We start from the raw sequence: 115109 nt of genomic DNA, 5'->3' as shown, positions 1-115109 counted from the left end.
GCCAGGAGTCCCACTGAAGCAACCATTCCATATATTTGACTGCAACACTGTTGCTGCTTCTTATTTGGGAGAAAAGTTGCCATCATATTCTATTCGATTCAACTTTCCTACCTATTAATTCTTTTTCATATATATACACACCCACATCAAGAGGCCTCCTGATTGAGTTGCTTCCACTTTTAATGAGGTAGCTGAAGCTGCAGGTTTTCAATCCTCAAATTTTAATGTTCTGCTGGGCTTCAGGGTGCAGCACACCTGAGTCCAATTACTCTCTTCCTCGGCTTCCCTTTCTTCTGGTATAAGCAATGATCAATATTATTCAACATTATCAGTCCTCTGAGTTTATGTGAATTCATTTGAATAGGGAAAGTAAAGGCTGGATCAGAATAGATGCCAATATTGGCATTCATCTTGATTAATGGGTAAGTCGTAAACTTTCCAAGGACTAAAGTGGGTGAAGAATTTCTTGAGCTGAAAAACTTTGCTGTGAACAATGTCATATATTACTTTCATTTTGATAATGTTTCCAAAGCAATCGAAAGTAGTAGTTTAGCATTGTTTTGCGTTCAGGTCAAATTCCCTTAGAAAATGTACAGTTAAAAGTAGTGATGATCACCAAAAGTGTGAAGCCGCAATGCCCCATATGGCCATATTATCTCATTATTAGGTTTGATTAGTTTAGTTAATGTTAATTGACTCTGCTTCATAAAAGGGAAAGGTTACTTGCGCTAGCTTGGCATTTATACTTGGAGTATTATATCAGTAAGTTCTTTATCAAAATATGGTTCTTCTATGTTCATATATGATTAGCTAAAGACAATCATTTAGGTGTAAAACGAAATTTTACAACTAATGACTCATCACTAATACATGCATGAATATAATAATTAATAATAAATATTTGATCAAATAGAACATTTTAATTGGACGCATATGAAACAATTACAAATGAAGTAACCTGGTGGTCTACATTTTCTCGTTTCTCTATATGCATGGTTTGCTTGGGTAGATGATGTTAGCACTTAGGAGTACATACTCTTACTAGTTCATGTCTCATAATGACCATTGATCTGTGCCATGTGTATGCAATCAGTAATCAGTGCTCTCTAGCTTTAGCCTATATAGCTGGTTTTATACTGTATTTGTAACTAAGACAATTACTCTAATACAAGATTCTATTTCCCTGTTTCATTTCTCTTTGTTTTCTCTGTTTCCTTTCAGATGAACGTAATTGTCTGAGAGAGAGAGAGAGAGAGAGAGAGTTTAATAATTACCATATGTGCATGTGCATGCATGACAAACTCTAGAGATATCTGATCTCATTTCTAAGTCATGGTTAAGATGAATATTTTAGATTACATTATGCACATGTATGTGAAGATACGTGAATGCAGAACACTTGATCCCTCACATTGTATATAATCCCGAATGTAAATACAATAATTAAGAGCCTGAAGTCCCAATTGTTCAGTAGGTGCAAAAGAGTAAAACATGGTACCCGAAGCGATTCGAAAAGGTTGTGTGGCTCTACAAAGAGAGACCATGCAGCCATGCATGAGACACCTAAAGACAGCAAGAGGAACGCAAGAGCATATCATATCTACTCATCTACGGTTTCAAATATATATAACTTAGAGCACTGAGATGATATAGTTGATGACTATACATATATGTACATTTGATTTCATTACGATGGTCACAAGCTGAGCCGTTAATACAGGCAACTATGCATTTCCATGTAAAAAAATCTAGAGCAGGAAACCCGTTTTCGTGCTTAAATCCTTGGCAGATGTCTTCAAGATGATGAAGTCTAAAACATTCATGCGTACCATTCATGTTTTTTGTTGCTATATATTCAAAGATGAATGTCATGACTCATCACACACTTTTTTTTTGAGTCAATTGACTCATCAAACTCATGGATAAGGTACTGGAACAAAAGCCTCCATTTCTTCCTCTCTTCCTTCCTTTTCCGTACAAGAAGCTAATTAACAGCTTCGTTTAATAGTAATCAATTTGGGTAAGGCATCTCTCCACCTAATACATAGTGTAAAATAAAGACCAACACTTTGGTGTCATTCAAGTATTCAACCATAGCATCTATGAATGAATAAAGATATATATATATATATATGGGAGAGAGGAAGAAATGGAGGCTTTTATTCCATGCCAGTTTTGGTTATTTCTGATCAAGAAAATCTAGCAGGAGGGTTTTCTGTCTGGCTAAGATGAATTCGTCTCCGGTATAATATCTAGCTAACCATATCCAATGGTTAGGACCATATAACATAAATCATTTTTGTCATTACTAAAACAGAATTCTGAAATTTAGGATTATGCACTAGTCAATATTATAGTTAAACTCCACTTAAGATTAGGTCAATACTCCATAGTCAATATGACTTTAATCATCCTGTAGCGTGTAGCTAGCTAGCTAGGAAGATAATTGAATAAGTGATTTTAGAAATGTTTCCCACCATGCATGTTTGTCTTTTGGATAGCGTAGGCATAGTAAGAAATTCCTTAATCATTTTTTGATGAAATATGAAGCCTATATCCCTAATGTTGCCGGGAAATGATATCTAGTTTCGTTGTGAAGATAATTTTGTTCTAGAGTTGTGCTCTCAAGTTGAAGACGCCGGTATCATTGTGTCTAGAGAGCTTACCTATATATACATCAAGATTTTCTCAAACTTAAAATGTAAAATGGAATAAGCGCTTTAGTGATAGAAGCTTCGTCTCCAACATGATGTACATTTTGGCCTCAAATTAGCCGAACAAAATTGCTACGTCTAATTAACAAAAAGCTAATGTCGACAGACACCAAAATTGATCCCATATCACAACTGTGAAAGAAAGAAAAGATTTGATCCACTAAACCCTCACCATCAAAGCTTGGTTTTGTTTCATCACAAAGATAAGACAATCACAATCCAAACTATACTTTGTGATTATTGCCACTACAAAAATGGAGGAAGCCAAAAATCAATGTTGCACATAAGCTTATAGAAAGAAGGAGACCAAGAAAAGGCTTTTAAAGCACTTGTAATCTTCTATATTTGGAATATTGAAAAGCTCTACCTCACCCCCAAATCTTGGTCTCTTTGCTAGCACCGATTTGTCCTTCCCCATTCTTTTTTTTTTTCGATCACAATTGCAAGCAAAGCAAGGATTCGTGAACAGCAAACGCAATCCGCATTTTTTTCTATTGCATATATATATATATATAACGGCAGTCAAATTGGGAATAAGACCATAGAACAAGATGAAAAATTCTAATATACATCAATGTATGTTATACATCTCACATCCGACGGTTGATATTATTTTATGAGTGGGGTCAAAAATAATAAGCATAAATGCCGATTTACACCCCAAACTTGGCTGAAATTGTCAATTTGCACCTTGACCTTGCATTTGAGTCAATTTACCTCCTAAACTTGGTAAAAATTGCCGATTTACACCCCGAACTTGTATTTGAGTCAATTTACCTCCTAAACTTGGTAAAAATTGCCGATTTGCACCACATTCGTTAAATTTAACTGTTTTTATCCAATTTTGCGTCACATGTCATGCACATGAGGGGTAATGTTGTTATTTTCTATTTATATTTTTCTTAAAAACAAATAAAAATATTATTTAAAATGAGGATTATTTTGTTAATCAAATTATTTATTTACATCTTTTTTTCTACCTACTTAACCCTACTTTGAATTATATATTCAATATACCCACCATTCAAATATAGTGTGTTGTGTATAAATATATTTTTATATGTACACATTGTTGGAGGATGAACAAAACGAGAATAATAACGACGTAATAGAACAGAACGTAACCGTTTATTGATTGATAATGAGGCCAATATATGGGCATTACATAACCACAATTCCGTAGGATTCGGAGTCCTAATCTATTACAGAGATGTGAATCTATCTCTATCAGGAAACCTAATAAGGCTAAGACACACAATGGTAGAATAGTAATTCTCTCGGAACACACATTTATTTTTAATTTTCAATGTATTTATTTATTTATATTTTTCTAATATCTTTTAACATACCATATCACATAAAATAATAAATATATAAATCAATAACATGTTTCGAAAAAACAAACATTGTAGTAAGTGTTCCTCTTAAGTAATTTTATTAATTTATTTCATTATTCAATATGAATAAATATATAATGACAATATTACCCCTTAAATGCATTACATGTGACGCAAAATTGGATAAAAGCAGTTAATTTAACGGATGTGGTGCAAATCGGCAATTTTTACCAAGTTTAGGAGGTAAATTGACTCAAATGCAAGTTCGAGGTGTAAATTGACAATTTCAACTAAGTTTGGGGTGCAAATCGGCATTTATGCCAAAATAATAATATTCGTTGTCAACCGTCAGATGCAGGATATATAACTTACATTGATCTATACTAAATTAATACGAAAATTAACAGAGTAGTGATCTAACTCTTAACTACACGTCTACACCCATTTACTATGAGGGGGTTTCTGTTTTGCCAATTCTAGATTTCGACCACGAATAACAAAACGGTGGCGTATTGAGCTCTAGTAAGTGCCGACTTGCAGATTTTAGTGCACTGTCGCAAATCTGAAATCTCAGTCCTGACTGTGGGAAGCAGAAGTGAATGAATAAAAAGTTAAAAACAGAGAAGTTGATGAGCTCATTAACTATACTGGAACCCTTTTTTCGTAAACAAATTCCGATTTCTACCAAGAAATAATATCACTGAGATTTGATCAGTAAAAATTCTAGCTCTAAATTTAATCGCACAGACGAAGAACATGTATCTAGCAAAAAAAAAAAAAACTGAAATCAAATGATCATCATGATGTGTGCTCTGCCAAAACTAATCCAAAATGAGTTGGGGGGAGTATTTACGGTTCGTACTTTAACTACTAGTAAAAACTCATACCTCCGATAACCACCGGAAGTACTCGGAGAACTCGACGCCGACTTGGCCGGACTCCGATATCCAGTCTCCCGGGACGGGAGTCTCGCTCCGACGGCTACTACCGGTGAAGAATCTCCCCGAGCTTCGTAAAGAAGAGCTGGAAAGTCTGTCCACGAATTCCTTGAGCCAGCTCCGGCCGTTTGCCACGTCAGCGGCTAGACTCGCCTCCGAAGGCAGCGGCGGCGGGAGGTTGCCGACGACGACGAGGACCTCTTCTTTGCGGTCCGACGAGCCGTTTCTGGCATTCGTTAGCTGGACCTCCGAGTCGTCGTCGACGAGGTAGTCGAACGATCCGATTGAGTAGGAGCGGCGCGAGCTCGAGTTCGTCATCGTCGTTTGGCGGCGGCTGACGTTGCCGATTTCGAGGCGGAAGCTGTCGCCGCCGGCGCGGGCAGAGGAGCCTGCATTCTCGACGAGTGTCATGAGCTCCGAGTCCGACGCCGAAATCGGCGACCGGCAGAGCGGGCAGGTCTGCTGCGAGTGGAGCCACGTGTCGATGCACGATACGTGGAACGCGTGGCAGCACAAGGGGAGCAACCGGAGCTGATCGTCGTGCTCGAACTTAGAGAGGCAGACGGCGCAGTCGGCGGAGACGACGGCCGCGGACGACTCGCGGCGGCGCTTGATGGCGGAGAAGGTGAAGACCGGGAGCGCGGCGACGGGATCGGCGGATTCGGCCGGAGAGACTCGCCGGCTGGAGAAGCGGTTGGCGGAAGCGACGTCTTCGCCAGAGGAGGAGGGAGTGACGTGGCGGAGGAAGCGGTTGTTGATGCAGCGGAGGATGCGGCAGAGGGAGAACGAAGCCACGACGGTGACGATGACGATAAGGAGGATGATGAGAATGCTCGGGCTTAGAGTCTTGAAGCTTAGTGAGCGGTGAGGTGTGGAGGAGGTTGGTAACGGCGGTGACGGGGGCGGCGGTGGATATCCGGACATGGCTGACGTCATAGAGAGAAGTGTGAGAGAGAGAGAGAGAGAGAGAGGGGGGGGGGGAGGGGGAGGGCGACGTTATAAATGTGTGTTTGGTTTCGTATTTAATGGCATCGGAAAGAAAACGAAGGGAAAAAGAAGAGGGAAATGTGGGGGGAGCGACACGTGAGAAGAAGAGGAGGTTCGCACGTGGGAACGAAGCACGTGACTCGCGCGTGGGGTTCCTCTGGTGAGCTGCGGTGGTGGAGTGGTGGTGGTGGTACCGAGAACGGACAGTCACTGATGGAGTTGGTGTGAGGCTGTGGGCTTAGTATAGTAATTTCGGGGGATACTTGTGGTGGTACAGAAACCGGTGGTGAACTGGTGGTGTAAATGCGAAGGAGTAAATGCAGTAGCCAGGAAATTTGTTTAAAATGTTTAAATTTACACGTATAGCTACTTATTTTACAAATTAAATGAGCTAACTATGTAAGTTTAAGTTGATTGCTAATAATTTTTTAAATAATAACAAATTTAGGGGGGGGGGGGAATACTATAAGTATGTATGAGGTAAACCAAATCAAGGAGAGAAAAAGCTTTACTCTTATTCTCTATTAAAAAATACATTGATTTACTTCAATTTTATAAATTAATTAAAAGTAATTAGATATGTTATCACATTAGAAGGGACAAAGTAAAACAAATGGCTTAATTGCACTAAGATAAAAACAAAAATCCAAGACATAACATAATTGTGAAGATAGTGAGGAGGGTCTGGTCTCTATTTAGCTACGCCAATGAGTAAATGCTTGCCCCTGTGGAGAGGTCGGGTGTGAATCACGGGCATGCCCTTACAGACATGGAAACCCATATCTCCGCTCGCAACTAGAACTCTTCCATTCGTGTTGTAACTGGTGTTGTGTTGCTCACTTGCTCTCAAGTCTCGAAAACGGAAATTGAGTTTGGGAGTTATTGGATTAACCGTACGTGACACATGACAAACAATGACTAGTCTAACGGCTCTTAATTACGTGAACGATTAAAATACGGTTTCATTTGTGAATTTGTTAATTTCTTGGACACTAGATCATCTCAAAGCACTAATGAATGAGATATAGATACTTACGTCTGGTGGCATGAATGATTTGACAATTTTAGTAAAAAAAAAAAGTGAAATTAGTTACACTATTTGGTTACTTGAAACGGAACAAGTTTGGACCAGGACTGATATATAGATTATATTTCCTTTTGTATGCAAATACTTGCAAACGCAGAATTGAATGAGAACAATTATTACCAGGATGTTTCACATACTTCATTTTCTGAACATTAATGAAGCCCTTGCCAAGAAGATACGAACCCTGTGAGAGTGAGGCCGTGGATTAAGTATCAAGTATCAACAACACGACGCCGTTTCCTACTCCTCCCAACTCCACATGAACAGGTCAATGAGATTCAGATCAGTTTTTCAGGTAAACTGACTTAACTAAAGCAACGGATCTCTAGTGGAGCAAGCATCTGATTAATTCTTAGTTGTTTAATGTATTGACCAAATTAAATTAGCATTTGACAATCATATTTTTTGGGCACTTGATCGAAGATTGATAATATCAAAAATAAACATATGATCGATCAAATTGTTGTGCAGAAAACATGATCTGCAAAATGGGAATGATGCAAATATTAGTGTGTACTATATGCTATTATAGTATTGGCATAACCTTAGCATTACCCTTTTGATTAATGCTGCTATATCTTATATCTACGTTATGTAAGTATACCACTATCTGTTTAGGTCATTTTATTATTGTCACACTTGGGTTTTACTCCGTCTTTCTGGCATGGTATTACTTCTTCCACACTCTTGGCATGCAGGTTTTTTAAGACGTGGAAGTATATATAAATATAACCTCTTCCCAAGGGAATGGTATTATTGTTTTGAATGAAGGTTGTTGGTTTTGTTGGGTGGATAAAGGAAGGTGGTTTGTTTTGTTAGCATCGGCAGAACATTAATTGTCTATGTATTGGATTTGTATTGTGTATATTTTGTATAGTTGGTGTGATGTTTGGATTTGGTATGGTAGTGTGATCATCTCACTTTCTCTTGTACTTGTACTAGCCAATGGTGTTAAATATCATTCATCAAGGATATATAGGCAGTCGATTTTCTAATGCAAATAGTCATCGTGCTAAGCTCCCCTTTGAGTTATTGGTAATAATCTTGGGCACTAGAGCACGAATCATATTTCATTATTTCATTTCATATGGGGGGAAGTAATTGACTCATATGATTAAATAGAAAAACTGATACGACGTCTTGTATATTTGTATGAGAAAAAATAAATATAGTTACTTTGACATGCATATAAGACGTTTGATATTGGTTCAATTTACCGAACTATCGAATTGTTTGGGGACTATTCAGACCAATATTGTTACTTTAATGACTTATTTTGACAGTTTTAAGCTAAATCCATGTGACCATGTCATCATGCATTAACACATTATAGAATTTTTCAGGAGGTTTGGATGGGTTTGTGGCATGTTTTCATGTTATTGTGTTATTGTATTCTTCGTGGCATAAATTTGTATGCTCGCGTATGTTAAAAATATAGAGTGATTTTGTGTTTTTTTGGTGTTCAACAAAGAGCGAGCCAAAGACTTTAATTACGAACTACATATAGATAGCGGATTCAACAAAGACTACTTTTTATCAATTGATTTCCACAAGAAACCAACAGCTAGATCTTGTTTATGTTGATCCATCTATTAGAAGCATATTTGGAGTGATCGATTTCGATAACACTAACTTTTTTCCAATTTGTTATCAAACCAGCCTTGGCATATCTTGCATGAAGAGTTTCCCTCAACTTTTTATTATCATATAGTAAAAATAATTTTACCAGAAAAATCAATCACTCGATCCATATTGTATGAGTGTATTATCATAACAGAGCGAATAGCTTATCTTAATTAATTTCTTGGGGAATAAGTCACTTGGAAAAAGCAATTTTAATTAGTAGAAAACTAATTGGAGAAAAGCTAGTGTTATCGAAGTCGATCACTCCAAATATGCTTTTAATAGATAGATCAACATAAACAAGATCTAGCTCTTAGTTTCTTGTGGAAATCAGTTGATAAAAAGTAGTAGAAAACAAAGTAGATGCACACCCCCATGACTTGCCTAATGTGAACTCCATGGGGATAATATAGTTTTTGTTTTTCTTCCTCTTCTTCAAACTGGTCTATTAACCCAGAACTTGCAGAGAAATTTACACAACTTAATTATGTAAGCCACATATGTAATCCGTGAGATAACATTATATGCAGTTGCGTGTAATTCTCATCCTGATCTAGTGATCATGGTTACTTATGCATTAGACTAATCAAGAATCGACGACCTTGTAAATTATATAAGCAGTGTCAACTAAGCTCCTTACTGGGTTTTTGAAGGAGATGAATACGACACCAAATACGGCTGCTTCATTGTTGACCTTGACCTATACGTACGACTTAAACACAACCCCACACGACATGAGAATAGAGTCAGAAGATTTCCTGACAAAACAAAAATGGATAAATAATGAGAACTAGCTAGGAACTTGGGAAAGGGTCGACTAATAAGAACACCTATGAGCGTGGACAATTCTAGCTTCAAAACTATTGTCCCTTAAGAGACCAAAACTTGGGCTGTTCATGTTTTATACATTTTCATGAAGATTTTCTCTTCTCTTCTTCCATCTACAATTTATGGTTTGCTTCTACGTAATTATGTCTTATGTTGAAATATGATCGAAGAACAATTAATGAAATTGGTGTTCTAAATTATACGTCACTCGACTTTCTTTAGCAGTTGTCAAACACTTCTATCACTATTTTTACTTACTAGTTTAGACCACGTACTTTATGTTTTTCTAATCATCTAACTATAGGCTACCAACTACGTGTATAGTCATCTGATATATGTTTTTTTTAGGGGAATAAATTTTACTTTATTGATCAAATATCATTACGCTAAGGGATTATGATCTCCTCCACAGTCGGAGGGATTACATTAGAAAAATCTAAACTGGATTTTGAAACCAAAGCTAATCTAACAAGAGAATGTGCCACATAATTAGCCGACCGCCTAATATGAGACAAACACGCTCCATGAGTTAAACGCATACTCCAACGAAGATCCTCAATAAGAAAACCAAACTTTGAATGATCTAATGTACCTTTCTGTACTGCATCCACTAGAAACTGACAGTCAGATTCAATAATCAGAGGGGTGAAGGCATAACGTCGAACAATCTTCAACCCCTCCATCACAAGAAGGAGCTCAACATGCAGAGGAGACTGAGCTCGGTCCCTATAAAACGCGAAAACGCCCAAACAATGTTCAGTATGGTCACAGATTGCACCTCCCAATCCAGAAGTACCATCAGAAAGATGAAAAGCAACATCAACATTCACCTTGAGCATACCAATCCGAGGTGGTTGCCAAGGAGGACAAACCTTAGCCCTTGGATTTCTTGAAGCAGTGTGCAACTGCCTAAATTCATTCCACCAACCAATAATTTAGGGCATTAATACAGAGTCAGGCTTGGCATCATCATCCCATGTCTTTAAATTTCTGTTACTCCATATAGCCCATAAGCTCATCAATAAAAGGGGAAAACTCTGTGAGTTAGTAGCCTGACATCGCACTAACCAATCATAAACCTGAGCCTCATGTCTGGAGCCACAGTATGAGCCTCCTGGAGGCAGGAAACAACAGTCATCTGATATATGTTATCGAATTTGATAATGTTAAATTCACATTAGCCAGCCATTTTTTTTTCATACAGTTGAATGATTAAATGGTTTGAAAGTTGAATGTTATCCGACAAGGATGGTTCATAAGACTATACTGCTACTACAGAAAGGGAGGAATACAAAGGGAAGGTTGGAGAAAGAGTTGCTAGGTCCTTATTGATAGATCGATGCAATTCAAGTGTTTGACAATTAAGGGGACATGAAAAACACCATGAAAGTAACGTTTAGGAACTTAATCAAGGAAATAAGATTTCAGTAGTCGACTTAGTTTGCTTGCCAAGTACATAAACCTCCTTTCAATATCATGAAATATTGCAGTGCGTGGTGTTCACATGGTTACTAATTCGACTAAGATAATAACGTTCAATCACAGCAAGCGTCAAACAGTTGATAGTATAGGTATAAAATGTAGGATAAAGTATTTTTGAAGTAGAAAGAGAAACTACCCCGATCCATATATGTACTCTTCATTACTTTATCTGAAGTATTCTAAACGCAACGAGCATTGTGCATGGGTCGATCTTGTGTTCCTACTTCCTACTTCCTGCTTCATTCTAATTAGGTCAGTACTAAGTTAGTTAGTAACCTAGAAATCCATTATTCGAGCTCAAGGTAATTAATTTGATCATAAATAGTTTGGTTGTTATTTACCGAAAACCAATAATATCTGCATTATCTTGTATTCTTGTTCTTAACTGGTCCGGTAGGCGCGCGTTTAAGATGCTTCAATTCATGGCTTGCATTGCTTCATACTTTCCTAGCCCCAGCTGGAGTTCATGAACGAGGTCGATCATCATCATAAACCAAACCTTAATTATTTGCCTACATGTCTGCAAAGTTTAAGTTCCCCAGCTAGCTAGCTAACATCGTTGCATGCATTCATAGTTGCATTTACAGGTCAATGACACGATCAAAAGATTAGATGACATGAACTACCATCTTAGCCATATAGCTTAATCCAAATTCTCTGTAGTTATATAGTTGACAAGAATAAATGTATCTAGATGCCAAACAAACAACCATTTTAGCTATATAGCTAGATCCAAATTCTTTATTCGAATCTCTTAATTATACAGCTCATTTTTGATGAAATTAAACAACTTTATTCAAATCCGATTTGTTTGGTGTATAAGGGATGGTGTATCTAACCAAATATATAATGCTAAGTCTCACTGTCACTTAGTCTTCGATCTTCTTCTTCGTCTTCCCCATATTTTACAAACCAGAAAGAAAATGGTCTAGCTAGGTCGTTGTCCTTTTTGGGTCCTTGGCATCCTGAATTCTTGACCTCTCTCCTTCTGGCTTGTATCAGTCATCATTTGCTACCATATACGTTTAGTAATAATATTTCGACAAACATGCATTGATCTGTTACATTAGAAAATTTTATCAGCCAATTCTTCATAACATATATAATTGCCTCTACAATAACCACGAAAAATCATGCAGATTGATACTTCTACATACTGTATATGACTTTCAGGCCTTGGAGATATTGTGAATATAAGGATCGATAAGGCAACTAGGAAAAAGTTATGAATATTTATCTGTAAGAACTTTGACCTATGATTGTTGAGTTGAAGCTTGAAGGGCAAGTGTCTCAAGGAACTATATATGCAACCGCTACTACAAATATAGCATTTCATGACAGAAAATTTATGACGTTTGGATAACAACGTCATCATATGTTGTTTCCATGATGTTTAAAAGTGTAAACGTTATGGATCTAAATTTCTGCTTAACTCTATGACGTTAACTAAATGTCATTATAAGCAAGGGCAGTTGGACTAGAAAAAAATTACGATTATTTATGAAATATACGTAGAAATTTGGGGTGGGCTAATATTTAAAATTTAAATTTTTACACTAAAATTTAGTTAGAAAGACAAGTTTTTTAGTAATTAAGGTGGGCTACAGCCACCGTAGCCCATGTGTAACTACATCATTGATTATAAGCAATAACTTTTAATGACATTTTATGATTGTCATTAAAAATATGACGTTGTTTAAACGTCATAAAAAGTTTGTCCATGACGTTTTTAAGCTGTCATGAATAAAATTTTCATGACATTTATCAACCATCATGTATATTATTTGTTATGACGTTTTTCAAGTGTCACAAACTCTGAAACAAGTCCGACAAATATAAACAGTCATAAAAATATTTGACGAAAACTTAAACATCGCGCCCAAATTTTATTCCTTGAAAAGCTAGGGTTGTACTCAATTTCCCTTTTCCCTCCATGTCGCACTCTCTTCTCTCACTCTTCCTCAAAGAACAAAATCTCCCCGATATTTCCGATATATCCTCCGATATCTCCCTTTAAAAAAAACGATATATTTTAGGGGTAAATATCTTATTTTTTCCCGTATCTGCGATATTTCTCCAATAACATAAAATATCTGCGATATTTCTCTGATATTTACGATATATCCGATATATCTTCGATATTTTAGAGAAATATTTGAAAATTTTCACTTAGAAAAATTTATCTCAATTTGAGGATGTCTCGGGCTCTCCTTGACCTGGAGTTTTTGATTAATTAATCACCTCAAGCCTCGAGTGATATAAAAAATAAGACTAGAAGAGTAGTCCTTCAATCGGCTTATTTTATTTTTTCGTAAAAGATATCGAGATGAGCAGTGAAAGTTCAAGTCTTAACTCTTAAAAGTCAAGCCATATCAGTGACCAGTGCTCTCCTTGACCGTGAGGGAATCCAAAATAAAGGGTCACAACGTAGTCTCACACTCTCATAAAGGTCATAAGAGAATATCAAGAATTTTAGTAACAAGTGTTCTCCTCGAGGAATATAGAAAGAGTAGTAATCTTTATCTCCTTGATGCACTATTGGGAAAAGTAAAAAAACATGAGTCACATTGTAGTCTTTGTCTCCTAGAAGTTCCCTCATACCTTCATAGATTGTTAGCAACCCGTGAACCCATCATGGAAGGATGATAATACTGAAATTTGACATGCGTATTTTAGCACAAATGGCTTCCTCTTCTGTTTGTGAAAGAAAGTGGAGTACTTTTTCTCTTATTCATACAAAGCAAAGGAACCGTCTTGCATATCAGAAGTTGGAAAAACTCGTATACTATTACTATAACATGAAGTTACGACTACGTGATAAACGATCAAAAGATAATGTGATCAATGAAAACAACGATATTGATCTACTTCATGTTGCTAGTGAACCACTTCATGATTGGATTATGCATGCACACCTTGATAATGAAAATGGCTACCCTCCTCCACATGTCGTAGAAAATGCAACTGATTTTAGAATTGATGTAAACAAGGTATTATCTGATAAAGTTAGAGACTCGAGAGATGATTCTGATAATGCTAGTGTGTGGGGCGGTGTAGCAACTCCGGATAGTTCAGATAATGATGATGATGGTGGTGGTGGTGGTGGTGGTATTGGTGATGGTAGTGGTGGAAGTCGACAAGGTGGTGGAGATACAAGGTTTGAATATGAACAATTTTATGTAGGTGGAGAATTTGAGAAGTTTACTTGTGAAAGTAATTTTGATTATGCTACCCAAGATGAGAATCATGGATCTAGAGCAGGCGGTCCTGGTGCGCAACAGAAAAATAGGTGCATGAGGAGGATAAGAGGAGTAATTGATGATCAAAATATTCCATCTGATGTTAGTTCAGTTGCCTTAAGTTTTGATTATATCAGTTTAGGCACATAACACAGTGGGATGTCAAACGAATCACATGAAGTCAACTATCAACCTGGTCATCCTATTTACAATTATGGTCAGTTCGGAGACGTTTATGATCAATTATCGAGTTTGGTTCATCTTTATTATCTCATTCTCGGAGAAACTGTTAGTAGCTTAAAAAAGATATATGACTATCATGTTAACCATTATAATTCGTACTATATGGCTCGTATGTCTTAGGCAAAGTATTGTAGTTTTGTTGACCAACGTGCATCTTTTCAAGTACCTAGAGCTTCTTTTGGGTACTAGATAAAATTAATAATTATATTTTGTTTGTATGTAATTCAATAAGAAATAAATAATTTTGGAAGATGAACGATATTTTTTTTCCAATATCCGATATCTCCCTTTTTCAAAAAAACGATATATCCCCCGATACCGATATTTTGAACCTTGCTCTTCCTCCTTACTCAGATCTCATGACTTGCTCAAACAAACCCTAATTTCTCCTTCAATTAAACCCCTATCCAGCTAAGTTGCTACCCAAAAGCCAAATCGTACCTCTCTCTCAGTCTCTTTCCCTAACCCTTCTCTCCGTCGTTGTTACTAAATCGAACAAGAATCCCCAAACCAAGCTCATCGTCAACGTCTCACTACTACAAATCTCCCCAATAGCAACCTCCTTATTACCCACCATTTGTACAAAGGCATCAATGACAAATTTCCCTCTCAGATCGCCGAACCCGATCCCGCACATTCGCGAATGAAGCTACAGTCGTCGGTCACTAGGCCACCGTTGTTCATCACATATCTGTATTCACAAGGGTAGAGCCAGGATTTCAGAATAGGTTGGGCTAGAAAAAAATTTACGATTATTTATGAACTATATATAGAAATTTAAGGTGGGCTAATATTTAAAATTTAAATTTTAACACTAAAATTTAACTAGAAAGACAAGTTTTTTAGTAATTTGAGGTGGGTTGTAGCCCGTGTGTAGCTACGTCCTTGCGTATTCGGTTGTTCTCAAATGGTCTAGTGGCTCAGAGCTGCTGAAGGTTCACATCTTTTCCATCGTATTTTCATTTTTTTTTCTTTTGATGTAATGGTACTACATTATGAAATAAATTTGATAATTTCAATGACATTATGTCTCCATTGTAATTGTAAATAAGAAGATAATTAATTTCTGAATTTATATATTTAATAGGAAAAGAATGGATGACATTTAGAAAATGTGATGAAAATATTTCAATGACGTTTAAGAAATGTCATGGATTAGTTTCTATAGCAGTTCAAAAACGTCATGGAAATCTTTTCAATAGCAGTTCGAAAACGTCATAGTAAACCCCTTTAATGACATTTTGTAACTGTCATTAAAAGGTCTTTTATAACGTTTATCCATTGTCATCGAAGAGTACCTCCTAAGATGGCACCCGTATGGATATCAAACCGGATGGCGTTTGAAAGTTTTTCAAACGTCATTGACAGATTTGATGTAGTAGTGAACGACTCCCCTGTGAAAAAAAAGCCATGTAGTTCATACCAATATGTTTCATTACTAACAATCTCAGTTCGAAGCAGGAACTAGCTTCACAGTAACGAACGAAAGACGATACTTTGATCTACATATTTAGGGAGTGGGACTCTCGTGGTGAGCAGCTTGCCACACCTGGCCAATATCTAATCTTAAAAAGAAAATACTAACCAATTTGATCGTCGGATGTTCTCTAATTTTACCATAAGTCGGTTCAAGAGTATGTATATATATAATTTGGGACGCAAACTTTATGGCTGATGTTCTTGTTGATACGAAACACCCGACGATGATATATAGACACAAAATATGAGAAAATTCTGAAAATACAAGATAGAACAATAACGAGTAATAACAACAGAATATGTAGAAGAATTTTACTTTTCTATTGAATAAACGATATTACAATGATTACATTCTAATCACTAATAATGTTATTCTCAAAAGTAAAAATACTTCTTACTTGATAGTCACAATCAAGTATGAAACAACCTCACTAAGATCGTTGCTTCAAGTGTTGATACAACCTCACTAAGATCGTTGTAGTCACACGGATGATCAACCTCACTAAGAGCTTTGACGTTGCCACTAAGGTCTTCAATGGAGTCACTAAGATCTCCTAGCACTAAGCTCTTCTTTTTGTGAATTTTCTTCTCTTTGGTTTCACCTTTTTTCTCCTCTTTTTTTTCTTGTTCGTGTATCTCCTAGAGGCATGAAAACCTACTGCATGTATACATCCTATATATACCAGCCGGCCATGATCCTCTAAACCCTAGCACAAATAGGTATTAAGCCCAAATTCCTTCCTAATACAACTTTAGATAGAAAAGGAAAAATCCATATAAATATGGAATACACCTTTTAAAATAAATCCCTTTTCTATAATAATTTCTATATACCCAAATATATATCAATCTACCCATAATCAAATCGGTGGAGACTTCTTTGGTAGGAAAAACAAACTATAATCTTTTCCTAGTCCAATTAGGAAACAACATCAATTCTCCTTTTGCATATCAAATCTTCATGACTTGTCCTCCACACCTTTGGATCTTCATCAACTATGGAGGCCAATATATGTACCTTCAAACTCTCTTCCATCAACGTGCTTTAAACTCTGACAATTCTGGGAATGGTTGTGTTAGGTGTTTCAAGTTGTGATTATAGTGCTTGTAGGTACCTTCTACAAGAAGTTGTGCACTGGGAGAAGAAACCCCAAGCACTAAAGAAATGCAATAGCAGTCCTACTTGGCGTCTGGATATATATCCCGCCCAAACCCAAAATAACTTGAACATTGCCATTGTCTTTGTTGATTGATATGGACAGAATAGGTTTTGCTACCTTAAAATACAAACATGTATTGGTACAAAATCAGAGGCCGCGTGACTCTTGTCTAACTCTGTGAAGTGCTCAGAATTAGAGAGGATGGTTTTCTCAGGGTTTATGATTTCCTACTTACTCATTGAGAAGAAGAAGAAGAAAACATAAGAACGACTTGAATGTGTGATAATCTAGTGACATTGGAACATTTAATGAAGTTTTTATTATGTAGCACTTGTTCTCTCAGATCATCAAAAGCTGATACGAGATTTCACATTCTTGATTCAAAGGCTGGAATCATGTTTTTCGCAGCAATTCCATTTGCCTGCTTCATAGCTTTTTTATCTTTCAGTTCATTCTGTTCAGCTGTATCACAGCTTCTTAATTAGTCGCTGAAGCTTGAGCTCAGTAGATGTGCTTAGTCGATTCAGTTAATGATCAATAGTGACACTCGCCTTGACTCAGCAGCATGTCTGAAATGATGCTTTTTGAAAATGTTCTATCTTATTTCCATCTCATTTTTCAGTCGCACACTTGAGCTGGAAGTGTAATCAAGAAAGGTGTCTTCCGCTGCAGGGATTGTGATGCTGCCCATGGGATGATCGCATCCATATTCTTCTTCGCTTCACGCAACAAATCTATAAATGAATGTTGGTTAAAGCATGATATAGGAGTAACAGAATCGCGGCTTCTGGCTCTCCAACAGTCTGCAAAATACCCTTTTTTGGTGAAATTATGAACCGGACTTCGACAACAGGCAGCCGCATGAGTCTGAGAGTTGTTCTTGTGGACGCTAAAGAGTCGGGAGGTTGGTATTGGGCAATCTCTCTGTTAATTCCTGTCACACCAAAGCTGCTTGTATGATTACATACATATCATTGCAAACTCGAGCAACTACTTGCTCAGCGCCACTCTTTTTCATCTGAATTCTGCACAGTTGTTTGCCTCTAGGCAAAAAGAAGGGTATAAACAGTGCCGAAAATAGAACAACATGAGTGATAAAAGAATGCTCTCTTTTTTCTTTTTCTGGAAAGATAGCAATACGTTATTGTAAACTATGGAGGACTCCTAGTTCCAAATCATATATCCAATATACAGACAAATTGGCTTCTGCATGAAGAAATGAAGAAAATTGTTAAATTTCACTGTAGTCCACATTCAACAACCAGAAGCGAAGTAACTTGTCATCCCAAACTTGACCTCGTGACCTCATATGCCAAGAAACATGCCGCATTGGCTGGTATACTTCTCGACATAGCAGGTCCAAAACCCTTATAGAGGCCTTTTGTTCCTTCTGAGGCCAGGATCTTTCTAAACGCATCCATGGAACCAGTAAACTTTGGATTTTTGTAATCATCTACCTGAAGGACACTCTTGACAACATCAGTAGGGTACACGGCACCCCAGAAGGCTGCTCCAGCCAAACCTCCAGCCGCCATTAAAGAGCCTCTCCCCAGCCCAGAAGTATCCTGACCGCCAGCAATCAACTGCTTGATTGTTTCATACACACCAAACATTGCAGCATTTCCAGGTATTTCACGTGCCATTGTGGGAACCAAGCCCTTGAAGAGACCCCTTGCACCACCTTCTGATTTAAGTACTTGCTTTGCCACATCCATTGGCCCTCCATACTTCACTGCAACAGCTACAGCACCAGCACCAGTCTCCCCCATTGCACTCTGTGCTTGCAATCTGTTCTACAATAGAAACCCAAACAGTTGATGTATTAGAAGCTTTTCATTCCCTTACTGAAATGAATAATGTATATGGATTTTTAAAATAGGAATGCTGTGAAGAAGAAGGGAGGATATGTTTATGTATTGGAGATCCAAAAGAAGGAAAGGAACGATTAAAGTAGAATGGTAGATAGCTTAAAATTTCCAAGGAACAAAACTACAATGTGTTAGTAGTGGAAATGTGGAATATATTGCAAAGGGAATTAGGTATTATTAGGAGGGTTTTAGTTAAGGCTCTTGATCGGATCATGATATTTTCATTTTTCATAAGTAAAGAACCATTTCACTGACCTGCACTTGATCAACTCAGTGGGGCATGCCAGGAATGATACAGCTACTCCAGCCCCACCCCCTGCAATGACCTGTTGGCCGATTGTAAGGGGCACACCAGGTTGAGATCTCAATAGAGCCTCCATTTGTCCTCTTACTGTGAATAGGACAGCATTGAAGACAGCAACAGTGGCAAGAGGAGCTCCCATGCCTTTGTAGAGACCTCTTGGGCCTTCGGCTGCTAATGTCTGCTTGACAGCATCAATAGCACCTGTGAACTTAGGAGGTTGTCCAGGAACTGGAGCAGGCTGGCTTTGGAGTTTAACCTTGATGGTATCAAATGGATGCCCGACTACTAATTGTGCTACCCCACCAATGGTCCCAGAGGCTAGATCTTTTGCCACATCCCCCATCTGCAGATCAAATTAAATATTTAATACAGTGCTGCTGGGAAACTGAATTCAATATAAATGGAACTTAGATAAAATATCATCAGAGTTTGGTGTTACTGAACATCTCTAGATGGACTGGTAAAGACAGCATGTTGTAAAGATAATCTTATGCAAATGAATAGTGTGAGTGTGCAAGACAAATATATGTTAGAGAACTAGGAAGAGGTTGGTTCTTCTTATTAAGTTTTCTAACTAAAGCAACTCCTGGAAGGTAAATTTACTCTCAGAACGTGAAATTAAAAAAAAATTAACTATACAAGCATCACTTGCTTCTCAATTCAGGTTCTCAATCAAAACCCAGAAACACACATGTTTATGAATGTAAAGTGAGATTACTGACATTCAGATATGTGAACAAAGGGATTCCTCAATCAAAATGAGAGAGGCCTGGAGGTGATTTATCAAACAATGATGCCAAAATGCTACTTTGATTAGGTATTATACTGGTGGTTATGTGATGATAGGTTAACAATTCTTCCCGCAATGTTGCTTTCTCTTGAAATTCTTTCATGGTCTTCAACTAAAGATTGATCAGAAGAAAATACTTGTACAAACTGCTACATTCATATTACTGAAAATCAACCTAATCCAATTCCAATGGATGATTTGCTAAATCGTAAATCAAATAATGAACTTTGATCAATTTCATTGATGGATCAAAAACTCAAAAAAAGCTTGGAGAGAATGACTAGCTAAGTAACTGCATGTGTCTTAGCAAAAAACAAACTCTAGTATGAACCTTGAAAACCAATTTTTTGCACTGAAGTAGAGGGAAGAGATCAATGTTGAAAACCACTCATTCATGCCCCCAATTTATCAGGTTGGGTGAAACAAAAACTATAACCCTAACTAATGGGGGATGATCAGATAATAATCAAAATCATAATAACATCAGTAGCTCTAGACCACAAAATTCTTTATTCATGGGACTTAAGATGAAGTCTAAATTTTTTTTTTCTTGGAAGCTCTTCTATCCTCAGTAGGAGTTGACCAACAAATGCGGCTCGTCAAATGCTTAGAAGTTAGAACCTACATCTCTAGCATATTATTTCATTAACATTCCAAAATTCACCCAACAATCATTGAAAAAATTTACCTCCGAAATTGAAAATTTTAAGTAAGAAAACAATTAAAAGATTCATCACATTGGTAATACTGAGATCCTAAATCAGTAAATCCAATATCAAAATCAGAATTCTATGCTCGATATGCAGCAACAACTCCTGAATCAAAACCTGATAAACCCACAAAGAAATTAAACTTGCAGTTCTGGTTTGGACTAAGAAAATCTAATATGAAGTAATATGAAGACACTGCCCAGATACATGATATCACGATTTACTGAAGCTCAGTTGAAACCATCAGCTAGTCACCTTGCAACTGTGATCAATGCAAGTATGCAAGTGTGAGAGGCAGCCGCACTCTATAGCTACTTGCTTCCCGAATTGCTCTCAGATTCCCCCAAACTCAACCCATCTCATTTCTTTTTTCTATAAAGGAAATCAATGGAACAATATCCAACTTAAATGCAGAAACAAAAGGCCTTAACTTATGTTGGGTTGATAAAGATGCAAGTGATGCAACCACAGATAAACCACGAACCCAGGAAACGAAGCAATACAACAAACTAAGGAACAAAGCAAGAATCTTACTGGAAAAATATGTGATGACACCCGAAAAGCAGAGCTCTTTGGAAGCAATCCAAGAGTCCAAGATTGGTCCAATCTGCAAGAAACCCAATAAGCATTAGACACATCAACTAAGAATTCACGACATCAAAACCCAGAAGTTCAAGAACAAGCCAAACAATAAGGTGGGTAAGATTACCCAAACACACATAGAAAATCAATCAAAACAAAACAGGAATGAAAGGATATTAGGGAAGATGGAAATGAATCTTTTTTGGAGATTCAGAACCACATGGGGATTGGATTGGTGATAAAAACAGAGAGACACCCACCAACTGTGTTGAGGAGTGAAGAGGAAGAGAGGTGTGGCTGACAGAGAGAGTTGGGGGATTCTGATGAGGAAGGGAAGAGGGGAGTGTGGTTGGCGACAATGATATGAAGAAAAGCCAATCACAGCCACTCTTAGGTTCCAATTGAGTTGGGAACACTTCAGAGCGTACATTTTTAAACTAGGGGGAGTTGTGTCTGTCTGTATGTGCTTCAACTATGAGGGAGAGAGACGCCGACATGGAGATAATTGCATTTTCATCCTTTTGCTTTGTTACTATCTCACATTTGGATCACCATATTCTCTGCTTTGCATGTGTACCAATTTTCGGAAGCGCTCTCAAACGTGGTCAAGTTGGTAAGAGTCTTGGTGTGTAACACTGTAACCCGGGTTCTACCCCATCTCAAACGGATGAAAAAAAAAACACAACGCCCCGTAATCTTTGTAAATTGTTACGGAATAATTAGAATGCAAAAATACGCAATTAATCTTAGTAAAAATGATACGCATTGGATAGCATTCTGCTGCCTTACAATACAAACAACACGCATTGTTACATCATTAAGGGCCTCTTTGCTTTTGTCTGAGTATAATGGTCCGTATAGTGGTTAAGATAAGTGTGAAATGTTTTTTTTTTGGTGGGGGGGGGGGGGTTAGGATATCCGATTAATTGAGAAGAAATCATATAAAGACTAAATTTAGTGAAACTCTTGTCACATTGGGATATTGGTACCAGTACAGTTAGCAATGCGTACTTGATTTACCACATTATCTAAAGCTGATACTTGCAAAATCGCAGAACAAATTGACTGAAGCTAGCTAGTCATTTCGAACTTTTTAGCCTATCTAAGTAAATGACAAGAAGAAAATCTGAGAATAATAAGAAGGATAACAGCAGAAACATACTGTGGATCAAAAAAGCTTTGTACCCTTTTCTTGGGTAAACTTGTAACCAGTATTTAAGAACTGTCTAGTGAAACACTTCCAAATTATCATAATAAGTCGAAATACAACTTTTGCAATAGATGAACACAAAGAAAACCTATGATGACAACATTGTTGAAAATCACAGAATCAGCTTTAATCTTTTGTCCTGCACTGCAAGGGATGCTGCTTCCACTATAGCAACCTTTCTTCTGCTGAATCCCCATACCCCGATTTTCTAGAACAAATGTAGAGTTTGTCTTCCCACTACTGAAGAGCACAGTCCAAAAGAATGGCCCTTTGTGAACCCCAATCATCCCAACTCCCACCTCATTGTGAGACTTATTCCAAAGAACTGACAAAGCCTTGTTGTTTCCAACAAGAACATTTATAAAAGCTAGTGATGATTCTAGATACTTGGAGTGACATCCCACAATGTGTCCAGTTATGGTGACGAAAGTGGGTAGCTCAACGCCGCAATTTGGGGCAAACACTTCGGTGAAATCGTCTTCAGATGGTGTACAGTTGATAGTGCCATTTCTACTGCAGTTTCCCTTGCATGATTTAGCAAATTGCAGAGCCATACACCCAAGTCCAGGACTGTCATTTAGTTTGGAAAGTTTGTGAGAAGTTCGATTGTTGTTGATTATCTCAACAAGATCATTTGCAGGGTTTCCTGAGGGACAAACCACCAACATGTCACAATAGCATCCAATGTAACTATATATTAGATAACATAGTGTCACAGTGAATATAATTATACAAACATGTACTTTATTTAGAAAATAAATGTTGGTAGTTGCCAAGTTAATCTCAACCACATTAACTTCTAATAGTGAAGAATATGATCTCACCAAGCACCAAGCAGGGATAAGTACAAAGGTAACACTCAGATATTGAGTTGAATGCCCCTAATTAATCCTACTATCACCAAGCAATCTGAGAAGTTAATAAACCAAAGGGCCAAGGAAAAGTGTAAATCGTAATGCTGTAACTCCTATTGTAGAGAACCAAATCTCTACAAGACATTTAATCAATGTGGAAAACTAAATTTCTTTGGAGGAGATCGAATTTACAGGGGAAAAAGTGGAAAATGAATTAAAATCATAAAGACACTCTTTCTGTGCAAATGTTTGGAGGTGCAGAAAACACAAGCTCGTAAAATTCAAATGTGGCTCCCATGTACAGGAGATAAATGGGAGCAGAGGAGCCTACTTTTCACAATATCTGATGTCACACATTCTTTGAAAGCATTCAATATAGGCATGGGACTTGCCAATTTAATCTCAAAGCATCGACTTTCCATAGTGCTGAATATGTGATTATATTCCCATCAAGCACCAAGAAGGACATTTACACTCGTAATAATCGAATATTGATCGAGTTGGATGCCACTGTTTTCCTACTATCACCAAGCAATTTTAAGAAGTTACAACAATAATTCTAAAGTTCCTTCATCCTACTGTAGATAACCAAACTTGGCATCTCTAAAAGTCTAAAGGACCAGTTATTCAATGCAGGAAACTAAGTTTCTTGGAGGAGTTTAGATTAAATGGATTAGTATGTAGGCAAATAGTGGAAAGTGATTTGAAACAATATTCTTTCTGTGAAAATGTTTGAAGGTGCAGAAAAGGCAAATGTAGCTCCCATATACAGGAGAAAAATGGGAGGAGACGAACCTAATTTCCACAATGTCTGATGTCATTCATGCTTTGAACGCATTCAATATAGGCATGGGACTTTCCTGATTTTATTTCACACTTCAAAGCATTCAGTGGCAGGCATGAGACTCCTAATTTCTCTATAACCATATATTTGCAATTTAGCACCTTAGGCTTTCCGCATTGGCAAATTCATAAATCAAACTTCACTATATATAAGTTATCTCTTATAATTCTTACTACGGAACTTAACTTTCTCTAACTAGTTTTTGTTACTGGTCTTGAGAAGCTAATACTACCAAGTAAAAAAGCATTATTAATACAAATCTTCCACAGCCTTTTAGAATCACCAAAAAAAGAAACATCACCAAATCTACTGAGTATATGGCTTTATGCACTATCCTTATACCAGAACAAAAGCTCACAAAAAAAAAACAAACAAACAAATACAGGCAGAGACATAATATATAAAGCCGCAACTAAGGGTGAAAATGCAGATGCATTTCAACAGGAAAAATCTTAATCAACAAAAAACTCAAAAAGCTTGGAACTTCGGGGCAATAGCACGGAATCTGCAGCAAGTTGGAATAGCTCTAGAAAACCATAAGTAAGGAAAGAGTATAAACTCAATAGTTACAGTAGTTACCATGGTGCTTGGAGGAAACAAGAGCTGCTAGCAGTAGGCAGCTGCTAAACACCAACCACCCAGAGCAGCAAAGCGGCTTCACCATTATTCAGTTGTGAGAAGAGAAAAGGGTTTTGCTTTACAAGGACAGAAAATGAAGAAAAAGAGATGGAGAAAGAAAGGAAAGCTGGTTATAAGAAAAGGGTACTGATTATTTATATGATGAATACCAATGGAGATGGGAATGAGATGGAAAAATGGGAGTAAAAGAAGAGACCTTGCATAGAAATGTAGGGAGGTAAAGTGGGAAAGGAGAGCAAGAGAGTGATGAAGTGTTGCAGAGTTTTATAAAGGACAAAAAAGATGGGTGGTGGTGGACCAATTAGCCGTTCTGTGTTTTGTGCTTGGATTTCTTTTTCTTAAGAAATGGAAATCGAAGACAACTTTCGCTGATTTTATTGGCAAATTTACTCTCTCTAGTCTATACTCACCATTAGTATTTATTTTATACCCACCATTAGTATTTATTTTATTTTAGTATATTATTATTTTTAATATTTTACGGTTAAAGATAATAAACTGTTGAAAATATTACTAACCTATAATCTCGAGTTCTTGATTATTAAATCTCAATTACATATCTATTTTTTTTAGCTGTTAGTCTGCTAATTATGGATTTCTACAAGAGATTGGATGACCCAAGGCATGACCGCCGATAGTAACTAGTAAGGAACAAGGGACAAACATAGAATGGGAAGTAACTATGTATGAGAGATTTTTCAATGAGAACCATCTTGTTGAGAATTAGTTGAAGATTTTCTCATTAATTATTAATTAGATATATTTTTCAATTATATTTTTTCATCTCAATCATTTAGATTTTAAGTCTATATAAATATATTACTTATACAAATTTTCAGCTAATTTAGTAATCGTTAAGGTATCAAAGTAGATCAAATTAGTGAACATACCAACATTTTCAAACATGAGTATATCTTAACGATTTTCAATTTAGACAAAAAAATACAGAAATGATCTACTTATATATATATACAAATTAAACGGTCAAGATATGAATCTAAAATTGAAAAATTGATGAATCAAAATGGTCCTCAACAAAATGGTCCTCATTGGAAAGAGCCTCGTACCAACTCAACAACCATAGCTGGTTACTAACCTAAGAATGCTTGATGGAACCCCATAAGCCTTAGCCATCATGTTTATCGATTTACTACTAAAGTGTGTGCAATAATTATTGAGACTACGTGGAATCAGGAGACTAGCTTATCGATGTACTTACTTATGTTAATATCAAACTATCAGTCATAGATTCCAAATATATGAAACAACTCAAGTACTCGATTGATCGTAAAATGTCATCTTCTAAACTTGCATAGAATCATTTGGTCTAGTGACATAAAAATAGCTAAGTATTAGATTAAATTTGTGCAAGATGCTCGGGTTTGGGCTACTCTTTCCGGACCAAACATATAGACCCGAACCATTTCATTTGGTAATCACAAAAACACAAAGCAACAAGAGAAAACGTTGGTGAGCCGAACCCTCTAGAACACAACTAGTCCCTCTTCCTTATCTCTCTCTCTCACAAGGGTTTAAGAATATCACTTGTTCTTCCCAGCATCACATTCAATCTCCGCAGCTCTCTCTTGAACCTCAATGGCCTCCACTTTCCTCACACTCTCAAACCCTTTGGTCTGCAGACCCAACAGTTCTTCCCTATCCAACCAGAACCTACTCCCAAGTATGCCCAAGTTTACTTCTTTTCTCAATCCCATTTTCTCTGTTCCTTTTATAATATTGAAAATTTCTTATCTTTTGTTTTGGTTCATGGCATCTGTACAGGTCTAAGAAGAAACTCACTCAGAGTCAACGCAATTGCCAAGCAATGGGAACCCACTAAGGTTTATGTCTTTTTCCTCAATTTTATTTGGAGTTATTTATCTGGGTATTGATTTTTAGGCTCACTGGTGATATATTGTGAATCACAGGTGGTTCCTCAAGCTGATAGGGTGCTCATTCGTCTCGAGCAACTCCCTGAGGTAAACCTTTACTGGGTTTTGGTTTTACTAATTGTGTTCAGAACGTTTTTAAATTGATGGTTTAATCTGGTGTTATGAGCTTTTGGGTGCCAAATGTGCTAGCAATTAGTATATTTAACTAGAGTTACCTGCCAACTTAGCCATAGGAATGTGAATTTGAGCTCTTTATTGAATTGTTGAAAGAACAAGTTGTCCCTCTTTGCAAACCCAAACCAATATGATTTGTTTCATATGTTCACTGTGGTGTCATATCAGTATTCTGCAATGTGATGGTGTGTTGTACTTAGGGATAAACTTTTGTTGCATTAATCCAAATTTGACCTCGCTCTATCAAGTTCTAGATCCTTATTACAGTTTCCTAGATTTAATTAATTAAACAGGTTTCTTTTTTGTCGAGATCATTGAAAAATTCGGGTCCATTTTGTTCTTTGTTTTGTACATGTCATGTTGGAATCTTAGGAGCATCTAATTCATATATAGCAATGATAAAACGACGGGGAAATTATATTCTCTCTCCTAGTGACTGTAGTTTGAGACAGATGTATATTCTGGTCTTTAGTATTTATATTCCTGTGAACTGTTGGTTTCTCACAATGTAAATTTTCTCTACCCAATGGAAAAGAGAGAACGGGCAAACCCAGTATTGTAGCAATGCATTTACGTATTGTCTGATCAATTGCTTGTCTGAGATGCATATTATACGAGGAACCATGGTACCTTAAGAGGTTTGAAAATTAATTAATCAAATTATTTGCTTTACATAGTGCGTTGTAATGATTCATTTGTTACTATTCTTTGTTATTTAATGAATCAGTTGGGTTTTTTTGGTTGATACATACATATACTCGGATGACACTGAAATCTTATTCCACAGAAATCAGCTGGAGGAGTTTTGCTGCCTAAATCTGCCGTGAAGTTTGAGCGGTATCTTATGGGAGAAGTATGTCAACCATTTCTATCTTGCTATTATACTTTTTTTGTTAGACTAACACGTTTATATCAGGAAAATTAACAATACTGATTGTTTTTGTCTCAGATCCTTTCTATCGGTGCTGATGTTGGAGAAGTGCAGGCTGGAAAAAAGGTAAGTAACTGCCAAAATGGTAGCGACTATGTTCTGGCATGAATTAATGATGATTCATGATAAATGTCGGTGCTTAGATTTTAAGTTTTTGTAGGAAAAAAGTTTCCAGTTGCGTAGTTTTAGTTCCAAGTACTTTTCAAATGCTTATTGTCACCTAAAGGGGTAAACCTTTTGCAGGTTCTTTTCTCGGACATCAATGCTTATGAGGTAAGTTAAACTAATTCACGCTGAAGTATTGCCTGCTATTTATTCCACTATATAAATCAATACTATGCATCTGCTGTTAACTGGATCATAAGTTTTAATTGGTTGGTTGGCTGGTTTTTTTTAAGGGGAATAGGAGTCACTTTTGATAATAACAATATGCAAAAATGGAGTTGATTGTTATAAGAAAAATTCTTAGCCACAGAATGCCAAGGATAGAAAGAAAATCCCTACTTCATGTGTAACTAGATTACAATAAACCACACTAGAATTTATTAGCACAAACCGGAATTGTATCTTAAACTTATATTGTAATGATGCTATGGCTTTAGACAAAATCTGCATGAAAAGATAGCACGCTTAGCTAGTGAAAAAAGTAAAGAAGTCTAGGTGTTGTTCTCTTACTTGGAGGATACCCATATCAGACAGCCCCAAGTAGACACCCACAATGGTCCAAAGTGTAATAGATAAACTGGGATTACTCACTGCGTTCGGTTTGCATGTTGGTTGTCTTCTAAGTCTTGTATGTTTATGATGTCAATTAATTTTCTTGAATGAAACCTATTATTGAAGATTTTAGACTTCAAATTCATACCCACCTTTTTGGCAGCAATATATTCTATGATTCAGGCATTATGAATTTTCTAGGAGAATTAAAGTCTTTGTGAAGACATAGAACCTGATTGCTCACTTAATAAAAGCCATGGTACATGTGGTAGAGTATTTCATTATGCAAATGGAATAGGAAGAGCCAACAATGTATGGAGAACAATGTCTAAAAGAACATACACCGGTGTATCATGACATTTTCCTCATCTGTTGAATGATCTCGAATTGCCACTCCCTTTTGTGTTTACTCCGCTGAAAAGAATTAAGAAGCATATAGAATCTGTGTTAATTCAAGTTTGTGCAGAGGCATTTGGTATATACTCATAATGAATTTTGGTATCTCAGGTGGATCTAGGAACACAGGGTAGACATTGCTTCTGCAAAGAGAGTGATCTGTTAGCTGTGGTTGAATAAGATGTCAGCACTCAGACAGTAGAATCTCTTGGATTATTTTCAAAAATCTAATCGTCGAGATTTTTTCCTTGTATGTCCCCAACTCCTCCGTTGATCGCATGTATTTTGTAATACCAGTCGTCATTGTACTTTGGAAAGCCGTGTTACCTCTTAGTACACGGTTTATGGAAATTTGGTACAAGCCTACAAGGGTCATTGTGGAGAGAAGGGGAAGACATAATGAATTATATTTTTTATCAGAGATTATTTTTCTTCTATAGAGAATAATAACCATGATCACCTTAGCATCTGCCTAACTCAGCTCATCTCGTCAACACTGCTACACCCCATCCAAATTTTGTTAAAACGACCACAAAAGTGATATCACTTGTCAGTAACTCAGTAAATACTTGTCCTATCAGCGAAAGAATGAGCTCCATGAAAAATTATATTACGAATCTCAGATTGTGTGAGATCCGTTATATCCACATTCTTGTTATTTGTTGCATACTACGAGAATAAGATTTTTCAGAGCAACCTCAACCTTCACCCATTGAACCTCAGTAAAAGACGGCCAGAAGCGTCCCGGTTCAGTTTTTGTGCCATTCAATCCTATTAACATCTCGGCGTGCTCATCGTTCACATCAAATGCACGAAGGATCAGAACGATCCGGTTGAAAGCAGTATAGGATATAATTCTTGATTCATTTCTCTTCAATCAATCATCATATATGCTAAAGCTGAAAAGATTAACCTCATGTGGCTGTTTAGTAATGAATTTCTCAATCTTAAGGAAAGCCTGGAACGGAAGCTTGAGCTCACTTCCTTTCATGACTATCTTAGGGAAACCCTTCGGTAGATGATCAAACATTCCCGTACGCACGTTCACAAAGATTCTCTTTGGATGTTCCCCATCTGGAACTGAACGCAATAGCGCAGCAACCTCTTGTGTTGTGTTAGCAGCATGGATGTTGCTTTTCAAGAACAGCTGCCCGATGTTCGGGTTGAAAGCGAAAATGGCACGATTAGAAGAACTTCCATGTCTAGGATACACATTGGCTGCGGCCTCGTAAACAAACCAAGTCCTTATTGGACAGAAGAAAATCTGATCAGCATAGTTCTTGGATGACAAGGTCGACGGTTTCGTAGGTTGGCGAGGTTCCGAAGAGCACAACTCCAACAGTCCTTTGTTTAAGTTCTCACCCAAGATCCCTCTCTGAACTTTTAACACGGAAACTCTCCACTGCAAACCAAAGAGACTGAAACCTGGGTTTGACTGCTTCATAGCTTTCCAAATAGAATTCCTTGGTCGCAAAGCTGGTTTCGACTTCATAGTTGTTGATCCATTACACGCTTAATTAATTGGAATTAATAGCACAATGTTTATATATAGAGAAAGAAAAAGTGAGACACGTCTCCTAGTGCGACGCTGAGAACCATTTTAAATTAGGAAATCTGGTCCTTTTGGTATTCGCATTTCAAGAGGATCTTGACGATCGATCATCGTATATTAATTAATTACAAAATTAATTTGGACGGGGCTCGTTTAAATGACAAATTATTCGATAAGGATCAGACGGTGGGTAGGGAAGATATATAGAGGTACGTAGTATTCCATGCATGCGGTTTCATCTTTTTCATTCTCTGCATGGACCCAAGTCGACCTAACCAACTCCGACGCAGTTGCAATCGGCCGTCGGCATTTTATCGATCAGATGGACATTGAGAACAATTAGTAACTTTGTCAAATTACTTTTGACGCCCTTCAGCCCTTGCTGAAGTTATTCGTACATTTCTAATTATGTACGGACGTATCTCATGCATGCTATCTGTCTGATGATAACTTCCTTCGATTTTTTTTTTGTTGATCGTGCTTCCTTGAGTTCCTTCCGTTTAAGTTCGGAATTATCTCACGCAATATTCCTTCAGTAATTAGAAATCACATTTTCCTCTTCATGGTGCATCTGGTTTTAATTTTCATGGAACATTTTTCTTTCTGTTTTTTAAATGAAAAAAAAATCTTATTTATATCTAGAATAAAACGTTATTATACGTACGAAGCTTCACCCATTAGAGTTATAGCAGCTAGCATAGAAAACCCTGAATTCATTTATCAATATAACGTGCCCGGCCGTGACAGTAATGTCTAGGATCAATCAAGCTAGCTATAGCTAGCTTAATTATGTCACTCTCACTAATAGACATGGGTGGATCCATGTGTGGGTGCAGCTGCCTAGGCTGAGTTTAAAAGTCTGGGTATATTACATGAAGTTTTTCTAGAGAAAAGCTTATGAAGAAGGGTAGAATTTGGCAAAGCTGAAGGTTGAAGACAACTACACAGCGGCGCCACTTTGAATTTTTTTTCTCTGTCCTTTTTTAAAAAACGACATCTCACTTAAAAAACCGACACTATAATTACAAAAAAGAAAAAAAAAGCTTCTCCTTTTCTCCAACGAATGATGTCGAGTCATTCTTCAAATTTCCAAAAATTTGTGCGTTGCAAGCCTCAGCTTCTTCTCTGTTTCTCAAACCTAAGACCCAAATTTCAAAACACAATACATCTTCCTCAATTTTTCTTCTCTCTTGTAAAGGCAAAAGCCCTTAAGCCCCTTAATTATTCAAGTAAGTATTGAATCAATACACTTTATTTGAATCAAATCTATTAATATCATCATTCTTTCATTTTTTTCATTTTTTTATTTGTTGATTCATTGTTTAATGAACCAAGAGTTATTTGAATGTTTGATTATCAGGTTACTTGTTGCCTCAATGCCTCATTGATCGAATGATTTATGAGTTTGATTAATTTGATTGAATTGGTTGAATTGAGACTTATAGTTTAGATTACTTTGAATTAATTTGATTACTTGGAATGAATTTGATTACTTTGAATGAATTTGATTGAATTAATTTGATTAATACGATCAATAACAACTATTTGATTACTGATCTTTTAATTTGATTTATTATATAAGGACTTTACCCTTTATAGAATCAGATTGATACTGGCCTATTGTGATTTTGAAATTCAATTGTTGATTACAGTGAAATCGGTGATGGAGAGATACTTTCATAAAGTTCCAAGAACAGAGGAACCTTCAAATCCTTCATCATCTATGAAGAAGAGGAAGACCAATGTTGATGGTGAAAGTTCAAAGAAAACTGAACTAGAAGAAATTTTGGAAACTCTTCATTCAGACCGTGCACGTCGAAAGCGCATTTTGGATTATGATCCAAATATTCGTGATCAAGTTAGGCGACATTATTTTCTCAAGGGTCCTTGTCAACCTTGAAACCGTAAGTTTCCCCAAAGAGAGATATATGGAACTAAGATATATGGAACTAAACGGAAGTTTAACGCTTTTTGGTTTGATGATCATCTTGACTGGTTAGAGTATAGCATAGAGAAAGATGCTTTGTTTTGCCTCAGTTGTTATCTTTTTAAACCAGAATATGGTGATCAAGGAGTCGGTGATACATTTACTACCAAAGGTTACAACAATTGGAAGAAAAAGCAGGGACTTAAAGAGCATGTTGGAACTGTTGGTAGTGTTCATAACCAAGCTATACTGAATTGTCATGCTCTTATGAATCATAAACATCATTTGGAGTCAGTTATTAGTCGTCAAGTTAAAGCGTCTAAGAAGAACTATTACACTCTTTTGAATTCTTCAATTGATTGTGTTCGTTTCTTGTTGCGGTAAGCTCTTGCTTTTCGTGGTCATGATGAATATGAATATGAATCTTCAAGGAACAAAGGAAACTTTCTTGAGCTTCTAGAATTTTTTTTTGAACATAATGATAGTGTGAAGGCTGTCGTCTTTGATAATACTCCTGGAAATCTACAATTGAAATCACGTGATATACAAAAAGATATTATAAATGCAGCTGCTGTGGAAACTCTTAATGCAATCATGTTTGATATGGGTAATGCACCATTTTCTATTTTGGTTGATAAAGCTCAGGATAGTTCAGTAAAAGAGCATATGGAGGTTGTTCTTCGATATGTAGATAACAAAGGTGAACTAATTGAGAGATTTGTTGGCATCGAACATGTTAAAAGTACTGATGCATGGTCCTTGAAACTTGTAATAGATGAGCTATTTTCTAGAAATGGGTTGAGCATATCCAATCTGCGAGGACAGGGCTATGATGAGGCTAGTAATATGCAAGGTGATGGTCTTAAGGCAAGTATCTTGAAAGAAAATGATTGTGCCTTTTATGTTCATTGTTTTGCACATCAACTTCAACTTGCTCTTGTTGCTCTAGCTAAAAATCATGTCGTAGTTGCCTCATTTTTTTAGTGACAAGAGTGGTTAACATTGTTGGAGAATCATGTAAACGCCGTGATTTTCTTCTGGAGCAGTAACAAAACTCATAGATGCTCTTCAAAATAATGAGCTTTCAAGTGGAAGAGGATTGAATCAAGAAACTACTCTTAAACGTCCAGGTGATACACGTTGGGGATCACATTACAGTAACTTACTGAGCATTATCTCTATGTTTTCTTCTATTGTTAAGCTGATTGCAATGATTAGTGAAGATGAGACAAATGCTGATCAAAGAGGGGAATGGAATTTGTTGGTAACACAAATGCAATCATTTGACTTTATATTTTGTTTGTTTTTAATGAGACAAGTGTTGGGTGTGACAAATGATTTATCACAAGTATTATAGAGAAATGATCGAGATATTGTCAATGCTATGGATTTATTGAAGGCAAGCAATCAACAACTACAAAGAATGAGGGAGGAAGAATGTGAATGGGATAATTTCTTTCACAAGGTCTATTCTTTTTGTGACAAGCATGGTATCAAGATTCCAAATATGAATGATCTTTTTGTTGCTCATGGGAAATCACATCGTAAGGCTGAAAAGTTAACGGCTCTTCATCATTATCGAGTGGATGTCTTTTATTCTGTGATTGATAGACAACTTTCAGACTTAAATGATCGCTTTAATGAGGTGAATTCTGAGCTTTTGATTTGTGTTTCAAGTTTAAGTCCAGACGATTCATTTGTTGCTTTTGACAAGCAAAAGTTAATTCGTCTTGGTAAATTTTATCCAAGAGATTTTTCTGAAAGAGATGTAATATCACTTGAAGACAATGTTGATATTTATGTTAATGATATGTGATCCAACAATGATTTTTCTGAACTAAAAGGGATCAGTAGTCTTGGAAAAAAATTGGTGGAGACAAGAAAACACATAACACATGCATCAGTGTACAAGCTTCTAATTTTGGTTTTAGTTCTACCAGTTGCGACTGCTTCAGTGGAAAGAGTATTCTCAGCTATGAACTTTGTCAAGAATCCACTTCGTAATAGAATGGGAGATCAATTATTGAATGATAGTTTGCTTGTTTATATTGAGAAACATGTATTCAATAGTGTTAGTAATGATGCTATAATGCAGCGTTTTCAAAACATGAAATCACGTCGTGGACAATTACCTTCTCGTCGTTGATTGAATGGCTGTAATGATTTTCTTTTTAACCGAAGTAAATTACATTTTTCCAAATGACATGCAATTCTTGCTTTAGCTGAGAAAATTTCCTGGATCCACCGTTGCTAATAGTCATTTGATCAATACCTAGTAGTCAACTATTTATTATACACTTATACAGAAATGGAGTGGAGCATGCAGCTCAACAATTAACAGATTAACAATCATGATCATAAGTCTATATATATAGAGGTCAATCATTGTTCCCAGAAACCCTTCTTCTTCTTTTTTCTCGGTGAGAAATGTTTTCGAAACTAATTACTCCAAACTATCCTTCAAATTTGCGTCAATGTTCGTTAATCATTTAAGAAAGACTTTTGACGGAGCTAGGTTAATTGATTATTGCGCGATCGATGAACGTACGCTCCTCGATCATTGTGTTTTGTGATTGTTTATGCACCCTTACTTTTAGTTACATTCCCAGAAATTTTCGAAAATGTAGGTCATCCATTAATGAACGTACTGTTTACCGGCCCAATTGCGCGTAAAATCTAACAAAGAAAGACTTCTGGTACCTATCAAATCTATCATGCATGTTCTGTAGTATATAACTACACATATGAGACGACAATTATAGTAGTGCCAACAGATTCTTGTACTACTAGTCTACTGCTTATAATTTCATTATGTATGCACTTGGTGGCAAACCATTTTTTTACATTTTCCTTGATCCTTATAATAAGGAATTAACATGCACTCACTAGCCATTGCTTTGCTAGCTCTGCTGGCATGTATCAATTTAGTTTCTCACATTTTCCGGCCAGCTTCCTCATCTAGTTTTGAACGGTAGCTGGAGGAGGATAGGTAAGTGAAAGGGCATGTTTGTTCACAGAGGAAAAACTATATAAGGGTAGAGTCAGTGATATAAGCTACAATCTGGATCGGAAATCTAGCCAGCAGAGGTAGTTGACGCTTCTAGTCTAGTTAATTAATTGAATCCCAAAACCTTGTGTAAGTGGTGTTGAGGCTCAGGCGCTTGTAGAAGCTTGTTACAAAAAACAGACAATGCCTGCTGGAGGAGGAGGAGGAGGAGGTGGTGGTGGTGGTGGTGGTGGGGGTGGGGGTGGAGGTGGAGGCGGAGGCGGTGGTGGGGGTGGTGGAGGAGGCGGAGGCAGTGGGGGTGGAGGAGGAGAACCTGGAGGTGGAACTGGAGGACCAAAAGGCGGAGATGGGGGACCTGGAACTCCTGGAAGTGGAGGTGGCCATGGAGGACTACATGGTGGGGTGGCTGGCGATGCTGGTGATTGGTCACCTGGACTTGGACCAAATGATGGCTTATGTGATATTATGCGTGTTTGGTACGTAATTTCGAATTCACAACTTTTTTGTTGTTGGTTGCTTCTTATATAAATCTATTAACCCATATTTTGGTGAACCACACCCACCTTATGGCATAACCGGCTACATCAATTAAATCTGAATTTCTGATTTTTATATTTTAAATTGCTCAATTACAAAATTCTATTAGTTTTAACTTAAATTTATCTTCATTAGATTTCCTCTCTTCTCTTCTTCTCATCCTCCCTTCGTTCTCTCAAGTTTCAAGCATAAATATCACGATCTCTTCAATCAAACAACATCTTTCCAAGCTCCTCTTTAAAGAACTCCTTCTCCCCCGTCTTCTTTTTGAATTACCTCATCAGTTCCTATAAATCAATTTCACTCCCCCTAACCCTAATTCCAAATATGAGTTTCGAGTGTGAAATCACAAGAAAAGAAGTTTCTAATTAGATTAAGGTAGAATTTCTGTCAACGATTCTTGAAAGGAAAACGAAATAAGAGGAGACAATGTTTTGATCAATCAAGAAGGGGGTTAATGCCCGTAGCTAGAAATTTGTATAAATCAAATTCACTCTCTCCTAAACCCTAGTTTCATACCAAGAGGAGAAAAACTGACCCTCACTTGTATCAACTATGCTTGCGAGCAAAATAGGATTGAGAAGGTGTTGATCAATTAACTAAAGAGAAGTTGAGAGCTGGAGAGAAGAAAACCGTTCACGAAGACATTTCCTCAAAGATCATCACCAAAAGCTTTTAAAAAAATGGTTTTAGAAGATAAATCAAGAAAAAAAAGAAGTTTAATAATTTTATTAAGTATATATAAAAGAAATCAGAAATTAAGATTTTTTGACATGACTATGCCACATCATTCGCCACAAAAAGTGGGCTCTAGGTGTTTGACTAAAATATGAGTCACCTAGCATTACTCAAATCTATTTTCTGTATAATTTTTCTCGTTTGATTTCTCAAGATATGTAGCAGTACGTATAGCACGTACATTCGCAATCGATCAGTACGTAGAATATTGGTACTTAGTGATTAGGGTACGTTAGGGTTTGATCGGCTACGAATCCTGCAATCCTTCCATGCCTTCATCGCTACAGTAACTGTAGACTGTAATCGCTGGCTTCAACTTCGGCTTAGGGTAAACATATTATGTATCGTCAACATTGTCACCAGAGGGCTTGTCAATTTCTAACAAAGTTCTTCATGGCAAACAAAGTAAAAAATGACAGTCAACCTCTCCGTGTTAGCTCAGTCCTACAATAACCATATATAATATATAAGACGAAATCTAATTTACGTCCGTCGGAACCCTAAAATTAAGCTGAATTAATGTACCACGGCTGCCTCCCAAAGAACATTAGCTAGCAGGACGTACTGAAGGAGTCAAGGGACTGCCATTTTTCCTTAAATTATTGCTTTCCCTCGAGTTATATCGATGAAAATATGTTTAATGCTAATTTTAGAAGGAAAAGAAAATGATATATATTGTATTCTACTAATTACAAAATCTGTCCAAAGCAAATTCCTGACGTACTTATCTTGTTTTTGGAAATCGAATTATTTTGCAGGGCAAAGTTCTTGTGTTGCTGCCGGTTTCTAGACTGCTTTGGTGGTTCACCAGGACCCGACAGCCCACGCGGACGGACCGCCACCCAAATAAACACTTCAAATTGATCAATATCAGGGTCATCTTCCTCTTCTGTTGATGGTTATTTTCTATGTATCAATGTTTTTCTTTTTATTCAACTACGTATCAATGTTAAATAAATCATAATAAATTAAAACTATTACGAGATGTTGAAAGTTGCATCACTCTGCTGCCGGTTAGAGTTTGTAATAGTCTTATGTTTGTATGTTCTCTGATTGATTGAAAAGATAATGCTTAGATCAAGCATATTTGTCCTAGTTTAGATACGTAGCTTTATATTCTATTACCTTATCGAGGAGAAGGGTTTTTCTTTTCCAGCTAGCTTTCTAGCTTGGATTAGAATAAAATGTGATTTGGATGTGGTTTGTAATTTGGATTGTATAATGAGAAGGGTAACTCATTTGCAGCTTTACATATTAGTTCTCTCTTTTCATAACTTCATATGAACAAGTTCTCCCGCGATCGAGACTTCCAGTTGAACTGTCGCAAACAAAAATACATGATGGCGGGTAATCTCCACGACGATATGCTCATCAGATTAATTAACAAATTTGAATTGCGTCAAAGTGGAAACTTCGAGGACTGATACACCTGCTTCAAGTATCAGTTTGATACACCAGAGGTGATATCTGAATCAGAGACTTGGGTCAACTTCAACTGTAGAGACAAAGTAGGGGAGAACATTGACAACATGCTTGTAAATCTTAGGCTCATGCATGTCGATCGACGATGATCTTGACGACGAAACCATTGATTTTTTGAAACAGTAACGTTTGCAGTTTTTGACGGTGCCGTCTGTTCTTCTCCAACTGGCTATTGATGTTGATGTGAATGTCTAAGGTGTCACAATCCCGAAATTTGGAATGATAAAAATTCGAATTTCAAGCCATGAAAACTCTAAAATAATCTCAAATATATTGAAATCATCTTATAGTAACAATGTATCGAAACTGAGTTCACAGTACAACTCAGTCGACTTGAATAATACATAACTAGTTTATACCTCAAGTATTATAACAAATGGAAATGTAAAATTCACTCAATCCTCACCACAAACAGAAGAAAGAAATCTTCAGCAATTTTCATAGTAAGCCCTCCAGATCTGCTAATTCCCACTTGCAGAACTATCCTCTATCCCATCGAATTGGTGCACCGGGATTGTAAACACAAACCCAGTAAGCTTTTCAGCCCGTATAAGTAAACCAACATTATAACATACATTGCATATAAAGGAAATATAACATATAACATGTAAGAAAAGTGTACTCATAAGACACTAGACAACTCATCCGGTTGCCCAATATTATTTAAAGATATGTGTACTCATGAGATATTGGGCAACCCATATGTTACCCAATATCATTTAGAAACATGGGTACTCATGAGACCCATGTACCCATATGTTACCCCTCATGCAGTACACCGGAAAACACTAGGCAACCTATCTGTTACCCAATATCAATCTAAAACATGGGTACTCATGAGACCCAGACAACCCATCTGTTACCCCTCATGCAGTAGACCGGCAGACATACTAAACTCTAACTGATCGTAACCGACACCCGGCCAAGGCTTGGTTTCGATTTAATGCCAACAACGTCCGAAGACCAGAAAACGTTTTAACAAGACTCAATGTTAAAACCACGTACAATATAACAATCCACACATGTTATTGTACTACAACCAAGTGACTCTTGCACAACAATATATATATATATAGTCACTCCAATAATCCATTATACCGAAAGGTACGTTATCTCCCTTCCGGTCTCATCTGCCATAGTTAATTAAGAACATTACAATCTCATAATTTAAATAGAAATCGTAACATTATATCGTATTTACCATTTTCGTACACATAGACAACCCACTATATTATATAAATGTCACAGTTCACTCTTTTTAATATTCAAACACATAAGTCACCGCCAATGATAGACTTGTCATAATGAGATTTACTCACCTTATTTCCTGCGTGCAACTTCCATGACACCGAGAGCGATTCCCTCACTCGTTTTGTCGGTCACCTAATAGCATAATAAAGTGCTTAGAAAATGATATGTAAAATCGCAGGTGACGATTCATTACAGCTGAACACTGTTAATAAAACACTGTTCATAACCAAACAGGCGCGCGTGACCTCACACGCAGCCCCCAAAACCCCGTCATTTCTCTTCCTACACCATCCTAGGTTGATAGCCTAGCCCCTACCGCCCTCACCTACTCCCACACGCCGCCACAGACGACGGCACATGCACCACCACCACCTCTGTCCAACTTCCTCCAATTAACAAACTCCCAATATTAAAAACGTAGATCACAAGGAGAGAAACACGCTCGTACATGCGTCACAACCCAGATCGCTGGAAAATGGTCGAAAGGTCTCCGTAAAGCTTCGACAGCTCCAAGATTGTCTCCGTCGTTAAAATCTCAGTTTTTGAGCTCCGAATTAGTGATAAACCAAGCTAGGAGGTCGAAATCAAGGAGCTATGGTTTGGGACTCACCGACGATGAAGTTTGAACTGGTGACGGAAGTTGCAGAAATTTCAGCACGCCGGTGTGGCCCCTCAGCGGCGATGGGGGGCGTGCCACCTCTGCGGGTTGGAGCAGCTGGTCGTGCGGTCCTTGCGAGTCCGGCGGTGAAGGTCACGGTGGTCGGAGGTGGGAGATCGGCGAAGGTGGAATCGACGGAGGAGGTCGGGGTCAGGGGAGAGGAGAGAGAGAAACTTGGGAGAAATTTCTGATTTTTAGTTTTGGAAAGTTTCCTAAAAATGTCCTTTTATAGCCTTTTAAAATCAGAAACCAAACTTCCGTTGATAATAACTTTCACATACGACATCCGATTAAGGTGTGCCGTATGTCCTCGAACTCGTATCGACGAGCTCTACAACTTCCGTGAATGAAGTTTTCAGAGATGAGCGACAAAATAAAAGTCAACTCTCGAGCCACAGAAAAAAGTAACGTTTTTCAATTTAAATTTCCGAAATCAGTTTCGTTTCGCCTGACATCGACGAGAATGCGAAAAATGCGATTTTACTCAAATTACCAAGCTTAATAATTTACAAAAATTATACGAATTTAAATCCGAAAATTCGGGGTATTACATAGGGCATCATTGCTATTGCAGATAGCTAGTAGTTTTGATGATCCTTATGCTATCCTCTCTGTTGAAACAGTATTAAAATCCTGGGGTGAGTACGTTTAGAGCAACTAAATGCAGTACGTACTCAGATTCCTCCATTATGTGCTGTTTATTTGGAGGGTTTAAATCCTTCTTCTTCTTCTTTTTTTCACAAGATTCCATTACTCATTTGCCCTGCTTACATTATTTTCATGAACGTTGTATAATCGGCCAAGTGGGTGAAATACCAAACACAAGTGTCCGATGTGCCGACACCAACTGATACCAACTACAAATGATCGATGAAAGTGAGGATCAGTTCGATTTGTAGTGTGCGGGGTGTGTGCGGGGGGAGGGTGCATGTTTTTGTTTGCATGGTGCTCGTTGGATGCTAGCATCTTGAAATCATATTGTTGACAAGATTTTACTTCTCTTACCTCATTCACATGCCATGACGGCCACATGATTTCAGGTTGTATAACATGCAACGAAACATCATAGAATATCGCGTATGTTACTCTATTAGCTAAATTTGATCTGTGATAAAACAATAATAAACTTTCTTTTCATTTTATTTGCTGTTTTTGTATGTATTTCCCATACTATTAAAATTGACCCAACACTCTTATTTCAGATTAATCAACGGTATCCAAAAACCTTGCTAGACCCAAACACGTGCTAATTTATCGGAAACCCAGAAAGCCAACAGGACATGGAAGAGAATTCCGTACGTAGCTAGCTTATAAGTAGTGTTTGAACACATGACATAGGAGCAATGTTCTAAAAATCCCCGCCTAGGACCGCTTAGGCGGCTCCTAGGCGCCCGAAGATCTTTGGCCGTCTCGATTTTGGGCCGATTAATCCCCGATTAATCCTCTGGGCGCTGGTTTTTAGCTGTCCGCCCGATTAACGCCTAGCGTTTTTTAGAACCTTGCATAGGAGTTCCACAAGTATTCCCCTGGCTGGACCTAGCGATTACACAGAACCACATTCCGTGGTTAATTTCACATCAGTCGATGAGTTACTTGAGTATAAGAGTTTCTGATCCACTTTGGAATCAATCATCTATCTCCAGTTCTGATATATAGAATTGCCCCTTCTATATAAAATTTGTGTCATTGAACAATTAGGGAGAACTTTTAAACATATGCAATTAGACTTTCAGTGCTTACCACTTGCAGTTTCTGTTCAATTACTGAAAGCCTATTTTACGTACATGACAGCGATTGTTCTTTCACCTTCATTTAATACTACTACTCCTTTCACCTTCATTTTTAAGCCAACATTCATGACTTATCTGCATCAAGAGTACTCTATTTCCCAGTCAAGTCTACTAAGATATGTTTTTCCAATTGTTTTATTAGGTAATTGCCAGGCAAAAAAGATTTAGGACTAGAAAGGATATTGAATTATTGATGTAACTCATGTAAGAAAAGTCCTAGTTATTACGATTAATGTATGAAGTGAATTGATGATCTATTCTTAGGTCAACATTAATCCATTGCTGCGAGATTATAAGTTGGTTCTTCCCAATTGACAAATTAAGTACGAACTTCGAAATTCCAAGATGGTAGACAAAACCACCCAAGTGATCTTCAGCGCACTGTGTGAAGTCATCGGAATCACTAGTGCACTGCTGTTACTGTATTTTTGTTGTTTAAGGAGGAGAACAAAGAAGCCAAGTAGTTCAAGTGATTCGGAAATATTTCTGAGGATTTCTTACCAATCACTTGTACAAGCTACCGATGGATTCTCCTCTGCTAACTTAATTGGTGAGGGCAGCTTTGGATCTGTGTTCAAAGATGTAGTAGTATTAGATGAAGGTGAAAGAACAATCGCTGTCAAAGTATTAAACCTTGTCCGTCATGGCGCTTCCAAAAGTTTCCTAGCTGAATGTGAGGCCTTGAGAAACATTAGACACCGTAATCTTCTGAAGATACTCTCTGCATGTTCAGGTTTTGACGCTTACGTGATGATTTCAAGGCCTTAATTTATAAGTTCATGATTAATGGGAGCTTAGATAAATGGTTGCATCCAAATCGGACTGTTGCTGACACGATGGACGGACCGAGGAGCTTGATTTTCTTTCAGATATTGAACATTGCTATTGATGTCTCTATGGTGATTGATTACCTCCATCACCATTGTGAGACCCCCATAGTTCACTGTTGTAATAACCCGATTTTTCGGGACGAGTTAATCGACTATTTCTAAAAGTTATAAGTTTTCGAAAATATTAAATCGTGTTCGTTCCATTTTGTAACGTCGGGAATCGAAAACGAAAACGTTATCGGAACGCTTAATTTGAAAAACGTTACAATTCCGTAACGTTTATATCGACTTTTATTCTGTCGATCGTTTGCGAAAACTTCATTCACGAAAGTTGTAGAACTCGTCAATACGAGTTCGTGGATATGTGACGCGTTCTAATCGGACGATGTATGTAGAAGTTATTAACGTCGGAAGCTTGTTTCCGATTTTTGGAAACGAGTATAAATAGATAATTAATGAAACTAGGGTTTCCATTTCAGGAAACCACACCCGCGCCTCCCCTTTCCCCCTTCTCTCTCTGCACTCACTCTCTCTCCCCGATCCCTTCCCCTCTCCTTCACTCCGCCGGCGATCTCCCTCCACCTGCCACCGTGCTTGACACCGCCGGTGGCAAAGAGACCGCACGGCCAAGATACGTCGACCGGTGGTAGCAGCGACCCACCCTAGGCGGGGAATAAGCAGCGACGATGTCATATAACTTCGGCCCCGCCGACCTCGATGTCGCCGGCACCATGCGAGCTAGGAGGCATTCTGGCGAGCTTCACCCTCACCCCTCGACATGAATTCACAGGAGGAGATGTTCGATTTGGGCTGCAGCGGCATCAACCACTTCCCCTCGAATCCGAGACTCCACGACGACTTCATTGAGCTCCTCCGGCGAATCCGACGATTCAAACATAGATTGAGGTGAGGGATTACATATTTGGATTGTTGTGATGCTTGTTGTGAAATTTTGGATGAATTGGAGTTAAGGTTTAGGAGATCGGAGGAGGAATGGCGAAGGGAGGTTACCGCCGCCTTAGGCGGCGTGTATGGGCACGTGAAGGGTGTAGGGGGCGGCCTGAGGCCGTGGGGAGGTGGAGGAGGAAGAGAGGAGAAGTTTTGGGGTGGCGGTGGCGTGATACGCGCCGTGGTTAACCTCGGCGCGTGGGCCCCACGCGCGGCCGGCCGGAGGTGGCGCGTGTGCCACACGCGCCGCCACGTGCGGCGGGGGGAACAGTTTTGACAGAAGGGTATTTTGGTAATTTACTGTATACGGTAAATGTAAATGTAATTTTTATTTACTACGGTAAATGTAATTAAATTTTACCTTCGGTAAATGTAAATATAAATTACTTTCAGTAAATGTAAAAAGTAATTTTGTAAAAGGGTAATTTAGTAAATTTTATTTACTGAATTTGTATTTACATTTAAATCGTACGAATACGTACAGAAATACGTATTAATATTTATACGTACAGAAATACGTATTAATATTTATATGTACAGAAATACGTATTAATATTTATACGTACAGAAATACGTATTAATATTTATACGTACAGAAATACGTATTAATATTTATACGTACAGAAATACGTATATAATATTTATACGTACAAAAAATATGTATATAATATTTATACGTACAGAAATACGTATATAATATTTATACGTACAGAAATACGTATTAATTGCTTAAATGTACAGTATCCGGGAATAGTAACAGTGAACAGTGACACCGAACAGTAATTTCGTAAAACCGAAAATTGCTGAACAGTAACCGATTATTACTGTTTCGGCATTTAAAGGTTTACGAAACTATTCTAAATTCTTTTCTTGTCTTTTCAAGGTGATCATTAAATCGAGGAAAGGAATTATCATCGGGAATTGTGAATTACGCTCGAGTCGATAAGGTGAGTAAAATCTCACTTATTTATGAATCTACCCTTGCGGTGATTCAAGATTTTGCAAGAGTTTTTAATATTGAATTACGACACGTATACAATATAGTGGATTACATATATATCGTATAAATGGTAATAAGTACATATATATATAATTTGCTATATTATATACTGTTATGAATTCATTAGAATTGGTCATTTCGAATGACGAGAATTAAATATTGAGCATGTGATTTGATTTTTGTACAATATGAGGTGTGATTATTGTACGTGGTTTTAACATCAGTTTGTTAAAATGTTTTGTCTTCGGACGAGTTTTGTCTTCGGACGAGATTTTGTCTTCGGACGTGTTTATGAAATATGACATGTATATGATATAATGGATTATATATATATTGTATAAATGGTAAATATGTACATATATATATAGTTTGCTATATAATATACTGTTATGATTTTATCGTGATTTATGTCATTTCGATGACGAGATTTAAATATCGAGCATGTGATTTTGATTTGTACAATATGATGTGAGATTATTGTACGTGATTTTAACATTGAGTTTGTTAAAATGTTGATTTGTCTTCGGACATGATTTTTGGTACAATATGATGTGAGATTATTGTACGTGATTTTAACATTGAGATTGTTAAAATGTTGATTTGTCTTCGGACATGATTTTTGGTACAATATGATGTGAGATTATTGTACGTGATTTTAACATTGAGATTGTTAAAATGTTGATTTGTCTTCGGACATGATTTTTGGTACAATATGATGTGAGATTATTGTACGTGATTTTAACATTGAGATTGTTAAAATGTTGATTTGTCTTCGGACATGATTTTTGGTACAATATGATGTGAGATTATTGTACGTGATTTTAACATTGAGATTGTTAAAATGTTGATTTGTCTTCGGACGTGATTTGGTACAATATGATGTGAGATTATTGTACGTGTTTGGCAAGTCGGAACCTAGCCTTTGGCCGGGCGAAAGTTACGATACAGTTAGAGCTCTAGTCTGTCTGCCTTAGTACTGCATGCGAGGTAACGGGTGGTTATCTGCTCATGGGTACTCGGTGTATTTTGGATGTTGGGTAGCGGGTGGCTATCCAATGTCAACGGTGTATTACGAGAGGGGTAACAGATGTGTACCAGCGTTCTTGGTACCCGTATTATAAATGCATTGGGTAACCAGAAGGGTTACTTAATTTCCTCATGAACATTTTATTTCATATTTCTTTGGGTCAACCAGATGGGCTGACGAGTGACTCATGAGGGCATTTATATTTGTTGTTTTGTGATCTTTCGTATATTTTGATATGCGAATTATATTTTGATTTTACTCATACAAGCTGTAAAGCTTACCGGGTTTGTGTTTACAATCCCGGTGCACCAATTCGATGGTGTAGTGGATGACTCCGCAGGTGTAGATTAGCGGGAATTGACGGACCGCCCAGAGGACTTGAAGTGATTACCTCCAGCTTGTGTGAGGATTTTGTGTGACTATTTTGTGAGAGATTGTGAGGATTATTACATTCCAACTTACGTAATGTAAATTATAAATTTGGGTTGTAATAATTGGTTTTCTGAGTTGTATTGATAACTCAGTGATGATCCGCTGTGCACTTAAATGATTTCGATTTTATTGAGATTATTTTGTGTTTAACGACTTTAGAATTTTGAGTTTTTAAGCTCGAAATTTTGGGGTCGTTAAAACTGTGACCTCAAGCCAAGCAATGTTCTGCTCGATGATGACATGGTAGGACATGTTGGTGATTTTGGGCTGGTAAGATTCCTTCCCAGGACTTCTGGGAATCAATCGAGCTCCATCGGAGTTAAAGGAACTGTTGGTTAACCTGGAGGAGTAGACTAGCTACTTCCAGGGGGATCCATGTGTGGGCGAGCCTAGGCAGCTGGTTTAAGAGGCTGGGCATATTACATGAAGTTTTTCTGACAAGAAAAGCTGATAAAGAAGGGCAGAATTTGGCAAAGCTAAAGGTAGAAGACTACCGCACAGCGCCACTTTTGAATTTTTTTCTATGTCATTCTCTAGAAAAAGAGATCTCACTATAAAATCCGACACTATAATTACAAAAAAAAAATCTCATTTTCTCAAACAAATGATGTCGAGTCATTCTCCAAATTTCCAAAAGTTTGGGCGTTGCAAGCCTCAGCTTCTTCTCTGTTTCTCAAAACTAAGACCCCAATTCCAAAACACAATACATCTTCCTCAATTGTTCTTCTCTCCTGCAAAGGCAAAAACCCTTAAGCCCTTTAATTATTCAAGTATTGAATCAATACACTTTATTTGAATCAAATCTATTAATATCGTCATTCTTTCATTCTTTCATTTTTTCTGATTTGTTCATTCATTGTTTAATGAACCAAGAGTTATTTGAATGTTTGATTATCAGGTTACTTGTTGCCTCAGTGCCTCATTGATCGAATGATTTATGAGTTTGATTAATTTGATTGAATTGGTTGAATTGAGACTTATAGTTTAGATTACTTTGAATGAATTTGATTGAATTAATTTGATTAATACGATCAATAACAACTATTTGATTACTGATCTTTTAATTTGATTTATTATATAATGACTTTACCCTTTATAGAATCAGATTGATACTGGCCTATTGTGATTTTGAAATTCAATTGTTGATTACAATGAAATCCGTGATGGAGAGATACTTTCATAAAGTTCCAAGAACAGAATAACCTTCAAATCCTTCATCATCTATGAAGAAGAGGAAGACCAATGTTTATGGTGAAAGTTCAAAGAGAACTGAACTAGAAGAAATTTTGGAAAATCTTCCTTCAGACCCTGCACGTCGAAAGCGCATCTTGGATTATAATCCAAATATTCGTGATCAAGTTAGACGACATTATTTGCTCAAGGGTCCTTGTCAACCTCAAAACTATAAGTTTCTCCAAAGAGAGATATATGGAACTAAACGGAAGTTTAACGCTTCTTGGTTTAATGATCATCTTGATTGGTTAGAGTATAACATAGAGAAATATGCTTTGTTTTTGCCTCAGTTGTTATCTTTTTAAACCAGAATATGGTGATCAAGTAGGCGATGATACATTTACTACCAAAGGTTACAACAATTGAAAGAAAAAACAGGGACTTAAAGAGTATGTTGGAACTGTTGGTAGTGTTCATAACCAAGCTATCTGAATTGCCACGCTCTTATGAATCAGAAACATCATTTGAAATCAGTTATTAGTCGTCAAATTGAAGTCTCTAAGCAGAACTATTACACTCTTTTGAATGCTTCAATTGATTGTGTTCGTTTCTTATTGCGGTAAGCTCTTGCTTTTCGTGGTGATGATGAATCTGAATCTTCAAGCAACAAAGGAAACTTTCTTGAGCTTCTAGAATTTATTGTTGAGCATAATGATAGTGTGAAGGGTGTCATCTTTGATAATGCTCCTGAAAATCTACAATTGAAATCACGTGATATACAAAAAGATATTATAAATGTAGTTGTTGTGGAAACTCTTAATGCAATCATGTTTGACATGGGTAATGCACTATTTTCTATTTTGGTTGATGAAGCTCAGGATAGTTCAGTAAAAGATCAGATGGGAGTTGTTCTTCGATATGTAGATAACAAATGTGAACTAATTGAGAGATTTGTTGGCATCAAACTTGTTAAAAGTACTGATGCATGGTCCTTGAAACTTGCAATAGATGAGCTATTTTCTAGAAATGGGTTGAGCATATCCAATCTGCGAGGACATGGCTATGATGGAGCTAGTAATATGTAAGGTGATGGTCTTAAGGCACTTATCTTGAAAGAAAATGATTGTGCCTTTTATGTTCATTGTTTTGCACATCAGCTTCAACTTGCTCTTGTTGCTCTAGCTAAAAATCATGTCGTAGTTGCCTCATTTCTTTTCTTAGTGACAAGAGTAGTTAACCTTGTTGGAGAATCATGTAAGCGCCGTGATTGAAATGATTAGTGAAGATGAGACAAATGCTGATCAAAGAGGGGAATGCAATCTGTTGGTAACACAAATGCAATCATTTGACTTCATATTTTATTTGTTTTTAATGAGACAAGTGTTGAGTGTGACAAATGATTTATCACAATTATTACAGAGAAATGATCAAAATATTGTCAATACTATAGATTTAGTGAAGGCAAGCAAGCAACAACTACAGAGAATGAGGGAGGAAGAATGTGAATGGGATAATTTCCTTCACAAGGTCTATTCTTTTTCTGACACGCATGGTTTTAAGATTCCGGATATGAATGATCTCTTTGTTGCTCATGGTAAATCACATCGTAGGGCTGACAAGGTTAACGACCGTTCATCATTATCGAGTGGATGTTTTTTATTCTGTGATTGATAGACAACTTTCAAAATTGAATGATCGATTTATGAGCTAAATTGTGAGCTTTTGATTTGTGTTTCAAGTTTAAGTCCAGATGATTCATTTGTTGCTTTTAACAAGCAAAAGTTAATTTGTCTTGCTAAATTTTATCGAAGAGATTTTTCTGAAAGAGATGTGTTATCACTTGAAGACAAGCTTGATATTTTTGTTAATGATATGCGATCCAGCAATGATTTGTCTGAACTGAAAGGGATCAGTCGTCTTGGAAAAAAATTGTGGAGACAAGAAAACACATAACACATGCATCCGTGTACAAGCTTCTAACTTTGGTTTTAGTTCTACCAGTTGCGACTGCTTCAGTGGAAAGAGTATTCTCAGCTATGAACATTGTCAAGAATCCACTTCATAATAGAATGAGAGATCAATGGTTGAATGATAGTTTGCTTGTTTATATTGAAAAAGATGTATTCAATAGTGTTAGTAATGATGCTATAATGCAGCGTTTTCAAAATATGAAATCACATCGTGGACAATTATCTTCTGGTTGTTAATTAAATGGTTGTATTGTTTTTTTTTTAAACTGAAGTATATTACATTTTCAAGTGACATACAATTCTTGCGTTGTTGGGAAGATTTCCTAGATCCGCCACTGGAGGTGATGTATCAGTTACGGCATACTTCTGCTGGAGATGTTCACAGGAAGAAGACCAAGAGATAACAAGTTCCATGGAACCTCAAACCTTCATAACTTTGTTAAGGAAGCTCTGCCAAAGCACATAATAGACATTCTCGATCCTGTTCTATTTACAGAAACCATTGAAGCCGAGATTAGCGCAAACAGCCATACCAGCGGGCATAACACAAGGATTTTGGCCAAAGTAGAAGAAAGCTTGACTCTAATATTAGAAGTTGGTGTTACTTGTTCTGCAGAATTACCTAGAGAACGCTTGGACATTAGCGTTGTTGTAACTAAGATGTGTCGAATCCGAAACAAGCAAACTTCAAGCAAATAAAACTTGCAATTAGCTGCAGACTGTACTGCCAACCTAAGCAAATGAGCTAATGTGAGTAGGGTATATCTCAATGGCCATCCCCTTTATCTCTGATTTTCTTCTACTCTTTGAGTTACAGTAATATTAGTTTCTCAATTTTACTTGTTTATTTCTTTGTATCGCGGATGACATCACGCTCTTATTGTTAAAAAATTTAAATGAAGTTTCCATCAGGTTTTCGTTCCTCAAGTCAAGTTCATCTTATGATTACTAAAGTTGATGTCATACTATAAATCAGCTTTAGTTAGGCAGCAACAAGTATTAAGCAGTGGTGCATGAGCAACAGAACTTGAAGAGACTCCAAATCATCTGTAATGAAAGTTGGATAAACGTACAGGGAGTAAGGACAGTGATTTATTGATTTTACTTTCCCAATTCCACACAAGGGCTACAATAAGGTTCATATTTTTAAATTTTTGAATTCAGAGTCACTGACTAAGCGTGTTCACTGTTACTATTTACGTATTTACTATTTATATATTACTATACAAATACGCATCCAATACGTATCTTTGTACGAGTACATACTGTTTGCGTATTTTTGTACGTATAAATACTATTTAATTGTACGTATTGTCTCATAAATAATAATTACCGAATTACCCTTCTAAAATTACTTTTTACTTTTACTAACGTAATTTACATTTACATTTACCGTAAGTAAATAAAATTTACATTTACCGTACGTAAATATAAATTACAAAATTACCCATTTTCGGAAACACTGTTCACGCCGCCGCACGTGGCGGCGCGTGGCGCTCACGCGCCGACACCCACCACGGCGCGTATCACACCACCGCCGTGTCCAATCCCTTCCTCTCCTCCTCCTCTACCTTCCTACGGTTCCAAATCGCCCCTAGGCTACCTCCACACGGCCACACGCGCCACCTAAAGCGGCGGCATCCCCAAATCTCATCCTCCTCAAATTTTCTCCCAAAACAACTCCGATCCAACAATCAAACACACCAATCGATATATCTTGCAAACCCTTACCTCGTGCTGGTGCAGCGATGCCATGAAGACCACCGGAGAGACTCGCGAGTACGGCGGAGTTGGATCGAGTTGGGCGAGCAACAAACGTCTGTCTGAGCTTCGATCGCTCTGCATGGGGGGTGCTAGGGTGGCGCACGATGACGACAAGCAGGTCACTGAACCCTAGCGTCGCGTGGAACGACGGAGCTCCCCTCCAAGCCTCGGGTTGTCTCGAGGAAGCTAACGGCGGCGAGGCGCAATGCGGCGAGCTCGAGGGTAGTTGCGAACGTCCATGCGAAGCTCCTTGGACCGGCGGTGAGAGACACGAAGGCCGGAGTTCGCCGGATTGAATCGGAGAAATTTCTGAAGGGAGAGGATGAGGTTTCAGGGAGAGAGAAACGAAAATGGAAGAGGGGAGGCGCGGGTGAAGGGTTTCTAGAAATGGAAACCCTAATCCCTAAAATTTACTATTTATACTTGTTTCCAGAATCGGAAATGAACTTCCGACGTTAATAACTTTTACCTCCGACGTCCGATTCGAACATGTCACATACTCACGAACTCGTATCGACGAGCTCTACAACTTTCGTGAAGAAAGTTTTCATAACCGAGCGACGGAATAAAAGTTGATATATTCGTTCGGAAACGTAACGTTTTTCTAATTAAACGTTCCGAGAACGTTTCCGTTTTTTGTTTGTTTCATAACATAGCGAACAATCAAATTCGTTTAAATTGGATTTCACAACTTTATAGAATTCAAATAAAACCAAATATTGTTTTGAAAATTAGGGTTATTAGTGTTATATGTGGTCGTCGCCACCAAAGGGTCACCGAGTTGGATCTGCAGTCTATGAAACTCTCAGGCTCTATATCGCCGCATATTAGCAATTTGAGCTTTCTGAGAGCCATTCATCTAAAACAACAGCTTTAGACATGGAATCCCTCCAGAGGTGGGGCGTCTGCACAGATTGCAAGACTTTCACTCAGTGGTGGAATACCCTCCAACTTATCAGCTTGCTCTCATCTTCTCAGGATAGGTCTTAGCTCAAATTTCCTAAACGGGCAAATTCCCTAGCAGCTTGGCGGTTTGTCAGAGGTAAGAATAGTTTCGCTGTCTACCAACAACCTTACAGGAAGTATCCCACACTCATTCAGCAATCTAACATATCTTACTGTACTTCAAGAATCTAGGAATAATTTGAGTGGGAGTATTCCAGATATCTTTAACAAAATGTCCAGTTTACAGTATCTTGATTTTGATGGAAACACCTTGTCTGGGAATCTCCCTCCCTCAGTTCTCAATGCCTCTTCTATCTTGCATATTGCTTTGGCAGCCAACAATATCCGAGGAACTTTGCCCTCAAACCTCGGCGTTGCCTTCCAAAACCTGGAAGCTCTTTTTATTGATGATAACCAACTCGATAGATCTATTCCTGTTTCAATATGTAATGCCTCAAACCTAGTTCATCTTGGATTGGGAGGAAACAAACTACAAGGACAATTACTTCTCTAGTGAACCTGCATAAGCTAGAGCGATTCAGTGTTGCTTTCAACCGTCTTGGGAGCAAAGGGAGAATCGGTCAAGACTTGAGCTTTCTCTGCGACTTGACTAATGCTACAAGTTTATACATCCTGCAACTTCAAGTAAACAGCTTTGGGGAGATATTACCTCAATGCACAACTAACTTGTCATCTTCTCTTAATTACTTCTATGTACCAGTTAATAAGATACATGGAAGTGTCCCATATGGGTTTGGCAATCTGGCTAAGCTGGAGAGTCTATGGTTGTCTGAGAATCAATTTTCAGGTATTATCCCATCTGATGTAGGAAAGCTTCCAAACTTGTATGAGTTATACATGAAAATGAGTTTGTACTCTGGGAACATTCCAGCCTCTATTGGAAATTTGAGTCGATTAACTGAACTTTATTTAGAAGAAAACAGACTTGAAGGTAGTATCGCTCCCGGTTTAGCTGACTGTCAGAATCTGATGATCATATCGCTTGCAATTAACAATGTAATAACCCGATTCTTCGGAATCAAATTATATGAATTTTTAGAAATTAATAAACTTGGTAAAATTAATAAACCGCATTTTTTCGCTTCACGAAGTTGTCAAATCAAAAACGGAACCGTCTTCGGAAATCTAAATTTGAAAAACGTTATGTTTCCGCAACGCGGAAGTCGACTTTTACTTCGTCGCTCGTTTCTGAAAACTTCCTTCACAAAAATTGTAGAGCTCTTCGATACAATTTCGTGGACACATCACACGTTCTAATCGGACGTCGTACGTGAAAGTTAGTAGCGACTGAAGTTAGTTTCCGATTTTGAAATATAAAGGAATTATTTGGAACTAGGGTTTCCAATTTCGGAAACCCTCATTCTCTATCCTCTCCCCCGCAGCTCTCCCTCTCTCTCTCTCTCCTCAACCCTCTCTCTCTCTAAAAAAAATCGTCGCCGGCGATCTCGCCAACCGGACGTCAGTGGCTCTCACTGTCGGACTCAAAAGCTCTGCAAGCTCGACCGCAGGAAACCCTGAGCAAGACGCGACCTCCCTCGCCGCCATGAAGCTCGCGCGACAACCCGAGGCCCCAGCGTTTTCCTCCGCCGTCCAATCTCCGTCTCCGGCAACGTAAGCACTCGGAGATCATCCCTCTTCGCCACTCCTCACCCTCCGACGCCTTCTGCGATCGAATTGGAACACGAATCAAGCCGCATCACATCCTCCTCGAAAAACCAACCCCGCCAGTATATCGAGCTCCTCCGGCGACTCCTGGCTGTCCTAGGGCTTCACATAGGTATGGAAATACATTTAATTGATTGATATGAGTGATTGTGTGAAGTTTTGGAAGATTGGTGGAGGAATTATGGCGAATCGGAGGAGGAGGAGGAGGAAGAGAGAGTACCGCCGCCTTAGGCGGCGCGTGAGGGGGCATGAAGGGGGCATGAGACGGCTTAAGGCCGTGGGAAGGATGGAGGAGGGACAATGACTGGTTTTGGGCGGCGGTGGGCGAGCTACACGCCGGTTTTGGAATCCCACACGGCTGCCAGAGGTGGCGTGTGAACCCTACACGCCGCCACGTGTGACGGCGCATGAACAGTAAATTCTGAACAATAATTTTTTGTAAAAAGGTGATTTTTATACGGTAAATGTAAAAAGTAGTTTTGTACAGTAATTGTAAAAGTAATTTACGTACAATAATTATAAAAGTAATTTTCTGAAAAGTAATACAAAAATAGTACGTATATGAAAAGTGATACGTAAACAGTACGTATATGAACATTAATACGTAAATAGTATTTACGTGAACAGTAATTTTGTAAAAACCGAAATTTGCTGAACAGTAAAACATTATTACTGTTTCAGCATTTGTGGTTTTACGTAACGTTTCTAATCAAATCTTATCTAATCTAGGTGATCGACGAAACAAGTAAGGATTTGTTTTCGGAATTGTGGAAAATTACGCTAAAAAAATAAGGGGAGTAAATCTCACTATGATGAGTCTACTCTTGGTGGTGATTCATAGTTACGTTTTATTTCAAAAGATCCAACTATGATATGTATATGGTATAGTGGGTTGTATATGTGTATAAATGATAAAATCGATACATATATATGAGTTGCTATATCATATACTATCACATTTCTATTTCCAACTGAGTTTATTTATCGCACTGATATTTATTTTGTTTAAGCATGAATAACTTGTCTTTTTGTACAATAACATGTGAGGAATGTATTGTACGTGGTTTTAACTTGAGTTATGTTAAAACGTTTTTCTGTCTTCATATGTGTTGGCATGTCGGAACCTAGTCTTGGTCGGGCGACGGTTACGATTTAGTTAGAGCTCTAGTCTATCTGCCGGTATACTGGCATGAGGGGTAACAGATGGGTTACCGGATTATGAGTACCCATATTTTTGGATATTTGGTAACATATGGTTAACCAATGTCCGGCGGCGTACTGTATGAGGGCTAACAGATGAGTACATGGGTCTCATGAGTACCCGTATTATAAATGTATTTGGGTAAACAGATGGGTTGCCCGATTTCTCATGGGCACTTATATTTTCAAATATTATTGGACAACCAGATGGGCCGTCCAATGACTCATGAGTAAATTTATAATTAAATATTTTCAGTATTTTACTTTTGTATTTATATGCGAGTTATATTGTTGTTTTACTCATACGAGCTGCAAAACTTACCGAAATGGTTTACTATCCCGGTGCACTTATTCGATGGTGTAGGGGATATGTCTGCAGGTGTGGATTAGCAGAAGACGAACTACTCTGATGACTTCGTATTGTCTTTATTTTATTTTGTGGTGAGAATTGAGAGGATTTTACATTTCCATTCGATATAATGCTTAAATTATAATTGGTTTTGTAATAATCAATTCGACTGAGATGTTTTATGAACTCAGTAATAATACGCTGTGACGATAAAATGATTTCGATTTATTGAGATTGTTTTAGAGTTTTCATGATTTCGATTTTGAGTTTAACGCTTGAAATTTCGGGGTCGTGACATACAATCTAAGTGGTATCATATCTGCAGAAGTCTTTGGTTTATCATCTTCATATCTGGTTTTGGATTTATCTCAAAATCAATTAACTGGTTCTGTGCCAAAGGAAGTCGGCAATTTAATAAATCTGGAGTACTTGATGTTTCTGAAAACATGTTATTTGGTGAAATTCCGGGTACCCTTGGTAGCTGTGTAAAGCTTGAATATCTTAACATGCAAGGGAACTTCCTCCGGGGGCCAATTCCGTCCTCTTTGGCTTCTCTAAGAGGCATTCAAGAATTGTATCTCTCTCGAAACAACCTAGCTAACAGGTACAATTCCAGAGTTTCTGGAGCATTTTGCATTTCTGCAGCTTTGAACCTATCTTATAACAATTTGGAGGGAATGACACCAAGTGAAGGTGTGTTTAAGAATGCCACTGGTACATCTTTAAAAGGAAACATGAAACTGTGCGGCAGCATACCTGACTTTCAGTTGCCACCATGCAAAATCCAACATCCCAAACGGTAATCACTGAGCAACACCTCCAAATTGATACTATCTCTAGTTTGTGGGATTCTTCGAATCTGATGCAGAAAAACTAACCTATTGGAATTCACCGACAGTAGTCTTGAATCCACAAGATTAGAGTTTTTCGAATCGATGAGAAGCTCTGGAATCCAACAGGATAATTGAGAAAACTCAAAGGTTTATTGATATAAAAGTTATCCAAATACAAAGAAAAATGATGCTTATATATGCATCAATAACCCAAAGTCATAATATAACATTGAAACTTAAAGAATCTAAATTAAAAAGGAAACAAATAAACCTAAATAAAAAGAGTTCTAAAATGAAAATATAACTAGCATAAAATACTAAATCCCAAATCGGAACAGTAAAACGTCATTATTTTGCTTCAATTTGACGGGCCTCACTAAACTAAAGTGAGTCTTATAGATCTCGTCGTTCCCATTCCAGAAATGTATTACGCGTCTCAAATGGAAATTCTGCTCAAACCTAATTCACAAATTAAAATCTGTAATATCGTACGAGCAACCTGAAAAGTCCAAAATATCATTTTCTTAAATATTCCAACAGCTAGTTATCTTAGAACGCACGAATTACCTATCTTCAAATCATTTTTCTTGATTGTTCGCCACTTCCTTGTCTTTATATTTTTTCTGATTTAATTTACCTCATTCTTGTACTGCATCAGTCTCTTCCACTTCAAAAGAACTCGACCTCGAGTTCCTTTTAAATAAATAACAAGAACATGTAGATAACAATCTCCATAATAAATTACACAACTGAACATGTGGTTTATAGGCACGATCATCAGCAAACTCTGATGGCACCACCATGAAGCCAACTCCAAAGACAAGTTTGTCAAACACATCTTGAACAGATTCTTCTTGGATCCTAAAATTACAATGTTGAATAACCTCTTTTGAATTTTAAACTGAGGTTGTAAATTTTCTTCAACAGTAATAACCATGTCAACAAATGCAATTTCCTCTCTTACCTCTTCATTGATAAATTATGATGGAGCGTCTTTCATTAAAAATTCATGGACAAAATCTTAGGAGGCTTCCTCCAGTGCAATATATTCCCTTTTTCCTCAAGAAAATTATTATTCACAGTAGGCAAAGTAAACTTCTCAAGCTTTATCTTCTTCTCTTCCACCTTAGAAGGGTACTTCTTAATTGAAAATTCTCTTGGCATAAACTTTTCTCTAAGAAGACCTTTCATTTTTCTCCAAGTTCTAACATGATTTTTACCTTTCATCTTTCTAGCCTTTTGTAATCCATCCCACCAATCAGCGGTAGTGCCCTTGAGATAGGAAACAACCGTCTTGACCTTCTTATGATCTGGAACCATTCTGATCTCAAAGAATGTTTCAACCTCATCCAGCCAATTCAGAAAACTCTCCTCATGCATGTGACCAGAAAATTGGCGAAAACTTGTCATGCTTCTAAAATTTTGACTCGAAGTATTATTTCGCCCATTTGATCCTCCTTCCATGTCTATGCTACGGTTGTTATTATGTTCTTCCAACAACTTGTGAATTTTTTTGAGAAGATTAGATAAAACAACCATTTATGTAGAAAAATATGAAGCAGCAACATCTGACTATGGTAACCAAAGTTTTACCATGTTGTTCATCACCCATAGATAATCAAAGTAGATAAAAGGGACATGTTAGACATGCTCTGATACCACTTGATGCAACAGAACTAACCCGTTGGAATTCACCAACGGCATCCTTGAATCTATAAGACTAGAGTTTCTCGAATCCACGAGAAGCTCTGGAATCCACCAGGATAGTTGAGAAAACTCAGTGGTTTATTGATATAAAAGTTGTCCAATACAAAGAAAAATGATGCTTACATATGCATCAATAACCCAAAGTCATAATCTAACATTGAAACCTAAAGAATCCAAATTAAAAAGGAAACAAATAAACCTAAATAAAAAGAGTTCTAAAAGGAAAATATAACTAGCCTAAAATACTAAATCCTGAATCGAAACAGTAAAACTCATCATTTGACTTAAATTTGACGGAACTCACTAAAGTGAGTCTTGTAGATTTCGCCGTTCTCATTCCAGAAAGGTATTATGTGTTTCAAACGGAAATTCTGGTCAAAATCTGCTCAAATCTGATTCACAAATTAAAATCTGTAATTTCGTACGAGCAACCCGAAATGTCCAAAAGATCATCTTCTTAAATATTCCAGCAGCTAGTTGCCTTATAACGCGCGAATTACCTATGTTCAAATCATTCTTGATTATCCTGATTTAATTTATCTCATCTTTGTCTTGTATCAGAATGCACTAGCGTTGTTTGTACCTATGTTGTGTACGGAGGGAGAGAACGAAGCAAAGTACTTCAAAAGAGTCAGAAATTTTTCTCAATGTTTCGTACCAAGTACTTCTCAAAGCTACCAATGGATTCTCTTCTGAAATCTTGATTAGTGCGGGTGGTTTTGGGTCTGTGTATAGAGGAATCCTCCAAGATGGGAGGACAGTTGCTATCAAAGTTCTCAACCTTGTTCATCACGGAGCTTCCAAAAGTTTTGCAGCAGAGTGTGAGGCCTTGAAAAACATTAGACACCGTGATCTTTTGAAGATACTGTCTGCATGTTCAGGTTTTGACTATCAAGGTGATGAATACAAGGCCTTAGGCTATGAGTTCATGGCTAACGGGAGCTTAGATGAATGGTTGCATCCACTGCAGAAAATTGGTGTGACGATTGAGAGACCAACGAGTTTAATGTTTTCTCAACGGTTGAACATTGCTATTGACGTTTCTATGGCGTTGGATTATCTCTATAATCATTGTGAATCACCAATAGTTCACTGTGACCTCAAGCCGAGCAATGTTCTTCTCCACGGTGATATGGTTGGGCATGTTGGTGATTTTGGTTTAGTAAGATCCCTTCCCAGAACTTCAGGGAATCAATCCAGCTCTGTCGGAGTTAAAGGAACAATTGGCTATGCTCCTCCAGGTGAATACTTTCATTTTTCATGAATTATTCAATCTTGATTTATGGTTTAAAGATAGTAGTGGTAATCAGAAACTGGTGTGTTTTGATTTGTAAAATGCAGAGTACGGTATGGGCAATGAAGTTTGGACACAAGGAGATGTGTACAGTTTTGGCATCCTGCTGATAGAAATGTTCACAGGGAAAAGACCGACAGATGACATGTTCCAGAGAACTTTGAACCTTCATTACTTTGTCAGGAAAGCTCTGCCTAAGCAAGTGAGAGAGATTGTTGATCCTGTTCTAGTTCCACAGGACATTGAAGCAGAGACTAGTGCTTGGGTCACAATTGAAGACAGCTTGATTTCAATTTTAGAAGTTGGTGTTGCTTGTTCTGCAGAATTGCCTGGAGAACGGTTGACCATAAATGATGCTATGGCTGGGATGTATCAGATACGAAACAAGCTTCATGTAAACAAGATAAGAATAGCTTCATATTGTGCAGCTAAGCTAAGCCAAAGGCAGATTGCAATGGCTGCAGATTTTCATGATGACTTTCATTTGGAACTACTGGTGCTGCATTCTGATTGCATGCCTTTAACTCTGTGTTAAGTGTGTTTATGGCTAGATTAAGACCTACAGTTGTTTTTGTGCTTCTTGTTTCTCTTCTTTTCCATTTGCTTCAATTTTGTTTATAAAACAGTTGTACTCACTTGGTGTCAGCTCACTGTGTTTGTTTTTAATCCTCTGGTTTTCCTAATGTAGTTGACAAAGGCATGTGTTACAAATTTACAAGACATCAATGTTTTCCTCGGATTCAGAAGTACGTACTACGTAGTAGGTTTGCATGTAAAAATGTAAAATCAGAACCCAGAGTTTCAGAAGGGTAGAGATATTTGGTCTATGAAGCTGTTAATGAACTCAGATAACCCAACTCTCGTTCATTGCTACACACGAGTGGGCAGATTTCTCTAAGATCGATGTAGTGAACATACATATATTCTTTTCTAATTCTTATATAACTTGTGTTGTTTTTTTATATTTTTATCCCCAACATTTAACAGCTTAACCAAGATTATCTGATTAGGATTGACAAAGGATCTTGGGGGAACTATTTTCACTGTTCGTTCTAATTTTGTGTTTTTTGCCCGGAAAATAGAAAATGCAAAGGAAGAGGAATGATAAATGAGAAATGAGGGAATGTTTGAAGATCAAATCATGAGGCATCAAACTAATTTATCTATATAGAACCCAATAACAGTGCAGCTACAACTTATGCAGATGGCATTGCTTGAATCCATGACAGATGCTACAGCGGTAATTACCTCTAATTAATGAGTACGTGCACCTATATCTCTAGACAGAAAATAGAAGGGACTAAAACACGAGAAGCTCATTTCACTTTCTACTGTCTAAATTCCTCTTAGAATAGGCTTCAAAATCCAAAGATACATACCGAGACAAAAATGAGGAGTTAAAACTCAAACACCCGCAACTCAATCATTCCTTCTTTTCTTTTCGGGGAATACCAAGCAACCACCTTGCCTGACTGTAAAAGCCTCAAGGAGTAGCTCAAGCTGTAAATGAAATCCTCAACATGTGGACCACGTTTCTCAGGCAAAGAGGCCAGTGAAACCCTTGAATCCACTCGAAAGACAATTGGCCCCACAACCTACAATATTATAGTATCATTAGAATTGGCTAATTTCTTCAATAACCAGCTCTAAAAGAAGAACCTTACATTATCAGTCACATATTGTTGTATATTGAGAACGGATAACAAAGATAATTGTAATTACATAATTATGATTACCATCACCATGTCCTAAGACAGAAACTAGAGCCTTCAGGTATAATTGTAATTACATATAGTATCAAGTATCAACTATACACTCTTTTACTAGTAACATGTATCAAGTCCATTATCTCAATGTCCATCACATGTATTCTTTTATTTTGTTCTCTTAGTCTGACTCATGCACTGCAATAAACAATTTGAGTATAGAAGTCTCTTCTATATAGGTACAAGGCAATAAATTATATGCAAACATACCTGTTGTTGAAAGATTAGATTGATCCTAGGGGAGGATATGGGATCTATAGCAGTAATGGAATTCTTGAAGCAATTGACAACCCTTTTAGCAAGAGCCGAGGTTGAACCAATATCCAAGCGGGCATCAATCCTGGTCAAATCCCCATAGAGCTCTCGAAATTTCCCATGCTGAAAGCTATAGCAAACTGAACCAAAGAAATCAGCAGTGACAGGACTCCTCTTCTTAATAGTTGTGGAAGTGTTCCCATCTCCCCTGAGTTCAACAGCCACTGGGTTGTGCCCATCCTGAAACCAGGCTGCAATGTTGCCACCTAATATGTATAGCCACCATGGAAAGGAAGAAACAAGTGAGAAATAGCATAACGACCTTCAGACAAAACGAAGATAAATAGATACAATACACTAATTTAAACAAAAAATCAAAATCAAAACACACAAGTTCTGCTAGGACTTGTTTATTGAAAGTCTAATCTATGCTTCAATTGCTGTTTCTCATGCGCCAATGCATTTTTTCTGGTCATCAACAATAACCTCGTTAAATACACAGTTTCTTGTTTTAGAGTGATTGATACATCTTGCAATTACCAGACATAATAGATATGATCATTGCACCGCGCAATTACGCTTACAATTCTCAACTAAATTATGAGGCTGATGTCTTCAAGAAATAAAAACCTCGGTATGCTAGAAATAGCTTCCCACATATAATACAACTGCTAATTTTTTATGTAATTATGGTTCAACACCAAATATGCACTGAACCCCATCGATAAATATTTTATATGCACAAAATATTAGCTTTGAAACAGATACTTTTTCTATTTCATCCTGGAAACATAACAATGAATGATTTATACATAAATTAAGCAAGTTGTAAAAAAGTAAATTACCAAAAATTCCAGATACTGCGGCATGAGGTTCCTTGAGTCGCACATCATATGATGGACGCCAAAACCAATTTTTGCCTTTCTTTACCATGAGATCCTTCTGTGTCTCCTTCTGTCTCCAAAGGTCTCTCCTCTTCTCATAAGAAAAGGCAGCCTTTGCACACAATCCAGGCATCAGAGAAGTAGGTGCCTCATCATCTGTAGCATTAACTGCCTGGGGATGGCCACTATTTTTATGTAGGCCAACCCGGTACCGCAATCCAGATTCAGAAACAAGTGATGACAGATCTAAGGAAATTGACTCCGGTACATCCCAATATTGTCCTTTATGGTCAATGAACAGCTCAGGCCATGCAGCCTCAAGAGTGATGTCATGATAAGGAAGCTGCAAGAATTTTAGAAGTTCAGAAAGATCAATCAGTAAAACATGCCCGATAATATAACAGCAAGATAAATGAAAACGATGAAGGTCCCATCCCATACATGATATTGGTCACATGTAGCCAATATGCTCAGTGAAGTACACATGTTCAACGTTATTGACTCGCATAGTCTACTTAAAAGCCAGACGTGTAAACAGATAAAACAAAGAACTTCTGGCAAAATTTTAATATATGAGTGAAACATAACTATAATTAAAATTTTGTGAACACTTCATAAAATCAGGAAAATAATCACCACCCACCAAATCAATTCAAAAGTCCATCTCCAAGTAATAGATTATGGGAGCCAAAGATTATTCACATTGAACTTTAATTCACATAAGTAGCAAACTAGCTTCCAGAGTGAAACAAGTTAGAAGGTGAATAGTTGAAGTACAACCTGGTATCAGCAAACCACAAAGATTACATTAAACCTTACACACTCAATACCAAACCAACATTCTACCTAAATTGACTCTAAAATAAATGAAACAGAAGATAGAGAAATCGAGATGCTCCAAAAACAATTTAACGATAACTAAAATTGTGATTTCAAATCCTTGCCTTGTGGAAAAGCATCACTTTGCTCCGGCGTCCTTTTCTCTCACCATCCCCTTCTGTGCTCAACTTTAGGGATGATGCGGGAGTCAAGAGAAATTGTGTGCACAATCCAACCGAATAAAGGGATTTTTCCAAGAAATGCCTTGCTGCATCTTTGAATGTAGGGACCTCGAACTCATCATTAGTGAAAAATTCAGCTTTGATAGAAGATATCAGTTTTTTTGGGCGGATCTGTCCAATTAAGCCAAGCCACCTAAGTTTATGTAGATCATGGAATCAGAAGGATCATGGATTAAGAAGCAAAGCTACACATAGTTGATAGAGTGAAAAGATGATCTGGCATGACCAATAATAACCCAGAGTGCAATATCATTTAGCAAGAGGAGTGCTTAAAGAATTGGGACAGCACCTCCATCTTTTGATACATTAGATCAATAATTTTAAAAGTCCAGTAATATATATACAACAGACATATGACGAATGATGATAATGAGCAACATGTAGGATGGGTTGGATGAATTAGTCTAAATTGCAAAAGTTACTTTATTTAGCAATTCAAACACCATAGTTGTGCCCCTGTGAGAGGAAAAAAACTAAGATTTTATAAATCATTTAGATAGGAAGTTGTTTAAATTTCAAAATATATTATTTGTTTACTTAAAAAAAAAAGGTTCATACAAAACATAATTCTTGTAAGTCAACAAAATGCTTCTAATAAACATTTAACTGTAACACTATAAGATTGTATGATTCGTATCCAAACCCAGTTCTGTTAAGAGACGATAAAATAAATTTATCATTGGATCACATACATGCTTATCTCTAATGCATAAGGCATACAATGAGTAAGTGTTTGAGACATGGTAGGTTATAGCCCCATGTTTGCTCAAAAGTCAAAGAAACACATGTTCTGTTGCAGGTATTGAGAACCACCTTATAACAATGAAAACCAACAGAAGAAAAGTTAATCTATAAGTAGATAAAATTTAAGTACATTTTGTAATTCTCCCATTACCACAATCAAATGGTACTCAATTTTGTATCTTGAGGGTCATCACTATGAACATAGGCCTAAAGTAATGGCAAACCATCCTATAATTTGTTTCAAATCTAAAATAATCCATAAGCTACTTAGGCATCCATTACGTTAACCGATGCCAACTTCACAAAAGCCAAATCCACCAACTGGTAGATAATATAAGCTTCATGCTTCTAGAAACCAACCATGGCACAAACCAAGCTCAGAAACAGAGACATAGTAAGACCCTTCACCAGTTGGCCACACAAAAACACAAACTTGCAAATCAAAAGCCATCAAGACAAAGTCTTTACCCTTTTCTAACCTGATTTCCAAATACCCTTTTCTCCATAATTTCCCAATTCCAATAAACTCACACATACACAAACAAAACCGAAGACACAACAAAAACCCAACAAGCAAAAGACAGGGTTTAAGAGATGGGTGGTTAACCAATTAGAAGTGGATGGTCTGAGCAAGAGAGACTGAAGTGAAAAAGAGCCCAAGTCCTTGTGGGAAGCAGGAGAGTAAGAAGGAATGATGCCAAGAGGGAACCCATTTCCCAAAAGAGAGAGTTGCTGAATTCTGAGGGCTCGGCTTGCTCTGGCGCCGTCGAGAGGAAAAGGGTCGCCGGGAATGACCTTGGCGGAGCCTTCAAGGGTGTGAGTTGAAGAAACGTTGAGGTCCCAGAAGGCCGAGTCCATTGCCGACCTCAGGCTCGCCATTGTTAATGTGGGGAGTGAAGGAGTGAGGGGAGAGTGAGTATTTGTTTTGGGTATGCCTCTGATGGTTTTTATTTGTCTCTTCTTTTGGGTCCTTATCTCAATGTCCTCAAAATTTTTGCATATTGAGAACCCTTTGGGTTTTATTCGAGGAAATTTCTACTATTTTGTTACTCTCTTATTGGGAAAAGGATATTCTATTCAAACTCTCTTACTCGGAAAAAAGAGATTACATTCTACTATTTTGTTAACACTTCAAATGTTTTCGAATTTGGTCCCGTTCAAAGGGCAGATTCTTTTACACAATATTTTACGCGGTTTTTTTAACCACTAGATTCAGCTATCTTTAATGGTCTTGATTAATTCATCAGACAAATAATGTGGAATTAAAATAATTTTAACAAAATAGCTCTCAATAAAATTAGTACCAAAACAAAAACGTAAGGAGGAGCTTCGATCAAAATCTCCACTCAATTGAAAGTGAAACCACACCAGTGCACGGCCTTCATAGGAGAAATTATTTTTAATTAAGGTAGCCAGTGAAAAGGTTTTCTTCATCTTCTATATCTATTTGTGCTAGTGATTTAGAACAGTTCTGATTTTTCCCAAATTGTAATTTTGGGCCATCAAATATAAACCCCTACATCAAAAATTCATACCAACACCCCATTTTCAATTAATCTAATTAAATCACGTTGCTAACTTGGTGGTTTTGCCGAACTCACTCGTTTCTTTCTCAAGAACAGTATGTCATCGTTTCTTCCCCGTCTATTTCAGTATTTCTAAACTTATTCACAATTGTAAATGATAAAATTAATTAATTTTTTTGAGAAGCGAAATTAAATCCATTTCATTTGCCACCTCATGTGAGTAGTTAATCAAGACCATTAGAGCTAGCTAAATCTAATGGCTAAAAAACAGTGTAAAAACTTGTTTAAAATGATGTGTCCCTTGAACTGAACCCTCTGGAATTTCGGAGATATGAATAAAAATTCCTTGCTAGACATATTTTCCAATTAGATAAAAACGCATAAAGTCATATGTCAAATGGACCAAAATTACATAGGATGTAGTAAGTATCCATTGAGATTATATCTTAGGACATCTGCAGCAAACTCTCTATTATAACTTTTAAGTTATTTTAGAGAGTATGTTTAGCTTTTTACGAAAATTAGTGGTTGCATCAGACTACATATTATAACTTTGTTTAAACTTTAAGCTATCTCACTTGATAAATTTGTCTAGCGAGATAGCTCAAAATTAAAAAATTTGAATTTAAAATATTACTTGTAGGGAATTAAATATAATTTATAAATAAATTTAAAATATATCTTACGCGCGTAATGAATACTGTGAATTCAAATAGAATTATAATAGAGAGAACTGATGTAGACGTATTTCTAAATTGACTAACCAAAATAATTTTTTAATTATTTTAATTTTAATTTATTTAAAATAAGACTAGCATTACTAAAGATACTCTTAGCACCGTATCATTTAGCTTTAGCTAACCGTAAGCCAAGTCAAGTTTTCCCCATCATTATATGTCAAATCGGTTAAAATACGTCATTATTCACTACAAATATATAATTAATACAAAAACTCTATCTCTTCTCTCTAGTTGTTTGTTCGGATCAGAATGACGAAATTGAAAGGCACACCTTCCCGACTTGCAGGCTCGTCGAGGGTTGCACTCGAGGTGGTACGGAAGGTGGACCTTTTGGATTGACATTGCTACTTTGTTGGGTGTCTACTCAACCCTAAAACTTAATTTTCCTGGTTTTAAACTAGGCTTATCCAATTGGCCGTAATGGGTTGGGTTGTAACCATTTCACATGGGTCCCATCAGGAATTAGTCCATTGCCGGAGGAATTACTTTCGGTTGTGGGGATACTCTGATATTCCGGTTGTGGACTGCTTCTGCTCGTGATCGTAAGAGCCACATGAGACTAGGGGCCCATGGTTTCTCGCCGTGAAATCAAAAAAAAAAATATATATATATATATATCTATCCAGTTTGATCATACTACGGATCGAAGCTGAAGGACCTTGAGACGACTATAATATTAAGTTTGCGGTCAATGAATAAGATGGGGAGAGCCCTGCATGTGGAGGAGGTAGCCCTCAGTTAGAGACATGGGTAGTGATTCATGGTTTGTCAGTGAAGCTTCACAACAAGGTTGATGGGGATCGATGAATCTCTAAGGTTTATTGATGTAGGACGAGATTTTAGACAATCTCGACAAATAATCTCTAAAATAAAGAAGCGTTATCACGTTAAAAATAATGGTTTGAATATTGGGATTGGTATTCAAATTGGCTTCTTAATGATGCAATCAATCATAAATTACTATTTTGGATATATCGAGATACTCGAGTAAAAGTTAGATTTTATATCGTGAATCAAATTAGAGCAGATTTAGGATTTATGTTTTAATTAGGATTTTAGGTTTCTTTTAGAAATAGATTTTCTAATCTTAGCATATAAGGTATCTAATATAATAGGTTTTATTCAATACCTATATACGACACATCATTGATTGAAATTGGATGAGATGGATTCAAATGATTAGTTTAATCATGTATTAAGAGAAGTTTTTCTTGTTTCTTACAAGTGTACCCGTAGTTACTAATTTATGTAATTTGTTACTAGTGGATTATAGTATTTTCATTAGGTTTTTTACGTTTGTCTAAACCATGTTTCTACTATGTACACTTCCCGTATCATTTAGTATGTAGAGCAAGTTTCACCCATTTCTTAGCAGACCAATGATCCAAGGGAGAAGTTCACCACTGCCAACCTCCACGACGTAGATTGTATAGTACCTATCTAAATTCCATTGAAGAGGATCATGCCAATGGATTTGCCCTAGGACAACCTCATCAATACAAAAAAAGAAAAAATATATATATATACATGCATCATATATATATACACAAATTTATATTCATAAAATGCATACCAAAAATCAAGTTATCTACTATCGATAACTCACTTTTGTATGAGAAATCATTGGAGTAATTTTTTATAAAGGAAAATCATTATACTTACCTAAGAACCTTTGACGATTAAGTTCATATGATTTTAAAACAAAATATATTTTCTCCAATAATTTCTCATTACCAAAAGACAATGAAATAGAATTCATGAAATGATTTACTCACCCTTTAAAGGTCACAAATATCACATATTCCCCCATTCCACTACCATGAACAAGATCATTACACAATATAACATTCATGTATATATGTATAATATTACCATTAAATACACATATATAAATGACTATATTATATCTATAACCTCCCACCTACTCCAACAATAATCACATGCATTACCTAACGTCCATAATCACAAAGGTTTTTCAAATTATTTTCCCTTTAAAATAACGATTTACTTCATACGAATCGTAGACAAACAAGCTCATGTATTTTAAAATAGAGCGCAGTTCTAGGAACCAATTGTATAAGTTGAAGTCATATGGACTACGTTTAAAACCATACATGAACATCCATCAAATATGATTTTACTCACCTTCTTGCTCTCGCAATGCCTTCAATATCACCCAAAACAAGCACTATGCTTCCGATCAATCACCTAAGTGACAATTTGAAACTTAGCAACTAACCAACACAATACTTAAGCCTACAACTCCACTCTTAGATCTAACCCAAAGATTGCCAAAGCGGTAACCTTCCTCATTGACTTACCAAGGTCCCCAGAGAACCATCACCTTAGCAGCACTACACCAATGTCCAACTCAAACCTCCACGATTCAAACCGATAATGGCTAAATTTCCGACAACAACTAACATACTCAAGAATTAACATAACACATGTAAATTATATATGTACATGCTCGTATCGACGAGCACATCACTATGGAGTAAAACATTACCCCAAACAAGACCGGATGTGCGCCACGCGCTGCCCTATGCGGGCCCCACGTGCCGACACTCCAAACTTACCCAAAATCTCTCGACTCCTACATCAAACTTGTAGATCATGAGGAGTTAAGCAACTTTCATACCTGGACCGAAGTCTAACTTGTCCGGAAAGTGGCTAGAAAATGACTGACAAGCCACTGCCACCCAATTCTTCAATGTCATTCTTGCGGCCTAAAATCCTCTTTAATGTCGTCGGAAACCCGTTTAGAGCAAGGAGGGAGGTCGAAAGGTAGGAGCTTCAAGCTCCGGTATTGCCGAAAAGGCCTACAATGATGGTCCCCAAGTCTTGCGGGCTTCGCAGCTTCGAGTATGGAAATTAACAAATCATTATGTTTCATTCCTACTAATGATCGAGCTGCATTCAAGATGTGTGGCATCCCAACCCAAACGTAATCAGAGAAATTATCCTAATTTCCATAGAGTATAGCTGCTTTATTAAGTTTAGAATTTACCATCACAAATTCAATTTGGGGGATCGACGAACTCATTTGAATAGAAGCTGACTCAACTAAAAACAAAAGCAATTGCCTCATGACTCAACCCATGAACACGTGTGACATCCTGATCGGCATGGGCTCGCCGGATTGAGATGAAAAAGTTAGTGGTGGCTCGAGGCGGTGGTACTGTTCGGTGGAGAGAGACCCCTTATGTTGGGTGACCCCCTTAAAAATGATCATCCCCCAGTTTATACAATCACATCAACGGACCAGTTTTAATATTATCTCAAATAAACAATCATGATTAAACAGGTTTTAGTTTCTATTTCTTTTATCATTTTGTAGATGATCATACGACTAGTTTATTCAAAAGTCAATCTCGATCTCATCATGATACAAACTTTATCATTAAACTTGTTAAAAAATTTCCTTTTGCAACGTAGATCTTAATATTAACAGAACCACCGGGTTCAAATATATTATCAGACAAACCTTACTCGACTCATACATAACCATTTTAATTATGAGTTCTCTAATTAATATGTATATAAATATAAAAATATACATGATATTACAAACTCACCCCTTTAGAATTTTCTTCCTCGAAATTTAAAATAAGTTAACACCCATAATCATTTATACGGATTACAAAAAAAAATAATCTTACCATCAATTGAGTACATGGTCATGTCAAACGTATAACTTCAACTTACAATAATGTAAAACTTTTGCATATCAAATTTTAATCTATTCATGTAAACCAGAGACCATATCTAATTAGTCATTTATTAAGAATCTTTCCTTTCATCTCCATCATCTGTTAGATCCAAAATCACTCTCGAATAGATTTCAAGAGCCCCAGGGCCGGTCCGTCGTTTTGTGTGGCCTTGTGCGGCTTACGTATTGAGGTATTTCTGCCATAATATATAGAAAAAATAAACAAACAAACGATAAACTAAATCTTCCAATAAAAGGGGTATTCTCATATCCTCTGTTTACAAAGTTCATCTATTAAACTCTCATAATATATTAAACTCTGTTTACAAAAGGACTGTATTAGAAATCGAGAGAGTCTTAGATGCAAAGTCATCTATTAAATTCTCATAATCAAGTTTTTCTAATGAGATGAGACTATATCAGAAGTCGAGAGGGTTATTTTTCCAGTAGATATGAGATATTTTTGAGTGCTGAAATCGCGGAAATAATAAAAACTTGATTAATGAGATGAGACTTTATTAGAAGTCGAGAGGGTTTTTTTTTTGTAGATATGAGATTTTTTTAGTGTTGAAATCGCATAAATAAGGGATGAAAGACAAAAAAAGTTCAAGGGTTTATAAGATGATTCGAATTCTAGTGACATGGTTTGGACAATGCACGATTTAGCCAACTGAACTATCAATTGACTTAGTAATAATTAATAAATCACTCTTTTTTATTATAAATAAGCTTAAATAATTTTTTTTCAGGCCTCAACAGTTTGAGGCCCTGTGCTGTTCCACAATTACAACACCCCACGGGCCGCCCCTGAAGAGCCCACACATGCGCGGTAATACCCAACAGTCAGCCGTAATCCCCCACATCAAGCGGTAATACCGGGCACTCTGGCCGTAATCATAATCCCTCGCATAAAGCGGTAATAGGGTAATCGTGCCACCTGCATCATTCTCTTATATATGGTTCCATATAAGGTTCATTACACAACAATTATATACATATAATCTCTTCAAGATGGCACATTGATGTCAGTTGTGTATACAAGTGCTATGACAATCACAATGAAATTTCAAATCTTAAAGTGAAGACTGCTCTTAACAAGTATGGCTACAAATTTGAATACACAACCTTGTTGACAATGGCATTTTAATTTTCAAAGTTATACAAAAGATGACCAAGCTCTCACACAAACTAGCTTAATTAAGCTATGTATACTTGATCACTAATTTTCTTGAGATTATATTATTAATCCAAAGTCTCACTTGTCTGTTTTAATCATAATTAAGAATAAATTAATCATGTATAACTTATGCAAACATATGCTAATTGGCATCTCTTCTGCAGGGCAAAATAAAGCAGACAAACCATAACCAAAAGATATAATAGCTAATTACCAGCATGAATCAATATATCTTACAAGTTATATGGTTGCACTTCCTTTATTCATTGTTCTTCCCACCTGTAAGAGAACCAGTCACTTCAGATCCAAAGAACCAAAGCTTCTTTTCTTTCATCTACGTCAATAAGTAAAAATGGTTAGCAAAGATTAGGAGCACAACAGCACAATAATAACTAGAAGGTGCCTGCTAGAAGTGCCCTTACCAATTGCAACTTTTCTACCCAGTACCGATTCTATTCGACTTTCTCAGTGTGAGTGATAACAGAGTCAGGATAGAATAGGATAGATCTACTTTATTGCCCAAATTGAAGTACTTAGAACACAATCAAAATAATCAAAATGGCTCACTGAGCCTATAATCATGTTGTAGTTGCTTAACATGTATAGAGGTATATCTGCCTTGTAATTAGCATTAAAGAAAACATATATAGAAGCATTGTACGTCAAACCATATAGATACAATTAAGTTCATACATCTCATACATGTATGCCACGAAATCAAACATCTCTAGTATTAAAACAAATAAATTACAAAAGAAATTCTCACAAATTACTATCAATATATTTTCAGCATGTTATGGTCATAACCAGCTCAGAATTTATGTAATAGTTCAGTATCTGAGACTTCCCAGCAGTTCCAAGCATACAAGCATACATTCTTCCCTCACATATCCCAAATGAATGAGTGTGATATCGAGCAAAAGATAGAAGTCATAGAACATACAACACCAAGCAATGAAATTGCCTTGGGACACCCACTTAATAGAACTAATTAAGATTTTAGGGTACTACCCAAAATAACCAAAATCTCAAAATCAAGGTCATAGTTGAATAGGACCGTGCTCATGATCGGAGCATAACAAAATCAGTAAAGAACATTAACAATCAGAAGTAATCACAAGATAGAACTATGTTCAGGCAGAAATTGCACAACAAGGGTGCTTAAATGATCTCCGATGATTAATATTTCAATTATTATCATGACATGAACTAAATGATCATATCATATCATGACAAAAGTAGCATAGAAAACTAATTTCAATTTTTTTTATAAGTGGGATGGCTTTAAAGTCTGTACGAACAATGTACAAACAAGATAACTTTGCGCTCCTTTAAGTGGAGAATACTGCGAAATTCAATTATAGATACCATACTACAACAGACTCTAGTTGAAGAGGATGAAAAAGAGTCAATATACAACTCTTACATAATTGGTAAGAACTAAGCACATTTTTATACCAACATATAAAGATAATGCACTGTTGCCAAACTCGTCTAAGTCTTTTACCAAGCAGTTAATAAAAGCCTTCTCAATAATCATTAGAAACGGAAGAACAAGCACAAGAAAACAAGGCCCTGATATCTACTGTGTCTGCCACTTTAAGCAAAATAGTTCAACAAATACTTGCAAGTGGGCGTTGTCTGTAATGTACCGCGGTGCCGGCTACACAGTTCTTTTGTCCCATTAGGTGCCAAGCTACGATTAGCGCAGGCTGCTGAGGTCCAATTTCTGTATCTCCACATGGGCGCCAGTTCGGCAAAAAGTCACGACTGTCATTTTTCTAGCGCGGCTCGACGAAGCCGACCGAGGGACTCACAGCCCCGAAAGTCGGATTGACAGATCTAGATCATTGACCGGGGGAACAGGGCCGCATCTCCCCTCATCGTCGAAGAGGAGCCACCACCACCGTCGAAGATTTTTCGATGCTTACATTGATAAGCTCTGTTGACCCTCCGATCATCAAAGACGTCAATTTGTGAATCGTTTTACCATGTCTTCATAAGCATTCGGCGGTCTCATTCATATTGCGGTATTCAGGTAATGAGCAACTGTTGTCAATTATTTGGCACTTAATGTAGATCTGTTCAGAAATTGTTTTGTTTAAGAACAATGGTTTCAGACACAGAGTGATTTCGATGAGGTGCAGGGGATGGCGGGGAATAACGAATCGATGGCAGTCTTTTTACTGTTAAATTGGATATTATTCTATAGATTGTTTTAAATTGATTGGGGGCTTGTAGTATAGATTGTTAGATGGTTTATCAAGAATTGGAATGAATTTGGTTATAATGCAGTCTTTTTAATATCAATTTTAAATTCGTGTTCTTGTCGAGATTGCTGATCGAATTCGTGGATGGAGGAGTTCAGAGGAGGCGGAGGATTTGATGGGGTTTGGAAAATCAAGTAGTTGCAATGACCATGGCTTTGTTGCCGGACCAGGGCGGCGATTTTGGCAAGAAGCGACACCATGGCGTCCTTGATCATCCTCTCTCTCCTCGCCATCGCCTCCGCCAAGGTCTTCTTTGAAGAGAAATGTATGTATTCTCTTTTGTTAGTTTCATGTTCATTTTTTCTTTACAAAATTAGCAAAATCACTAATTGACTGCTACTACCCTTTTTTCTGTTCTTGCAAATGCATATACCTCTGTTGTGATCGGATCCAAACCTTGTGACCAACTAATTCTTTATCAGGAAAAAAAAAGAGTAAGTTTTTTTATTTTCGTATAGCTCAAGTTGTGAATTCTATGCATCGGTACTGTAGGGGATACTAGGCTGCTTGATCGGTGAAAGTTATGTGTGGTTTACTTGGGTTTTTTTATATAGACTTTCTGGAGCTTGTGAATATGGTTTTTCATGTGTCATACATTTTCTCACACTTTGATTTGGATGTTGGAACGGTTCAATGCTTGAGGACTATTTGTAGTGATGCTAGTTTACTTAAATGGAACTGGAGCTTCAGAAAGTCAGCAAATGCATAATGTCAATTGTTTAGTGTTCTTCCCTTTGATGCTTGAGAACATAGTCAAAGCTATTAAGACTGGTCTTTGATTTAAACTAGTTTTCTAGGCAGATGGCCGAGCTGATTGGAGATGCAGGTAATACAGTATGATTTACCTGTCATTAGTGATCTTTAAGAATGTTTTACAATTGTATACTTGAAAACTTTACATTCTCAATGTATGTTGACCTAAACAACTAAGCAAGACACTTTTTTCTTTTGTTATTCTGCAGGGAGCTTCAAGACTGTCATTATATGTTTGTGGACCTTATGGGCATGGAAAACAATTGCGAGAATGAGCTAACATATCTATCAAGTTGTCCTCTACAATATTGAATCATCAAATTGCTATACTCATGCTCGTAAAACAACTCTATAGGTAACAATACTTTAATCTGATGCTGCATATGTCGACTCCCTTATCATGGGGCACTGTTTAACCAAATTCTAGCATGTTTATTGGTTGCCTTCAGATCATGGACCATTCTAAAAGGACAAAACTATCATTGGTAGATTTCTTCTCCTCACCTGTAAACATCTATATAGGTATCGGTCTTTGCTTTGTTAAATATGCCACATATATGAGTGTTAAAGGTTTTGTTTGGCTTTGTTTGATTGTTGCACACGGTCTTGTTTAATCCCATTAACTTTGAATAACCAACTTCCGTAAGTTATATGTATTGATTGTTGGTGCGACTTAGTAGAAGCATGTGCACCAGGGGTCAGGGCAGTAAAAGTTTGGTTTGAATTCCATCATTCATAGTTTAACTTGGTTCGGTTTTTTCTTTGCTTCATAAAGCTGGCCACATATGCATCTGTGGTGAATCCAAAGCTTTCCATGGTGTTGTTGACTGTCCAGTTCTTACCTTGTTTTTCTTCCAACTTTAACAACTTGATTTGAACACAAAGGAGTTGGACATAGATATATCTTTAGAACGAGATAACAATAAGGAGCTTGACAAATTCTCCAAATTGATTGTTAGGTAAAAATATGTGATATCCTAACCGGGGGAGCATTGGTTCAGACTCAGAGATATATACAGACACTCAACCTCGTCAACATAAAAGATCAGAGTTCTCATTCTTATTGGCAGCAGATGATCATATCCTTCAGCTTGGTTCAACTGCCCTGTAACACAATGACTAAAATCTTAAAGCAGTAGCTAGTATCCTATCCCAGATTCCTAGTCATTCACTTTTGCTGTAAGCTTTTGTTCTTGCTCTTGTATATTGAACACTCGTATCAATCACTAAGTTTCACAAGCTTTTGTTCTTCTAATACTATGCTGTGAACTCTTCCCTTGTGTCACTTTTGAATGCTTCTTCTAAAACTATGAATTCAATTACTACTTATTAATGTGATTCAATGTCAATTTCTATACAAATGATTAAGGTAAAAAAATGTAGCATCACTATTAATTATGCATATAGTAAAAAAATACAGAATTTCGGGCTTATTTGACTGTCTGTTTGTTAAGTCAACTTCAAATCTCGTTCATTTTGTCCATTTCTTTTACTCATGAAAATCTACCACTAACGAACACAAAAGCTACTACCAACATCTTATAAAGCTAATGCGAAGGAGTATCAAAGCTACTACCACTCAAGCACAAAACTACTACTATGGAATTATAAAACCACTACCGTCGAATTATAAAGTTACTACCAACGAACACAAAAGCTACTACTTCCAGCGTGTTATAAAGCTATTGCGAAGGAGTATCAAAGCTACTACCACTCAGTCACAAAGCTATTACCATGGAGTTATAAAGTTACTACTGTCGAATTTTAAAGCTACTACAAGCGAACACAAAAGCTACTACTACTACTACTACACTTGATTTACACGTGTAACATCATGAAGCGACTATATGCCAGAAATGCTTCGTGCTCAATCGACACCATAAGATGTGATCCTTATTATTATGCATATGGTATAAAAATTATTGAATTTCGGACTTGTTTGACTGTCGGTTTGTCCGGTCAATCTAAAACGCTAATAATATGTCCTATGGGTAGACCTATCACCGGGGGCTGATGGCCGAATGGGACTTATATGTTCGCAACCACGTAATATTATCAGATGAGAGTGTGCGGTCAAATCTAAAAAAAGAATTTCGTAAGGCTATGGTTAAAGGATTTCCGTTTAGTAAAAACGCGTGTTTTTGTGTTGTCTAATGAAATTAACGGTCAAATGAGGTCTAAAATGAACAAATATTTGTCACGGTACACTAATAAATATACTAATCACATCGGCCGGTGTCGATCGAGCATATTTATTACTTAAGTTGTTGATCACCGAAGTGGCTACTAATATAGTATATCTTTTTTATTACACTTGATTCACACTTGTAACATAATGAAGCGATTATATGATAGAAATGCCTCGTGCTCAATCGACACCACACGATGTGATCATGACGTATAATTATGCATATGGTAAAAAAATTATCGAATTTTGGGCTTGTTTGACCATCAGTTTGTCCGGTCAACCTAAAACATTAATAATATGCCCTATGGGTAGACCAATCACCGGGGGCAATGGCCGAATGAGGTTTATATGTTCGCAATCATGTAATATTACCGAACGAGGGTGTGCGGTCGAATAAAAAAAACAATTTCAGAAGGCTCCGGTCAAAATGGTTTCCATTTAGTAAAAACGCGTGTTTTTGTGTTGTCTAATGAAATTAATGGTCAAATGAGGTCTAAAATGAACAAAAATTTGTCACGGTACACTAATAAATATACTAATCACATCGGCCGGTTTCGATCGACCATATTTATTACTTAAGTTGTTGATCACTGAAGTGGCTACTAATATAGTATATCTTTTTTATTACACTTGATTCACACTTGTAACATAATGAAGTGATTATATGATGGAAATGCTTCGTGCTCAATCGACACCACACGATGTGATCCTTACATATAATTATGCATATAGTAAAAACATTATCGAATTTCGGGCTTATTTGACTGTCAGTTTGTCCGGTCAACCTAAAACATTAATAATATGCCATATGGATAGACCTATCACCGAGGGCCGATGGCCAATGGGACTTATATGTTCGCAATCACGTAATATTGTCGGACGAGGGTGTGCGGTCAAATCTAAAAAAAGAATTTCGTAAGGCTCTGATTAAAAGATTGTCGTTTAGTAAAAACACGTGTTTTTGTGTTGTCTAATGAAATTAACGGTCAAATGAGGTCTAAAATCAACGAAATTTTGACACGGTATACTAATAAATATACTAATTACATCGGCCGGTGTTGATCGACCATATTTATTGTTTAAGTTGTTGTTCACCGAAGTGGTTACTAATATAGTATAACTTTTTAATTACACTTGATTCACACTTGTAGCATTATGAAGCGATTATATGATGGATACGCCTCGTACTCAATCGACATTACACAATGTGATCCTTACATATAATTATGCATATGGTAAAAAAATTATCGAATTTCGGGCTTGTTTGACCGTCGGTTTGTCCGGTCAACTTCAAACGCTAATATTATACCCTATGGGTAGACCTATCACCGTGGGTCGATGGCCGAATGAGGTTTATATTTTCACAACCATGTAATATTACCGAACGAGTGTGTGCGGTCCAATCCAAAATAAGAATTTTGGAAGGCTCTAGTCAAATAGTTTCCGGTTAGTAAAAACGCGTGTTTTTGTGTTGACTAGAGAAATTAACGGTCAAACGAGGTCTAAAATTGACAAAATTTTGGCAGCGTACCCTAATAAATATGCTTATCACATCGGCCGGTGTCGATCGACCATATTCATTAATTAAGTTGTGGATCACCGAAGTGGCCACTAATTAATATAGTAAAACTTTTATACTACACATGTAACATCATGAAGTGACTATATGATGGACACGCCTCGTTTGTAATCGACACCACACGATGTGATCCTTACATATAATTATGCATATTGTAAAAAAATTATTGAATTTCGGACTTGTTTGACCGTCGGTTTGTTCGGTCAATCTAAAACGCTAATAATATGCCCTATGGGTAGACTTATCACTGGAGACCGATGGCCGAATGAGTTTTGTATGTTCGCAACCAAGTAATATTATCTAATGAGAGTGTGCGTTCGAATCTATAAAAAGAATTTCGTAAGGCTCCGGTTAAAGGATTTCAGTTTAATAAAAACGCGCGTTTTTGTGTTGTCTAATGAAATTAACGGTCAAATGATGTCTAAAATCAACAGAATATTGACAGAACACACTAATAAATATGTTAATCACATCGGCCGGTGTCGATCAACTATATTTATTACTTAAGTTGTTGATCACCAAAGTGGCTACTAATATAGTATACCTTTTTTATTACACTTAGATCCACACTTGTAACATTATGAAGCGATTATATGATGGAAATGCCTCGTGCTCAATCGACACCACACGATGTGATCCTTACATATAATTATGCATATGGTAAAAAAATTATCGAATTTCGGGCTTGTTTGACCATCGGTTTGTCCGGTCAATCTGAAACGCTAATAATATGCTCTATGGGTAGACCTATCACCGGAGGCCGATGGCCGAATGGGGTTTATATGTTCAACCAGGTAGTATTACCGAACGAGGGTGTGTGGTCGAATCCCAAAAAATAATTTCGGAAGACTCCAGTCAAATGGTTTCCGTTTAGTAAAAACGCGTGTTTTTGTGTTGACTCGAAAAATTAGCGGTCAAACGAGGTCTAAAATGGACGAAATTTTGGCTGCGTACCCTAATAAATATGCTTATCATATCGGCCGGTGTCGATCGACGATATTCATTACTTAAGTTGTGGATCACCGAAGTGGCCACTAATTAATATAGTATAACTTTTATACTACACTTGTAACATCATGAATCGACTATATGATGGAAACGTTTCGTGCTCAATCGACACCACGTTATGTGATCTTTACATATAATTATGCATATGGTAAAAAAATTATTGAATTTCAGATTTAATAAATACGCCAGACGCATCGTATGGTGCCGGTCGACAATATCTAATCTTTGGGATCGCGAGGCCCAAGGTGTGACATAATGTTTAGTAACCTAGACAACTTGCTTAGTAGGAAAATTGGGGGACCTTGAAATACTTTTTAATTACGGGATATAGGTCGACGATCGGGGCCAGCCGATATCTTCCTTGATATTACGTGGGCGTCGTGTAAAAATTTGGTCACAATCGGGTCTCCTTCGGCCGTTGGACTCTTTGCTCAACGCTAAACCACCCTAAACCCCCCTAAGGATATAAACATGATATAACTGTTGAGCGATGCATGAGACGGTCCAACGGCATCCAAATCCTATAAAATTTTGTCAGGTGTATTTAATAAATACGCTGGATGCATCGTATGGTGCCGATCGACCGTATCCGACCGTCGGGATCGCTAGGCCTAAGGTGTGATATAATGTTTATTAACCTTTGATTCCAACTTTGATTCCCATTTTCGTTTATGTTTCATCTTTTTTAGATTATTCTATACATAAGTGACTAAAGTGAGTACTTCACGGTCTTCACCTTGATAATATTTCCTTTTATTTGTTAGGATAATTACTCTCAATGAAAGATCTAGACATGTTAATTACTCTTGCTCATGATCCCATTCACATTCAAACATCAGTCACGTACATATCAAATGTCACATGTTGCACACGATAATCAGAAGCTACTAAGCTCACAAAATTGGAGGTTAGATACCTGAATTTCATACAGAATGGTCACATGAACTGTCAATAACACGAGTGTTAACAAAACTTCCTCTAAGAAACCCGTCTTTTGGAATAGACCATATAATTTGAAGCTTTATTGCAAACCATAGCTTCCTGAGTGCTTCATCAAAATCAGAAAATTCATACTTCCATTGAAGTTTGGCATCCAATGAGTCAGAGAATTTTGCCAGTGTATTCGTACTTCATAGTAACATAATTAGCACGACTATCTGATCCAACCATCTCTCATGCTCATATGAAACGCTAGCTGAGAGTGAACCACGCATAATCACCATCAGCAATTTGAGTAAACCAATAAGACCATGCTACGAAGATGATGTTGCATTAGATACGACTCATATGACCAAGATATACTGATTGTAAGAAAAAAAAGGCATTTACTATTTAAATCATTAAATCGTTTCTATTGCAGGAGATGAATACAAGATTTTGCTGAAAAGGAAGAGACAAGTATGAGAATTTTCAAAGTGCAAGTATTCAATATCATCTACCTACATACTTGAAGTCATTCATCCATGCTGGAATCAGTAGACCACTCCACCTTCCACCTTGGGAGCCCTAACAGATAAACATAGCAGAACTTTATTAAAAAAAAAGTATATACTAAGTACTGACACAAATGCATGTATCTCAATCAAATGAATTATTTCAGTAATATGGATCAGGAACATAGGTTAATTGGGAAAGGTATTCCCCTCCCTCCACATAAGAATATAATAAAAATAGTCACAGGAACATGGCAACAGATGCCACCCGATATCGATCACATCAGATACAAAATAAAGAGAGTGGTAGCAAACCTGCAAAAGGTGTTCATTCCACTAAAAGAAAACACATACCAAAGACCATATGATGGTTGAATGTTCCTCTTGCAAAGTAGAACCATGTTATGAAACAAGGAGACGGAAGCTTACCACACTGACTAATATCAATGTAACAAGACTTATAACAACACTACGTAAGGGAAGGCCACACATGCATTGAATTTCAGTTACAGCATAGGATTGTAAGAATGCCAAGTTGAAAACCAGAGTGTCTTTTAAAGAAAATGTTCTAAAGTTAATCAGTTTAAGTGAATGAATGTAGTTCAACTTAGTTTTCCAGATATCATAATCAACAAAAACTTATAGTGGCATACATTCCAAAAGAATATGTCGGAACTCAAATTTGAATGCATATGATGAAATTTACTATAAATCTCAAGCGACAAGAAAACACACATGCAAATGGAACATATATAAAAGTTGCTGCAAAACTACTATACATATCCTACCGGCTAACTTATATATGATAGTTCTGATACCAAATAGATACATTAACTCATAATAATGTAGATCCTAATAAATAGACTCTGCAATTATTCTACATTTACATGCAGTCTCAAGGACATTTCTATAGCAAAGCAAATTCTAGTTGGCATACCATTTTTGGATTTTCATAAGCAATCCTCTCACAAACTGTACAAATAGCTCTTATTTTCTCCTCGCCTTCAGGTTCCTCATGCTTTGTTGCACCACCACACCACACCAATGACAGAATTTAATTTTACGAGTATTGCCCTTCACAGTCACAAAAACCGAATTTGTGAAGAATAGAAGCAGCTAATAAATCAAATAATCCCTGATGTGTGTTACTGCCTATGAGTATGTTAGGTGTTTCTAGAGTGTTGTAAACTTTTACAACCAACGAATTGCTTGCTACAGTTCAATTTAAAGTTTCGTGATGGTGTATTAGTGGCCAAATCAGCCACATCCTCCCCCTTTACCTGTCAACATTGGAAAATAAACAAAGCCTCAATCAATTCATTGAAGACCACCCTACACCTTCAGTTATCATATATATCACTCTCAGAGATATGAATTCGTAGACTCTAAAAAGCCCGGAAATCTCCAATTGATGTAAATAAAAATAGGTTCATAACCAAACTTGCTAGCATATAGAGAAGACTTACTGAACCACTTGATGATGATGATGATGGCCATAAACCCCGAAATCAGAATTGAACTAAAATCTAGAGGCTTTGAGATTCAATTAAACTCGTGGCAGTGATGGTCCTGCATAAATCTGTTGTTTCTCTACACAACCATCAGATTAGACAATATCTACCAACCTAGAGGAGAATCAATATATCCAACAGATCCAACAGAAACACCTACGTTGTGCCGATCTACAAGCCTGACTCGAAGCACAGAGAAAGACAACGGCAGGTTATGGCGCCACACCAGATAACAGAGTGGGAACATTTGTACATGATTATGGCTTGGCCTTTTGGGATTGCCATGCTACTCAGACAAATGTCACAATTGTTCTGCACCAAGACAGGTTAGATAAGTTGAATCAATATTTGTACATGAGGATCATACATATTCATAGTTTCCTCTCCAGAATCACACCAAAGGAAAATGCTTTATCAACCAAAGATTCGCTAAATTCAACTAGAAAAAAGAAAAAGGATAAGCTTATGTGCATTAGTACACTACAAAACAATCATAGCAGGTCAAACAAAAAATTCTAAAACACATCAGAAACATATATTGAGCAACATGGCAAGGCATTGTCAAGCAAGGAACTCCACTGATTCGATTAGAGAAAAGGGATTCTATAGAGTAGATGAAAGTGTACCACTACAACAGGTCACAACTTTGAATCAAAATCACAAAATTCATAGTGAATACATTGTAGATACATTTTAGTAAATTGTATACTTATGTACTTTGTAGTAAATTGTATACTTATCATGGTAAAAAGGGCAATCAAATTGTGGATACATTGTAGTAAATAGTATACTTATGTACTTTTAAGTTTTAACTATAAGATTATGCACACACCCAGACTACAGAAATTAAGAATTACACTTGAGTTTCACCATATATGTCAAATTATCAAAAATGGCGTCTTTCTCAATTGAAAGGGGATAAACATATTTATATAGAAGAAGTCCTAGTTACATGATTCATAATTTATTTCCCATAAGAAATTAAGATATGAAACCTAACACCCCCATAAACCCTTAGTCTATAAACTTGACAATTTTCTTGATCGATTATATATATCAATATATGCACAACAATATTAAGATCGAAGAACACAACTTACTTACTTGATCAGATGCAGACTGAGAAGACATGGTGTTTAGAGTGATCAAACAAGTCTTTACGCACCGGAGACCCGACGGCTGTACCCACGATAACCCTCAAACCCTTCCCTCCTTTTCCTCCCACAACCGCCAATGTCATCCTTATGACCTTGTTTGCTTGATTCAACTACCCCATACCCCATACCTCGTCGTCTCCGTCTCTGGACAATTTGCCTCCGATTCGGGTCCACGTGGAAGGCGGTGGTCGTAGCAATCACGGAGGGAATAGAGTGCAGGATCAGAAGGTTGGGATTGAAGAGTAGTTTGCTTAGATGACTATGGGGCTGGTTGGGCAGCAGAAGCAAGACATCTGCTTCCCCTTAATTCCCCTCTTTTGCTATTTTCACAGGTTTTCGCTATTTCAAATTTTGGGCTGTGAATCTTCCCCTACACACCTTCACACACATTTACCCTCGATGTAATAGACCTCAATCGGCTTGATCGAGCCGCGCCGGAAAATTCATAGCCAAAATACTTTTGCCGAACCACATGAAGAACCAAATGTCGACCTCATCCGTCAGCGCCAATCGCAGCTTGCCACATAATGAGACAAAAGAGCTGTTTAGCTGGCGCCGCGGTGCATTCCAGACGTTCCCAGACCATTAAATTATGAATTCAGAAAGTAATCCCCCCCTTTTTTTTTTCTTTTGAGCTCAAATAGAATTTACAAAATCTCTCTAGTAATAACATGATTTGCACAAGTACTTCAGAAATTTACACAGACTTTAATTTAATACACAGAGCAAGGAGATTTAACAACATATTCAATTTTGAACAATGTCACTTAGGCATATAAATTAAGCCCAGGGTTGATGAACATACCCAAACTTAGCCCAAAAAAATTGGGCCGTGGGCTAATTCGGCCCAAATTGATGGACGGACTTAATTCGGCCCATTTTGGAATGGGTAGGATATTGGTAACATTTTTCAAGCTTTGGGCCGACTCAAAGCCCTGTTAATATAATATATTATAGGGCTGACCCGTAGCCCGGTCCATTCTCACCCCATGTTAATAATAAATTGTTTTTCTCTTTTAGATTTAAAATATTAAATATTAAGAATTAATTGTCTGTTTGTTCAATTGGCAAATATGTTATTCTTATAAAAAGAGGTTTATGGGCTCAACTCTTATCTCTATCAAATTTTGTTCAAATGAACATTAAAATATTTTATTATTCCAAAATCACGAACCAAATGTAGGCCGGGCCATGGACGGACTTTTTAAGTCCAAACTTTATCCGTCCAAAAGGCGGACTCGGTTTCACATATTGTGATAGGGCTCACCCTGCCCTGCCCATTTTACACCTAAGGCAGAAAAATTCATGGGCCGGGTAGTATGTGGGTCTTCATATCTTAGGGTCGTGTCAGCCCAGCCCTGCACAGCCCATTTTAAAGGCCTAATGTCACTAGAGGAAGCATAATGTGCTAAACATAAAACCCTTAGCATCGGTTAAGTTTCACAGTTTCATTGATCATCAATAGGTTCAAACTTGAATCGCTGACCGGAGTAGCTTAAGCAACAGATTTGTACAGTATACTCATGATCTAGTAGCAGGAAAAAAATTAATTAAGTCTAAATGATATATAAGCACAAAATTAAAATCTCTATACCAGACAATGATGAGATACCCATACACTAACACAAGCTATGGAAAAATAATAATACCATGCAGCAAAGAAGGCTAGACAATTTGTCAATTACTGTACCACTACACACAACATCAAATCTCAACAATAAAGTTATACATAATCAGGTGGAAAATCCCATAAGGAAATCATTTACTTAATGAAAATACCAGAGTTAGTGATCAACCTGGAGTAAAAGAACCTTAAGTTGCTTTGGACCTCTGTTTAATTATAAATTATTTCAAAAGATAGTTCATATATACTGCATATTAGTTGATATTGATAAAAATGGATTGTTAAACAGCGACAAGCGTGGCTCATGAATCAACTGTACCGATAATGTCTCAATTTAACCACCTCATAAGTGTTGGGTTTTAATCAAAAAAAGTCTATGTACAATTGTGTATTATTCACTCACTTAATTATAAGCTTTATTTTATTTGTCACTTCTTAGATGTGAGATCTCTCATCTCCAACACGTCTCGTCACATGCAACTTAATTTTTAGGTCTACACGTGACAAATTAACATCTCACACACTGTGACGAAATAATCCAAAGTCAAGTAATCAACGACACTTGGTGACAAGTCAATCAGAAATCATTCGATGACATGATAATGAAACCCAATTCGGACTCATAACAAAGTGACACCCGACTCGGACCCATAACAGATTAGAGACGCGACTGGAGAGAGACTCGCTCTGATACCATGTGAATACCAAGAAAATAATTAAAATGACACCCAAATCTGTGTATACCAAGAAAATAATCAAAATACTCACCTCACTTAGTCCACAGTAATACTGTATATATAGAGACGAACTCAAAGAGAGTCAGATCTATTTCTAAGCCATGAAACAAGGATCGAATAAATCATAGACAACTGACATATTTATATAAGACAAGATATAAAAACATTCTATATCAGAGATGGTTCTAACATAATAAGCTTTGTAGAGCCATGATTATCTCACTAATTGAAAATCAAATGTTTGCAGAAGTCAAACCTTACCAAACATGAGTTCCTAACCAGACTAGGAAAACAATGTGGAGTGACAAATATCATCAGGGATAATTCCTCATTCTTATTCAAGGTAATAGAACCAACCCAAAGTTAAATAGAAGTGAAACCCCAAAAACCCAGAAAATGCATAACACAAGTTAAATCCCCAGATTACTCATCAATATAAATTAATCGTTCAAACCTTTCTGTTAAAGAGTTGGTAATTGTGCATTGATGACTCATTAAATGGTTGACCAACATAAATCAGCAACCATATAGACAAATCAATTCATAGATTATACCAACGCCAAAATACACAACAAAACTTGATGCGAACCTGATTTTCCAAATCTCATACCCCATAAATCATATCCACAAAGCTCTGATACCATTTGTGGCATCCCAACCCATACGTAATCAGAGAAATTATCCTAATTTCCATATAAATAGCTGCTTTATTAAGTTTAGAATTTACCATCACAAATTCGATTTGGGGGATCGACGAACTCATTTGAATAGAAGTTGACTCAACTAAAAACAAGATCAATTGCCTCATGACTCAACCCATCAACACATGTGTGACATCCTGATCGGCATGGGCTCACCGGACTGAGATGAAAAAAGTGAGCGGTGGCTCAAGGCGCTGGTACTGTTCAGTGGAGAGAGACCCCTCCTGTTGGGTGACACCCTTAAACCGATAGTCATGATTAAAACAACATGCCAGTTCTAATCTTATCTCAAACCGATAGTCATGATTAAACCGGTTTTAGTTTCTACTTTATTTTATTATTTTGTAGATAATCATACGACGTTTTTATGTGAAAGTCAATCTCGATCTCATTATGATACGAACTTTATCATTAAACTCGTTAAAAATTTTCCTTTTGCGACGTAGATCGTAATATTAACATAACCACCAGGTTCAAATATATTACCAGACAAGCCTTACTTAACTCAATACATAACCATTTTAATTATGAGTTCTCTTATTAATTTGTATACAAATATTAAAATATACAGGATATTACAAGATGAACTCAAGGTCGAGTTGTTTTCAAGTGGAGGAGATTGATGTAGGACGAGATTTCAGGTACTCTCGACAAAGAATCTCTAAAAGAAAGAAGCGTCGTCACATTAAGAAGAATGATTTGAATATTGAAAATTGGTATTCAAATAGGCTTCTTAATGATGCAATCAATCATAAATTACTATTTTGGATATACCGAGATACTCGGGCAAAAGTCAGATTTTGTCTCGTGAATCAAATTAGAGCAGATTCGAGATTTATGTTTTAATTATGATTTTAAGTTTCCTTTAGAATATATTTTATAATCTTAGCATATAATGTATTATTTCCTATTTCTAATACAATAGGTTTATTTCAATACCTATATAAGGCACATCATACATTTTAATTTGATGGAGATGGATTCAAGTTATTAGTTAAACCATCATGTATTTCTCTTGTTTCTTCCGGGTGTACCCATAGTTGCTAATTTATTCTATTTTGTTATTAGTGAATTCTAGTATTTTGCATTAGGTTTTTGATGTTTGTCTAAATCTTGTTTCTACCGTGTACGCTTCTTGCATAATTTATAATGGTTATGAGTACACAAACATTGTGTCAGAAGAAACAGGAATGAGAAATCAAATTAGCTTTTTGAATGTGTTTTTTTTATCTTTCCGAATCATATCCGGGAGCTTCTATTCATACTTCTCAAACATCACTTAGACTTCTCTTTTTTTAAAGTTAGTGTTGACTTTGTCAACATATGAGAAATTACCAATACAGATATATATATATATAAGAATAAACAAAAATAAATAAAAATTTCAATACAATATATCTAATTTCTCAGTTTTTTTTCTTAGGATAATAATTTCAAATGAATGATTGAAGGTTCTGATTTAACTGTGGAGTCTGAGAGCGTGATGAAGGATGCCACCAAGAGTCCAAGACATTTTCATTGGAGGGCAATCTTTGTCAGTGTAGGTTGCGACGTCGACTGTCTTAGAGAAGTTGCTCCCAGCGACAACATTTCTAGAGCTGACTCCTGTAATTGCAGGGTCGGCGGTTTTACAAGTTAATAACATGACGGCGGTGCTGGCTTCAATCTTTTTGTAGTTGGAGATTGAAGTTTCGGCACCATTTGGAATTCCTTAGACAGTCTTCTTACTCCAATTAAGAAGGCGAGTCACTTTTAGGCCATTGTCGACATGGTCAGATGCAGGCTTTATTCTTGAGAGGATAAATAGTTGTCTCAGGCTGGTATGGTACAAAATTGAATTGTTAGTGATTTGTAGTCAACTAATTCATAGTTTTCAAGTCTATGCTTGGCCGCGGCCTCTTTTGTCGAAAGTGCAAAGTTGGACCTGTAATTCGGCTCTGCTCTTGTTGTTTGGGATACTAGTTTCAACCATTGGATCAAGGTGGTTTGGGTTTGAAAAACTGGATTCATGGAGCACTTAGATCGCTTCCCTAAAAAGAAATACACCTAATTTCGTTTGTAGTGACTAAAATCCTATTGCCTAACAAAACCTTTTTTTTAGGGTAATGAATACTTAATTCATTGGCACAACTGAAATTCATTGGAACAACGCCATGACGGCCATAAGGACCAAACAAATTAGGTGACAAAACCAAGTCTAATGTACGCTAAAACTTATTGCCTAACAAACAGTTGAACACCGTTATTAGATAAGGGTTTTGGATCGAAAGCCTTCACAATCATTTTTCTCCACATTTGTATGAATTCATGTAGGATTTGGGGAGGGAAGAGGCCAGCCAGAATGACATTTCCAACCACACATACCACGAATCTAACACCTATGTGCACCATATTGATAAAAGAATGAAAATAAAATGAATGCGACTGAAAATGAGAGAAAGATTTCACTAACTGATAGTTTCAAGTAATATGCGCAACAATGCTGTATCAAGCTAGCTATCATTGTTTAATCTAAACTCCAAACTGACCTAAGGGAAGGAGTTGTGTATATATATCCAGAGTGAAGTTTCACTCTGGAATTACAGAGTGAAGTTCCAATTTTGTGACACTTTTCAGTCTAGTTCTTTTCACCATAAGCGATTCAATATTTAGGTATGCTATTCAAGATCATCTCTACAAAATTTCATCTAATTCGGACATTGTTAAGGTATTGGAATTAGATTAAATCAATGAATGAATTAAAATTATTCAACGTGAACCATTCGTATAAATCTCAATTTTGAAAGCTCAAACCATTGTCAAATTAGATGAAACTTTATAAAGATGATCTTAAATAACATATCTAAATATTGAATCGCTTATAGTGAAAAAATTTAACCGAAAAGTGTGTTAAAATTGAAACTTCACTCTGTAATTCCAGAGTGAAGCTTCACTCTGGATAGAGACTATATATATCCTTAAAGCATGTAAAATCAATTAACTTATTAATCTAAATTCTCATATTATAGAGTCCCCATAATAGTTCTCGTCACCAGCCAGCAAACTAGGTCAAACCTTTATAATCAGTTTTCATGTCATTCTTTCTCTCGTTCTGTTTAGATAGTATTTCAGTATTACACTCCAAGTCTCCACACCTCCCCCATAATCTCACATTTATGGTACGATAAGCATATCCAAACTACGTACCTATAAATACGCCAAACCCCAAAACTTCTTATCATCCCCACAATATGACGACCTCCATATTCACTTTCACTTTATTCCTCCCTCTCTTCCTTCTCTTCTCATCAACCTTCACTCCCATAACCGCCAACAACCTCATCTCTGAAACCTGCAAAAAAGCTGCTCAGAACGACCCCAACCTGAGCTACAAGTTCTGCCTGACTTCTCTCCAAGCCGCCCCAAACAGCTCTGGCGCCGATCTCCGGCAACTCGGCCTCATCTCCATGAAGCTAGTCCAGCACAACGTGACTGACACGAGGCGGTTCATCAAGAGCCTTCTCAAGAACAAGAAGCTGGACAAGTTTGTAAGAGCATGTTTGGATGATTGTTTGCAGCTTTACACAGACGCCAGACCCACCATCAAGCAAGCCATCAAGGATTACAAGATGAAGCACAACGAGGACGCCAATATCCTGGTCAGTTCGATCGTCGATGCCTCCACGACTTGCGGAGATGGATTCGAGGAGAGACAGTTGGTTTCGCCATTAACGAAGAGGAACAACGATACGTTTCAGCTGTGTATCATATCACTCTCGATTATCAATATGGTTAGTTCGACGTTATATTAAAGAAAGAGGCTATGCATGGCTGTCTGTGTTTTATGAATTTGTAATCTTATTATTGGGTTATTGTGGTCCATTGGCTGCTTTTGTTTGTAAGGTTGTTTCTGAAATCAGCTAGCTGTAACTGCTGTGACATAAACAAAAACCTAGTTAATCATGTATAGAACGATTCTAATTGGTGAGGGCTGATATTAGCTTCTAGTTAATCCTATATAATATTAAGTTCTCTTATCATAAGAAGTACTGATAATTACAAGTCTGGATTCAATAACGTTGTGCTTGAAATTTGTTCATCATATTATTGATGTGTTGGTTTCAGTCTCGATATGCTAGGGTTATGGAAAGCTATGCAATTTCGGATTAATAGGTAGCTAGGATTCTAGACATGCGCAATTCTTGAAAGAAGTCTCTCAAATGATGAGGTAAAAACCTGGCAACGCTGTATTATGTAATAGCATATTGCTTCCTGGATGAAAATCTGGCTGTTGATCCAAGCAGAACTCTACACGTGTCATGTGTGCATTGATTGCTATATGTGATGTGGTGTATTAGTATCTGAAGGATATGATAACTTTCGGATGACAACATCTATTAAGCACAACTGGCTCCAAACCGCTGTTTATCTTTAATTCTTTATGGGTTAGGAACCCATTCTATAGATACTTTTTTTTTGGTACATTTGAAACCAGTATGAGCTTTATATATATATATATATATATATATATATATATATATAATTTTGGGGAGGTGGAAGTCACACAAATCTGTGTTTTGGAGTTACTTCAAGAAAGAGTTACTCTGGTTGATATCTTAGACTTTAATGCTAAAACAACATTATAGCATTTCATAACATTAAGCTAAGCTACATGATGATTGATGAGGTACTGTCAATTCAAAATGTTAAAGATGTACAGATTTCTGAAACTTTGAAGAAAATGTAAAGATTTTGAAATGCGACTTTGCCAAAGTAATATAAATGGATGAGAAGGCTCCATCAAGAAATAGTACCAGTGCTGATTCAAATTTCTCTTTTCAGGGTATGAATCTCATAGACAAGGGCTAGTGCATTCAAAAAGAGACCTCTTTTCCAGGTATGAATCTCATAAACAAGGCCTAGTGCATTCAAAAAGACAAAGGGTTGTATCTTCTACCAGTGGCAGAGACAGAAATGAAATTTTAGTTTAGTGATGCACAAATTTTTGTAAACAAATAATAATGAAGATGGTTGTGAAAAAACTTGAAGTAATTTGTTTATAAAATGTGTTTTTTTATGATGAAACAATTTAAAAAAGTTACGAACTTGATTATGTAAGATCTTCAATAAAATAAAAGACATATACTGGTATTCATCAATATTGAAACCAAAAAAATCAAATAAAGATACTTGATTAAAGAAACATGAAATGAAATGAAAAAAAACACTGCTGCTGTAAGGATTCGAACCAGTGCACTAATAGCCTAGAAGAATAGATAAAGGAACCAGCTGTAGAAGAACTAATTAGATAATCTACTGGTGCACGGGAGGTAGTAGGCACCAACGTGCCTCCGCCTTTGTCTTCTACATTTGCATCAAGATAGAAAACTGCACGCGATGTCCAAAATTAATGGATGTCAAGAGTGACTTTCAAACTGTGAAGAGCTTCCAAAGAAAACAAGAGGCTTCTTGTAAGTTGTAATGTGTGCTATTAAAAAGCTACAAAAACTTGGAAAGTTTGGCAAGTGCTTTCTGAAAAGCATTTCCACATCAGTATCCCAAAATCTCTACGCTCTCAAACATTTTCATGTGGTTCTAACAAATAAATGGCTTTCACATAAGCTCTCAGGAACAGAAATCACTAGAAAATCAAAACAAGTTGTCTTCATAATTTCATATTGTGACCAGCCAAGCCATAAGACTATTTGGATGCATGCACATGAGCACATTTAACTCCAAGACGCATCAACTACGAGAAACCAAGTGAAACCATATAATGAAACAGCGCACTTAAAACATGAACAGGAACACAACCAGTCCTGAAAACTCTTTGGATAGAGCATGTCACTGTTTACAATCGAAACATTGGAAAGACGTTTAACAGCAGTTCCAGGAAGATACATGCATATTATTTCCAGCCCACAGGATGAGCAAATTCCTACAAATGTCACACGACTGATAACAAAAATACGTTGCAACAGCTCATTTCATGAGACAGGCCTGCTGCTAAATATAGTTACCCAGCCATTGGATGGTTATAGATGTATTCAATGGCTAGATTTATAGAATCAATCTTATCCGCTTCCTTGTCAGGAATCTCAAGCTTGAACTCTTCTTCTAGAGCCATTACAATCTCCACATTGTCCAAGCTATCTAACCCCAAATCTTTCTGGAAATGTACATTAGGAGTCACCTGTAGATAATTGCAGAATAATCAGTAATCCTAGAAGTGACAACCAAAACAAGGCAATTCATTGATTAGAAGAAAAAGACATTCAGAAAGGGTGAAAGATGTTTATACTAATAATATAAGGAGATGCAACCAGAGAGAAAAGAGGAACACTTGCAATGGGTAAAATAGCATTATGCCATTGCATCTATGAGGCTGCTGTCAAACAGTGTAAATATCTACATAGATCTGTGAGTACTGTTAATTTGATTCTTAGCTGGTACTATTTATTTAGAACTTTAAAATTGATAGCCGAGTAATGCACATGCAGACCAATCATTCCTAATCCACCTCTGTCTATGAAACCCGATATCTTCGGATCTAAGTGGTTGAGGACCAAAATTGTGGTACGGTCTCTGTACAAAAAGACTAACGTCAAAGTTTCATTTCAAGAGACCAACAATTTCAGTTTCATTATAAAGTTACCATTGATGTAACATTACTTTAACATGGCTGATATAAGTTTCATTATCAATAGAAAATTTGCCTCACGAATTGACCTATGACATGCCAAGGAATCAATCTATACCTCGTACCAGTGCATTTTCTTGTAAATAATAACATTATCCCAGTTTACTCTAGAACTTTACTCAGATTTTAAACTGTACAAAGATTCATCATCAGTACAAGCCCAACAAAAGAACAATACAAAATCTACAATCAGAACAAAGATGATGAAGAATGTACATTATATGCCTGTCTATTATTTATATACCTTGTGCCTATTCTTATTCCAAAAAGACAGATGATGTAGAATGGACGTTACATTCCAATTGATACAAAAATCTAGGAATCCTTTCATCTAATATCAACCCTCATGGCCAAAACAAGCGCTGGGTGGCCAGGACAGAATATTGGCACTAACTCCTCTTCACCTTTCCCTATTAAGTAGGTATTCCAAACACAAATTCTAAGCTCGTATCATTAAATATCAAAGCAAGCAAGCAAACAAACAAACAGCGCGCCGAGTGTGAAATCAGGTATAAAGTTTATCGTTCAGTCAACAAATCCGGCGAAGAATCTATAAATAAGTTGTTAGTAAGGAATGCACTCCCACTCAAACCCAGAGCTGGTCATCCTCCCCAAGCCTGAACGAGCTCTTCTACTTATCTTAGAACCAGTATGCACACAGAAGCACACCCTCTACTCATCTCACATCACTTCAATAATTCATTCGTAGCAAACATCTTTAAAAAATCGATCCAAATTACCACCAAAACAATGGCAAACACAATGCAGCACATTTCGGCACGATTAAAGGTCACACTTAGAACAACACTTAAATAATCTTGCTACACAAAACAGATTTCTAACATTATAAAAACATACTTACAGACTCAATCAAGTCCTAAACACGGGTCAATTAGATCCGAAACCCCCCAATTCGGACCCTAAATCGAAAATTGAAACAATTCAATTCAATCGAAATCGGAAAAAGGGGGCGATTACCGTAGAGGGATCGACTTTGGGGAAGCACTTGACGACGGAGAGGACCCTCTCGGTGACCTCGTTTTTGGTGAGATGATCGTCGTGCGAGGACATCCACCGGAGTGAAGGTGGGCCCCACTTGGCGCCGCCGGTTAGGGCTTGAACCGGAACTCGCACGTGACGCAGAACCACTGCTCTCAGCGCCATGTCTCTCTCACTGACTCACTCGCACTCCTTTGGCTTTCTGCTGAGCTCTCTGTCTCTCTCTCTGAAGGTCTTTGGTGAAAAAATGGGGGCTGCTGAAGCTTCTGAACAAAAGCTTTTATGTCACGTGTTTCGCACATGCTTTAATTAATTAAAAGTTTTACACTTTTACCTTTTATATATATATATATACACTATTATAACTCTAACTCTAACTCACTTGATAATATATATATATATATATATACACTATTATAACTCTAACTCACTTTATCAAGTCAAAAGTCAAAAAACTTCATATACCATATATTATTCTAAAATAAAATTAGATTAGAATTATTAAAAAAGGTTATCGGCAAAAAACTTTTCTCTTAGATAATTTCCCCCATATAAGTGCCCACTTCTATGAACACACACGTAGTGGGTCTCGTAAGTTATAACTCAAAACTTGACAAATTGAAATCATATTCGAAACTTTGATTATCATGTCTCTCAATTTTGACATGGTTTTGTTGTTCTAACATCTTACGCGTATTGTCGTAAAAAAAAAAATAGAAGATCAATATTGTAATATTGGTGTTGGGATCACATGAATATGCTTTAGTCTTATGTGTTCTAAACCTACTATTATCCTACGTGTGTCTTCGTTGGAAAAATTTGGAAACGGGTATACGTTGATCATGGAAAATAATTGAGCTCATCTCTACATATCAAAGCAATTTGACATACGCAAGTAACGCAACCACAAATCAGGAAATACCATATTGATCCTTCATTTATTAAAATTCTAAAACTATGATATTTAATAGATAATGTTTAGAACAAGAAAAATAAAAAGTAATTTAGTGTGGGAGGAATTTTCAAATAGTGGGCTCTAACCGCAACTCCACTATTTTTTTCAAAATGATAACTTCATTATCTTCTTTTTCATCTTTTCTTAAAATTTTAAAAGCAAATTAGGGGGATTGTATTAATTTAGTGCTTAATGGTAGATAGAAGAATGATTGAATTTCATTTTACAAATGGTAATTAGGCATAAGAATGCTGGACTCACCCTCTAAATTGAATTTGAAGGATCAATAAGAAAATAAAAATTTTGAAGAAGCAATATTGAATATATAACTAAGCCAGTTGCTATGAACGCTGTTGTGCAGACTCCTACTAATAGCTCTGGACCTGTTTATGCATGCATGGGATTAGTCTTCTTTTTGGAGGAATTGAAGGACTAATATCTGTTGCATTCTTCAATTCCTATATATGACATTATATACACTGCTTGTTGTGATTAATTATTTCCTGGATCGATTGCATGTATTGTACGTTCCTTTATTTGTTTACATATTGATCGATTTAAAGACAACATTACTGAAATAGCATATACCAAACTCCATTTGTATCCAACAAACTCAAAAACCATGTGTATTAAAAAAACAAATAAATGGATTGGCTAATTAAGATATATATATATATATATATATATATATTACTTATCCAGAGTAAAGTTTCACTATGAAATACAGAGTGAAGTTCCAATTTTGGTACACTCTTCGGTCAAATTTTTTCACCATAAACGATTTATTATTTAGGTATGTTATTTAAGATCATCTCTATAAAGTTTCATCCAATTTGACAATGGTTTGAGCTTTCAAAAAATTGAGATCTACACGAACGGTTCACGTTGTACAGTTTTAAATCATTCATTGATTTAATCTAATTTCAATACTTTAACGATGTCCGAATTAGATGAAATTTTGTAGAGATGATCTTGAATATCATACCTAAATATTGAATCGCTTATGGTGAAAAAATTTGACCGAAATGTGTCAAAATTAGAACTTCACTCTATAATTTCAGAGTGAAGCTTTACTCTTTGTATAGAGACTGCATATATATATATATATGAACTTAAGATATTTCAGTACATAGACTCCCTAACCATAAAAGCATGTGAACGAGAGAAAACGTACTCGCTCTCAGTCCAAGAGTATTGCATCCCTTGCTGCATTACCTCTACTCAAAACCTTGGTCTGAAAATTCCCTGTTTTGATCTCCTCTGCTTTGACAATATTCTTTTTCACGTGCCGTGGATCCTTTGGCTTTAACCATGGCCGATAGTTAAGCTATCTGATTTCAATTACCTCGCAGCTTATGTCCTTTTTGGCATTAACGGATTTCGCTGCCTTGGTTTCTTCATCTTTGGTCGGAAAGAAGTTGTAGAACAAAGTTTTCCTCATGGCTATGAGATCTTGAGGGTTGTAGCTAGCTAGGGCTAATATATCTTTTCAATAGTGCGAATTGCGGTTGATATACTGTATATCTCTTTGCTTGGTAGTGATTGACTTGACTCTGAGTATAAATATATTAAGTGTTGTTTCCAAATTTGATTTGGTCTAATGAAGTTAGGAGTAATTATAAGCTCGATTTCTATTGTTCCGAAAACCATAAGGAACAATCTCTCTTTTCCAGATCTATCTCGGGATCGATTCTATACTACATTCCTAGTATACAGAACCACCAAGGAGTCTGATCGAATCACCGGAGCGGATTGGCAATTCAGATCGATAAAGAAAGTGCCATTTCTTCATATTATAAGCAAGTGGTGCCAACGATCCTAATATTTCAGCCGTCAACACCTTCCGACTTGCTGCAGCAGCTTGGAGTTCTGATGAAGAAAGCAAGCTAGGCAACATACGGTACAGGTCATCCCTGCACGATATAACACACGAGGGAAATCTTACAATACGTTCGATTTCGGTGCCAATATATGTTTGGATAGTGCAGGTCTAAGCCAGCAGCACCAAGTGCCGGGTGGAGCATCCAACAGCTTGTACCTGAAAATGGAAGGATGGGGACTAGTGTGATCAGCATCTGCCCTGAGTTGAGGAACTTCATTTTGACTGAAAATTGTGAAGACAGATCTTGCCAAAAGAACACCAACTTTATCATGAGACATGCTCCACAAAGACCCGGCTTTCAAATTCTTCACCTTGAACCGCTTCAGCTCTACCTTGTTCTCATCTGAAACTCAACTGAAAGTAGACCATCCAAGGTGGCAGTGATGTGTGTCATAGTACGTTCAAGACGTGAAAGGTGTGCCATCTAGTCATACAGATCTGCATTTACTGAAATAAAACTCTCCATCTTGTTGGCTAGCTCATCGATCTCCTTCCAAACGTGTCTTCACCATTGTTGATCAAATCACTAACAGAATGCTCGAAACCCTTACAACCAATAATCGATCAGAACAATAATTCTTCCCAAGCCTGTCCACATGCATACTTTGTTATAGGGATCATATTCTCGGACAATTCACCGCGTATAAAACCTTTGATGATATTTCCATCATTTGACACAAGCATATATGTTTATCCCCCACGAACCTTTGGATATCTCTTATGATCCTAGAAAAAAAACTCTTTTAGGACTCTATGAATCAGCTTAGAAATGACACTTGTAACTTCAAATGCAAGAATCCCAACCACTGCTTCCTCCTTTCTCGATCGTTACAGAATTTGAACACACTTACATAGTTACATACCGCAATTTCCCCACCATCTCTTACACACCCCACCAGAAAGTCAGAAACTAATGATAAAGAGATGCGTAAGCCAAATCAATCAAGCTGATCAATTTCTGTATAAAACAACGCAATTATAGATAGTATCAGTAAAATAAGCAACGAGAATTAACCTAATTACTTTTTCTCCTAGGGTTTTAAGGCTGGTGCATCATAGAATTCCGAAACCCTAACAATCTTTGAATTAGTCAAATCCTTAAACCAAAGTTTCAGAGGCTTTTTATGGTTTGTTTTCTAGATCGATTATTCGTTTGTTTATTTGTATTTACCAGGTGAAAGATGTGGGTAATTATAAGGGATCTGGCTCCCAGATCTAGAAATAGCTAATAAAAGAAAGACTTGAAAAAAAGAAATGTGATTGTGATTTCAATACTCTCCCCACACTAGGGTTACAGTACTTAGTATTTATATCCCATGTTGAGCTATGAGATCTAAATACGTGGAGCTCTTATCCAGAGCTGCTCCACCCTAATCTGAGACATGCCTCACGTGACTAGCACGCAGCTACTTACATAATACGCAGCCTAATAGAGCTAGGATAATTTAACTGAAGAACCATTACAGTACTGGCCCCTACACAACAAACTTGACCTCAAGTTTGATAGAATTAAAACTTGAAATCTGGAAACCTGGCGACAATATCAGTAGCCAATTCCCAAGTAGCATCCTCTGGTGTAGTACCTTCCCACTGAACTAGCCACTCAGCTGCAACAACTCCTTTCTTTTTCACCAACCTCACTTCTAGCACAACAGCAGGCTTCCAATCTTTGTTGCCTGGATCGACAAGTGGAGGCAACTTGGCCTGGGTTATAGCAGCATCCCCAACTTTCTTCTTAAGCAAAGAGACATGAAAGACATTGTGAATTTTGGCACTGGGAGGAAGCTTCAACCTGTAAGCCACAGTACCAATTTTCTCAGTGATCTCAAATGGACCATAGTACTTAGCTGCCAACTTGTGAAACTTCCTTTGATGAACTGATTGCTGCTTGTATGGCTGTAGCTTCAAATACACAAAATCCCCAACAACAAAGACTCTCTCAGTGTGCCTTTTATCATAGAACCCCTTTTGTCTAGCTTGAGCCTTTTGCAAATTCTTCTTGAGTAATGCCAACAATTCATCTCTACTCCTAAGCTGTTTATCCACTTCTCCCACAGCAGTAGAACCCGGTAGGTATGCTTGAATCATAGGAGGAGGGTACCCATATAAAGCTTCAAATGGAGTCATGTTAATCGAAGCATGATGGCTGGTGTTATACCACCATTCAGCCCAAGGCAGTGCCTCTACCCAGCTGTGAGGTTTATCTCCAATTGCACACCTCAGATACTGCTCTAGTGTTTTGTTGAGATTCTCTGTTTGTCCATCAGACTGTGGATGGTAGGCTGATGACTTACTAAGTTCAGTGCCTTGCAGTTTAAAGAATGATTTCCAAAAGAGGCTTAGAAAGATGGGATCTCTATCAGAAATGATGTTATCTGGCACTCCATGAAGCTTAGAAACTTCCTTCACAAAAATCTTGGCCAAAGAAGGAGCTGTATATGGATGAGCTAGAGGGATGAAGTGAGCATACTTTGTTAGTTTGTCAACAATGACCCAAATCACAGTTTTACCATCAGATGTTGGCAAAGCTTCGATAAAATCCATTGAGATGGTACTCCAAGCTTTGTCAGGTATAGCAACTGGCTGTAACAACCCTGGTGGCAATACAGTCTCATGGTGATGTTGTTGGCAGGTGTGGCATTGAGCAATGAACCGCTTAATATCCTTCAACATGCCCGGCCAAGCAAAACTTCTCTGAATTCTCTTATATGTTCTGGATCTGCCAGCATGGCCGCCAACTAACCCTTCATGCAATTCGTCCATGATCTTCTGCCTCCATTCATTACTTTGTGGCACAAAGACTCTTCTTCTGTACAAGAGCTGCTCACTGACCAGTGTGTAGTGCTTCATGGCTTCACCTTTTTTCAATGAACTCATGATGTTTACTGCTTCTGCATCTTGTAAACATGCCTGCTGCAATTCGTGTACAAAATCATGCACTGGTTTGGAGATTCCCATGAGAGAAGCCAAAGCTGGAACTCTAGAGAGAGCATCGGGAACTACATTGTTCTTGCCAGCTTTATACTTGATTGTGTAGTCATATCCCATGAGCTTTAACAACCACTTTTGTTGTGCTGGAGTGGTGATTTTCTGGTTGAGGAAGTACTCAATAGTCTTGTGATCTGTCATGATGGTGAAATGGTGACCTAATAGGTATGGTCTCCAAAACTGCACAGCTGACACCACTGCCAACATCTCTTTGTCATATACAGACAAAGCTAGGTATCTTTGAGCCAAGGCTTTAATCATAAAGGCAATGGGGTGGCCATCTTGAGATAAAACTTCTCCTATACCCACATCTGAGGCATCACACTCTACTACAAAGTCTCTAGTAAAGTCGGGTATAGCTAGCACATGAGTAGTAATCAATGCATGTTTAAGCTCTTGAAAGGCTTGAATAGCTCTCTCTGACCATTGAAAACCTTCCTTTTTTAACATGTCTGTCAAGGGCTTGGCAATTATCCCAAAACCTCTCACATACTTTCTATAATATCCTGCTAAACCTAGGAAACCTCTGAGATGCTTCAATGTCTTCGGTTGTGGCCACTGTTTGATGCATTCAATTTTAGTTGGATCCACTGCTACACCTGCTGCACTGATCACATGGCCAAGGTACTCAACTTGGTCAACTGCAAAGCTGCATTTACTAGCTTTTACCTTTAAGGAATGTTGTTGCAACCTAGCTAACACCTGCTCCAAGTGATTGAAGTGTTGCTCCATAGAAGGACTGTATATTAGTATATCATCAAAGAACACTAAAACAGTTTTTCTGAAAAAATCTCTGAGGACATCATTCATTACAGACTGAAAAGAGGAAGGAGCATTTGTTAGTCCAAAAGGCATTACTAAGAACTCATAGTGCCCTGAATGCGTTCTAAATGCAGTTTTGGCAATGTCTTCTTCAGCCATTCTTATCTGGTGATACCCTGACCTTAGATCCAACTTAGTGAATACCACAGCTCCATGAACTTCATCAATTAACTCATCTACAACAGGGATAGGGTACTTGTCTTTAACAGTGGCAGCATTTAGGGCTCTATAGTCAACACATAGTCTCCAAGTTCCATCCTTTTTCTTGACTAGCAATACTGGAGATGAAAAAGGGCTGACACTAGGCCTTATAACTCCATTATCAAGCAAATCTTGCACAATCTTTTCAATTTCAGCCTTTTGGAAGTGAGGGTATCTATAGGGTCTGACATTGATGGGAGAAGTGTTTGGGAGTAGTTCAATGTGGTGGTCTTGAGGTCTCTCTGGTGGTAAGTGTTTGGGTGTATCAAAAACTTCAGCAAATTTGTTCATGATCTGTTGAATTTTTGGGTGTTGTTTGGTTATATCATCAGTTGTAGCTGTTGTGGAGGGTTGTAATTGGACCAACATGGCCTCCCTTTCCCTTCTCAACAGTCTAATCATAGATTTACAGCTTACCACTGCAGCCTGAGTTTCAGTCTGTCCCTGTAAATAATATCTCACACCATACTCAGCAAACTTCATGGTCATATGCTCAAAATTCCAAATAATGTCACCTAACCTTCTCAACCAAGCAGCTCCTAAGACCACTTCACAACCAGTTACAGGTAGAACATAATAATATGCTGAAAAAGTGTAGTGTTGCATTGTCATTTCCACTTGTGCCATAGTACTAGTAACCATAATTTGACCACTGGCAACCCTGACTCTCACTGGTTTGATACTTGTCATTGCTACCTTGAGATTTTTGATCACTGCAGGATGAATGAAGTTGTTCGAAGCTCCAGAGTCTATTAGGACATGAACTTGTTTGTTCCCACATTGTCCTTTTAATTGCATGGTCTGACTGCTACCATCCCCCATACAATTAAGAACTTCATCTTGATCATCGCTATCAATTGTTACAGCTTCATCTTGAGGCCCTGGTATCTCCATTTCATCCGGAATAATCTCAATGGTCATGAGAACTTGTCCTCTCCTACAATTGTGCCCTGGCCTGAATATTTCATCACAAAAGAAACACTGATTCCTAGCCCTTCTCTCTTGAAATTCAGCTTGAGTGAGTCTTCTAACCACTCCTCCATTAGCAGCAGCCTGTTGCACAGGTTGTCTAGCTTGTGCTGGTGTTGGTATGGTTTGAACTCGAGGGGCAATAGCAGGTGCTACATTCTGTCGAGCTAGAGGTGGTCTATTATTAAACCCCAATCTCAACTGATTCCTTCGACTGTTCTCACTTTCCTCAAACAACTTAGCTAACTCACATGCATCATACAAGGTTTTTGGTTTTTGTGCTTTCACTCCAGTACGGATTGACTCCTTTAACCCTGCAATAAAGAGAGATAATAACAATGATGGTGTGAAACCTGTGGCCCTTCTAGAAAGCCTAGTGAATTGGTCCATGAACTGATCAACTGTGCCAGTTTGGTTCATCCTTGCCAAGGCTGATTGGTAATCAGTTGTAGTGTGTTCACTGAACTCCCTCATGAGAAGGTCATTTAAACCAGCCCATGAACTAGGAAATTTATGTCTGAACATGAACCACCTATCATTTGCCTTCTCAGTCAAGTGCATGATAGCTATTGCAAGCTTTTTCTCCTCAGGTACTTGATAAAACTCAAAGTACTGTTCTGCCTTGTTCAGCCACTCTGTTGGATCCCCTCCACTGAATACTTGAAATTCAAGCTTCATTTGTTTCATTGTAGGTAAACTAGGATCCCACTGGTTGCTTGCAGCCGTATGAGAAGTACTTGGAAATTGATTGCCTGGCTAAAAAGTACTGCCTGGTTGTATGTATGTAGTAGGCGGTGTGTATGTTGGTATATGTAGTTGTGGGTGTGGGTGTGGGTAAAATAGAGGGTTAGTTTGAGGTATGGTAGGGTGAAACTGTGGTAAAGCATAAGGGTCTGTGTATGGGGTAAACATGTATGGATTGGCAAAATTTGGGGCAAAATTTGGGGCAAAATTTGGATTGAGACGATTGTCAAAACTGGTTCCCATGTATGGAGTATAACTGTGCTGAAAATTGTTAGCGAACATAGGGTTACCCCCATTAGTGTAAGCATATTGAAAGTTTGGTCTCGGACCACTTGGTGGTACACTGGACCTGCTAGTGCTAGTGCCACTCACAAAAGGACCTCCAGAACTAGATGACTGCTCCCCCTGAGGCACAATATTCTTTCCTTTGCTACCCTGACCCTTCTCCAAGCTCCATTGACGAGGCACACTCGGTTCTACCTTACTAACACTCAATGTGTTCATAACAGCCCCAGATGCATTGGTAATAATAGGCTGAGTAGTGTTAAAAGCTAGCAAATCTTCACTATCTCTATTACCATTAGTATTAACTTGAGTATTGTCATTAGCACTAGTAACAACAGGTAAGGAAGGTCCTGAATCATTACTAGATGCAGAGATGGTCGTTGGCACAGCTCTGGTCCCCAAGCCTAGCCCAGGTGGAGATGGTGATGGCGGTAGAGATCCAAAACGGACCATCGTGTTGCTTGGTACCTCAGTCGCCGCTGCAGCTGCTGAAGCTTCACGCATAGCTCTAAGTTCTGCCATCATCTCTTCACGAAAATTGTTCATCGACTGTTGATAGACGTTGAGCGAGGCCTGCAACTCCCCAATCTGAGCTAAAGTCTGAGATTTGTGTTGTTGCAACTCCTGCTCGAGATTGTTGGTGTCGTCCGGAGGAAGCGTAGAGCCTCCTGCAGCGCCCTTTCTTCCCATGGTGCCCAGAAGTGGCTCTGATACCAGATATAAGGGATCTGGCTCCCAGATCTAGAAATAGCTAATAAAAGAAAGACTTGAAAAAAAGAAATGTGATTGTGATTTCAATACTCTCCCCACACTAGGGTTACAGTACTTAGTATTTATATCCCATGTTGAGCTATGAGATCTAAATACGTGGAGCTCTTATCCATAGCTGCTCCACCCTAATCTGAGACATGCCTCACGTGACTAGCACGCAGCTACTTACATAATACGCAGCCTAATAGAGCTAGGATAATTTAACTGAAGAACCATTACAGTAATTGCAGAACAAGATCTTTCTTTGGATCTAGAACAACAAAACCCAGAAAGAAGCAAATTAAAAGCTAAAAGATGGACCTTTTAATCAAAGCCGCTACAAGGATTGGGATATCTGAAATAATGGAGAGGATATGTAACGCACACGCCACCTCGCCCTTGGGAACTGAGGGCCTAGCTTCCTCTGCTGGGAGCCTGGGATCTCTTATGTTGTCCCCTAGTTTGGTTTCTGGACCTGTTTATGCATCATTTTAGGGTAAGGACTTACTATTCCTATGACAATACTTTTGATAAGATTGCTTTCATATCACAACCTTAATTCCTGGCGGATTGCATGTACTAATGTACGTTCATTTTGTTTACATTCAAAGACAACATTACTGAAAAAGTGAAAAACCTTATACACAAGTAACACAACTGCGTGCATTAATCATATCCATCAAACTCAAAACCATTACAAAAAACAAACAAAAACAAAAACAAATATATAAAGTCAAGTGGATTTGACTAATTAAGCTATTTCAGTACAGAGACTCCCTAACCCTAAAGCATGCAATGGAGAGAAAATGTACTTGCTCGATCTCAATCCAAGAGTATTGCATCCCTTGCTGCATTACCGCTACTCAAAACCTTGGTTTGAAAAATATCATATCGATGATCCCAAGTTAAACCGATCAAATCGCCTTCTCTAAATTGCTTATCAGCGACCAAATTCTTCAACCCTAACTTACAAACGAACTCATAATCATCTTTCGCCATCTTCCGCAAATAAATATTCACACCTGAATACGTCTTGTATGGCCTGAATTGATCAAAAAGATCCACTACTATTTCAACATATAGTTTCTTATTTATAGTATTTGTTTCCAAGTTGGCTATTTGTACATCCCAATATCGAAGTATATGATCGAGTGTGTCACGCTATGACAAATAGAGAATCCCAGTTTCGATCTCCTCTACTCTGACAACCTTTTTTATTTGCCATGGATCCATTGGTTTCAACAGTGTTGGTCGACAGTCGAACTCTCTGATTTCAACTACTTGGCAGCTTATGTGTCTTTTGACATTAAGGAATTTCGCTGCCACAGTTTCTTCATCTTTGGTCGGAAAGAAGTTGTAGAACAAAGTCTTCTTCATGGCCATGAGATCTTGAGGGTTGTAGCTAGGGCTAACAAATTTTTTCGGATGTAGGTTTGATTTGTACGTACTGATTTGACTTGTTGGCTTTGAGTATAAATATATATACAAAATTGAATCTTGGAGCGAAATCTTAAGTTTTATTTCCAAATATGGTCTAACAAAGATATTTATAAGCTCGATACCTTGTTTGATACTGCAGGATCGTAAATCAAATTAATGCTTGCTATATTTACTAGGAATGTAGTATTAATTGTTCCTTATTTCGATCTTAGATCTGGGATCGATTGTACTATCAAATATTATGTGTGAAATACGTTTGATTAACAGAAAGCAAAAATATAATCAAATTTAATTCGAGTGGGAAATTTGGCATAAGCCAGGGTGGAGTTTAAAGTTTAAACAATAACCATAACGATTTGCTTCCCTTTTGAATTTCCTTTCATCACTAAAAAGATGAGTTACGCTCGCCTTCCATGCCACTAATGGAAATACGAGATGTATCAGACTAAATAGGATTAGGCATAATATGGGAAACCTAGCTGGTTTGGCGCTCTATATATAAGAGGAAGACTTTGTCCATAATTCAACATGCAAAACCATCTTTGATTTGATCTAGTTTTTTGTACGTCCTCTATATTGGATCAGTTAAGGTGACGAACAATACTATCTGCTCAGCGATGAGAACCTAGCTAATATATATATTGAGTTGGTTCAAATTATAGTACGTACTATAATAGTCTCTGACATTCAGAAATTCCACAATGTACTCTGCCGCGAACACAATGACATCCGAATATCCTAATGGTTGTGCAATGAGAATGCTCGCGGATGGCACAGAAGAAGATATGCAGCATCATATACCGCAAACGTATCCACAATGCGGTACTCCTCCCCATGGCCGAGTGCCCTATTCGTTGGACCAGTGCCCTATTTGCTTCCTGCCGTGTCCTTATGAAGGCGACCACGAAAGAGTCTTCCTAAACTCTTGCGGCCATGTATACGGCAGACCATGTATAACTCAATGGATTGAGCAACAAAAGGCCAACGCAAAGTGTCCGAATTGCAATAAGAAGTGCAAGTTGAGGGACGTGAAAAAGATTTATGCATCACCGGCCGAGGACCAAGTTACCGTTGCTCAGAGTCGACAGAGAATGAAAACACTTCAGGCTGAGAATGTTTCTCTGAAGGCTTCAAACGCTGCTTTGATCGATATGGGGAAGTTAAATGAGGTAGCATATAAATCACAACTAGAAGAAAACAAAAGGTTGAAGGCAATGTGTATCGGCAGTAAGAAAACAAATCATCGTATGTTTCGATTCTAAAATGATGCATGTTGGATATTACAAGAACTGATCGAGTAAGTTGAACCAAATCTAAAACTACCGCGCCTTTGAATATTGGTGTTGGACTGTTGGTGATGGTAGAAAGATTACATGTATTATTATTTTTTACTTTTTGGATAATTAATAGTGTTTATAGAGTTACTCACATGTACCTAAACTTCAAACAATAACAGAAGTTGTTTGAGCAAACAGATATAAATCATATAATCCTGTGTTCTACTAATTTATATTTCCTGCATGACGCGCCTTGTAAATGTTTTTATTTTTTACATGACCTTGTGAATGTATTACACCTGAAAATTCCGTCGTAGAGTTTCACCTATATACACAAAATATATGACGGGTGTATAACTTCATCGCCAACACTGGGAATCTCAAAGATTTTCCTATACATAGCAACCAATCATGAGGCAAACTTTCAACAATCATGATAATATTTGATCTTCTCCAGCTCATTTTGAATTACAATGGCAGATTCCGGATAAGTACCACTATAGAATGTAGTAAAAACCAGTTGTCGATATCCAAATTGTAATGAATCTATAAATCAAATTCAAATCCCTCTACTTCTGGTACAACAATAACCTCATTCGTATACTACTATTGCCAAAGTTGGCATTCATGCACTGTAATATCCCAATCAATATTAAAGACAGAAAACTAGAAACAAATCGCTGGAATAGAGATAACTAGCATTTAACTGACGCTGGGGGCATAAATTACAATCACACAAAGATGTTTCTTCTATACCTTTTATCTTAAGGTCTGTAAGTCTCTGGTATTCTAGACACTGCAAATGTTGTTTAACAATCAAACAAACACGAAACTCCTCCAAAGCTACAAAAAGGTGGAACTCAGATTTGGGACGACATCTAAGCTTTACAAAGAGTTGGATCACCATAGCACATGAGAATGGGATGAAAAAGTTGAGTTTGAATACCATGTAATTCCACGATCAACACGCACAGCCTCCTGACTGTCCTTGTGTCTGTGATGCATTCGGATTGGAGGACTTGAGGTTTACATCAACCATATCCTCTTGCTTTGTAGAAGATAGTGTCTCCATTCCAGGTAGGGCTGCTGCAATCTTCCGGAAGAGAGCCTGGAATGAGATTAAAAAGTTAAAAGCAGAAATTTAACAAACAAGTGAAAAAACAAACAAAGACAATAACAAGCTAACAATATGAATTAGCCAAACTCTTCTTGTTATGACATGAAAATCTACTGTTTCATTTACTTTGATCTGAGCCTATTCAAATTCTAATTTATATTGTAACCACTGTAAGAAAATTCACAATAAGTCATAAGATTAAATTGATTCTGACATGAGAACAAAAATACATCTGAGCTTTCTCATAAATTCTAGACACCCAAATAGAGATAAATGAAAGCCCGTCTGGAATAGACTCGTTACAAAGAAACATATTCCCTGTTCTAATAGTGATGTAATTTGCTACTGGCCCCACACAACATAATCACATGCATTAAGGCCTTTCATTACCATCATGTCAGTAACTAAAGATACATGTAGCTTTACCTTGATATTGAAGCCAGCCTTGGCACTGGTTTCAATGAACATAACATTCATGTCGCGAGCTTTAGCTTCTCCTTCCTCGATCGAAACTTGCCTGTCATTTATCAACAACATGCCCCAAAGATGAGTTCAGAAGTGGCAAGATAAACAGATGCAAAATGATAACCTAATTGACGATGAGATACAATATTAGTGTAATATCTACTTGCACCCCTCTAAAATAGCAAAACTTCAATAAGCATAGCTCTTTAATGAATGTGCTTTTGCGAAAATTTAATTAAAACCATATTGTTTATTAAAAATGGTGAGGCAAAGTTATAAAATATCAGAGAGTATGTCTAGTTTTATGTTCACTAAGAAGAGATCATATCTCATATCAGTTATATGACCATAAAAAAAAATGACACAGCTAACACATCTGTATCAGCCTCGTAAGAGAAGTACTCATTCTCCAAATTCTACCATTATTGCATTTGGTTTCAGAAGTTCATTCAGGAGGTATACCTTTAAATCTATTTAGAAGATTGATGCACTAGCTTCAGAAAAAGTAGCATAAATTAAACTAAATACCCCTTCGATACCATTCATATAAACAACATAAAACATGAACACGTCTCATTGACATTCCATATCACTAGGTGTCTGTTAATGGTACAGACACACAGAAAATTATCATTGATCGTATATATACAACTCATTAATCTAAACAAGAGAATAAATCATGCTCCAAAACCCACATTCAGACAACAGGTTAATGAATCAACGTTTGGCAATCAGAAAAGCAAAAATTACTGACAGAGAGATCATAATTGCAACATCACTTTCTTCTAACTTAGTACAAAAGACTAAGCAAATCATTACCTTTTGTCTACAAGATCTGTTTTGTTTCCAACAAGTACAATGATAACATCACTTCCCCGCTCAGTGCGAACCTCTTCAATCCACTTGGAAGTGTTTAAGAATGACTGCCGGCCTATACCATAAGAATGAACCAACAATAGTTGGTAAAATTCATCAAACATTGAATATTATATAATGATTTAATTACAAATGATATAAGCTTCCAGATCATCCAGTTACTATGACAATATATCAAACAAAGACAAATTCATCATAGATCGGGACTCTTCACAACAACTTTTTTAAATGTCATTGAGAAGAAACTGAGACTTGAAAAACAAGTTTTAGGCTTCAAATAAATTAGTGACATAGAGACAGAGAGAGGGATCATACTTGCAACATCATATACAATGACAGCCACAGAGGAATCACGGATATAACTCGGAATCAGACTCCTGAATCTTTCCTGCCCAGCAGTATCCCTGTTTAAAATTTCAAGATGTTATGTTTTAACCAGGACGTAAAAAATGCCTATCTTGTGGCATGGAAAATTGAAGTAAGAACAAAGAAGCCATGCTAATCACCAAGAAACTACACAATGATGACATTCAAGTACCAAAACAAAATATAGTAATGTAATTGATGCAGCATCAAAGGCAAGCTGTGATTAGACTGTTGCTTCATGAGGTTAGAAGCAGAATTCAGATACTTGAAAGAAGACAGAAATCGAATCATCAAATTATATTTTCTTTGCTGAAAACTGTATTTCGTCATTATCTGGTTGCTACTATCAAAAGTCAATGATAATTTATACAATAACTAATTAACTATCCTTTTTGGTCTGTGACCCTTACAGCGCGCATATTTTTCTTGGATTAAGATTACTCAATAGCTCTACAAATTTTTCTTTGGTTCTCTTCAATATTTCTATTTTGGAAAAGTGTACAGCCAGTTCTAGCAGAAAGAATCAAAATTCAGCAATTCTCCTTTGTTCTGCACGGTAAAAGTTCCTATATCGAGTAGGTTAATTTATCATAGGCAAGCCTACAACCTATCCAATTCACTCCCACTAATTCCGTCCACCTTCTGCAACTTTCCGTCTTTGAAAGAGTTCATAACAATCCTAGAACCCACCATAATCACAATTGTACGATGGTTCTGGACGTGTCTAAATGATTGTCACTCCTTATTTAATTGGTTTATTGCCAGATTCCAGGCTTCTAGCAGACCCATTAAGCCTTTCCAATCCTGAAAGTATTGCTATCAAGACCGTAACAGAAGAACAAACAAAGAACAGTAAGTTCTGAAAAAGAAAGGAAAATGGTTTGTCCTGGATAATATTATAAAAATGGCCAACCCTGATATGATGCTGGCAATGTGCCTATCATTATTTTGCCATAATGTATACCACTATGACACTGGATATGATATGACGCAAGTATCTCTTTCATTTTCCCACCCACACAACAAAAAGTACCAAAAATCTACGCAGAGGAAGACAGGTGGAAAAACTCCATCCAAACTTGAAAATAAATCGAAACAAAAATTTCACCAAAGGAATAAACTATTTAGATTGGCAAACAGTGAACACTAAAATCAAATGTTGAGAAAGAAAACTACATTTACTTTGTGTGCTTCAGAAGGACCTTTCGTTTAAGGCTACTAGTGATTTCTAAGAGACGATAATCTGCATATAAGCAACCTAGAAACCCAGTCCTCAAATTAGAACACAAGTCGGAGAATGACAATACCAGGGGAGGATTAAGTAAACAAGAAGTCTAACTTTATATGCAGAAACGTGAGTGACATGCCATCAACTGAACACAAAATTTATAACTAACATATGGTAACTAGTAATTGCAGAGAAAAGGATAATGACTGACCAGAGTTGCAATCGAACAGTTCGATCTTCAAGGTACATTGTCTTTGACAGAAAATCAATGCCGATGGTAGCCTGATTGTCAGAAATAAACATGTAATTACAAAACTGAAAGATTGAATATCAAAGGTACAGCATAAGCAAAGTGTTGGGGACAGACATGTGTAGAATGACAGAAATATGAACCGAACAAATGACAAGTTAGACAAGTATCTATGTTTAAAATAAGGACGCCCTTTAGCAGTTCTCAGATTTAGATTTAAAATAAGGACGCCATCAACCAAACATTTACAAAAAATATTCTTTAAGGACTTTGCCAAAAAAATAAACGCAAAACATATACAATCCTAGGTCCTCCGGATTACTTATGCAGAAAACTGTGTAATTGATTTGTATAGATTTCCTGTACCAATATCTATGAATAAGAAATTCCTTTCCACAAAGTTCTCATAAACTCACACTACTTAGCATAAACTCACACTATTCGTACAGATTTGTATTAGCCCCATTTGAAATTATATTCTTTCCCATTTTCATCGATCCAGGGTCACGATCACTTGCTTATCGCTTTTTTCTTGCCAGACAATCCACGAATGTTTTGTCTAATGCTCTTTCCTACTTTTCACTGCCTTCTAATGTTACCGAAAACGAATGTTGCTCAGTAGTCTGAGAACACTGCACTTTCTTCTCACATGCTAAAATCTTAGCCACTACATCGTCCAAAGAACTCTCATTTCCTACTAAACTTCAACAAAATTCCAGTGAGATTCTACATCGACGTGTCGAAAACTCATCCCAAACAATCTCAAAACAGCCTATCAAAAATTTTGGATCATCATTCATAAAAACAAAAAAACAAAATTTCGTAACTGAAATCAGAAACTACAAAAAGCAGCGACTGAATTAGTAGAAACCGAGAAACATGAAGATCGGAGAAAGGTGAAGTAACCTGATAGGTGTTGTCGAACTTATCGTACATGAAGCGAGTGATGATGCTGGTTTTGCCGACGGACTGGTCGCCGAGGAAGACGAGCTTGTACTTGGCGAGAGCGGAGACGGGAGCCATGGATCTAGGCGTGGGGGATCGGGGGGAAGGTCGAGATCTCGCCGGAGATGAATCAGGGGCAGATCGAGATCTCGGAGCCTAAATTCTCTTTCTGTTTTCTCCTTGATGATTTCGGTTTGGTGCGTAATTTATAGTGTGACGCAAAATCTGACGGAGACGGAGAGGAACAGAGAGAGAGAGAGACCGCGTGAAATTGGTTTGAAGAGCTTTTAACGCCTAAAAAACGAGGACCGAGTGTGTTGTCTCAAAAATTGTTTTTACTTTTTACTCTCCTACTCACCTGGTTTTCAACTTGGAGTGAAATTTTTATTTTATTTTATTTTATTTTATTTAATAATAGTAGTAAACTTAAAAACATGAGAGGAAGTGTCTCAAGTGAGTTGGAGTCGGAACATATTAGTTTTAGCATAATAATTGATTATTTCATATATATATATATAATTAAAAAAAACAAAGGATGAGAGCGCGCATCTGCAAGTGACATGATGTTGCAGAATCTAGGGTTCCATAATGGATTGAGCAGCGACGGGAAGTTTCATGCTTTCCGGAGCAAGAAACAGTAAGGACCTTTGTGATCTTCATGGCGAAATGACGGCGACGTGGGAGTTAGAGAGATCACGAATTATGAGCTAATAGCTTTAGAATTTTAATTAAGGTTCTCGACAGTTTCAGTTGAAGCGTTTCTCAGCTTAGGATGTTGTGCTTGTTGTGAATTGATATATATTTATGATTGTGTTGGGGTGTTTGTTGTTATGCACCTATAATATGGAGTCAAGTTGTGACATCTAGTTAGAAAACTAGTAGACAAATAGGTCACGTATACCACATCGTCCAGTGGAGTGACAAGTTGTTGTATTTATTTGTGCAAAGTCAGCTCATTACATCAAGATGTGTTCTAAGAGGAATGCCCTAGACAAATCCATGTGAACCAGAGGTATGTTAGTTTGACATGTGGGACTAAAGCGAACGATATCTTCCTGTGAAAGTATGTGTGCTTGGGGCACTACCAACTAATCATTAAGACGCTTTTTGGTGTGAAACCTCAAGAACAAAAATGTTTGAATAAGTGGATTCAAGCAGAAAACATCACAGCTAGTAGGACTAGGTTGTGTGATCTAGTAAGACATCTGATTTCAGTTATACTCATTACAATAAACTAAGAGAGATTTTGTTCCATCAAAAAAAAACTAAGAGAGATTTTGACTCAAGCGTCATAGAGATGTATTCATGTACTCCCATATATTCTCTCAGATTGAGTCGTTGATCCAGCCAATGTTATCGTTCCAATGACAAGACAACCGTTAGCGTTGTCTCGAAGGTTCGAGATTACGTACTACATATCAGCTTTTGTTCCAGTCAACATCAATTTTTGGGTTAAATTCTTATCATAAAAAATAACATTTAAGATAGTTTGACCTTAGGATATGAAGTTAATTAAAGACTTCTAATCAATTTTTTTTCATAACACAAATGCATTCAACCCTGCATCCTAAATATCCATTGGTTTTCTTTCTTTATATACATTATTGAGCTATTGATTCTACATTGTCCCAACATATTTTCGACAATTGTTTAAGAAGGAACTTTCATTACTTCATTCAACATAAATCTTTTGCATTAGTTGCATTCTGAATATGAAAATATCAATTAGATTCCAATATCCCAAAATGCACTCTCATTTAGTATAAAACACAAGTTCATTCATTAGTTTTTGAAGTCTATAATGTAGGTAACCCTTCTCATGAATCTTACTATGAGGAAAACCTTCTACTACCGTTTTCTCCCAACAAAAGCCGAAGAGTTAGAAGAAGAATTTATTGGAAATTCAAATGAATCTGTGGTGGAAATTAGACCATTGTGCCTACAGCTACCAATAAAAAACCTAGTATTCCATGGAAAATCAAAAATGTCGTAACATCCTTGTAGATTGAGAATGGTGCACATGTTCTTTCAGCATATGACACATTGAACCATATCTTCCCATATTGGCCATTAGACATAGCTAACTTTGTGGTGACAGTATACATTACCTATTGTTGTATCAGATGACACAAACACCCAAAAATCAGTGAATTTAAATTTTTTTTTTTCGGTGGTTCTCTTCGAAGATAGTTGTAATATTGATAGGGGTATATGCACAATGTCCTCTCCAATGTTTAGCTATTTTTCTAATAATATGAATGAGGTACCTAATTAGGGTAACCTCGTCCCCATTAAAAATTTGTTTTATAATCGTGAGTTATTAACTTATTATGTTATTTTTAGTACACAAATATGCTTTTCGATCTTATATAATATTTAGAATTCAATTCAATTTATCCCTCGAGGTTTGGAGTAAAATCATGTTAGTCTCTGAAGTCTCAATTTTATCATAACACCCCTTAAAGTGATAAAACCTAGGGGAAATTTAGGATACAGAAGAGTCAACAATTAGGATAAGGCTTCTAAAAAATAATTAGGATAAGAAAATAAATATAAGGGTGGGTTTGGTACGTTACCAACTCTTTTTTTTCTAATACTATGTATCGGCCAATAGTAATTGGTATGCATATATAATTTGTCTAGCACTACCAACCGTTAAACGTTGGTTGGTACGGTTGAAACCAAATTTATGCCAATTTTATTTTCATAACAATTTCCATCAGTAAAAGCGCATGCGCATGCGCCCATTACATATTAAGTAATACATAGGATAGACCACCCATCTACGAATACTTCCGTTTGATGCAAGGAAAAAAAACTAACTCCATGACACAACATAGATTCGACAGAACAAAGATAAAATCTATGATAAAATAAACTAATGGAGAAAAACAATAAGATAAAGTCAGACAAGCCGACAGACATTAGAACACGCCTCACTTACCATTGGGCATGCCCAACATTACAAGCCCAAAGTGAGTCCAAAAGGTTTTTAGAACACAACATATAGATTATAGATATTGGTCCAATTCTTGTCCACTTCCTTAAACGACATGTCGAACTCCAAGTTTCACCGACGATGGACTTCTCCTCATGTCTTCATGTTTTGATTGATGCAAATTGTAATCCCAAGTCGCCGCACCTAAGCCACAGTATCGCTGCAATCAGCATCCCTGTCTCACGACGCACTTGCAAAAATTTCACAAGACCTTATATCATAGTAGTTGAAGGCACAACACCACTACCACCCACTAAATACCAAAAGTACACTACCTTCAACCCTCCACCAAGCAATATCTGCTACGAGACTGTGGGTCTCTTTCTTAGTTATGTGTTTAAGGCTCTTTGCAAGTAAGTAAACCCCTCGGGTTCTTCTGTGTTGACACGAAATCCGTTTTTCCACTATTGTTGGTGATAACAAGAAAACACAGATATTGATCACCAACCAAATGGTTATGTAATCAAACCCCTTTGAATCTCTGTAAGTATAAGAGCAACAAAGTTTCCCGTTTGGCACCAAACCTGAGAGCAACGAGGCCATGGGCACATGCTGGAAGACGCTACCAAACAAGCATGGTTCGTTGCACAAGAGCGGTTGCTACTATTTTTCAGTGCGGCACTCCTAGACTACGGTTGAAATCCCCTCGAATATTGAAGAAAAAATAATAATATTTCGAGCCTTCAACACTTCAATAAATCCAAATTGTCCAAAGCAAGTAAACATTGCATAACAAGCAACAAATGCCATGTCTAAAGCAATAAAAATTGTTAAAATAATAAGCAAAAACAAACATGATTGTATTGAGATACTAAAAGTTTAAAACTAATTACAGTCTAAAAAGAATGTATCATAATCTTTTCTTGTGTCAAAGACTAGGAGACGTTTGACAATGTGTGATCATATATAGATGATGAGA

General features: G+C 37.1%; 12 protein-coding genes, 2 long non-coding RNA genes and 1 pseudogene across 27 annotated transcripts; 8 read left to right on the top strand and 7 right to left on the bottom strand.

The window, feature by feature from the left end:
* Positions 1–4825: 4825 nt before the first annotated feature.
* Positions 4826–5913, bottom strand: LOC126802914 (E3 ubiquitin-protein ligase ATL4). Its single transcript, XM_050530628.1, has one exon. It carries the CDS (start codon positions 5911–5913, stop codon positions 4933–4935), a length of 981 nt encoding a protein of 326 aa, XP_050386585.1. The 3' UTR covers positions 4826–4932.
* Positions 5914–18209: 12296 nt separating this feature from the next.
* LOC126802573 (mitochondrial carnitine/acylcarnitine carrier-like protein) lies at positions 18210–21777 on the bottom strand. 2 transcript variants are annotated; one of them, XM_050530212.1, is made up of 4 exons: positions 21632–21777; positions 21324–21396; positions 19241–19632; positions 18210–18905 (listed from the first exon to the last, which is right to left on the bottom strand). In XM_050530212.1, the coding sequence occupies exons 3-4, from the start codon at positions 19630–19632 to the stop codon at positions 18398–18400; spliced, it is 900 nt and encodes a 299-aa protein (XP_050386169.1). In that variant the 5' UTR covers positions 21324–21396; positions 21632–21777; the 3' UTR covers positions 18210–18397. The 2 variants fall into 2 exon arrangements, with proteins under 2 accessions (XP_050386169.1, XP_050386170.1); XM_050530213.1 differs by lacking the exons at positions 21324–21396; positions 21632–21777 and adding an exon at positions 21045–21162.
* An 815-nt stretch (positions 21778–22592) lies between these two features.
* LOC126803124 (uncharacterized) lies at positions 22593–25122 on the bottom strand. Its single transcript, XM_050530883.1, has 2 exons — positions 24859–25122; positions 22593–23227 (listed from the first exon to the last, which is right to left on the bottom strand). Exons 1-2 carry the CDS (start codon positions 24941–24943, stop codon positions 22620–22622), a joined length of 693 nt encoding a protein of 230 aa, XP_050386840.1. The 5' UTR covers positions 24944–25122; the 3' UTR covers positions 22593–22619.
* Positions 25123–26416: 1294 nt separating this feature from the next.
* LOC126802258 (10 kDa chaperonin 1, chloroplastic-like) lies at positions 26417–29447 on the top strand. Its single transcript, XM_050529863.1, has 7 exons — positions 26417–26599; positions 26701–26759; positions 26847–26897; positions 27772–27837; positions 27934–27981; positions 28159–28188; positions 29140–29447. The coding sequence occupies exons 1-7, from the start codon at positions 26515–26517 to the stop codon at positions 29206–29208; spliced, it is 408 nt and encodes a 135-aa protein (XP_050385820.1). The 5' UTR covers positions 26417–26514; the 3' UTR covers positions 29209–29447.
* A 2796-nt stretch (positions 29448–32243) lies between these two features.
* LOC126803552 (uncharacterized) lies at positions 32244–34323 on the top strand. Its single transcript, XM_050531339.1, has 5 exons — positions 32244–32463; positions 32581–32887; positions 32993–33374; positions 33709–33771; positions 33865–34323. The coding sequence occupies exons 1-5, from the start codon at positions 32244–32246 to the stop codon at positions 34321–34323; spliced, it is 1431 nt and encodes a 476-aa protein (XP_050387296.1).
* Positions 34324–35697: 1374 nt separating this feature from the next.
* Positions 35698–37987, top strand: LOC126803551 (glycine-rich cell wall structural protein 1.0-like). The gene is made up of 2 exons (XM_050531338.1): positions 35698–35990; positions 37548–37987. The coding sequence occupies exons 1-2, from the start codon at positions 35698–35700 to the stop codon at positions 37651–37653; spliced, it is 399 nt and encodes a 132-aa protein (XP_050387295.1). The 3' UTR covers positions 37654–37987.
* A 4328-nt stretch (positions 37988–42315) lies between these two features.
* Positions 42316–46546, top strand: LOC126803550 (probable LRR receptor-like serine/threonine-protein kinase At3g47570; annotated as a pseudogene).
* A 4672-nt stretch (positions 46547–51218) lies between these two features.
* LOC126803549 (receptor kinase-like protein Xa21) lies at positions 51219–56097 on the top strand. The gene is made up of 5 exons (XM_050531337.1): positions 51219–51336; positions 51986–52097; positions 52524–53011; positions 53589–53691; positions 55620–56097. Exons 1-5 carry the CDS (start codon positions 51219–51221, stop codon positions 56095–56097), a joined length of 1299 nt encoding a protein of 432 aa, XP_050387294.1.
* Positions 56098–57680: 1583 nt separating this feature from the next.
* On the top strand, positions 57681–60233 carry LOC126803548 (probable LRR receptor-like serine/threonine-protein kinase At3g47570). Its single transcript, XM_050531335.1, has 5 exons — positions 57681–57704; positions 58406–59075; positions 59176–59624; positions 59817–59874; positions 60139–60233. Exons 1-5 carry the CDS (start codon positions 57681–57683, stop codon positions 60231–60233), a joined length of 1296 nt encoding a protein of 431 aa, XP_050387292.1.
* Positions 60234–60455: 222 nt separating this feature from the next.
* LOC126802437 (protein TRIGALACTOSYLDIACYLGLYCEROL 4, chloroplastic) lies at positions 60456–64786 on the bottom strand. The gene is made up of 5 exons (XM_050530064.1): positions 64446–64786; positions 62978–63227; positions 61995–62376; positions 61105–61415; positions 60456–60723 (listed from the first exon to the last, which is right to left on the bottom strand). The coding sequence occupies exons 1-5, from the start codon at positions 64715–64717 to the stop codon at positions 60526–60528; spliced, it is 1413 nt and encodes a 470-aa protein (XP_050386021.1). The 5' UTR covers positions 64718–64786; the 3' UTR covers positions 60456–60525.
* Positions 64787–73060: 8274 nt separating this feature from the next.
* LOC126801757 (uncharacterized) lies at positions 73061–75343 on the top strand. Its single transcript, XR_007672870.1, has 4 exons — positions 73061–74089; positions 74226–74371; positions 74466–74538; positions 74976–75343. It is a non-coding gene; the product is annotated as an uncharacterized LOC126801757 (long non-coding RNA).
* Positions 75344–79679: 4336 nt separating this feature from the next.
* LOC126802563 (uncharacterized) lies at positions 79680–83294 on the bottom strand. 13 transcript variants are annotated; one of them, XR_007672994.1, is made up of 4 exons: positions 82840–83292; positions 81691–82047; positions 80231–81504; positions 79680–79986 (listed from the first exon to the last, which is right to left on the bottom strand). It is a non-coding gene; the product is annotated as an uncharacterized LOC126802563 (long non-coding RNA). The 13 variants fall into 13 exon arrangements; XR_007672993.1 differs by having other exon boundaries at positions 79680–80044; positions 80231–80297; positions 81162–82047; positions 82840–83290; XR_007672987.1 differs by having other exon boundaries at positions 80231–80297; positions 81162–82047; positions 82840–83290.
* Positions 83295–89184: 5890 nt separating this feature from the next.
* On the top strand, positions 89185–89864 carry LOC126803130 (putative invertase inhibitor). The gene has a single exon (XM_050530888.1). It carries the CDS (start codon positions 89185–89187, stop codon positions 89743–89745), a length of 561 nt encoding a protein of 186 aa, XP_050386845.1. The 3' UTR covers positions 89746–89864.
* A 1873-nt stretch (positions 89865–91737) lies between these two features.
* Positions 91738–93873, bottom strand: LOC126802385 (acyl carrier protein 1, mitochondrial). Its single transcript, XM_050530005.1, has 2 exons — positions 93612–93873; positions 91738–92126 (listed from the first exon to the last, which is right to left on the bottom strand). The coding sequence occupies exons 1-2, from the start codon at positions 93795–93797 to the stop codon at positions 91950–91952; spliced, it is 363 nt and encodes a 120-aa protein (XP_050385962.1). The 5' UTR covers positions 93798–93873; the 3' UTR covers positions 91738–91949.
* A 12751-nt stretch (positions 93874–106624) lies between these two features.
* Positions 106625–111437, bottom strand: LOC126802037 (ras-related protein RABH1b). The gene is made up of 6 exons (XM_050529565.1): positions 111154–111437; positions 110209–110279; positions 108719–108807; positions 108347–108458; positions 107489–107579; positions 106625–107053 (listed from the first exon to the last, which is right to left on the bottom strand). The coding sequence occupies exons 1-6, from the start codon at positions 111268–111270 to the stop codon at positions 106907–106909; spliced, it is 627 nt and encodes a 208-aa protein (XP_050385522.1). The 5' UTR covers positions 111271–111437; the 3' UTR covers positions 106625–106906.
* Between the last annotated feature and the right edge of the window lie 3672 nt (positions 111438–115109).

This window comes from Argentina anserina, chromosome 7, assembly GCF_933775445.1.
Source record: "Argentina anserina chromosome 7, drPotAnse1.1, whole genome shotgun sequence".
NCBI classification, from domain to species: Eukaryota; Viridiplantae; Streptophyta; class Magnoliopsida; order Rosales; family Rosaceae; genus Argentina; species Argentina anserina.
Note: the sequence above shows the minus strand (reverse complement) of the source record. Positions and strands in the feature narration are given on the sequence as shown.

Coding starts and splice junctions, on each gene's coding strand:
- LOC126802914 (XM_050530628.1), bottom strand. CDS start 5,913: ATGTCCGGATATCCACCGCCGCCCCCGTCACCGCCGTTACCAACCTCC.
- LOC126802573 (XM_050530212.1), bottom strand. CDS start 19,632: ATGGGGGATGTGGCAAAAGATCTAGCCTCTGGGACCATTGGTGGGGTA. Junction 18,906..19,240: donor ACTGAGTTGATCAAGTGCAG/GTCAGTGAAATG, acceptor ATTGTAGAACAG/ATTGCAAGCACAGAGTGCAA.
- LOC126803124 (XM_050530883.1), bottom strand. CDS start 24,943: ATGGTGAAGCCGCTTTGCTGCTCTGGGTGGTTGGTGTTTAGCAGCTGC. Junction 23,228..24,858: donor TGTTTCCTCCAAGCACCATG/GTAACTACTGTA, acceptor TTTGTCCCTCAG/GAAACCCTGCAAATGATCTT.
- LOC126802258 (XM_050529863.1), top strand. CDS start 26,515: ATGGCCTCCACTTTCCTCACACTCTCAAACCCTTTGGTCTGCAGACCC. Junction 26,600..26,700: donor CAACCAGAACCTACTCCCAA/GTATGCCCAAGT, acceptor GCATCTGTACAG/GTCTAAGAAGAAACTCACTC. Junction 26,760..26,846: donor AGCAATGGGAACCCACTAAG/GTTTATGTCTTT, acceptor TGTGAATCACAG/GTGGTTCCTCAAGCTGATAG.
- LOC126803552 (XM_050531339.1), top strand. CDS start 32,244: ATGGAGAGATACTTTCATAAAGTTCCAAGAACAGAGGAACCTTCAAAT. Junction 33,375..33,708: donor TGCAAGGTGATGGTCTTAAG/GCAAGTATCTTG, acceptor TCTATTGTTAAG/CTGATTGCAATGATTAGTGA. Junction 33,772..33,864: donor GAGGGGAATGGAATTTGTTG/GTAACACAAATG, acceptor CAAGTATTATAG/AGAAATGATCGAGATATTGT.
- LOC126803551 (XM_050531338.1), top strand. CDS start 35,698: ATGCCTGCTGGAGGAGGAGGAGGAGGAGGTGGTGGTGGTGGTGGTGGT. Junction 35,991..37,547: donor TGTGATATTATGCGTGTTTG/GTACGTAATTTC, acceptor ATTATTTTGCAG/GGCAAAGTTCTTGTGTTGCT.
- LOC126803549 (XM_050531337.1), top strand. CDS start 51,219: ATGACGACAAGCAGGTCACTGAACCCTAGCGTCGCGTGGAACGACGGA. Junction 51,337..51,985: donor GCAATGCGGCGAGCTCGAGG/GTAGTTGCGAAC, acceptor CTAAAACAACAG/CTTTAGACATGGAATCCCTC. Junction 53,692..55,619: donor CAATCTCCGTCTCCGGCAAC/GTAAGCACTCGG, acceptor TCATATCTGCAG/AAGTCTTTGGTTTATCATCT.
- LOC126803548 (XM_050531335.1), top strand. CDS start 57,681: ATGAAGCAGCAACATCTGACTATG. Junction 59,076..59,175: donor AATTGGCTATGCTCCTCCAG/GTGAATACTTTC, acceptor TGTAAAATGCAG/AGTACGGTATGGGCAATGAA. Junction 59,875..60,138: donor TGTTTTCCTCGGATTCAGAA/GTACGTACTACG, acceptor TTATCTGATTAG/GATTGACAAAGGATCTTGGG.
- LOC126802437 (XM_050530064.1), bottom strand. CDS start 64,717: ATGGCGAGCCTGAGGTCGGCAATGGACTCGGCCTTCTGGGACCTCAAC. Junction 63,228..64,445: donor AGACCATCCACTTCTAATTG/GTTAACCACCCA, acceptor ACATAAACTTAG/GTGGCTTGGCTTAATTGGAC. Junction 62,377..62,977: donor AAGTGATGCTTTTCCACAAG/GCAAGGATTTGA, acceptor AAATTCTTGCAG/CTTCCTTATCATGACATCAC.
- LOC126803130 (XM_050530888.1), top strand. CDS start 89,185: ATGACGACCTCCATATTCACTTTCACTTTATTCCTCCCTCTCTTCCTT.
- LOC126802385 (XM_050530005.1), bottom strand. CDS start 93,797: ATGGCGCTGAGAGCAGTGGTTCTGCGTCACGTGCGAGTTCCGGTTCAA. Junction 92,127..93,611: donor CCAAAGTCGATCCCTCTACG/GTAATCGCCCCC, acceptor AATTATCTACAG/GTGACTCCTAATGTACATTT.
- LOC126802037 (XM_050529565.1), bottom strand. CDS start 111,270: ATGGCTCCCGTCTCCGCTCTCGCCAAGTACAAGCTCGTCTTCCTCGGC. Junction 110,280..111,153: donor AGTTCGACAACACCTATCAG/GTTACTTCACCT, acceptor TCTGACAATCAG/GCTACCATCGGCATTGATTT. Junction 108,808..110,208: donor ACTGTTCGATTGCAACTCTG/GTCAGTCATTAT, acceptor AATTTTAAACAG/GGATACTGCTGGGCAGGAAA.